This window comes from Pieris rapae, chromosome 16 (assembly GCF_905147795.1).
Source record: "Pieris rapae chromosome 16, ilPieRapa1.1, whole genome shotgun sequence".
Classification (NCBI taxonomy): Eukaryota; Metazoa; Arthropoda; class Insecta; order Lepidoptera; family Pieridae; genus Pieris; species Pieris rapae.
The window spans coordinates 6,531,637-6,635,662 of record NC_059524.1 but is presented as its reverse complement, the minus strand read 5'-3'; the positions used below and the strand labels follow the sequence as shown (position 1 = coordinate 6,635,662).

Here is a 104,026-nt window from a genome sequence, read left to right as displayed (position 1 = left end):
AGCTTGCATAATAATCTAGTTTTTCTCTGTAAATATAGTGAATGACATTTATAAAAATGATTTCCGAGATGTTATACAATATTTCATAATATTTAGATGATTTTTTTATTAGCTAAGACTTTTTTTAAAGGTTATATTTTATGTATTTCTTTAGTGCCTATTTTAATATCATGTATTAAACGATTCCCAATTACAATATGAAAATAGCCGCGTGTCTAGAAGAGCACTTAACATGGATATGTTAAAACAACTATTTATTTATGGAAATTCTCAGAAAGTTGACAACTAGACATTTCGGTAATACATTCTGCATATGCACTCTGAATAGAAATGTAGTAACTTTTGAATTCTAATGTCTTGTCATATTAGTTTCTTAGCATTTTCAAAAGCTTGGTAAAGAGCATACGAGAGCAATCTTCTTTTTTTAAGGTACCTGGATTAGATAAATAGGTGATTTTAATTTGTGACTCTCTATAGATTCTTACTCAAATACAATATATAAAAAGTTAGCTTAGTGTTTACATATTCTTTATAATACAATATTTATTTTATAGTATTTTAGAAACATGTCTGTATAACACATACATACATTTTATTATTGATACACAATACATGGGTGAATAGAATAATAATTAATGGTTATTATACTTTAAAGATTACGACTGATACAAAAGATATCAACGCGATACTCTTCTTATTAGCATTGAAACTGTAAATAAATGGTAATATTTCTACATTTTTTAAACCTTTTATCTTAAATTAAACAGACTTTATTAACACATTATATAAACAGGTAGCAAAACGTAAAATAGAGCTTTGTAATAAAATATGTTTGTCTCCTAGTCGACCAATAAAGGTCACCTAAATTGTGTGATTAAATAATTAATTAACTATTTATTTATTTGTTTTGAATAGAAAAAATAAAACAGATATTTAAATTATGACTTTTATAATCGCTATCAAAGTGCTTGTAAACTAATAAAAACATTTTACTGATGTCAAATAATATATGGGCAACAATTTGTTTCAACATTTTAAAAACAAAAAAGGTTTTCAGCGCACTTTTTATTCTTATATATAAAATTATCGTGTCACAATGTTAGTTACCATACTCCTCCGAAACGGCTTGATCGATTTTTATCAAATTTTATATGCATATTCAGTAGGTCTGAGAATCGGCTTCTCTATTTTGCACACCCCCAAGCGGTATGAGACCTCACAAGAAATTTTTTTACGTAATTTTTATTTTTTTATTTTTGTATGATGCAACATATAAAAATACATACAATCCTTAATTTTCACCCCTCTACAGTTAACCCCTATTTTTATTTGATAGTTACTATAGTACGGTAGGAGGGTAGCGTAGCAAAATGTTCCATGTTGGTGTGTTACTAGGCATTAAGGAGAAACTAAGTTCGCGCGGCTAGCTAGTTTATAATTAAAATAGTCCACAGGCAAGACAGAAGGCCTATTAAGTAAATTTTTTAATAATAGTGTTTTTTATTTTTTTATGGGTGCCTTATGACACACATTGGCTTATGGCATGTTATCATCAATAAGTATGTATGATTTATTTGATGTTGTGTATATATTTTTATCAATGTAACTTTTCACGGCACCACTACATTATTCGCATAAATATAATATATATAGTGCCTATATCTTGTTGTGTCTACAGTATAATGTAGGCCAAGTATTCAGGCCATATAGACCTATGCATGTAATATCTGCATAAAAAAGTAGCAACCGATAGTTTAAATGTTAAATCTTCGAATATGTTACGCAACAAAATAGCATATCGCGTGAAAGTGTAAACTATTAGGTCACGAAAAAAATCGCAGCGGAAAGGTTAAATCTTAAATGAAACTTACAGGAAATAAGATTTATGTGTATAAGGCAATAGATGTTGATAGATCAGGAATTGCGCGTACGATCCGGAAGAGTAGATCTTTAAGATATATGCAAATTTATTGACGGAAGTGAATTTTTTGCAATAGTTGGACAGTTTAACTGGCCTCTGAAATATGCACACGAATACAAATAAAAATTTAAGTGCAATTAAAATCTTTTTTAATGAATTTTCATGAGATTTAAACAATGTTTGCGGTTATCCTTACTGAATTTTACCAAAGAACTATTTCAATTAACAAGGTACTCTGACAGAAATCTAGAAATATATTTTGTTACAAACTGCTTATTCATTCTCCTACAGCAAGGTTTTAAATGAATCATTCTAACAAGGATCACGAAATCCTTGAGCACAAAAGATATATTTTTGTTGTGTGCATAAGCAAAGATAAGACGGTGTAATTAAGATGCGCAGTATGTAAGCATCAAAGTACGACGACGTCTCAACACGGCGAGTAGGCGCGCAAGAGTCAAGGATCCTTCAAGATATTTCCTTTCACTTGCGACAATGCCTGCATACCTACGTCTATCTCACTGTCGGTATAGCTTAGCATGTACCTTAGGTAATTCCAACTTCCAAGTAGTATTATTAATTTAATGAGGCTAACTGCTATCTAATGTGTTTGCGTACTTGCTGAACAATTAATAATACGGATTTATTTTTAGAAAACTTAGCTGGTAATTAAAACATTCGATATAAATCAATACAATAAGTTATTTTCAATATTGTGTTATAAACCTTTATAATTATTATTATTTTTAAACAATTGTAATCGATATACATAAATAATTGTTAAGAGGTTCTTTATTTAAATAAATGATATAAAGAGGGTTAGCACATTTAAATTTAATAACATATATATTTATTCTAAACTAAGACTTTTTCTAAGAAATGTTAAGTAGGTTTTAAAGTTTTTCGTATATTTAAAGCTTAAAAAAAATTTCTCCGAAGTCCGCCTTTCCAATAAGGAAAATATTCAGATTAATATTGACCTTACTTATTACTACCCTACCGAATAATTTTTTGTTTAAATGTCATTTATATTTTAACCATAGTGAAGAAGTTTAAAAATTATTTCCCTTTATGGCATAATTATTCTTGTTACTTAAAAATAAATAAATTAATATCTATAATAATACAAAAAAGTGTTTATTCATTTTAAGTAGGTACATTTTCATTCCCAGGTGAAAGATTTGGAAACCCTTTTAAGTAAAAAATACCTGTGTTAGGGTTCCCAGCTCTTCCATAAACAAACTTAATTCTTAATTACTTAAAATAATTACATTAGTTTACCTTATTTTATTTATAATAATAGAATATGTCTTTAAAATTTATGCGTAATATTATTTGTTAAGCTTTACGTAAACCGCTACATACATATTTATTGCCAACTCGGTTGAGTCAGAAAATACTCAATCTGGATAGTATTCAATCAAAGTTAAGTATAAAAATTGAAGTCGGTTTGGTACATTTTATGTAAGAAATGCAAGATAGAACAACATTTCTGCGTAGGCCATACGCGTTTGACTTTCACTGCTTTCACTATCAAAGGCTGTATTGCTTTTGCTATTATATTCAGTATGAAAAAATATCTACTCTCTATTTATTTTGGTGCATGCTAACAATACAGATAGGTATTTTCGTTTTAATTTACACCAAGTATTGCAAAATGGAAAGTTATAATGTTTTGTATATGCATATGGTAGTGAATGCGCAACTCATCGTCCGCCCACCTCTGACATCGTGAGATGAGGGTGGATGTGAGCGCATACTTCTATTGTTTTGTCTTTGGATTGCGTTAGTTTTATATCAAGATGTGTCAATCGTCCTTTTGAATGGTTTCTGATTCTCAGGGATAACATCTGCCCTCGTTTTTGAAAGACTTTCAAAGTACCTGTTAAAATCACCTCCGTAGTAGGTAGTTTAGGTATATTGCGAATATTTCCTATCATCTTATAACAAAGATTGCTTACATATACGGTTTAAATTGAAAATATTTTTAGAATTAACATCAAATTATTTGATTTGTCATCGTATGGACAAAAAGCATCGTATCGTATAACGTCATGAGGGCAACTTGTCCCTTATCACTCATTCTGACATCTCAAGGGAGTTTTAATATGCATTTTAATTAAATCTTTCAAACATTATTATATTTAGTAAACATTTTTTAAGAACCCCATCAAATCATCCAGTCATCAATAAAAATCGATAAAACAATAACGCCAACTCTGTCTCTTTGTTGGATTTCTTATAACTCAATGAAAAAGGCTGAAACCTATTATGGATTTTTTTGGCTGTCTTATTATGAATTAAAACGAAATAGCTGTTTGATGTTTCTATGATTAACAACTGAATTGTGTTAATTAACAATAATTGTTAAGGATTAGTCATATGTCATAAGTAAGTATAAGTTTTAAATACTTAAGAACAAATAAATTTGCTGTTAAGTTTTGCGGTTTTAAGTTAGGGTTTCGTATGTATTTAAAATGTGTGGTGGAAATACAACGTTAATTTTCTTCTACTGTCGTATTAAAAGTACCATAATTATAATAAATTGCTATATTGGGGTAATGTAATAAATTTAGAACTAGATCGAAAAATAAATATACAGTTTACGTAACTTTTCATATTTATTGTACTGTATAAATTATAAAAAAAACCTCATTCTTAACGTGTATATAATGAATCTAGACGGTGTATTTATCGCTGTTTTGATTGTAATAATCATATTAAATTAATAATAAACCTTTATGTTTAAATAATTGTTTATTCTCACATTACAATTTTTAAAGGGAAGGCTATATGAGCGTTGACGATTAAATTCATCAATTTCTTGGAAACGCGTGGCGCGGGTAGCGGGGGTATATGTTGTTAATACATTGTAATGTGAAGCTATCGTTTCTTCTAGCTTATTATGTAAGGCATGTCGTTTGGCTTATTTCCAAAAAAAGGTGTGTAATGATGTGAAAAAATAAAACATTGAATATTTTTTATGATTTGTATTTAAAATTTTATCCAACAGACTTAAAGTAGGAAAAATCACATATTTTTAAAACAGATCTATTAAATATTCATGTGAGTCTATATTACATTTAATATTTAGGTAGGTACTTAGACTACGAGCGGGATTGTGACCCGGTACATTTTAATTACAAGGACATAAATTCAAAGTAAATTCGACTCTGGCAGCAATTTGATACATGACCTCGAATAATATGTCCGTGCAATTCGTCAATTGCATTTGATTAAAATAGCGACTAATTTGCACCCCCTAAGGCGCGAGATCTCTTCAGTAGCGACCATCTCCCGTGGGGTCGTTTAACCAGGGGTAGTTGACGGGACACCTCAGGCAGGTCTGAAGGTTGATAGTTTCCCCGGGAACCTCCTTGGAAGTAAGTTTGCAGGAGTGGGGCACCCAACAGGCAGGCGGGCCTTCTACCGCACACTTTTCCCTCCATGGCTCGAAGTTTTTAGCCTCGGAAATGGTACGTGGGTTTTGGACCCATTGAATTACCTGTGTCATGGTCGTGAAGTACACGTCATTGTGTGTCGAAAGAATTTCATCGATCCAGTACAAGAAAGCTTCCAAGAATTCAGGGTTGTTTCTCAGCCACGCGGCGTGGAAGTAGAGACCGAGGGGAGCCCTGTTTTGGTCGTAGTGCCGGTCAAAGTTGTGGTTAAGGAAGTTGTAGAACTGGTCTCCAGTAAGAATGTTTGAGCACGAGTCGACCATAGCGCAACCTGGCAAGTACTCATCGTTTGTGGGGTCTTCACGTCTGTCGAGCTCGTTCATAACCATTTCCCAAACGGCATGGCTCCTAGTTGGGCAACTTTGGAGGTTACCATGGCAACGGTGTGGCATACGGAAGTACATAGTGTAAGGCCATAGAGGAGGATTAGAAAGGGGAGCTGTAATAGTACTGTCGTATAAGAAGGCTTGTTCTTCCATCATGGTAAACTGGTTATTTCCACCAACACGAAGGTAAGGAGCTCGTACACCGACGACACTGTTATCTGTGATGTTTGCGAATTTCTCAATAATGACCCTCATACCAGCCATTTCCCTGCCCCAGTCATCAACTGTAGCGTTGCTCCAGAACTGTTCATCATCGTTGTGCCTGCAGACAAATGAATGACGTTATCTACACATGAAATAACCTGCCACGAATATTTCATAACTTTTAAATATTACAAATGCGAATAAGGCACAGTTAATATGTAAGGTTGTTTGTGTAATAATTAACTTTGCAAGATTTTATTTGAATCTGTCAGTCAATATAAAATCGATCACACTTACGTAATGGAGTGTACGGCAATTTCGTGTCCCTTTTTATGAGTTTCTTGCACAGCGGAGTAGTTTGAGTACTTGTGCGAAACAAAGAATGTGGCCTTGATGTCGCAACCGTTTGGATTTTTGCGTTTTCCATTGAATATTTCCTTGTACAATTCGATGTTGTTGTTGTTAATGGCGTCGTCGAAAGTGATTGTGATCATTTGGGGAACATCTTTGGCTGGAAGATCTCCGGGGATCACAGTACCGTCTTCGGAACAGAAGCAGTCGGGCAAAATACATTGTGAGCTATCACACGGTGGGGCCCTGTTGGGGTCGTTGTCAATATCTGCGAAAATACAACATAAATAGCAAAAAATTCAGGTGCATGTATCCTGAAATGAATAGATAAAAACAAGAATCTATACGATTTTGCTCGATTACTGAATAGATTCTCGCTTTTTCTGAAATCTTTATCGGAAGTAATTAACAGGTAAATGCAAGAGTAGGGACTTCGTTTTCAAACGTTCACATATTAAGGCGAAAGCAATCTATTAAGTACAAGTCTATAAACCAGTATGGGTACTTTCGCCGATCTTTCGGCACAAACAACGTTGACAGGTGGGTACTTTGATTTCACTTTGTGACGTTTATGTAAATATAATACAACTACAAACTAGGTTAAAATACCTATATTATCGTAATATAGCCGCTCAGAAGAATCCCTTACAATGATATAATAATGAAGACATCATATATTAAATATTTTGTACGCGTCAGCAAATGAATTACAATTCATTTGATTGCACAATAACCGGTTAAGTTGGTTGCATGCATACTTGGCTGTAAAGTTCACTTGTTTTTCGCAACTCAGAGAAAATTTCGTCGTATAATTATTGGAAATATCGATATTTCAAATTTAGATTTTCTAATTTACCTTTGATTTACATATACATTTTAATGTAATATTTGCAAGCATTGTTAATGTAATGAATGTAATATAATTTTAAATAAAAATGTACTTTCGGCCTTCTAATAACAAACAAGAACGTGTATACTCGAATAGACTAAACAAAACGTACAAATTCAAGCCTTTATACACTATTAATAACTTTATAGCATTGAGTTATTTTAGACCAAGTGATTGTCCAGCAATCGTCAAAGTTATATTTACCTATTAAATCAGCCAAAATAAAAACTCGTTTTATTTTAAATTATTTATAAAGGAAAACATACCACATGAATTTTCATCGGATCCGTCAATGCAATCTTTTTCTCCGTTACAGAAGAGACCTCTCTCCATACAAGTTGAGTCTCCACACGCCAAAAAACCATCTTGACAGAGTGGTTCGTCGGTGTAAAGCAGAGGTTTAACCTTGCGTTCTTTGTTCTTTAGCTTGCAGTTCTTGACGGCGTCTTTCCAATCACAAGTCTGCTTCTCAATGTCGAAGAACAAACCGGCTGGACAACGAATTGCTTGTATGCCCTGTTAAAATTGCATACAATTACATCATACTTTTGGCTGGAAATCCCAACCTTATAATTTTAAAGGCGCAACTAGATCGATGATTTTTATTTTTCAATATGGCTTATATTCAAAAAGAGAAGAGTCTATTAACAATAAATTAACTAGTGTGTCTGTCTATTACTCTTTTTATCAAGTACAATTAAAGGTAACAGTTTAAAGTAACGTTACATTCAAATTGTTTAACCAATCTAATCATTGAGACGTCTATTATTATATCTATTGGCAGTACTAGTATTACAGAGTTAATAGTGACGGTAAAAATCCCATATCTGCACATTCAAGACAGAATTGTAAAAGTAGTAATTGCCTATTTCACTGACCGAGGCAGTACATTGTATGACGTCGCGACAGTTGTCGCCCTCGCCGGCCACCAGGCGGAACCATTCGCCAGCGTCCTTGTCCTTGCATAGCTCAACCTCCAGGTTGTCGTCTTTCTTGGTGTCTTCGGCCTGCCGTCGCCATCGGTTAGCCGTAGCAAAATCTAAAGAAAAAAATAATTGTTTATTCTGAACACAACACATGCATTTGCATCGTCATGTGTACGAATATCTTTTAATAAAATAAAATTGAACATTAACAACATGTTAAGTACATTCTATTTCATCTTTGACTCTCACTTGGGAAAGCAAATACTAGTATCTAGCATTATGTTGTGCTGTGTGGTAAAACATCACGTAATACATCTTCATAGTTAGGTAGATTTACGATTTTTTTATTAGATTAGTTGTAAAATGTCACGCGCGTTGAAAATGTCAAAGGTTGGGTGAGCGTATGTGACATTTGACTGTTTTAAATGTCAGCAGCGCTTAAGCAAGCAACAAGGACGTCTAAGTTCAGACTATACCAAATTATGCATGGTATTTGATGTTAAGTTTGTCGAAATTATTCTAATTTGAAAAGGTCACAAAATAGTGGATTTCCTTGACCGCTAACAATTATTGAGGAAAATATAGCTTTAGTTTCTTTTAGAATCGGTAATAAATATTAAATGGCTTTATAATATTCATTAGGTCGTATTTTGTCCAATTAAGATCATGACACACTTAAGTAATGAATATCAGAATAGATGTGCGAAATATATGCGTGAGTTCAGAGAACGTAACATAAGGAAACGAGTAATCGGTTATCTAATAAATGGTCTAGCGAGAAGGCATGAGTCGTGGCAGCCTAATTGGGGTCTGAAGACTATCACTACAGGCGTAAGCTATTATTCTCAGTCTGTCGTATAATGTTTGTGTAATGAAATAGTTATTCACTTTATTTATTAATAAATAAATTATTCTGATTACTTAAACATATATAGCTATAATAAAATATATCGCGTACTTTCCTATAGTTGGCATTTAACTGGTTATGATTAATTTCCTGTTTAACTTCTACAATTATTATAGAGAACCTTGTAAATATGTAAGAAAAAACAGGAAGTAGGTGCACATCGACAGCTAGCACATATTTATACATAACTGCGATACTATTGAATAATTTTCTTAAGTTTCCGTTATTTATGATGAATAAAAACTGATTTAAAAAAAAAAAATAAATACATCAATAATTTTATTTAAACTATGTTTGAGTTATATAATTTACGTATTCAAATAACGTGCTACATTTACAATACCAAAAACAGAAATAACTGGTTTAAAGGAATTTCATAACAGTGTTATTTAGGTCTTGAATTTAAATGTCTAAATCTATTCTGATTGAAATATATAAACATCTTGATTGAATAACAAAATCAATTTGATGATATGTTATATAACTTACTAGTTTTTGTATGTGGTTTCACTTTTATAGCTGTAAAATATCTAAGTATATTTTTTTCATATCATTTTGATTAGTGTCAAAATTATTATTTTTTATTATAATTATATTATTTTTTATAACTAATAAACTAGTATAGTACTGTTAAAGTTTTGACAATAAAAAAAAATAGGTATATGCTATTATACTTATTTTTTTACTGTCAAAACTCTAGTGCAGATATGCAGCTAGGTTAGGAGTGACTTTAAAAAGCTTGCTTCGAGAGTTAAAAAAAAATACCAGAAAGTACTGTTCAAGAAATACATATATTTCAATCTTCAGCAGTTCGTTAATTCGATTTAAGTGTGTCTATTTGGACATAAGAATGTTAATATTGATTACTCGAGTTTAGGTATCGAATGAATTATACATGTCGCAATAAAAAAGTTGTCACCGGAACGATAAAGAAACTTGTCCTCTTTGACCCGGATCCACCCATGAATTACCACGTGTTTGGGTGACAGAATATTACAAGAGTAACTTCTTATCCTAAATATCAATAGCGGTTTATATATGTATAACATTATTTCATAACGAAACGCAAAAAGTGTGCCATGTGATTTCGCGCGTTGATGTCTTTTGTATGTAGAATGTTTCTATAGCGTGCTTTAGAACAAATGTCAATATTATAATACGAGATGTATGAACTGGGTTGAAGTGTTGTAGCAAACTTAATAGCCAAGTTATAACCGAAGTTTTTCTAAATTACAAAAGTTACTGGTATGTGAATATATAGAAATGCAAGGTCCGGCCGTCGCCCCTGTGTGCGCTACTTGCATACAAATTGAACTCATCAAAATGTACCAAACACGACTTTCCATGTATGGATTCTATTCGTTTATTAACGGGAAATTTTATTTATGTATACCTTAGTTCAAAGTCCAAAATCTTACACATAACAGTACACTTATGGGTAATTAACGGTAATAACGAGGGACTAAACAAATGCTAATCAACACGCGTTAAGGTAAGTAGTAAGTACTTTTAGGTCAAGTAGGTACTAATTTTTTGAACTTGCATCGTTTATTAACATCTATAAGAGAACACATAAAGAATCCATCAAAATGCATCAATCAGTATCAAGCTGAAGGAAAACTTATAAATTATTTGTGTTTTCAATTAAAATAATAATCATCTTAGACTTGGCGGAACTTTTCAATTTGTTATGCATGGCCTATGGCCTTTGATTGTATAATTACCACACGATTAGAGAAAACATTATTAATTATACTGACAAAAACATAAATTATGCAATGCTAATTTTGACATGTTATATATTACTAACACGTTTTGAATGTGTTTTGTAAATAATTCCTTGAAATTACCTATAGATTTTCTATACAACCAAGATGCAAGTTTTAACAAAGTTTTATATTCAATTTATAGAAAGGTATCCTTTGTTGGTTTGGGAACAATTTTGCAATCTGTGGCCGAGAATTATCATATCGCCGCTGAATTATTATTATTAAATTGATAAACAAATATTCTTGTTTAATCAAGAGTAAAATAGATGTGATATTCTAAATATGTTTATGTTAATATGTACTCATTAGTATTGATGTAACGTGATATCGACTAGGCTACCTGGCGTGACTGTAAAATACACCTTCCCACGATACCACAATGAGGTTATACTGAAGGAGTTAGCCGATAATCGCAATTCACAATACATATTATGAAGTCAAAACATAAAGGGAAAATATATTATGTAGTATTTCTTTACTTGTTTTGAAGTTTAACGAGAATATATTCTGTACATGTCCTTAGTAAAACGTAAACTGTTTTGTTTTTTATGGTTCATGGGCAAAAAAGACTTGAGTAAGCAATGTTTGCTTAGAAATTTCATTAATTCATTTTATTCATTCAAAACACTAGATTATATGGCGTTTAAGAGCAAACTAAGCTTTAAAATACATACTGAAAGAGATCATTAATTATTTTTTATTTGCTACTTCTGTAGAGTGGTTACAAAATATACATATTTAAAAAAATATAAAGTTATGAATTGTGTCTGACGTAGTGACTGAATTTCAATATCAATCAAAGATTACTTTTATAAGTATTATTAAAGATCTGTATATAAAAATAAGGTAATTTAAAAGAAGAAAGTTACTTTGCAATTATTTTCGTCCACCTTCACGTTCTAGACGCGCGTATTTAAAGATCAAAATCAATGGCTACATCAAAGAATAGATGAAATAACATGTTATTTATTGTATGTATAAAGTATTGAATGTAGAAGATGATTAGAAACGGTGATCTCCTTGACCTTTGCCCTTCAATTTAGCTTAAAAAAGCTTTGTCAATTATGGTAAAGTGACTTCAATGTGTATTTATAGTAAAGGCATCTCCGCAGTTGGATATTGAGCATAATAAACCTTTTTATAGTAATGCAACATGCCTTAAAGCCACTGTTCAACGCGCGTGACGTCAGCACAGGCGCAACCACAACGCAACACATCGAATGTGAAAGTTCTCGTAGCAATACCAGTAAGTGCCAAACATTTGTTTGTTATAAAACGAATTACTAGAAATTGTATTCGTGATAACTATATAATATATAAATGGGTTTTAATCCCGTTGTGACAGTTGATGGTACTCTAAATTAAAATAAAGTTAGCCTGGCTATATTACGTGTCTGTAACGTTGGTTAACTAATGTTATAATTCAAAAATGTACAGTAATTATAGACTACCTTATCAATTTAATTATTTTACGTTAAAGTTCAACATATACCGGCACATGCATAATAAGGTTCGATAGTTGTCAGTGTAGTATCGTGTAGTTGTCCTTGAAAGGCCTGCAACTTATTACATTCTTAAGTCAATTGATGCAAGGCGATCACGATTTGCAATTATTCGGGAACTAATTAAATAGCGGTCTATCTCGCGACGTGGGAATCACTTCACTAGGCCACACATTGACGTAACACTGTTTACTTTCCATGACGTCGCGAAATAGACTGGATCTGGGGAATATAATATAGGACTCACCGCAGGCGAAAAACAGACACGCGACCAAAGCGATACGGGCGTAGCGCGCCATGACGGGATCACAACAGGTCGTTACGCGGCCGAGCGGCGATTAAATAGTGGCCTCAATAAGCGCTCCGCCCGCCCCTCTCGCCCACACTACTTCTGCCGATCTGCTCCCATCAGCTGTGAATCACCTGCAAGCTGCATCTCCTGGATCCTATTTAGCTTACGGTGCCAAATATTCGAAAAAGTAATAAAAATAATCTTTCATAATATGACAATTTTGTATATGTCTTAAATAAAATAAGAACAATGAATGCACAAATCACAATTAATGTATGAATATCTTTACTTAACAATAAATTGCTACAGATCCGAAAGTCCATAAATATTTCATATGTTAGAATAAACCTATATAAAAGAAGCTTAAATAATATGATTATTAAGTTCTGACGTTTATTTAGTAGATTCTAAACCGATATAGATTTTTCACATACAATTTTTAATTTTCACCATAACTTCGTACTGGAAAACAATGCACCGATGAAGTGAAATTTTTGTATTGCTATTAAGTAACGTTAATAAGCTTAAATATTAATTGCCTTCTTGCCAGATGTTTATGAAGCACTTATATATATAAGTTTATTCGAATACCATGTAGGATTGATGTAGTTTTACTGAAAATACATTGTAATTACCACATACGTATTGGTTAAGTTAAACTTTTATTTAGTTTGTGTACGTACTATTTAACACGTATTATTACCGCTTTCACAAATTTACTTTTCTCTATATTTTAGTTGAAAACGATTTGAAGTATATTTCTAATTACCTAACAATATGTGATAAGGTCTTCAGATAAAATTTAGAAGATTTAAAATCTACTGCAATGTTAAAAAATCGAATGAAATTCAGATAAATTGTTAAATAGTTTAAATGCTTGAAGTATGAAATAATTCAGCATTGTTTGATGAATCAGTCTTAGAATATTGAGGAAATGAACTAGCAAAGGGTTGGGCATTATGTTTAACCATAAAACAAGCGAGCGAACCAAAACAAAATAGTAGCTACTTATTTAAAAATTATCATTCTAGTTATTAGAACCTGATATAAAAACCATACTTCCGGGTGTTTGACCATTAAATGGTAAGATAAATACACATGTCAACGACTTGTCCATCCACTAGAAGTTACTGATGGCACAAAAAGCTGCATGCGAGTGTCTCTTATTATCTGAAAACTAATAAGGAGAGGAAACCGGAAGGAGGACACACACTTAATCTGTCAGAATGCGCTGAAGTGTCTTGTGGACTTTTTAATAATATGATCTTTTCTTTAAGGACCTATAGTCGCATTGATTCCATGGGCGGTTGATTTTGTTCTTGGTAAAAATAAAATTACACTAAAGAATTAAAAATGCGATAGATATTGCTTTATTTATTGATATAAGAATTTCAGTACAGATTTTCTAAGGTTAAACCTTAAAGTTTGAGCTAAAATATGTATAAAATTATAGATTAAGTAAGTACCTAATAACAAATCACAGGACAGTGTATCACTACAGACGTTGTGTGTACAAATGCTCCTCTTTATGTGATGTTCGTTACATCAGTAATGAAAATATTCAATTTAATGGAATACACACACATATATATATTATTTGTTCACTTTGTGAAGTCATTATCTGTATGTTTTCTTAATCAATAGTGATATATGATTGGATATTTTTATTTGTATTTGACATACTATTGCATAAAACTATTTTCATTTAAATGATACTATTTTGTCAATTTTCAAAAATGATTTTTTTTTCAATATTTAAAACTAACGTTAATGTTGACGTTTTATTACATTAAAAGTAATCCAACTAAAGAGGCGAATAAACGGAGTTAATCTGTAAAAAAAATATTTATATTGAAATCCTTTGCTGTTTTTTAGAAGAACTTTCACGCTACGAAAGTCAACAATCCAGAAACATTTGTAACACCACACAAATTTAAGACCCATAAACTATTACACGTGAAACTATTATCTATAACTACTAGGTCACAATTAACCTAATATTTGGTTTAACCAAACGATTACTTTAACCAAATAGTACGAATTTGTTTTGAATAAATGCCAGACAAAAAAATAATAAAAGAGAGTTTAGTGTCATCTTTTACAAAAACTCATAATGAAAAATAATACCTTCCCGTGCAATAGACTATCAATTTTGTATCATATAGCTATAGTATCACCATTAAATAATGTTTACATTTATTATAAAAGCGCCAAGATAAACTATACCTACTGAGAGTATATAAAACAATATACTAATTAATGTCTGTTACGGCACTTTTTAACTAAAAGCTACTTCCTACATACACTTAGGCTAAAATAGGCATTAAGCACGTCCTTTTACGACACTTATGCTAACATCCATTTAAATAAAATATTATTTTGAATGAATTACACAATTACTTAGTTTCCCGATATAGTACTTAACGAGTGATTAAGAAATTGTTCAATTCAATATGATAATACTTTTATTCAAATATTCGCGTTAACTAATGACAACGCTAACGACATCTATGTTATGGAAATGTTAATAATAATTGTACGTTGAAATTCGTGTATAGAAAAACTGGTAAGAACAATACAGACAAAACGGAATTGACGGCATTCGCCAATTCACACATAAATGTTATCTAGATATCAAATAATTTTGTCGCATCATAGTACACCTGTACAATTTCTTCAAATTGGCAAAAGCAGGTTTGTAAAAAGAATGTAGATGGCACTTATTTCAATGTACGAATTATTGAAATTGTAAAAGTGATAGGGATGAGCCTAACTCCTAATAAGAATATCACAATACAGCTACATTACGAGATGAGGCAACTACAGATTTATCCGCAAAATGAATGTTATGTAATGGTTCGCATACGCATCACTGCAGGTCTTGCAATATTAAACCGCATCAATAACGTATTTTACAAAGATTGACACCGATTTCTAGAATTTTCAGAAATGCACATTTTTATAATAAATTCGCGATACCTTTTCCTTATGATAATCATTGTTTAGGTATTTTTACTTGCATTTCAATTACAAGCGTGTGTGTAAACATCTTGTAATCTATCCTGTAAAATAATATATGATGACGTCAGTGAACTAACAACAGATTAGTACTTATTAAAGTCATATTACTAAAGCAAGAAAAATCAATAGTTAAAGTTTTTAATATTGAGAATTTATTGTGTAAACTAAGACAATAAGACAAAAACTTTGACTCGAATTAGGTAGCTTATATAAATTAAATAATCAAACCAAATGTGTCACTATTCCTATTATTAGAGAACTCATTTCACCTAGCCTGTGAAAATGTTTTACTTTTTAATGTATATGTATGGGAGACCCTACACTGGAAATTTCCAAGTTGCTAATTCATGACCAACTACCACTCCTACATCTGTCAAACGGTTTATATATTTAAGAGTAGTTTCAACTAAAAACTTGTCTATAAGCCTTAACTTGAAGCGTAGAGACACCAGTTGTGATGTGTGTAAGTTGTAGCATTATAAGAATTCCACATTATTAATTATCTAGAGAATTAATTGATTAGTGACTTATTCAACAATTTGCTATTTTCCAATTATGTGGTCAAAAATTCAAATACCAAAATAAATATGTCTTACTTCCAGTTGCAAAATTAAGATTTCATAAAGTTATTCAAGTTTAACCTAGATAAACTTAAGTATGCTTTCGAAGTATATGAGATTCAATATACATTGTATTATATGCCTATATAGATGTTACGTCATTAAATTATACATGTGTATTGCTAGTTTTATTGCTATCACAACTATCACATACATAAGAGGTAGAAACTTAAAAACCTTAAATGTTTATAAATGGAAATTGGATATGGCAATTTTAATTAAATACTGTCTGGTCATAGATAAATATATAGACTATCCAATGTCATTGGAAATTTATACTAAATATAGAGATAACAATGGAATTACAGTTAAGGACAAATAGGAATTATAATTATCCATGGTTTGCTACGGAAAGTGACTATCAAAGACATCTAATTTAATAAAGGCCGCTCCACTTCGTCGTGAGGGGTGTTTGTTTGGGCGGTTGGATGACTCGCGGATGTGGTGCCGTTAGCTAGCAATGCGTCACCTGCGTCTGCCTCTGCACATTCCTCCACCTGTATTCAAGTTATTTTAAATTATATTGTGTGACTAACAATATTTTTATTATGAGAAGGATCTTTTGGTAGTTTATACATTGCTATGACAAAAACATTAGGCGTACAAAAATAAACAATTGAGCCACCTTACCGATTTAATGACTTCGTTGGTAACTCTGTGCGTACAAAGTGGACATCGGTAAATTTACATACATTGCCGGTAATTTTTTTCCGTAAGTGATTATTTAGAAATTTAAGCGTATACGTAATGCGTTCATGTTGTCCATTTAAGGTATATCTTCGAAGCAGCTTTTCTGAAGAAATAGGCACTCGATTAAGACTATCTATCCAGATAGGGCGACACTGTAAATCGGCCTGTCCGGGTAGACTGTCCATATCGAAACCATGTCCGGATTTTGATATATAGACAAGAATGTCTACTAACAACAAATAAAATGACCTAATCTGAAAATATGAATGCTGGTAATCATTACTGGTTCTGGTTTTATTATAAGTATAATAAAACAATTGAAAACGTCGTCGATTTCACATAATTTTACCGAAGATGATAAATCTTAAAACCGCTGGAACAATTCAGTAGCCTAATCAAAATTATTTGCGCCGATTGTTTAGTCTTTCACTATCAACACTGGTGAATTTTCTGTTTAGCAATTTAATGTGTCAAATATAGATTACAGATATTTAACGAAAAGATTCAGAATTTGTACCATTTAAAGAATAATATGATAATGAGATATGCGTTAGACTAATTGTTCACGTTTTACATTATCTTTAATGGTGTCTTCAATCGACAAGTGCCTTATATAAAACCGATTACATGCATCTAATGAAGAAATGCTCGTCATGCGCTTGTCGGCAACTCATCTCTTTAATGGTGTTGAAGAAAATTATATTCATTATAATAGTTAAACGCTCGCTGCTTTGCTAAAGAGCGCGTGACAATATAAATTATGCTGTTCGTTTTGCAAGTAAAATGTTGTAATATGATCGACTACATGCATTTACCAACCAAAATAAATCGATAATGTACGATTGACTATTATAATTAAATTAAGTTATATTTGAAATATTGCAACATAAAAGTCACAGCCGAATCCTAATCATATACTTAACTAATGTATTTATGTAATGTCATTTATTAATTTGAGAATTTATAACTAAGGAAGCGCTTAGGTTATTAGGTAGAATTTGTCGGCTTTAATTACAGCGGGTAGTGTTCATGAGGATTGTCCACGAAGTGGCTATTGGAAAAGAACAAAAAATAAATTGAAAATAAAATGGTAGACGTTGAGTTTTGTTCTGTATATGAAGTTCATTTTTACTTAAGAAATTAAATTTGAAATGTATTTTAGTAGGCTAAGTTTATCTTTATCTTAAATATCTTATCTTATCGCCCTTTCTATCTTCGTGACTTAATTGGTTTCTAATATATTTTATTTTGTTGTAATATACACAAATTGGGTAATTAGTAAATATATAATTTACTAAGTACCTTGCTGTTTTTGTTAATTTGCGCTTATAAAAATATTATTACAAGTTAAAGTATTTTTTATTTATCATACAAACACAAAGTTTCGCTTTAACGAGAAAAAATCTATGTACAATCTTATGCAAAACTAGTTACGAAAATTTCACACATAACAATTCTCCCTTGCTATATTTGTATTTGTATAAATCACTTTACTACAAATAAAAAAATAAAAATGTGAATTGTGCTGAAAAAATGGATAGATCGAAGATGATCGACGATACGATGATCGAAGTACCTGACATTTTCGGAATTAAATGTTGAAAATTATGCCCCGGTTTTATCGGTATTATCCCGGTAACAATAGTTACAAAACATTGCCAATTGAATATTTTCATTTTCGAAAGTATTGCTACCATTAGAGAACCTAATCAGTATTAGGGTCTGTTTCACAAAGTCCGGATAAGTTTCAAATAAGCTATATATTACTTATTGGTAGGATAAACTAGTGTGTTGCGTTTCACGACTGTCATGAAACGCGAAGTTTCTTATTCGAAACTTTTATCTCCCAAATATGTTATGTGTTGCATAGCTCGTTGGTACTTTATCCATACATTGTGAAACAGGCCCTTTATCAACTTATAAGCAACCTCTTTAACTATAATCTAAGCATATACGTACATACGTACACTTGATATAATTAAAATCAGTTTTTGTTATTGGAACCATTGTCATAGACATTTCTATAATTATGCAATAAACTCAAGACTGTAGCGGGTATGTAGAATCAAACATATTTTTTTTTAAATAACACTAGATTTTGATAATGAAAACTTACCGTGGGACAGTCGGGATGTCCGTCTTCCTTCTTACCCAGGAGGTAGTATGTCATAAGTTGACCCTTTCCTTTTACAGCTACCAACCCGCGCTGTTCAAAGTAGTAACCAAACTTCTGTAGGATTTCACAAGTCTCTTCCGTCACCTTAATCAAACAATACAGTAACTATTTGGTTTCACATTATTCTTTTAAGAAGCTATTTTACGATTCAACAATGGCGTTAGTTATATAATTACGAAATTGTTTATTGCGATTTAAACCAGTTAAAGAATAGGCCTTTCACACGTTGTTCTATAACAGTCTTACCATCTTTGGTTGAAAGAATAGATTATAATATTTTTTATGGTAAGTTTAATACAATCGCAGTTAAAATATAAATATAAGATTCCTGATATTTTCTTTATATCTAGCTCCAGCGAGAATTCCTGGCAAAATGGTCTGTTAAATGTATTTAATTTTACACAGTGTGTGCGAAATAATCTTTTTGATTTTATCATCAATATAATAAAATCAAAATGCCAATGGCATAGATGAGACGGAAAAATATATATATATATATTGGAATACATAAAGGTAACTTTCTGTATAAATTCTTATTCAATTTTAAAGATACCGGAAGGACGAGATCTCAAGGCTACGATGATTTAATTAATATAATTTGTACTGGTTTATCGAAGTATTACAAACCTGAAACTAGAGCTTACAATTCAATTGCATATCATTTTTGATGCGATAATGCTAGGAAAAATATGTATTTTTTGTACACACACCTGAATACATCCAGCCTTTCCCGTACTCTCCATACGAGAAGCAACATTCACAGTATTCCCCCAAATATCATAATGGGGCTTCCTAGCCCCAATGACCCCAGCAGTTATTGGCCCGTGATTAACCCCCATTCGCAGTACAAAGTGATTAAAGGACTGCTCGTTGATGGCTGCTAGCACACGTTGCAATTCCAACGCAAATTCTACCAGACAAGCCAGGTGTGCCCATCGGACTAGGGTCCCATCTGTCGGCTAAAATAGACAAGTTTTATAGAGCATATTAAGATTAAAGATTCTTCTAAGGTTTATACGGTTATACCAGCAAATAAAAATTTTAACCGTACATAAATGCGTCAAATAGTTATATTCGTTAAAACGAAATCAAAAACTGCTACGATTATTATCTGTCACAGCGTAAACAATATTTTTCTTTTTTTTAAATTTCTGTATATATTAACATTATTTGTGTTCGTTAAATCTTGATAGTTTTTAGCAGTTTTACGTTTTGTTAAGTTTTGATATTTTGTTTCATTAATGTCTTTTCACTGAGACATCATTGGATATTACAATCCAGTTTAACTTAAGAATAATGAGTAAGTCAGTATAACCTTTACTAATAAGGATCTTTAACATAAGAAGGTGACTAGTAACACTACTTACAGCTTTTATTTCTTATATTTACCATTGTTTAGCACTAAAGAATAACATTCAGTTAGACTAATTCAATGGTTTTTTAAAAGTTAATAACTTCTATTACTACTAATAGACAATTATAATATTCTACAAACCTGCATCTGTCGAGTGGGGTTGAGTCCAGATGCTGCCATATACGTAGAACTTATTGTTTTTATCTTGATTATGTCTTTGCTAAACTTTGATTCTTCTAGTAGCTAGAAATAATAGGAATTACTAGGTTAGATTAGTTGTTGACTACATCTATGCCGTTCTTACATAGAAACGTTGAGATAAAGTTTTTTAAAATATTAAATTGCGTCCTCATATTTATATTTAATATCTATGCTTGCATACTTTAAGTAACAATTATTACACATTAAGCACGCATATTAAAATAAAAAATAAATTTCATATTTTTTACATTTAAGATATTTCCGTGTAATCAAATGATTCATGGGTTTATATAGAAATACCTACCTATCAAATTAAAATTTCTGAGCGAGTAGTCACATCACTTGGTATTTAAATATTTATTCAAATAATTATATTATTGAAAACCTTTCATAATAACTACAGCATATTAATTGCACTCTTTTAACTATAAGACACACTTTTCCATACAAATAATGTTTCTGCGGTGATGATAAGAGCCAGATGAGTATATTTTAAACAATAAGATTGATTTTTCTTTTTAAGGGGAATAATGTTTATACAATTATAGTATTGATTGACGAAAAACCGTATACGAGTAGTACAAACAAATTAAGACCATTGCCGCTCTGGTGAATATTTTTAATAGGATAGGCTTCGGGTTATTTTATATATATATTAATCAAAGAAGGCTGCAATAGTTTTCAAAAATCTAAGCCAGAATTTCCCATACTGAAATTGTTTTTATATTTCTATTATGAAACATAAGTCCTTTTTTTACAAAAACAAATATTCCCTGATTTAAAAAAAATAAAATGTCGGATACGTTTATCCAGTCGAACATTTTTCAATAGAAATCACATTTGGTATCTGATATTGCATAGATAAAACTGAAAATATATGCCAATTCCACATACAAACTGTAGATACTGTAAGCCCAAACAAAGTTTTATGTTGTTTAGAAAACTGAGTCTATTGATGTATTTTTAGATGTTTAATAAAAACAGATACTTACAAGATCGAAATCGGATATAACTTCGTTGAGAAATCGTAAACACTCTAGGCCTTGATTGTTGACTGTTTCTTCCGAGTAGAACTCTGTAACCGGAATATGGAATTTTAGTATTGCGATATCATTATTATTTGTTTTAAAATATGCATATGCAGAATAAGAAGACTTTAGTACCTCTAACTTTTATCTATCTTTCGTATCACCGGGTAGCGGCTGTTTCAGCAAAAACATTAAGACTTCTCTAAACTAGACAAATTAACTATGAATGCCGGTATTTCAAAAATCGAATCAAAAACAAAACAGCGTAATTTATTTTATAGGACATGGCAAATGCACGCATGAACTGAAGAGCCAGGCACACAAGTGCGTTGCCGAAATAACCTACAAATGCATAGTACCTGTGAAATTAGGCATAGAGGCAAATAGGACTCCAACTTCAGCATAGCTCTGACTGTATAGGTCTCTGTGGTGATGCCTCGCGCCCATAAAGTGTGTAGCGACGTGTGGCGGAAGGACATTATGAACAAGTGCTTCGTTGCGACGTCGCAACTCTCTTGCTTGTTCTGCCTGGCCACGCATACGAACGCCACGGGAATAGCGGGCTCGCTCCACAGACTCACTCTATATTTAGAAAAAAAAACATTGTTTGCATATTTATATGAATGCGCATTGTCTTAATAAATACACATTTATTGCATTGTCTTACACTCTAAAACTGTTTCAGAAGAGAGAAATTATATATGAAAAAAAAATTTTTTTTTTGTAATTATTTTAATCACGTTACGTTTTTAGAGACACAGTCAGACAGATACAGACACAGTGTATAAGTAATTTATAAAAAAATAAGTAAAGAAATAATCACTTACATATCTATGATATATAACCAATCCTATGATAATTATGAACATCATCAGAATGTGTCTTCCGGGGTGTATCTGAGATCTGGAATAAATAAGACTTAAAGTTATTCAAAGTTAGCATATACTGTATCAAATACGTATTTACTGCCTTCATTGGTAAATCGACCTTTTTTTCTGGGTTCGATTCTATTCAAGACCAGCAAAATAATAAAGTTATCATTAATTGACAAGTTGTAAAAACTTAAAAGTTGTAAAGCTATTTTTTTTAGAACGTCAGGTCAACGTCAACTTCTCTCAGGATATGAACTAAAATTGAGATTCCTAAGATTACATGAGCATTATAATAGAGAAAGTTTAGTTAATATGTTAAGTAGGATTAATGCAAAAATAATATTTCACAGACAAAACAGAAAAGCTAATTGATATTGATTTAAAAAATTGTCTCTGGGATGAGAGTCGCACGCTGAAGCCACTAATTTGGACAACAGTTACAGGGATAGTGTTCAGATTTGAATGCAATAGTTAAGCATTTTTTTAAACCATTTGCTAAATGCCAATAACTGCACACAAGGAAGATATTCGAATGGTACAAAATTATAATTTATTATTGGTATGGGTAAGGTTGGTAAGATACGTTAAAGCTTGGAACATGGCTTAGTAAAATTTTAGATCACATGCACACTATACAAAATATATTTAAGGAATCCGTACACGTACACAACTAACATCAAATCTATAGTCGGGTCGCCAGTGGTATTGAGGTAAGGGGCGAAGGGCGGGCGGTACCGATCCAGTAGGGCGGGATACAAGGCGGCTGGCAAGGCGTGGGCAGCTGCAACTCCTGTTAGCAGTAAAAGACGGTAGCCTTCTCGAAGGGGACGGACCCATAGCACACTACAGGCTACGCCGACACCCATCTAAAGAAAAAAAATATAAATGTGGACTCGTAATTTGTTTTGTCTCTCTCAAAGGAATAAGAAAAAAATCTTTTTTCTAGCAGTTGCAATATTTTATATAGATCTGAGATATGATATTTTTAGTTTCCAGACTAATGGTAAAACAAAGTGTATGAAAAGTATTAGTTTATTATATTATATATTATAAGAAAGATCTTGTACCCTTTTGAGACGAAGAGACTGAATTACTGAATTAGTAGGTAATTAAATTAGTTTGTAAGTTTACAGACATTTAAATGGTAAAACAAAGTATACCAAGAGTATTCATTGCAAGAAGAATCTTGCACTTTATTAAGTTTCAAGGACATTTGACAAACATGAGCTTTTTCCTATATTTGATTATTGAAATCAATTATATAGTAAGATTACAAACATTTAACGGTAAAACAAAGTATGTAGTCAATTTAGAAATATTTACATTTAGTATCTTGTATGTAAAACAAGCAATTACGGCTATAATATTTTGTTTTAGGTCATGATCTGATGATTCCATAATTCACTTGATTCTTTTGATTCCCCGAATTAGACGTATTTGCTGCTTGCCTCAGAATTTATTTTAAAATGGTTTTAATGCATAAGTAAGCTAGTTCTTATTATAAAGGTAAAGACCTTTCTTAATCATTCATATATATCGATTTATGTATGATAAATTTATGATATACTTTATTACTTACGTGATAATAATAAGAGGTATGAAGACACCTTTGGTTTCTGGGGCCAAAAAAATTTTCATTTAACTCAACTCCATCTGGGTTAGTTTCCATGAATCCACAGACAATCTGCAAAATTCATTACATTCATAAATAACTTGTAATTTTACTTATATATTGTTAATATTTCTAATAGTACATACCAGTGGAATTACGTTTAATGCTAAGAAGACTGCGATATTGAATATACCACACGCTAGCTTCCAACATGTAGGTATTTTTTTACTCTAAAAAGAAAAAAAAGTCACATCAATTTTGTTTAACAGTGACTAAAATGTAATTATTTTGTAAAATACTTCATTAATAGAAGACGGTTTTAAGATATAGTAAGTAAGATAAGGGAAGAAATATTATATAAATATTATACATACCTTATACTGCGCGTAACGAAATATAATAAGGTATAATATATTAAGGGCGCACGCTTCCAGTACTAGAGCGATGTAAAATGCGTGGAAAGTCCATGTACTGGGTACAGCAAAGGTAATTATGGGAGTCAGAGCAGGTAGAATTATCATTGGTGGTGCTCCAATTGCTTGCGGATAAGAGTTTCCACGTTGCGCATAACCACTCTCAATCTCATTTTCTTTAAATGTCAAACAAATCGTGGTACCGTCAGCAAGTTCCCTGGAACGGTAAAAAGTTAACTTACTCGAAGTGATAAAAGACGAACGATTACTTACTTCAAGAAGTAGTAATATATAATAGTAAGAACACAATGGGACTTAATGATAATCCCTGGGAGAAACTGATATGGTTGCAAGAATTTAGACTCTCTCAGAGGCTTTTGGACCTAAATGCATTCAATTAATTAATATAATTATTAAATATATTTTGCGTTTGTGGGGATATAATACTATTAATAACTAGCTGTCACCGCTAACTTCGTTTTGCCTTAATTTTTCTTGCCATCTTTACCCATAGAGAGTATTAGCTTTTTCGGAATAAAATCCTAAGCTCTTAATCAAACTAACGTTTTATTGTTTTTTTGTTCCCTATTTTTTCCTCAGAGTTCAATCACAGGAATATTAAAAAAAACTCTAATCTGGCTATCCGTTTTCTAGTTTTGCCCTTAGCAATATTTGGGATTCATGTTACTATATAGATATCAAGGTCTTGGAAATAATCAGGGTGGGTGGTTTCCTAGTAGCTTTAGCGAGCAACTAATCCGTGATGTTGTAAATTCGATCCCCGGCTATGTACTAATGGTCTTTTTGTCTATGACCGCGACGTGTGTTAGGACACAGAACAACACAGAAGGCTGATCAGCACATTTCCTTTTAGACAAAAAAAATGATCACAAAACCTATACAATTCAAAGGTAATCTAAAAAGTTGTAGCGCCACTGTTTTTTTTTGGGAATAATCAAAACCAAAAGTATTCTCTTATATTGAAATATTGGGCCATCTTATATATTTTTTTTTAATCTTAAGTTCTATCCTATTTATACTGAAAGTAAATGGCAGGTGTTTGGCAACAGTACAATATAATTTGAAGAGTCGTCCTAAGAAACCTTGTAATTAAATTTTAAATATTATACATAATTTAAATCCTGAAATTTAAGTCAAGGTATAAACTTTATTTAGTTATTCAATTGCTATTATACCGAAATGAAAATAAATTTAATTATTAAGTAATCAAAAATTTTAAACACCTAAACAACAGATTTGTACTAGAATAAACCTTAATACTATACCTATGTACAGCAAAATGTAGCAGGCTTACAATATGGTGTAAGAAAAATATGTCTACTATACTCGTACGTTTTTAACTAAAGCGTCCTACTTTTTCATGAAGCGTGCACAAATAGCTGTGACGATACTATCTACGTCACATTTGTTTTAATAACGTTAGCATATATGCATCTATAATCCTTGTTTACACAGTTTTTATAAATGTTTAGAAACATTTAAGGGGCACGATTACTTTTATTTATTTAGACCAGCAATTGGCGAAAAGTTTCATGGGAGCGCTGAAAGTTTCTTGTTTCGGGGGCCGAGATACATTTTGTTTCAAAAAGTGTGGAATTAATTTTTTTATGGACACTATTATTGTAGTTTAACTATGTATATTAAAGCGAAGCCAAAATAATAAAAGGTGAAAATAAAAGAATTCTTCAATGTTTTAAAAGATGATCTATAATTTTATATCCTATAGAAGATGTATAATATGTACTAATTATACGTACCATAGTTGTAACACCGTACACTAATCTAGATATGTTAAAACTACTCTGGATTTATGTATGAAATTTTATGATTCTATAGTAAGTAAATGTATACTTACCTATCATCATCTCTATTGACAAGCTCTTCTTGTAACATAGTATGTATTTTAATTTCCTCTGTGATATGTTTTTCATCTTGCGGAGACAGTACCTATATATAAGAAAGAGCCGACATAAGATCGATATGAAAGCATCTCTAAAGAAAATAGTGCGGCGATGTTTTTATCGAACTAGATTTGTATTTTATTAAAATTATATAAAAGAATAATTATGTAAAGCTATAAAAGTAACATAAAAATCCCTACAGTTCAACCCAATGAGATACAAATTGAAAAATGAGTTTCAAAAGATTTTACTTGTGAAATATCAGACTGGTTTAGTAATCATTTTTCAATGCGAGTTTAAAGTTTATTTTTAGTTATTCTTCGAGAACGTTTTCATAACCACTTTTTGTTAAAGAATATAATCATCTACATCTTGGACATAAAATACTCAAATTAAATAATCTAAAAAAAGTATACATGCAACGAGCAGCATGTATCGTAATACATGCAAATTTTAAATTATAACATGCTTTCAAATCTCTATACAAATATTATCTATTTACTTTAAAATGTAACTGTGTATACGAGTATAGTTTAAAATTCAGTAGACAAGGCTTATTAAACACAAGTTTATTCAACTGTAAAATTGTCAAAAGGCGATGTGTATGCATATTTTGAAATGATTTCGGAAGCAGTGTTAACTAGCACAACAACTTAAATAAGTGGAGTAATAACGGCCGCCCCCTACCCCAGTGTCCCATATTTGTCGGGTGGGTAAAGGGAGGTAGAGGGGGGTTATCAGTGTACTTACTGAGTCCTCATCGTCGTCTTTGAGGTCGGAGAGAACGTCGGGCCAGTCGCCACCACCCGTTTCACCTTCATTACATTTTTCTTCACTGCCTTTGTACTATAAGACAAAATGGTATTGTAACGTAGTAAAACAGTAGTTACTTGGGTACGATGAATGTTTTATTTTTTATAGTATGTTATAGTTAATTCATGTGTATACTTTACCAGTAATTGATTTGGCTTTTTTGTCCAGTCAATTCTGTGATTATACGTAATTACTTTTTGCATGCGTGCAAATAATTTTTTAGAACATCCTTTTTCAGGCCATATAAATCAATCAAGTAGTAATCCAAAAGATATATAGTTAGTTAAAATCTAACTTAATCATAATGAAAAACTTTAGCATTTGTAAATATCCAACAGAAAACATTATGTATGTGTATTGACGCATCTATTAAGATGGCATTAGATTCTTAACCTAATATCAAAATTATATATAATAATAATATAAAAACGTTAAAAAATAGTTAAGATTTTCAATTACAATTTGCGCAATTTCAAGTTATTTTTATACCTTAACAATAAAATATGTCTTAATGCCGGCCTGACGCAGCATCTCCTCTCGCCGCTCGCCATGTGCGGGTTCCACCTCAAACTCGTCTTTCAGGAAGCTACGCGTCACTTCCGACACGTGCACACGCCTATAACACTCTAACTTTTAATCGCATTCAATTCTCGTTATCTTATTAAAAAATAAAAATGAGGAAATACAATTTCTGATAGTAAAAGTCGTACTCGGCGTCGGTAATTAAGAGTGACTTTTGTTGAACACAGATCTTATGCTACAGTAGGTCTTTACCTGACTTTACATTAAAGTATGAACTATATATGAATAAATGAATAAATTGAATACTTCATGTATTCAATTTATTAGATGAATTACAACATTATTTAGATTAAGAATTATGCATTAATTTATCAGTATAATACTCTCTAAGCGCGATGTACATATTCGGTATTCCTGCACATACTAAAAATTATCAACCACTTTTCCTTTATAAAATTTTGAAAATGAAAATTGCTTAAGTAATTCTTGGTATAATTGCTAAATCTACTTTTACTTATAAATAACGTGTGGCAGATAGCTATTGCTTTTAAAAGGGTGATGAAAGTTTGTATATGAAGACATTTATACGGCCTGCTATAATTTACGTTTCCGTGTGTAAAGATAAATATTTGAGTTTACATACATTTTTGATACACGTATTTTGTACCGTACATTTTATATGTTTCCGCAAAAACTACGATGTATTGTAGATAAAAAGAAAATACCTAACTAAACTTCCCATTTTTTTTTAATTAATCTATTTCGTTGATTACTTTTTTAAATTGCAAATGTTTATAAACCTATTATTTTATTCGATTTATTCTTAATTTTATCACATGATATCTTTCGTTATAGTATGCAGCATTCATCCTTGTTAAGCGCTATGCGTCATGATCGTTATGTCTTTTGTTGTATAACGAATCTCAATTAATTATTCAATTACTTGATTGGTTCACAATTATGATTCATTCACACTTACATCAAAGTGAAACCTGTGCCCTTACTCTGTAACATCCAATAGAGATACCGACGCGACCCCGATTTCAATTATGAGTTTTTGTTTCACGCGATTCAAGGTCACAACATTAGCGCTACGGCTATAGAGGGAACTACATCATACTTGCATAAAATATCGCTGTTGACTTTAATTTTGTAAGGTACAGGGGCTTGAAACCAAATCAGTTATCGACAGGCGAGGCCAACTAAACTAACGCCAACCAAATTTGTATGAAAATGATTAGGTGAGAAAACTTATTAAAATAAATATAAATCTAACTTTATTTCTTATATAAAGAGTGATTTTGTCTGAAGCTCTTGATTAAAAAATAAACTAGTCCAGATTAGCTGAATAACATAAATAATCAAACACTACAGGAAATATTCTTCTCTAGCGAAAAGAATTACTAGCGCTTCTATTAGTCTATATTTCTACTCTGTATATAGTGTAATGTAAATATTGAGAACCTATTTAAAAACCGTATTCCGTATTTGCAATTTGAAATCCAATATACGCTTAACAGATTATTTCCGAACGTACTTCCCTCAAATCGATCTGTCATTGACAGCTTTTGGAGTATAAGGCTACATTTACACTTACTAAATTCGATCGAATAAATCGAATTTCGGCTTGATAAAACTTTTTGAAATAAACTTTGACGACACTATACGAATTGCTACTAAATATCATTTAATTTTAAGAAAACGTAAAGTCGATGTAACTTCAGACCAAAATATAGGTAATTTTGCTTTTCTTTGTCTAGCACTGGGAGTAATGAATATGGAAGTAGATTTGCCTGACTTCTTTATTTTCTTACTACCTAATACAAAAACTTTTGCATTTTTAATTTGTTTGTAAGGAATCTAGACATCGTGTAGCTTATGATGGTTTAAAAAAAATGTGCTATAAAAATACCTGTTTAAACGAGGCTATATTTGTATAGATTTACATTTAAAAAATATTAAGGCGTCTACACACGGCCAAAAAAGCAGTGGCGATATTGGGACATTGGTGGTGGAGATGAAATCGGGAGCTCGACCGAACCAATTTCTGAGTTAGGGTTGATAACAAAATTAGGGTACGATTTGCCTACACACGAGGCGATATTGCCTCTGATTTTAGGTAAACGCTTTTATGTACTTAAATATGCAATTGGCGTTTTGTAGGGAGGAACAAAAATGTAAATTGTTTAAAAATCTAACATATTTAATTCATCACAGTTTGTACCATTGCTATCAATGCACTAATTGATTGCTTATGTTTTGACTGCCCCCCAGAGATGATTTTTTTACGTTGCTAGAATTTATCCAAATTTCAAAAAAATCAATGGAAATTTGTTGAAGCAAGATCCGGAGATTACGGTGAATGGTTTAGACATGGCTACGTTGTCGTCAAGCGGCGGTTCGCAGTTGTTGACAATAGACATCTGCCGAGATCGTCTGGCATAAAAGTAGATTTAGCAAGAAAGTTTCGTGAACGACTCTGGCTTTGCTTCAAGTGGATTAATACAGTATTATCACTGCAGCTAACTCGACGTAGTTTGCTAAAGCTAAAGAAAAAGAAACCGGAAAAAAAATGAAATATCGTTTTCGAAAAAGGACTGCACGAGTAAAAAATTGAATTTGTAATTCCTAACCAAAGATGTCAAGGTGGGACAAGGTCGCAAAGTAGGACAAAATGTCAATTTCATATCTAATGATGTAATATGTATATGGAGACCTTTGGTCTCTGCTTCTCCTTTTGGAAGAAGGCGTGAAAATACTTTTTTTAAAATTATACTAACATTTTAGAATTAACATTAGAACTAACATTTTTAGAATTTTCATCTACAAAAAAATCTTGATGCTTATTTGACAACGCGAGCATTTATAGCTTTAGGTTCAACTTCTGGCGAAATATTCTAGTGTTTCTGGATTTGAAATCTCTGAAATCAAGAACTTGCCTATAATATGTTTACGGTACTTGATAAAGTATTTATTATATATAATAGGATTCAGTATCGAAAAAATGTGAATCCATGCGCTATCATCGACATTCCGGGTATAAACAATACATCTTTAGGTCGAGGTCGATGACCTTAATTTGCTCATAAGAGCTCTACGCCGTTATGGGATGCCGCAAATTATTTGTCGTAACTCATCACTCTCTATGAGCATGAAGATGTAATAAAATGTATGCAATTTGGGCTAACTACGATTGATGGACCGTCGATATTACATTTACGAAAAAAATACACATGTTTTTCATACTATACATATTATTTTTTCTATAATCTAAATATAACTTCTTTTATCAATATAATAACTTAAATTTTATAAGAAGTTCAGTAACCACGCAAGTGGATACGTAACAGCTTTGCGCCTGTTTAATGGATAATTTTCTTTACAAGTAGGTGATGAGCTTTCTATACATGACAGGCGTTTTCGATTTGTGAGTAGACAAAACATGTTAATTATTGTTATATAATAACGTAGAAATTGATAAATGATTCAGATTACTATGTAGATTGTTAGTACGCAAACGCAGGAACGCACGTTATTTTATTATATGTTTTTTGCATTTGAACAAAGCGTTTCTACAAGCTTATTATAGATTAGTTATAAAAGGCAAGAGGAAAGTTATCTGCTCCAAATATCAACTGAAGTCTTCTGAGATAAGGTCAACTTCGTTAGTATCTGCTGAGCTATGAAAATTTCATTGTTATTATAAAAATTATATTTGAGTTATAATCAGAACCAAATTATATTCAAATTATACTCATATAACTTTTACTATACAATAAAAAAAGTGATATATATAACCTAAATTCAAATAATAAAGGATCATCCTGAAATAAGTTACTGATTCGTTTTTGAGATGTTTGTGAACAAACATATATATAATAAAAAACTGTGAGATGTCAAGGGACTCTTTTTTTTCAGTCAAGGTTATAATTCAGTCTTATCTGGTTCATCTTGTATAAGCTGTCCTCGTTATGATATTAGTTCACTAAGTTTTGAATTCTCGGAATTGTATGGCATTTTCCTGAAACATTATTTTTTAATTGATATAATGAATAATATGTTTTTATGGTTGTTAATTATTTTACTGTATATTGCAAGAAAACTAACTAATAAGTCTATCAAAATTCCTACAATATCGCGAATAAACTGCTCAAACTAACTTTATTTTTTAAAGTCGAAATAAAATTGTACACTGATTTTACTTAAATATTTCGTCCTTAAATTTACCAAACCACAATGTTTTGATTGCATGCATTATTTTGTACCTATATACAGTTATAAACTATAATATTTAAAAAAATAATTACTACCAGCCAAATCATCGTAGAGCGGGAAGAACTGGCAAGGAACTTATCGCAACTCTTTTTAATCACGAAGTTATTGCATTATAAACGAGAACTTATTATATTATCTACAAAGCGTTTCACAATCATGGTCATCGAGAGACAACATCAAAATATATCCGCGTTTACATCCTATATAGAAGGTTTATGTAAATTACCGTTATATATTTTTTCTACTATATGAAATCTGCTTGCTTATATGAAAGTGTAAATAAACAATCAAAAATAAATGAGTTAAATTTTACACATTAAACATCAGATTAAAGATATGAAGTAGTGACGTAACAGTGAAGTAAGTAAGTAGAAGGAATTACGAATTTTATTATATTATTATAATGTATTATGTTTTCGATTGTAAGTATGCAAAGGTTATGAATATTTTCATAATGGACCATGAAATCATCACATCAACCACCATTATAGGTATCGTAATTTCCACGCCATTTCAATAAATTCAAATGATATTTCGCGATAAGCCGGTGATCCACTCTGTTTTACGCTACATTATAAACACAGATTAATAATTACAATGGAAACCAGATAAACATCAGATGTCATATTACCAACACGTAGAGAAGTTTTCTATGATTAGATAATTATATAACGTAAAAACTGCGATTCAAAAGAAATTCAATAAATTTAAAAATGTAAAAAAATGTAGCATTAGTGGGATGGACTAGTGAAAAAAAATCATTCAGACATACATTCTTTCAGACATATTCGTTGAAATTGACAGAAGCCTGCGGGCGAATGGGGATTGTTTAATTTTGATGAGTGAAAAATATAAAATACGTTCAGAGATTATTTGGAATTTGTTTTATAGAACAATATAAATCTCGTAATTAAAAAACAGGACACAGTCAAAGCAAACAAAAATACGTCAGACAAAAGAGAAATGATGACCTAATTAAATTATTATTATGAAAATAAAGAGTAACGTAGTAGTTAAGGAGTAAACTTATTCAAAAGCGCTGTATCCGTTACAAAAAAATCTTAGTCAATTTCAAAAAAAATTCAAAAAAAGAAAGATCTCCCCGAGATCTAACTGTCGGACCTGCCAATCCTAAAGACATTTGACAAATGCAAGAATTACTTTGCACACAGGGCAAGATTTCGATTGCCCTGCATGTCAAAATCAATTATTAAGTCTTACACTCACCCAGCCATTCCACTGCTCTCCATCTTATTGGCAAGTTCAACATCTCTTGAATACACGTCAAACTGCCACTGCCTTTGACCCAGAACCCCGGCTAGGACTGCCCCAGTATGAATACCAACCCGCATATCCACAGGAGAGTTTGTTATCCGCTGTACATACCTAAATAAATATTATTTTTTTAATATACAAAACGGGTGCCAACGACATTTGGATAGAAAAGGTATTCTCAGTTTATTGCCCTTTTTGTGATAGTTTTAAAATTGAAATTACATATATAAGACACATCAATCTTAATTTCATCATTTCAACAAGTTATATCGACTTCAAATGATAAAAGAAATTGTAATTAGAAATAAATTATAATTTTAGTTTTTTAATGGGTGACCTTACTCAGCGATTTATCACTCAAGGCCTCACAAGCCTAATCAGATTTGGAATAGCACGCACTAAACCAAAAATAGAAAATATAACGAAGTATATAAAATATTTATATCAAACAAAAAAAAACAATAATCTTTTTTATCAATTAAAATATAAAATACTAGCTGACCTGGCAAACGTCGTCTTGCCAAACTACTACCTTTAACTCAGCGCCATCTGTTAGAATTGTATCAAATAATAAACAAATGTTAATGTTATCGTAATTTTAGTAAGGATGCCTATTTTTTTTGAAAATGAAATATAGCCTATGTCACTCAGGAATGATGTAGCTTTCCAACAGTGAAAGAATTTTTCAAATCTGCCAAGTAGTTTCGGAGCCTATTCAATTCATACAAACAAACAAACAAAAAATCAAACCTTTCCTCTTTATAATATTAGTATAGATTATGTGATTAAGTGAAAAAATATATCATGACACTGGTTTCAAAATTAATAATTATATACAACGTGAGCTTTTATTAATATGTACATATTTTTATGAAAGAGTTAAACTGCGAGCGTAAATTTATACCTAAATCCGGCTACCATAGGTTTCTTTACACACTTACATAGTTTTATACATTTATAAAAAAAATAGGGTAGTTTAGAATTTTTTAATAATGCCAATATCAATAAATTTACTTTAATTGTCTTTGCGTACTTACGTACAGCCCTCTGTTATTGGGTTTACGGGCGCCTTATGTAAATAATCAATAACTTTCGATCATAAACCTTAAGATAGAGGCTAAGTTTAACGCAGAAAACAAACATTTGCAAGTTAAGGGTTTTCGTAACGATTCGGGGTCTTTATAAAATGCTTTATTAAGTCTTAAATGCTTACTTGATAGCTTTAACCATTGACAATCCCATGTGCACACAGAGTACGGCATGATCGGGTCTCTCCACGGGCGCTCCACTAATGCAGTAATAGCAATCTCCAAGAATTTTTATTCGTAACTGATTATATTTCTAAAAAAATACATTAATTTATATTATAATTTTGGATAAACAAGTGCAGAAACCTGAAGCCACAAACTCGTTTACTACTACTACTTTTCAAAGGGTCGCATGGTACTACGTCATGAACACATTTTAAAAGGTTATTTTATTATGAAAATATATCATATCTGGTAATTGTAAACAGCGTCTTTTTATAATAACTATATTTTTGTAAATATTAACTATTATATAGAATAAACAACAAATGTCTGGTGAAATTATTAAATTGCAACATCAAAATAACTTTGATCACTTATCAAAATATGAGTTGTAGTAGTTATGCTCATAAACTAATTATTAGTAGATAGGTATATAGGAAAAAAGTTTTTTAAGAGGAAGCCACTTTTACTCACCTCCGCTAATCGATCAAATCGTGCAAACAATTCATTCAATATTGCCACAAGATCTTGCGCCGAGTAGGTTGACGATATCGCAGTAAAACCCACTATATCCGCATACAATATGCTGAAATACACATATAATTATTTCTGTCTACAATACAATGTTCGTAGGTGTTTCGATTTCTCACCTTACATTTTCGTGTCTCGACATATATATTTTCTTAAACTGCGTGTCTATGCAGCCCAGGTCAGCTCTCATTTTAACGGCGACGTGTTCAGGTAATACAGACAGCAGTAACCTTTCCTGAAAATAGCATTTTCACTCTGTCTCCTACATAAGCATACAATATTGTTTAAAACACAAGGACAAGGGATTAAAAAAACCTCGTTTTATGTGTTTAAATTTAGGTATCGAAAGAGAATTTATTTTTATATGACATATCAAAGTATATACTAATTTTAAATTACTTTCTGCACATCAAAATCGACAGCGTTGTTTAAGTAGAACTGGTACGCAGGCAAAACTAGATCAGCCGAGGAAGATGACTGAATGTGTATTTTATTTGATAATATAAATATATTATTTTTGTAGTTAAATAAGGAAATCCTTTGGGTAACTGAACAAATATAAGTGCGTAGCTTAGAGTTCGATTCATAGTCGAGACTAAGATCCAACTAGGACTCCCGTATAGCAAAATCCAAAACCTTTTTGAAGATACGCGTCATAGTTACTACTAATCAAAATAAGTAATCCTAAGTATCCTTAGTATTTCATGCATAGGGCGTACAAATAATGGTTGGTTTACATGATACACATAGAACCTGTCATCAATGTGAGATTTATTTTAATTCCAATTTTCAAGTACTATTACTACAGACATCGTCATACGAAGTATTGGTTGAGTATTACCATACATTTCAATGAGAGTATTAGCGGTCTGGTACTTTGACCGCAGTATGAAACAACAAAAGTGAAATGTTTCGGATAACTTTCATACTTTTAAAATAACAAAAATATAACGTTTTGCATATTTTACGTATATATTTGATATAATTTTTTACATTCTGAATTACTTATTCGACTAATTTTCCATACTATAACTGTATCCCGTAGCGAATATGAATTTTTAAAGCCTCTAACTTCCAACTATATTTCAATATAGGCGTCGTACCTATATGCTATATATATTTTTTTTAAATGATATAAATACCCTAAGATTGTATTTTTTTTGGAAACCCATTGTTACACCCAAAGTTTTTTTTTTATTCGTGTATACACTACATTACCTGTTCCTTACTCTGTTGCTCGATTGTAAGTTTATCGCGCAAACTACGTTTCGTCTCCTTAAACGATAGCCGTTGCTTCCGCTCATTAATGAAGTACGCTGTGCCTCCTAATAACGTAGCTCCCAGTAATAGGCACCCATTTGCTACTTGCTACAACACGTAAATATTGAGTTAAAATTAAAAGGAAATTAAATTTACACATGCTTATTAAATGTCAAATAGTATCCCTCTTGTTAGGCCCTTATATTCTAGCAATTGCACGCGATACAGTCTTTTGGAGTAATAACCAACTTTTCGTTATCTATACTATACCGTATATATGTAATAGACGGCAGAATGTGCTCTGTATGCCTTGGTACAAATTTAATCTGGTGACACAAACGTGCCTTTGCAGGCACGTTTGTGGTCAATATTATGTCATTAACAATATCAATAAGACTGTCAAATACTAGAACGAGGCTTTTGGCAAATTTAACTGATTTCAATCGAATTAACAAATCAAATCAAATCATATGAGTATTTGAATCTGGTAAAAGAGGGCATTATTAACACAATATTTAATATATTAAAAATAATTATATTCTTACCTGAATTGTCAAATCACCCTCTACTTCCACTTGCCACACAGTAGCATTATAACTTTGCACTAGCAGAAATGCAGTAAAGGAAATTACGCTGTATACTATGAGCAACAGGTGATGAAATGGTAAAGTAGTTAGCGTGAAGTATTGTAGAACAATAGCCCAACCCAGTAACTCGTTGTATGAGTCTCCGATTCTTCGTGATGCGCTGACAAGGAGTTGAATCCAAAGAACTAGCCATGCTATATGGTTTAGGAGAGGACGAACTTTTGGCAAAACGGCATATACTATAACCAAACTTATGTTTAGTACCGTACCAATAACTACGGATGCATATGCAAACTTTAAGTTAGCTTCGCCTGGTACCAAAGCAATGAATATCTGCAATAATATTCCCAGAGAGATCCATCGTAGCACTGCACCTTGCCTTTGTCGTTGAGTGTACGCCAAATATAATTTTTCATCTGAAGGGTCCACGAAGCTCCATGGTGGTTCAAGGCATATACAAATTCGGGATAAACCTGACTTTTCGCTTTTCTCCATCTTCATGCTTTTCATCATAGGTAAGCCATTTTAAGCTATTATTTTGTTTAAATTGTTGCTATTGTCTGACCAGTTCGAGTAGTGTTTAGGCGAATATAGATGTCTGTTTATTGTACTCACGAATGACATTATCCTAAAATAACAAAATTAGTCAGATAATTTAAATTGTTACTTTTGACATTTAAGTAAATATATGTTTTACAAACCATATTGAAACCCCAAGCAAGGGGAAATAGAAAGATTATGGAATAAGAGAATGGATGTGCTATCTCTGAACGTTATGTTGCTACATGAAGATACAAAACGAAATTTTCTCAAATAAAAAATACATTGCGATAAACTGAATCAGCGGTTCTACTGATTCAATTTATTTTTTCTAAGAAAATATATTCATCTCTAACCCTACTAAAGACATATTACCTACAACAAAGAGACGGAAGAGATTACTGGGAAAGAGCAATACTTAACTAAAATTTAATATCATTAAATTAGTTCGTATTCATAAAATATATATTTTCCGATAAATATTGATAATAATAGTATCCTTCGCAATTATATAACCAAAGGAAAGCTATTTGGACATACTCATCTCCGATCTACTCTTAGAGGACGGCCGTGTAATGAATAAATTACACGCTGAAACATTGTTCTCATACCTGTCCATTAGCTCCGACGTCCACTAAACATCGCTTGCCACATTATTGTTCTATTCTCATTTCAATATTGAGAATCGTTGTGACTGAAGTGACCATGGAAATCACGGCATATACAAATTCATTTATTTATATGAGCTTCATATAACTAACTAATTACCAAATGGCCTCTTTTTATCACCTACTTACGTCAGTATTTTTATACATAATAAAAAGTCCGACTAAGCGTTCTTAGTGATCGTAGTAGTCTATCACAGATTGAAATTTTTTTTTTAACCATTTTCACTAAGGTATCATCTATCAACATAAAGCCGCTTTAGTAGCCGCTTGTAAACATATGGTTTTATTTATCCCCTTAAATATATTTATTTCTATAATAAAACTAGTAAGCGTATTTATACTTTTAAGCTTTTACTTATAACGATATTTAAAATCGGCTAATCAATGACATTACGTCGTGAGTAGAACCCGAATACCGAACTCTATGTAACTTAACCACTAAGCTACAGAGACAGTATAATCATAATTTTACCTATACTACACCCACTACAAGAAAAAATTACACTTCGAATTGATAACCTGATCTTCCTTTGCGATTTTAGAGTCCCTCTTTTTATTTACGAAGTATGAAATCAAACTTAGTAAATAATTATATCCATATCCATTTATTATTTTAAAATATTACCTAATGAGTCAAAACGCGGTTAAGTATACTCATCAGCACAAAGCCACGTAATTAATAAATCGCGATCATTATTTCAGGAGTTAAACGAATAACCTCGAATACTTTCATTGATCTGTAATATGTGTAAGTTAATAATATTTTATAAAAATTATCGCTTTTTCAAAACGAAAAAAAATTGTGTTGGTAACACCATCTTCATGTTAAATCAATATTTATTGAGTCTTCCATAATGAATACCCGAAGAAGTATTTATCGTAATTATATGTAAAGGAATAAAACATTAATAACTTTAATATAGAAATATGTTACATTTTCTTGTAAACTTTGAAAAATACGCTCTTCCATGTATTGTTGTATGACGTCAACCTCGTATTACCCGCAATTTCCTGACTACAATTTTGTATCTAAGGAACTGGACTATAATTTAAATGTTAACATTTATTTATAAAGCATACCTAGAAGTCCAGCCAATAATCTCAAAGAAGCAACAATTAAAACAATGTTTAATGTGGCTTGAGAGATCATAATTATAATATACCTGTTTAGACATTCTTTAGTTACCTAAAAAGACAGATAATAATACATTATTATTAGTTCTCAAAAAATTTCATCAGGAAGCTGTATTAGTAGTAGTTGGCGCAATTCACTTTGTATAAAAGGCCTGCGTATCATCCTCAAGCCGTCGCTAACTAGCAGTTTCTGGGACAACACACCTGAGTACTAATGAGGCCAATAATATTATGGGTTGACAATTGACAAAACCTAATAATTAATATTTCCTATTATTAGGAACAAGCTTAATTCTTATACCATTTCCAAATTTCCTTACAAAAAAGACAAAGTTATGCAAAAAATACTACAAGATAACATGATAAACGAAACATATCGATTCAACACTACTAAATTTAGAGTAAATATTTTCCGAGATTTCATATCCATTATCAATCTCTCGCATTCAAATATAAGCCTAATTACTATCTTAAATCTAATATAAGCTATGACATACTTAATACTAATTAATGTATTGATAATATTTCCCGCCAAAATCTGAGATATGCACTGTAAATTATATAATCCACGTCATTAAACCACGGTTTGTTTATCTCGACACTTTCATGTTTATTTCGTAATATTTTTATAACAGCCAGGGGTGAGAAGGGCGCGAATTTTTCTGTGCGAACGGCGCAAAGTGTTGCACGCACGTGTTAGCGCGCGACTGCCGTCGGACGCCGCCCTCGGCCCCCGGGCTGCGCGGCTGCCCTAGCCTCGTCCCAACCTCTTCACCCCGATTCATTACATTGATTCCATTCCGTAAACCTCGCCAGAACTAGACCGCTCTGAAATCTATGCATTGACAATTGAAATATGCATCACGAAATATTTATTTCGATTTTTATAACTCCACGTTAAATAATAGCAGTTGAAATGATGTATAACATAAAATCCATTCAGATGATGTAATAAAATTTTGACTAGTAGAAATACCTAGTTCTCGATTTTCTTCGTTTTATTACAGTGAAAAGATCATTCAAACTTTATGACGTTGTCTTTTCTTATATTAGGTAAAAAGTTATAGTGTCGGAGGCGTCAGGTGTATAAAAATACTTGGCATAATTACTCATACGAGTTAAAAATTGTATAAGTACCTTCTTATTATATACATTTTACTTTAAACTTTGAACATGAGGTGGACAGCTCGATAATAAGTTTTAGAAAATCAAATTGCAGCAACGATATTTTGTCTATAATTTTGGTTTGACGAAACACAGATATTTAAATAATAATTTAAATGTTACTTTACAAAAATGGATTCAATGTTAAAGGCCAAAACAGATCTAAGACCTTTTCTCAATTCGCAAAACCTACCTGGGTTAATTTCCTGGAAAGATAGGAATAATATTTTGATAACGTATTGAATCGAATATATGTGTAGAATCTACGTGTTATTATACGAGTGGAGCAATTATTCATTTTCATTCCTCCTTGCTTGAAAATGCAAAAGCAGTCATTATTTATTGAAAGGAGCCAGCGAGAACTAAGAGAGAGAGTTAGCCCCAAAATGTATTACTTTTAAAACACAAAATTCCAAAAGGCTATGCGTTTATAATTTGAGACATAATAAATTCAATATAGGGGAAAATGATAATATGAGACTGAAGCACGAGTGGTTCGTTCATGTTGCAATTGAAAGCTGATAATTGATATAGGTCTACTGGAATCTCATGGCATACTTAAAACAAAAATAAAAATTTGGCAATGCCAAGTCTCACCTGTTAAAAAATAGTACAAAATCTGTTAACCTCTGCTAAGATATTGTGGTGACCTTCTTCAAATTTGTTGATTTTGAGAAAATGTCGAAAAAGCCACTTCAATCGTAATATAAAGGAAGAAGGTGTAAATAAAACTCAATCATTCATTTTAAAGCGCGTTGGTAGGTAAGTTGTACTGAGTAGTTTTGATACTTTTACTTTATTTTTTATTTCTCTTCGGTACTTAATTGAGACTTCTTTATAGGGGTTTCCAGTACTACTATACGGCGAATCGTAGTTAAGAGCACATGAGAATGATGGTGTGATTTACACGCCCTTGTAAAGAGGAAAGGAAGGTTTTATAATAATCCCTCTCACTTTCACTCGTAGAAGAGGACTGTGCCATGCAGTGGGATGTACATAGATACATGATGATGGTGATGAATGACTAAGCTATCGTTAGAGTAACATGATAAATGTTATTCTTTTTTAACAGACCTATATTTAAAGAGCATTGTATGTGATTTATTTAGTAGAGTATTACATTCACGATTCATGTTTCTCACAAATTTGGTGATTGGCGAAAATGTTGTGAACATGTAAAGAAAATTGAAAACGATTTCATTAAGCAATATGTTATTGAAATGCTGGAAGGATGATTTATAATTTACACCTCTTTATCTTCACCATTTGATGAGGAACAAAAAATACAAGTGGAGTTCTTGGAATTGTTTTGTAACTCCACTTACATTTCTTGTTCTATTTCTGAATAAGGTTTTAAGTTATTTGTATGATTGAAAAGATTTCAAATAAATAAGTGCATAAAGTCAAAGTTGTTCACAGTTAATTTATTTGCATGACATATTTTTCTATCTTAAGAATCCGATATAAAGACAACATTCTTTTATACAAATAACTAATATACTTTTTGTTCATTAATATGATAAATAAAAATTAAACAGTATCAAGATCGTGTCCTATTTCTCCAGTATTGTCCACAACAAATTTTTATTCCCTATTCCGAGAGAACTCTAGCTAATCTGTTTCACACTTTAAAAAATCGCGTTGCCTGTCAATTGTCATCCTAGACCTTCTACGGCAATCGGCATTCGGCATTCGGTATGCCTTCTGACAGATATCATCAAAATAAGAATAATCAACACTTGTTTTATGAATGAAGTGATGTTTTTAATTTCTTATTTATATTATAATTGTTACATAAAGGAAATTTTTTAGGAAACAAATAATATACATTCTTAAATCTAACTAATTTACTGCGTACCTAAAGAGGTAGTCGTTATGTTTTAAAGTTCTTGATTAAGCATAACTAGCTATGGAGAGTGTGTTTATGAAACAAGTGCAACCGCACGTTTTTAAAGCTCTGAAGGATGTAGATATTGATACGCTTATGAAGAGTTCATCAGAAGAAATAAGGCCCATAATTCCCTGTCTTGTGCGAATGGCACTCTTATCACCATTAGATGTAACAAGATATTGTGCAGAAGCAAAGAAAGATATATTAACTCTTTTATCTGGTATTGATTTGGTAAATTTCATTGTATCTTTACTATCTATTGAGTTTCATGCACTAGAAGTAGACCTTAAAAAAGAACAACAGATAAGGTAAGCATTATAACTAACATTCTTATCATGTTACTGCATAATGGTTCTCAAAAGCTAGAATGTTTATTCTTACAGACAAAAAAATGGATCTCAGAATGTTGAATCTTTTTTAATACAAAATATTGTAAATGGTATAGCAAATGATTTTGAACAGTCTGATTCTGCTAGAAGAGTGAGGTTGGTATTATCTGAATTAATCCAAATGCAATCACAATTAATGGAATATAACCAGAATCGTACAGCAAATAGTGAAAATACAGTTAAACCCTCTGAATTATTTGATAATGATGTATATCTTGAGGAAGTAACAGATGTAATTTGTATAAGTCTTGCTGAATTACCTAATTTGCTAAATATTTGTGACATAGTGGAAGTTCTTCTTTATGTAAATAAAGGTCCCACTATAATATCATGGGTTGTAGCAAATATGCCTGATACATTACAAGATGGTAAGTTTCATAAATAAAGTTTTACGAAGAATGTTAATGTTTTTTTTTATATAAAATAAACATTCAATGTTCTAGTTGCCGAGTCCTTGGTGATGAATGCTGAAAGAGGGGAAGAAGGAGGTATTAGAGCAAAAGCTCTCTCCACATTGTGTGACATGTGTCCATATATGGCAGCATCAATAAGAGCCAAAGCAGCATCTGTGTCTCGTTTACCTTCCCTTCTCATAAATCTCACTTTGACACACCATCAAGATGATTTGGTATGCAATTGTTTTTTAATGATAATGCAATATTCTACTGGTTTTTTTTAGTTTATAACACATCTCTTTGTAGGTTTCATTTGTATCAAGCCTTTTATTAGGTTCTGATCAAAACACAAGGTCATGGTTTGCTCCATTTTTAAGAAATTCACATAAAAGAGGCAAAGGTGATGGACACAATGCACTTATAAAGCTACGCCAGGAATTACTTAATAGATTGAAAGAAGCTTCAGCAGGAGTTGATGCTTCAGCACTATTAAGACTGTACTGTGCTCTGAGAGGAATAGCGGGCATCAAATTTCAAGATGATGAAGTGTCGGGACTTCTAAGACTTGTTACACAAAAACCACCACCAACAGCTGCTGGTGTTAGATTTGTTTCATTGAGTCTTTGTATGATCCTTGCCTGTCCGTCTCTTATGGGTAATGATACCTGTTTCTAATTTTTTTAATTTCATTAAATTTATTACTGAGGATCATTATTTATTAGTAACTCTATAATTTTAGCTGCACCAGAACATGAAAAGAAAGCAATTGAATGGGTGCAATGGCTTGTGAAAGAAGAAGCCTATTTCGAAAGGTGTGTATGAATTACATCACTAGTGAAACATTTGTAGGGGAATATAGCAATCAGCATATGAAATAATATTTTAAGATAAAGCAGCAAGTATAGTGAACGTCATTACTAGGTATATTAAGTGACCCAATAACCTTTTAACAGATTTAAAAAAAAATTGACTTACTGTTTTTAGCAACTCTGGATTTACTGCATCATTCGGTGAGATGTTATTATTGATTGCTATCCATTTTCACTCTGGCCAATTAGCTGCAGTTGGAGAGCTGGTTTGTGCCACTCTAGGAATGAGAGTGCCCGTGCGGCCAAATGGTTTGGCACGTATCAAACAGGCCTTTACTCAAGAAATATTTACAGAACAGGTACCTAAGATACATATGATTTCTTTCTATGACACATCATACAGAATCACACATTGTATACAGAAACTACTTTTGGATGTTTTTTTATTTAATATTTAATTTCAACTACCTAATTTGCCTTCTATTAAGTATTTCTAAGTTGCCGAGTTTCAGAACATACAAACAATGTACTATATGCTTTCATAATATGAACTTAAATTGTCATGTAAAAATACATGTCTTTAGGATACTAATTAGTTAAATTCTTCTCAACAGGTGGTTACTGCACATGCAGTTAAAGTCCCTGTCACTGCCAACCTCAATAGTAACATTGCTGGTTATTTACCAGTGCACTGTATCCATCAGTTACTAAAATCTAGAGCATTTTCTAAACACAAGGTTCCCATAAAAAATTGGATATATCGTCAAATCTGCAATTGTACAGCCCCATTGCACCCAGTCATGCCTGCTCTAGTTGAAGTTTACGTCAATTCAATATTGGTCATAAATAACAAAGGATCCAATGAGTATTTTAATCAACCAATAACGGAAGAGGAAATAAAGAAAGTATTCAGAAACTCTATATTTGGTGTCAACTTTGATTGCCAGAATAAATCCTCATTTACTCCAATGGAAATCGATGGTGAATCATCAGTCGACATCACCATCGAAAAGCCGACATTAGCTTCACAGTTGCTTCTAATTTACTATCTTTTGCTCTATGAAGACATTCGGCTGACTAATGCCGCTATTCTGATCGCGAATGGCAGAAAAATCAAGAGCTATTCTACCGCGTTCCTCTCTGAACTTCCGATCAAGTATTTGCTTCATCAAGCGCAAAAAGATCGGTCGAGTTACGGAGGACTTTTCAGCCCCTTATTACGTCTTTTGGCGACTCACTTCCCGCAGTTATCTTTAGTGGACGACTGGATGGACGATCAAGTTTTCGGAGACTCGTGTCGGCATCATGTCGATTTCAAATTATCGGAAACGTTCATTAATGAGGCTTTTAATAGTATCGAAACGAATCCGTACAAAACTGGCAAAGTTTTAAAGGCAATGCTTAGTAAAAATCCTACTGAAATTTGGCCATTCGCAGAGACATTTGTGAAACACGTGAAATGTGTCCTTGGTGAAGGAGTCCCACGACATATTCAGGAATTATATAGAGAAGTATGGCTTCGATTGAACACTGTGTTGCCGCGATGTCTGTGGATAATGACAATCAATGCTCTGTTGGAAATCAATAGTGGCGCTAAAAATGTCACAATAACCCAAGAAAATGTTCTTGTGGACCCATTACAGGTATTGCGGTGTGATATACGAGTCTTTCGATGTGGACCAATACTAAAAATTATCTTAAGAATATTAGAAGCAAGTTTGGCGGCCTCGAGGTGTCAGCTGAGTCGCCACTTGTTGGATAAACCGCTATTGGAGAAAAGCGGTCAACTAACATCTGATTCAGAAAGAGAAGAGCTCAAAAATGCCTTGGTCGCGGCACAAGAAAGCGCCGCGCTCCAAATATTGCTAGAAGCATGTCTCGAGACTTCAGAAGATCAGTTAAAGCCCGAATTGATGTGGTCCTTAAGAGAAGTTCGGAGTATAATATGCTCATTTCTGCATCAAATTTTTATTTCAGAACCGTCACTTGCTAAACTCGTACATTTTCAAGGGTATCCAAAAGAGTTGCTGCCCATCACTGTACAAGGAATACCCTCAATGCACATTTGTCTTGACTTCATACCAGAACTTCTAAGCCAAGCGTCGCTAGAGAAACAGATTTTTGCCGTTGATCTAGTCTCTCATTTGTCAATTCAGTATGCATTACCCAAAGCGATGTCGATCGCCAGATTATGCATCAATACCCTATCTACGTTACTATCAGTTTTACCGAGCGATTTGCGTCTTGAATTGTTTCAACCAGTTCTCAAATCACTAGTTAGAATTTGCACAGCATTTCCCTCTCTTTTAGAAGATATCACATCACTGTTATTGCAGTTGGGAAGAATTTGTGAATCACAGGCTTCACTGGGTCACTGTTGGAATGACACAAACATTTTAGGAGAGGGCGCTTATGAACAATCAGATGTGCAAAGCGATACTAAAGTATTGGTTTCCGAAGTTCTCTGTCGAGATATTAAAAGTACTATGTCCGAAATAGTGCAAAAGGCTTTGTTAAATGACAAATTACACTAATTTGTTTTTTTGAACGTGTAAACCTAAGAATAAATCAAAATCAATAAATGTTGGTTTAATTTTTTTTATTAAAATACAATATGTGACATTTGCAAAGTATCTAAAGGTAATTGAGATTCTAATTGTCTAAACATCCATGCGCATTGATTCCTTGCTGCAATATTTCCAATGTCATGAAAAAGTCTAGCCTGAAAGCGTTTAGGAAAATTAGTACAATAGTTCGGACACCTTCCGTATATAGACAATTAGACATAAAAAATGACTTGGGGGTTGGAGATGTGTTTTTGTCTAAAGCCAAATTTACAAGATAGGTTAAGAGCTGTTAAATAAACATATAAAAGAAACATCAGGCTATCATAACGTCTTGGCGATAAATGTTGATAAATTAACTGCCTGCTAATTAATAGTTTCGTAATCACGTGACCAACGGTGACATAATTACCAAAACATAATGCAGTTTCTTATGTATTGAAAAACAAACGTAAAAATTACTCTCATTTTAAAACTAAATATTCCGTCAGTTGTGTTGGTTAATAACAGGACTTTAGTACAAATTAACACGTTGTAACTGTGTTTATTTTCCGGAAATTAAGTATTTTTTATAAAAACTGGCCCGTAATCTAAACTATGATTTAAATTACATATGACCCAGTCACCATAGTAATTGCGGCAATTGAACATTAATATAATCAACACAATGCTTAAATTGTATAAAACTGGCGAAAAACTACTATTTTACATACTTACCAATATTTCATTTATTTAAATATAATGGAAAAAAATATAGTAATTTTTCATAGAGTTGTATGTTTAAGTTCTCATTTTTTTCTTATGTTGGTATAATTATAGTACGCTGTCTTTATTAATAATGTATAATAAGGGAATAACAAAAAAATAATCACCTGTAAATACCACGTTTGTAACACGCGATTTTGAGCTCCAACTTTAGAGAAATTTTCCTTAACTATGTCCAAACTTTCACAACACGATTGCAATACTTGTTGTCTTGCATCCCCTGCTGGAGATACGGTTGCTATCCGGCATTTTGTATATAAAAGCATTCCTACAAAAATTTCATAAGCTATGGTTATTTTAAATTCGTTTTTTGATAAAAAGCATGATGTTAATTTTTTGATCGTGATTCTTTAAATTAAAAAAAAAAGTTTTACTATATTAAAACCCCACGAACTATGAAGCAAACCGATTTGCATTTGATTATTGGTAATTTTAAAAATACTTATTTATAGAGTATTCAAATCGAACAGAATTAAAATATATATCTTTGTATGTTTATTGTGTCTCATCCACGGGATATCGAACTCAAAATCACCGAGTATGCATGCATGCTGTGTGAATATGTACTATTTAATTGTAAACCAATTATTTTTTTGTATATTTTACCGATGTATATGGGCGTACGACCAGTTCTTTTATTTGAAAAAAAAACCTATTCATATAAATCATTATTGGACAAAAATAGTCTGTGCTCAAATAGAACCGGCTTTTCAGTTAATATTATCTTATTTGCTACGCGACCCTAATTAATTTAAAAAAATGATATGCAATTCAATTCCGTTATAAAGTATCAAGATTACTGATCCAACTATAATTATGTAACAGTGTTGCCCACATAACTACTGCAGGTAGACACTAATACATACCTCTTGCCACATCGTAAGCGCTGCCATGTTCCATAATCGTTGGTAGAACCTTTCTCGCCAATAGTAAAGCCTTTTTCGAACATCCCATATGCAACTGCACGTTCGCTATATGCATTTCTATACACGCAGCGAGATAATGCAAGTGCGATAATCTAGCTATCGTCAACGCTTCGTTCAACAATATTATGTTTATCGATTGTACACTACTAAATGAATGCTCAACTTCCGATTCTAGAATCATTGCTTTTAAACGGAGGGGAATATAATGTTGGCTGTCATCTTCAGTTTTACAATTTTCCAAAATATCTTGTAACGTTTCGAGGGAATTCGTGGGGTCACCTTTCAAAAAGTACATCTCTGCTTTCAGTAATTGACTTTCCCACCTATCGAATGACGCTAATTCGCGTATACTTTGTTCGGCTTCTTCCCATTTTCCTGCGAAATTGTGAAGTTTTGAAAATATAGTACACATATTTTTTTTAAATATGGTTGTGTGAAACTGTTCAAAGGCCTTCATAGAGATTTTCGTGTGTTGTGTGTCATTACACTACCTTGGTATAATATAGTAAGTAAAAATGTGTAAATCAAAAGAAATATTAGATGCAATAAAAGTACAAATCGGGTAAGACCTTTTATGCGTACGCGCGCTGTCTGGCGGTCATAGTTTACACAGAGTAAGATAAATAACTAAAACTCTCGGGTACTACTGTCAAGTATAAACCACAATAACATTCCAGAAGTAAATAATAAAGGTTTCGTAAATGTTACGATAAATAAATTTCATAGTTAAAAATTAACCATAAGTGCTGGATAGTAATCCAATTAATATCTATTAACTCAATAATAATTTTTATAAAGACATATTACCGGCTCTTAGCGCGAATGTAGCGTGATGTCTTAAGTTAAGAGCTCGCGCGGGCGGCGTAGTGAAGTGAGAAGCGAGCGCGGTTGCTATGGCAACGTGGCCCCGCCACGCTGCCACGCCCACTGCCCCCGCACCCGCCGTCGCACTTGTATCGCCCCATTGCCATGCGGCACCCGTGCCGATTTTGCATTCTGTATAAATATTATATAACAATTGCAGATTATATTCATTGTATTATTATTATTATTACTGAATGTCGAAATTAAAAAAGGTTGCAATAGATTACATTCTAAGTAAGAAAGTCATATGTATTACTTGTATTTAAATTCAACAAGAGTTGGCAATTGATAGAGGCCATTTCAGATTTCCCATAAAGACCCCAAAGGGCGGCCGTATTCGCCAATGCCGCCATGGTGAGGTCTGTCAATGAATGCATGTAATTTAAGGAATCTCCTTTGCTTATTATCTGTAAAGATAAGAAAAAATTATTTCTTACAAAATATTATTTAGTAATAATCATATTATCAACGTATGCTTTTCCGACATCTTGCGTACTTAACGCACAGAAGATTTTATAACAAGATCTAACTGATATTAACAATATGAGTTGGTCAAGATTTTATATCAACTCTAGACCAGTGCCGAAGCCTTCAAAAATAGTAAAAAACGAAAAAAAATTACAGTAGGATGAAACCCATTAGAAATGCAGGGGAATATGATCAAAATGAAAGGAAAAATAAATTACGGTCGATCCGAGTTCGGGAAGTGGGAGGGGGGTGACTTTTAAGGGGGAAAAATTGTTTATCTTGATTTCCGGCGAAACTACCAGTCCTATGGAAAAAAGTTAAATGGCAAAGTTGTAGGTCATAAAAAGATCTACAACTTTGGTATTTACAATTTTTTCGCATAACCTCAAAATTTAGGTGAAAAATTCAAAAAACCAAGTTTTTAGTTTTTTATTTATATCTTTTTTAAAAAGTTTTTTTTTTCTACGAAATTTGGTGAAAACTTACCTTATTATGTCCCAAATATACTGTAATTTATTTGATTAAAAATATTTATTTTTTCGCCTCATTTTAACTTAATATCAAAAAAGCACCCTAATTTTCAATCGAAAATTCTGACGTCAAAATTTCAGCTTTTTTCAAAAAGTTTGGGGGCTTTTTGTTCGTTGAAATATCTACTTTCTGATGGTGTAAAAAAAAATATACATTACCATAGGAAATATTATTAGAAAATGCAAAAAATTGAAAAAACCTCAAATTCGAAAATTTTCTTTTAATTATGTACAATTTTGAGGTATTTATTAAAATTTACACTTTAATTACTCAAAAAACGTAAGATTTCATGCTTCATTGATAAACGAAAAAATTGCAAATTAAAATATACTTCTATAATTAACAAACAAATAAGTTAATAAAGTTAATATTTAATAAGACCTATACAATATTTTGAAAAAGTTGTAGAATCTTCTGTAAATAATATTTGTAGATGCCTATTTATTGCTGTTTTAAGATAATTTATATACCTGAGTGACCTTCGGTGAATTTTGAATTTTTCTTTGAATAAAGTAAATTTCTCACAAATCACTTAGAGTAACTCAGCCTGCAGGTGTATTTTTAAAAACGATGTTGTACACTACTCTGTATCTCGAATACTGGCTAACGGTTTTTACAGCTGCTACGAAATAGCAGGTAGCAGTAAGGCCCAGACCCTCCTAGGTCTATCCCCACTTCTCAATGAAATAACTTACACTGGGCTTAAATTCACCGAAGGTCACTCAGGTATATAAATTATCTTAAAACAGCAATAAATAGGCATCTACAAATATTATTTACAGAAGATTCTACAACTTTTTCAAAATATTGTATATGTCTTATTAAATATTAACTTTATTAACTTATTTGTTTGTTAATTATAGAAGTATATTTTAATTTGCAATTTTTTCGTTTATCAATGAAGCATGAAATCTTACGTTTTTTGAGTAATTAAAGTGTAAATTTTAATAAATACCTCAAAATTGTACATAATTAAAAGAAAATTTTCGAATTTGAGGTTTTTTCAATTTTTTGCATTTTCTAATAATATTTCCTATAGTAATGTATATTTTTTTTTACACCATCAGAAAGTAGATATTTCAACGAACAAAAAGCCCCCAAACTTTTTGAAAAAAGCTGAAATTTTGACGTCAGAATTTTCGATTGAAAATTAGGGTGCTTTTTTGATATTAAGTTAAAATGAGGCGAAAAAATAAATATTTTTAATCAAATAAATTACAGTATATTTGGGACATAATAAGGTAAGTTTTCACCAAATTTCGTAGAAAAAAAAACTTTTTAAAAAAGATATAAATAAAAAACTAAAAACTTGGTTTTTTGAATTTTTCACCTAAATTTCGAGGTTATGTGAAAAAATTGTAAATACCAAAGTTGTAGATCTTTTTATGACCTACAACTTTGCCATTTAACTTTTTTCCATAGGACTGGTAGTTTCGCCGGAAATCAAGATAAACAATTTTTCCCCCTTAAAAGTCACCCCCCTCCCACTTCCCGAACTCGGATCGACCGTAATTTATTTTTCCTTTCATTTTGATCATATTCCCCTGCATTTCTAATGGGTTTCATCCTACTGTAATTTTTTTTGGTTTCAAAAATTATCGACACTGGTCTACTCCTCTTAAGCGGGTGATAATTTTTTTTGGATTTATTATTGTATTAAAATGTGTTCTTATTATGAAAAATATGGGTACAGGACATCATCTGTCGGTTTTTCTATGAAACTCAAATTAACATTCAAGTCGATGTAAAGATAAATCGGGTAATAGGAGCCTTTGACTCGCTCTCATTTCAACCGTTGATTGCTTTTGTTTCAATAAATAACAAAAATCAAGTATTCCAATACCTGAAACACTTCGCACGGCTTGACAAAGTTGAGTGCTGCATGCAAGGCCATGAACTGAGCTGCTGCTGCAGCAGCCCTAGGTGCACGAGGCATACGAGATAACAACGCAGCTCGACGAGCTCTCCCACCCGCTAGGGCTCCCCAAGCCGCCGCATGAGACATACACGCACTGTCACCTGCCTCTTGGGCTTTCGCCAGGGCTTCGCGAACACCTTCCATAGCTAGAGGTCTGAGGAAATTAATAGTAGTTTTCTTTTTATTTTTTTATTGCACCGTTATAGCTAACGTACATGTCTCTTTTTATTACCGCGTAAACACTATTCAACAGAAAGAGACGAAAGTACTTTTTTTTCCCCTTTGGCTCTAACACTGTTTGTGAAACGAAAGTACTTAATGGAAAATTTTACATGTTAATAAGAATAACTTGAGAAAATGAATACAGTGTGTTTACTAACAAAAAATTAAATTGCGCCGTTATAACGAATGTACCTACGTGTCCCTTTTCATCACAGCGTAAACACTATTTCACAGAAAGAGACGAAAGTACTTCAATGAAATAAGCTTTTGTGAATATGAGGTATGAAATTACTTACTTATGACCAAACTGAACGTGCATTGCAGCTCTGTTAAGGGCAGCAAATCGGAAATTCTTGTTTTTATCACTACCATTGCCAATACTAAAGACAGGCCGGTCAAAACAGTTGTACAACGACTCTTGTGCGCCACAAAATTCTTTCATCCGCAAGCAATTCAAAAAACTTAAAAAATGCTGAAAATAATGTTTTGTATCATATTGCGGTTTATGTTCTTAAACATTTAAATAAAAATTAATTAATTTAATGTCTAATTAGGTACATACATTCATTTTTAAGTCGCGTCTGACGTCATATTTTAATAGAATAATTTATAATTAATCTACCAATATTTTGTATTATAAATGAACATTATTTTAATTAGTAGAATTGACTATAACATCTAACAGCAAATTGGAGTTGGACTTAAACATCATATACACGAATTTAATGATACTGATTATGTAGGTGTGTTGGGAGACCTTGATTGGAACACCTCCAAGTAATTTTCACTTTAGTTGCAGTTGCACCTACTCTACTAGTTCTAAGTCGTAACCTAAATTTAGAAAAAACTCTTTTAAAATAACATTTTCTTTACAAAATTTAATCAACCAGATAAATCTTGCTCTACACAGACCTATTTTGACGTACATATATGTGTGAGGTGCTGGAAGAACTGGTATCTTTCACAGGCATCTTATCAAGTGGATAATATAAATTATATAATTACCACGTCTGGATATTCAGGTATGTCGTGAATGATTTGCATTGTCATCTTTTGCAACTGCTTTGGGGCCAGCGCCATTTTTGGATTAATCTGCAATAAGTTGGCCTGTTGGGCCGTAAATAGCTCCGCTTGTTTTCGTGACCACTGACACTCTTCGAAGTTGCTATACAAAAATTATATAAACAACAATAAATAATATGTTATACATTATTAAATTAATAATATATGATATTATATGCAGAAACTATGCTGCATTTTTATTTTCTAGTATTTCGATTTTATGTACATGCTTACTAATGCAAAGCTAAAGAATTTGTTTTTTTTTATAGAACAGGGGGCAAACGGGCAGGAGGCTCACCTGATGGTAAGTGATACCGCCGCCCATGGACACTCAATGCCAGAGGGCTCGCGAGTGCGTTGCACAGGTCGTTTAAAAATTGGTAGTGGTAAATTATTTTTTCTTTCATTTTTCTAATATCTTCCTCCCTTTATGGTTAAATGAATCTAATAAAGTGGATGAACCAACTCTTTTTTTTTAATTTTATCAAAAATTTATAACTTATTTTATTTTCAAAAGGATGTGATTTTTTTAAATTATTCATCATAAATATGTTACATTAGGACACAATTTATATGCTTTTATGTAAATACTTGTTTATATGTATCTGCTTACTTATCCTTATCTCCAATAAACTTTGAAAGAATTTCTTGAGGTCTTGATTCATCATTCATAGACGTTGATGTCTGTGAATCAATATTATGCAGCTTCTGAAAAATTATATAAAGCCAATATATCATGTTAAGAAACACATGCATACTAAATAATATTTAAACTGCCATTGTGAAAAAAAATTATGTAGGTGAGTGAATATACACAATACACATTGTATGCCATAGATAAATTAGTAAGAACCATAACAACTGTCATGATTCTGTCTGATACTCTTTTAAATTACCTACTATTTTACAATATAAGATGGAATAATTATAATAAAGAGTGCTAAGTTTGAAACCCAAAGAAACATTTTTTTTTTCAATGTTTTAATGAAATTCACTCAGAAATGTGTTTGCCTCATTGGGACTGATTTACATGATACTTCTTAGATTTGAATTAAGGAGTAGTCAGTGGACTCTCTGACTCTTAACATACCTCTTTGCTCAAGGATCTCATCATAAGACCTGGTCTACCTTTTTGATAATATTGACAGAATGATTTATACAATGTACCAAGTTGAATAAAAGTCAGTTTATCCAAATGCAATACAATCCTCCTGAGGTAAAATCCTGAAAGCAAACATATTAATAATAATCTTCAATAAAAAAATTGGTTGTCCGTAAAGTTGGTTTACTGATAATAGTTGAATGTCACCATGTCATAAGAAATTACTGATGGAATGATTGCATTTTTCAAAGAAACAATTTAATTTTATTTGTTTGATAGATATTTCGTATGGATAAAGAAAAGGAGGTAAATGGAAATTGAATTGATCAAGTTACATTTATTTGTACGCATAAATACAATTATGTAAATTTTTCATCAAACGAACGCTGCCGCGCTCGTTCCGCGCTCTTGCTTGCCCTAAATGGAACGCCTCAGAGCGAGGTTACGCTGCATGCGTCATGTTTTTTGTGCGTGCAGCCGGCAATATCGACTTATATACTATATTTATAATTATATAGAGGTTTTCACGTCCAAAGGTATTAAGTAAACAACAAATTAATAAAAAAATCTATTCTATTTGGCTTCAATGTTCACAGAAAAAATATTCATCTATATTATATATGATATATGATGATAGTATGTCTGATCCCAGTTCTACAATGTTTTGGGTGGGGCAGCACAGAAAGCTAATTCCTCACTTTACATAGGTAATACACAGCTATCCATTAGGTATTTTAAAATATATAGCTTTTTTAATAAATTTAAAATTATAAATTAACAGCACATACACATCAGAATCTCCATGCAACAATTAATCTTAAGACCAGTCTCAATAAATATAGATTAAGTAATTTTTTTAACGAAAGTCTTTAGGAAACATAATTTATTTGCTTATTTTCTTTTTCTTATAAAGTAAACAATATTTACCTATGACACTGCATCTATTAACAATAGATGGCTTAACTTCAGATTGTTCTATCATCAACATCTTCAATGTGGATGTAACACAATCCATCAGTGCATTTATTCCATTTATATAAATGTTTTGCAGTCTAACACAAAAGTTCTGTAAGTGTACACTCAAAAGATTGTACCTTCCATCTGTAAGAAGCGCTTCTAACTCTTTGAACTCCATATCAGGACACTAAAACAAATCTTAAATTTTAAACATTACCTGTATTAGTCAACCTTTAACTAAAAGTTACTTTTTGTTTTAAAAATTCAACTGTATTATTTAATTCCACAATATAATATTTGATTACCTGTATTATTTTTAAAGCCAAAATACAAAAATCCTTTCTATATTTAGGAGCTATTGTGCGCTCAGACATTTCTCTGGCTGTAAAATAATTCTTTATCGTTATTACAAAGCGTTACAAAATTCAAACTTTATTTAAATAAACTATATTAAAATCATATTCACTTCTTTACCTTCAATTTTCAGCAACCCATATTCTCTAATAAAAGCGACAACTGCTATTTTATGAGGAGTGATATTATCAACATTTCCCTTTACATTAACGAGTTTAACAAAATCAAGATTTTCTGCTCCAGCATCCATATTTTAAATTAGCAAATTATATTGAGTATTATAAAATTTGAAAACTCAAACTAATAAACATATAAAGAAACATTTGTAAAAACAACTTTTTACCACAGATTTGAAAGACTAAAGACCATAGAGTACAATATAATGGGAAATGACAGTTCGTGTCGACAAAGTTTCATACAAATTTAATTTTTGACTTTCTACATACACTACTACTGTTAAGGCACCTTGACTAAGCCCCAAGGACTATTTTATTTTTCTAATTTCTAACAGATATGAATTATGAATCCTCATCACAGTCGGCAGTCCACGCTACACAGGTTCTTTCTGCTACACTATGGTTGGCATATTGTTATTTATTATGTATTATATACTGTGGGTTGGTTATAATTCAAAATGGCCGTAGAGATTTTGTAACCGTACCGTAGTCTGAATTAAATATTATTTTGTGTCAAAATCTTAAAAAATGTTATGCATATATCTGTTGGTAATTTCTCTCATTTAAGCTAATAGCAATGAGCTATTTTCACATGCCATAAATTTAACACAAGTGTCACATTAAAAATGGGAAAAATATGGATGTTGTTTATACAATCACTATTTCAGTTGTTTATTATTACCGAATGTTCACGTGTTCCTATTTATCAGGGAGATATAATACCTCACCATGGTCGTTGTGAACCAATTACTATTCAATATTGCCAACAGATAAGGTATAATGAGACGATTTTCCCAAACTTAATTGATCACGTTAAACAAGAAGATGCTGGATCTGAAGTTTACAGTATTTTTACTCCACTCATAAAAAATAATTGTTCACCAGATTTAAAAGCATTCTTATGCTCAGTGTATGCGCCTGTATGCACTATATTGGATACACCAATACCTCCATGTCGTCATTTATGCGAAATAGTTCAACTTGATTGCAATGAACGCGTAAAACATTTTGGATTTCAGTGGCCTGACCACTTAAACTGTTCAAAGTTTCCAGTTAAGACTGATGAAAGTGTAATGTGTTTTGGTAATAATAATGTTTCTCAGGCAACTCGTATCTCACAAGAACGAAGACTTCCAAAGGTTGAATATAAATCTAATATTGACAGAGATCCAGCTAAGTTACATGGAGCTAAAAATTATGGGTTTGTTTGCCCTGTACAATTTAAAATACCAAAAAATTTTGACTTGGAATATTCTCTTAAAGTTGGAGATAAAGTTGAGCATGATTGTGGGGCACCCTGTAATGGAATGTTTTTCAGCAAGGATGAAAAGAATTTTGCTAGACTATGGATTGGTGTTTGGGCAACACTATGTGCATCCAGTTGCCTTTTTACAGTTCTTACATTTTTAATTGACACTGATAGATTTAGATACCCAGAAAGACCAATAATATTTCTGTCAGTATGTTACTTAATGGTAGCCACTGCATACATTATAGGATGGGGTGCTGGAGACAGTGTCAGTTGTCAAGGTCCATTTTCGATGACTGTGAGTGGAACAAAATTACCAAACATTATGGTTATAACTCAAGGAACTAAACATGAACCATGCACAATTCTTTTTATGATTCTATATTTCTTTAGTATGGCATCAAGTATTTGGTGGGTTATATTAACACTAACATGGTTCTTGGCAGCTGGTCTTAAATGGGGCCATGAAGCAATTGAAGCTAACTCTCAATATTTTCACTTAGCAGCTTGGGCAGTCCCTGCAGTTAAAACTATATCAATATTGGCCATGGGTAATGTTGATGGTGAGTATTATGTCTACAGAGTTTGTAGGATATGTTGATTTTTGTATTATAATAGCTGTTTGTACATTTCAGGGGATGTCTTGTCAGGAGTATGCTATGTTGGACTATGGGATGCTGAAGCTCTTAGAGGATTTGTTTTGGTCCCTCTATGTGCTTATCTAGTATTGGGAACCATATTTCTACTTGCTGGATTTGTTTCTTTGTTCAGGATTAGAACTGTCATGAAACATGATGGAACAAAAACAGATAAGCTTGAGAAGCTAATGATTCGTATAGGCATCTTTGGTGTCCTCTACACCGTGCCAGCCCTTATTGTTATAGCATGCTTGTTCTATGAACAGGCTCATTTTGATTCATGGATGGTAACATGGCATCGTGATATGTGCTCTTCTCCGAAATACTCAATCCCTTGTCCATTTACAAAGCAGGAAGCAGACAGACCAAAATTTGAAATGTTTATCATAAAATATCTTATGACAATGATTGTTGGGATAACATCTAGTTTTTGGATCTGGTCAAGCAAAACAATAGTGACATGGCGCCAATTTTTTGACAAAGTTAAGGGAAGACGTGTGGAAGCATATGTATGATTAACCCTATTAGCTTTACAATTTAAACCTAGGTCATATCCAAACAAATACCTGATATTTCATGTAATATTTTTTTCAGATTATTTATTTATTTATTTTTTATATTCTCTGGTCTTGTTAAATTTTGATTAGGAACCTATTATTACATATTATTGGCCATACTATTTTAGCTCTCTATGTGCTCAGTGTTTTAGTATTATTTTAAAAACAAATTAAGGTCTTATCTGTTTCATTAATTGAAGGTAGCTTAATAAGTTGAGATTAAATATAAGGCTGATATTGTAAATATTATTTTATGAACTTAATTTTTACATATTTTTGAATCTTTTAAGATCAATTTTTACGTATGTACCTCTAAATAAATATAAATATTTTTGCATTTGATTTCTTTTATTTGCACAACCGTCTAAGCAGGAGTCTCGAGTTTCCAACAATGTGAAGTGTAATTTCTATGTCTGCTGACATTCTAGACTAGTACAAGTATTCTGAACATTCGACTCTCTGGACATTGTGTATTATTTGACCATTTAACACTGGCTTACAGAACAGAAAACTGATTTACAGTGTATTTTCAGAACAAAATGTTAATTAAACCAACTTGCACATGGAGAAAATATTTGGAATCAGATAGACATCTGAGGTCAAGACTAGTGTTAATACATATTAAATAGAGTCTGAACCCTAAACTTATCTCTCTAGAATGATGATCCTTTCTTTGTATTGTTTTTGTTGTGTTTCTAAAATCTTAAAATAATCCAATCATTGGTTGTGGTTAATGTAAGTAGGCATATTATGCATATTTCACATTTGCTCTGTGGAATTTTTTTAACATACACAAAAATCTATGTATTAAAATCACCTAGCATTTTTAACATTTTATCCACAATGAACCTAGCCAAATAAGGATTTTCACTTTTTCTATAACGAAAACCACAATCTTATTAAGTGTACTTTATTAACTTAATTTATTATATAGCTATTAGAATGAGAAATAATGTATGGTACAGTAATGAAATGAATTGTTTAAATGCATCCCAATTCACAATGAAATTAACAATCAGCAGTTCAAAATGTGCCCTTATAACAATAATAACCTTGATTCAAAATTAATGTTGTGTACTGTATAAGATTGTTAATCATATTACCACCAAATATAAATTCACTCACACCTTAAATATTTCACTTAATATATTTTATTCCAGTGACAGTCTTATTAAATATTTAAAATTAAGCCCTAGTGTATTTTCCCCAGATGTGTAGCATAAAAACTGATGCAATAAATAGAAGGGACATAACCAACACTGGTACTGGACCTCTGAAAAAAAAGAAATTTAATACATTAAAATAGGACTACATAGACTGGGTTTAACCAAACACAAAATTGTACAGCTATATGAAAATTGGTTGTAAAATATATGGCAAATACTTAAAACATGTTTGTTTTGTACTGTGAACCTCACTATTGTAATAAAATGGAAAACATTTAGTAGAAACTTTATTATTTCCAGGTATATTGAATAGGAAAACCAATATCACCAACCAAAATTCTTATAAGAATCATTGTAAATTTTACTCCTTTAACCCTAGTAATTAAACTTACACTTTAACACCAGGTGAATCATCAGTGTAAAAACGCCACATGCCACCAGAGCCAGCGCCGGTAGTTCGGCTTCGAGCAGCAGTGGTTGTAGTTGTAGTCTTCCTTTGACGTACAGTACCACCACTTGAAGCTCTTGGAGCTATTGAGGCTTTGCTTGGTGAACGACTACCTGATCCCACCGACGTTGAACTCGGAGCAGCAGGCTGAAAAGATTAGCAGTATATAATAATATTATTAGTTTGTTTTATGAATAATTTTATCTAAAGAACAAAAACGCTCTAAACACTTACCATTGTATTGCTTATAAAGGCTGGTTGGAATGTATAACAAAATTATCAAGAAGTTTTCGAAAGTAAATTCAAAGGACCTACTATCGAGTTGGCAGTCCACTGAAATTTATTTTTGAATTACGAGCTACACGTAGCAACACTTTTGACACGTTGTCACATCATTGTCATGTCATATAATGACATTGATATTTGATTGTGAACGTGAGACAATCACAGCAAAGCCACAGAGTATTGTATGAATAATAAAGTAGAAATGGAGCTATCAGCTATTTAGGGTTATGTCATATTTCATGTTAACTAGTTAGTTAAAACATTATTTTTTTCTAGTTCCGTTATGCAAAATAGGTTTACGGTGTTTATTAGGGATTTGCATTCTTTAGTTAAACTATCAACAACTAGTAGAATGAATATAGATAAATGTTACTTCAGGCATATACCCAGTGAAGATAAAATTGATATCACTTTTTTGCTAAAAGTTAAAGATACGATACGGCAGTTTAATTTAAGTCGGAGCAGTTCAGAAGTGGTACAAAACTTATGCACTCGTATAGGCGTCAACGTTCAAAAAGCAGTAAATAAAAAAGTAAAGAAGAAAGATGCGAAAGAAGATACCAGTATTGAAGTTCAAATTTTTAATAATAATGGTGATGTGGTCTCTGACACTTATACATGCATAGAACTGTTTCAATTACAAGGTCCTATAAAAATGAAAATTTATGATCACCTTTATGATTTAGTTTTTAATTCACCATGGGTCCTGAATTTTAACTTACCAAAAAGCATTTTAGTAGGCTTTCCTGTCTACCCTGAGCATTTAGAATCAAACTATATGGATAAGGAATTAAGTGATTTTAATTGGTATAGAGCAAAAGTGGTAAATGAAAAAGGAAATTCTATTATTGACAGCCATGTTAAATGGGATTTTATAAAAAAATCTCATAGTTACACTCCAGTTTCTGAGGATATTGGTATGAAATTAAAATTAGAATGTATCCCAAGTGAGTAACATTATTAGAATGATAACTAAATTCTTTATTTATGGAAATAATATTAAATCATTTAATTATTTTTAGAGAACTCTTTAATGTCTGGGCCCAGTGTTGAAGTAATTTCAAAACATGTTGTAGAAGCTGGTCCTGGCCCATGCCCTTTTGAATTGAGACATTTCTTTACCAAACATAGATTAGAAGATAAAAGGTATTTAAAGGACTATGGATAACAACTAATTTTTTTTAAAATTGAATAGTAAGTTATTACACAGTATGCAACATCTTAAAGATAATAATATAACATGATTTTTATTTTCAGTTTTCGTTGTGTGACATACAACATATTAGCTGATCTATATTGTGATTCTGATTACACTAGAACAGTGTTACATCCATATTGTCCATCATATGCATTAGAAATTGATTATCGAAAACAATTAATATTAAAGGAACTAACAGGTGATAGCTTATTTTCTACAAATACTGTCTCATAACTTGCTTGGTTTAATATAAACCTGCAGCAATAGTAATTACTCTGTTTATTTGTTTTTTACTCTTAAATAGCATTTAGTATAGAAGTATAAATCTTAAGTCCATTTAAAAAATCATATTTAAATCAGAATATTCTTTGTTATTTTATTGCAGGATATAATGCTGATATAATTTGCCTGCAAGAAGTGGATAACAAAATTTTTGACTATTCTTTAAGCTGTGTTTTACAAATGGATGGCCTAAAAGGCTTATTTTACAAAAAAGGAAAATCTGTTGCTGAAGGGCTTGCCTGTTTTTATAGAGAAAATAGGTTTAGGTATGATATTTATCCCTGGACCCCTGGGATTTAATTGATGGACAAAATGAATCAAACATCATTTTGTATAATGTCAAAATAACTTTAGGTTTATTATGTAATTATAGCAAAATAAGTCATCATCTTGACATCACAATGTATAAAATGTATATTTTCCATACAAAATATTTGATATGCATAGGGGTATGAATAGATCAGTTGAGTTGCATAAGGTATATTTTTGTCTGATTCCATGTTTTATAATAATATGTTGCATAAAAAAGTGAATTTTTACAGAACAAAATAATTGCAATAATTTATTCTTGATTCCAGATGTCTAGGGGATGATCAAATTCTCCTGTCAACTGCTGTACAAACTGAATCTTACTTACAGCACATTTGGGATGCAGTTCGAGATAATGATGAATTAAAGAATCGGCTCTTAGACAGATCAACGGTAGCAAGTGCTACATTTTTACAGTCCTGTGATAATGAAAATGAAATAATTATTGTTGGTAATACACATTTGTATTTTCATCCAGATGCAGATCACATTCGACTAATTCAGGGTGGAATTATTATTTATTGGTTAAAGAATATTCAATATAAATTAAGGACACAGGTAAATTTTAATTAATGTAAAAATACTTAATGTTAAATAAATATATTATAAGTACTTAAATCTACTGTAATTTAGAGAAAAAAAGTACGGCAGAAAGTGATATACCGTATTACTTATCTACTACATCTTACGACGTCTTCAATTCATTAATTACAAAATTATAAAATAAATTACAATGGGGATGTAAATTTCCATTTTTTACCGTCTCGGCTAGCTATACGCAAAATGAAATGATTGTTTCGTATGATTGTGATTGGTCAACAGTATCTCTTGTAAGCTTGACGCAATGTTGTGTCTTTAGTTCATTGTTTTCCCCAGGTTTTTCTTAAAATTATTGCTACAATTGTACAACTATAGTCTGGTCCAACCTGTATCCATACTGGGTGCCTGAAAATGAAATATGTATGAAATAAGAATAATAGAAAAAATAAAAGATCTCTATGAAGTTGCTAAAAATGTCATTTTTAATCACAGTTTTATTTGTAAACCCGAAACAATCTGTTAATAAGACCATTAAACAAGTGCATAAACTTGATACAGGCATGTAATGATTATTATTTTTTTAAATGTCAATGTAAAGTTTTTCTGGTAGAAATTTTAATTGTTTTTTTGTTTTTCAGTATCCTGATAAGAGAATATCAATGATATTGTGTGGCGACTTTAATAGTGATCCTCAATCTGGAATTTATAAACTATACACTACAGGACATGCTCCGAGTACTTTACCTGACTGGAAATCAAGTAAGCTAGCAAAAAAAATTTTGTGATTTTTTTTTTGGGACTTTGATATTGATTTACCAAAACATAATATGTAAAGATAAAAATTAAGGTGAATTAACACTATGGTCCCATATAAATTAGGCAATTTATATTTTAACGAGTCTTAAATCAAAATTTCATATTTTAAAAAAGAAATAATTTTTACCTAAAATATATTTATAATAACAGCTTATTGATGTGTTGTACAGTTTCTAATGACGTATGTTGAAAGATGTAATGTAATAAATGTATGTCAATTCATAATTTGTTATATTTTTTTTTAATTTATTTATTAGCCTTTGTTATATTTGGACTATAAATGTTACCCCACGTCACGACTACGAATTTTTCCATTTATCCAAAACCTTATCTTCAGAATTTTCTGTCCACAGACACTGAACAAGCTATAACTGGTCTAAGTCTCGAACAACCAATTCTTCTTGGGAGTGCTTGCGGAACACCACAATACACAAATTTTACTGCAGGATTTGCTGAATGTCTAGACTATATTTATTATGATGTAAATAATCTGGAAGTGGAACAGGTATTTAAATTTGCGTCGCAAATTTTTATTAATTAACCGTTCAAACAATGTAGCCATCGAAGACAGATTTGGCAGGCTTCGAAATGGTAGTTTTGTATGAAAATATCTTCCCTTCAAGTATTACGTCAGCAGATTTACTTCAATTAATACCCCCTTCATCTTGTTAGCTAAGTAAGCGAACAAAAAAATAGTACATAAATTTTTGTCAGAATCCTTAAAAATGCATTTCGTTTTTAAACATAGACAATGTGTAGGCAATATGTGTAAAAAATTAATAATTACTGTTGGCGTAATCACCAAATAAGAAAATCAAAGTCCCCCCCCAATTTAAATGATTATGTTTTTTCAGGTCGTGCCTTTTCCAAGCGTTGAAGAATTAAGAGCTCATATAGCACTACCAAGTATAGTATTTCCGTCGGATCACATAGCTGTTGTGTCAGATTTGAAGTTCAAATAATATTATGTATTTATTTTTCAATAATAAAAATGTTGTAGTTATAATTTTTTATTTTACTAAGAATTATATGGCTTACACTACGCCTCTGAACTTATTTGAATAAAATATAATTTTTCCATGCATCAGTTTTCATATTTTTAATATTATAGATAATAATTTATTTATTTAAGTCATCATTTCTTTAATAAGTCATCGTTCAAGTATTACATAAACAAATTTACTGCAAGTTTTCCACCCCTTCTTATCAGCTAAAGTAAACGAATCTGCTTGCTGCTAGTGCGGCCTGTCCGCACGTGTCTTATAAAACAATAAAATATACCTATATTATATAAGTTAAGAGCAGTGTTAGCATAGTCCTACTTTCATTCCTGGGGTCATAGTTTTGATATAAACTTTATTAATGTCTAAGTACGCTTCTTACACTCGCTCATACGGTAAAGGTCAGCGTATGTATGTATGTAGGGACTCCATTTCCGCAGTTAGACTCTTAATAGGTTCGTTGTGCGTAAAGCCCTGGCTAACTAAGCCAGCCTAACTCCTTCCAAAAGCACAGAAGCTTCCTGGGCACTTCGCAGGCTTCACGCTCCGAGGATTTCTGTACGTTGATAAGCCACAGCGTCACATTCCAGGACTACGTGGGTGACTGTTTCCTCTGCGCTGAAGTCAGCGTATATCAGGCGCAGAAGGTTGATCACCTCCTATCTCTTACGGGCACGGCCTTTTAGAATTAATATAACACTTATATTTATGGTAAACACATAAAGTAGATATCCAATCTCGTCCAACGTAACTAAATACATCGAAAGTGTAGATAGCGAGAAAACTTACAGATTCCACTCGTCAAGCCTCGTGCCGAACGCCTCTAGGCGCCTCGCGAGTGTGGAGCGAATCTGTCAGTCGAGTAACTCTCGTAAATTATACTTCTGCAAATTCTCCAGTTGATATATTTTTATGTAATTATTTAGGATACCTTCTCTTTGCAAAATGGTTAAAATGAATCTTTACTGCTACTACTACTGAACCGGTTGTCATAATATAACTGGGTCTGTTTCTTAAGTAAGATTCAGCAACGTGTCTGACAACCCGTACCACAAAAATCTATCGGAGTTTTTGACGGGAACATATTTTTGGGTTAAAGGGATTTTGGGAAATAAGTCAAAAAATTCAACATCAAAAATTTTAAAAAGTATTTCAGTAAATCAATTATTTCTTTGGATTTATAAAATTGATTAACCATGGGTTACTTATCAATATTAAAACAACAATTATCGATACAAATATAAATGCGAAGCGAAACATTGAAATAACATCGTAATGTTATTTCAATGTTTTTGGCACTAAAATACTTTAAAAAGAAAGAAAAAAATGGTTTCAACTTTACTTGCACTTTATATCATAACAAATAAAACGTTTATAAACTCTCCAACAATGCATAATGAACATATATCAAAGAAGCTGAAAAAATAAGTAATAACAAAAGAAGCAAGTGGAAACTAAACGTAAGGTCGTTCTTAAAAATTTCCATAAAATTAATGTTTATTTATCGCTCGAGTGCCATCTATCGGAATTAATAATAATAATAAATATTTTTTTTTTATTGTTTCTCAAATTTTTTTACATCATTAAATGAGTATGAGACAACCCCCGTAAGTAGTCAAGAGACACTTGTGTTGGGGTTGGCTCGCTACTTCCATTAACTAAACAAACTTTAACTAATTCTCATATAGGAATTATGTAAACTTAAACCTGATCGCGCGATATTTTTGAATATTTCTTAATTAATGAAAAAAGTGAGTTATATATGTATATATATATATATAACTATCATAAAAGCAAATTTGATACCCAAAAAGTTTTTCTTTTAGTTATCGTGCATAACTAACTAAAAAAATCAAAAGATAAACTTAAGTACAAAGGACAAAATATTTTTACTTGAGTCGAGTAATGTTTATTTTTGTAGAAAGTTAACAATTTGCACTCAGTCACTACTGAAATCTGTAAAAGATATTGAAATTCTTAAATGTTTGGTCATTAATAAATAATAAAATGATCCAAAATTGTTATATCAATTCCTATCCCTACTACTAGTACTAATTTTCTATGATTCCGTTTTTCCATCTGCTGTGTTTGCAGTCTGTGGTCTACGTCCTACGACTCTGTGATTTGTGATTTCACTTGGAGTCTGGATATTAAGACTATATTTTCATGTTTAGATTATTATAAAATATAAGAAAATTTATCAAAGAAGTCGCAATACTTAAGTAAGTTACTTAATACATACATTACATGTTGTGAAATTAAATTTAGAGTTACTCTTTATAATATTATGTTGCACTGCTGAATTTTGCTGAATTTCCATAAACAATTTTACCTTTTATTTAAGTTTTTCTGTATGTTGATACTACTTATTTAAGTACCGCATTCCGCAATTTAAATCGTAGTCTTTGTCAGTACGGTTGTCGGTTCATTGTTTTGACTTTTAATTCAAGGTCCTTTTGGATTAAACAATAAACAAGCTTTAAAATGTTAAAGGTGTACTCCAGGATAAATCAAAATTTTTATCCTCAAAAACATCTACCCAATACTTATTTTGGTAAGCCTATTTTTAAATTAAATATTACTTTAATTTGATAGTGATTGTTGTTTAGTTATTTTTGCATGCGTACTTGTAATGTAGGTAAGATTTATTGTATTGTCTATTAGCAGCGATAATCTGGTTTTAAATTTTTTAATAGGTGGTAGCTGCATACTTGGAAAAACTATTCACAATACAATATCTCTAAAGTTTCCCCAAGTTGCTGCTCTAAAGTTGCCTACAAATGTTGTCAATATTAATGCAACAGAAATGGGAAGATTTTCCCCCCTTCGGGAGCGTGATATCTCAGGTCCCGTTATTAATGCTTACAGTGATAAGCTTAACATGAAAATTGATATCACTGTGCAATCAGATCCTTATGTAAACAAATATGATTGCCGTGGAGCAGTGAGTTTATCTTCATCAATGCAAAGTAATGTGCCAAGTCCATTTAGTGGCAACCATACTCACTTGGGTATGCCAGGTTCCCAATGGGGCCAAGGATATAAGTACTTGTCTGATAACCTTCAAAGTGCTCATTATCTCACTCTCCGAAATGAATATCGGGGCAATATTGGAGGTACATAATTTTAAAAAGTTACATTCATACAGTATGTTTAAGTACTTTTTTATGGCATATAATCATTTGTTGACTGACATTAAGGGCCCTTAATAATTGTACCTTATTTTTACAAAGCATAGCAATTGGAACAAGAAAAATGAGTTCAAATGCAAGTGATACATTAAGTGCTAAGGAAAAGTTAAAAAAAGCTGTTAAGGATTATGGTGCTACCGTAATAGTATTTCATGTGACAATCTCACTTATGTCCTTGGGAATTTGTTATGTGCTGGTTTCCAGGTATATATTATTTTATTTTCTTTTAAACTGTAATATAAGTGATGAAAAATTTGACAGTTATTGATTTCAAAGCTATTCACTAATGTAAAATATGAAAGTGTGAACACATAAAAGCTCTGTTACTTGTCTAAAATATCAGACATAATCATAAAATTTCACTGTAAATTGGCTTTTTTATTGAGTGCAAGGCAAAGAACAAAGTTTCACCACCACTTTTAATACAAGTAAAAGTACAAGTTTAACTTTTAATTTTACAAAAAAGATCATCACACAAGTTATATCAGTCAGTTGCATCCATTAAAGAGATATTTATAATTGCTTCTATTAGACTGTATATTGAATACAGTCAAATCATATCAAGTGATAAGATCGATAAGGATTCAGTGTTGATAGAACATTGATAGTTTTTCTTCTACATATGAGATCCATACTAAACACCAAATTGCAACACAGAATTTTCCCCTTCCCCTTAGATGAACTATATTTTGCAATTTTCAAGTCAATAAATAAAAGTATCATTTCATCTTGTTTATTTCAGTGGTGTGGACTTAGTGGCTGTGATGAAATATTTTAATATTGAAGAAGGAAAATTGTCAAATATGATTACATCCAATGCAGGGACTTTTGTCATTGCTTATGCTATTCACAAAGTTTTAGCACCTGCCAGAATAGGCATCACATTGACATCAACACCTTTTATTGTACGATACTTAAGAAATAAGGGTATTTTAAAGGCAACAAATGTAAACAAAGGTGGTGGAAACTAATAATTTTTGTAAGACATGTAACACAACTGTAATCAATTTTAAGTAACTTGTAACATTTTCTTGGTTTTAGCAATCATATTGTTTTTTTTTAAATTTAAATAAATATTTTCATAATAATTATTCTTGTTTTTTTTTTGTACATGGTCCAAACAATTGCATATTTTATATCCCTTTATTTATATATGTAGTAAAAAACAAACAAATACTTAAATATAAATAAATAGCAACATGAATAAATTAAACTAAACTACTTAAATTTAAACTGGGTTACGTACTCGTTACTTACAAGGGTTTCTAAAAAGACTCAAGGCAAATTAAAACTCTTGACAATCGCAAAAGCATTAGCATCCAATTCAAGTAAGATAAATAAATAGTTTTCAATTAGAAGACTATAATTCGATATTTTCTCCAAAAAATAATCGGTAGTGAAACAGTTTTGCTATTTGAATAATAGCGGAACTGGTGATTTATAGCCGATTAAATTGTAACATAACTGAATCGATCCGTGTTATTAGAAACCGTTAAAACTAGTTTGGCATAAAAATCCTAAAAATGTACAGTTAGCGGTCAACGATCGCGTATGCTCCCAAAGGTCACAGATTTTAAAGGTTTTACCTACATTCTATTTTTAAGTAAGAAGTGAAACGTCTAGAAACAAGCATGTAACTTTTTTTAAAGGGAACTTGTTGCTGGCCTTGACAATCAAGTCGCTGCTTTAAATTCATTTGCGACACTTGAAACTAAACGAATAATATGTCGATGATCAGCAAAGCCTCGAAGATATCTGTTACAGGGTATCTTTTATTTCTTGATATTACGTAGGCTTGATAGTTTTGCCCATCACAGGATTTTTAATTCGCAGTGCTTGCTCCGTCTGATTATGATGATAACGTAGTACCTAAACTTTGAAGTATGAACACTAATAACAAGTTAAATATAAATTCGTCATGTACCTACCCAGAATTCATAGCCGTCTTAAGCAAGAATTTGATATTTAAATTAATTAGCGTCATCGCGCTCCATAATTTATTAGGTAGACGGAAATTATGTCGTTGGAACATATTTATTCCATCAACATTATTTGATGTGTTGTGAGATGCTGGAAAAATAGAAATTGAAATTCATCTGTTATCGTAAGCACAAATTTATCAATTTGTCCTTATTAACTATAAACACCTAATAAAATGCTACCCTAATTCCTACTCCCAACCTGCTTCTGCTTACTGCACATAAGTTATATAGACACCCCATTTTCATCAGCTCATTCATTCAGCTACAAATCATCGTTAGTATGCAAAGATAACCATTTTGTTATTTAATTGTTGTAGATGTCCCTAGAAGCAACTATGGCTACAAATATCAATGATGAAGGACAACAATTAGCTTGCGCTATAAACAGCTGGTGAGATAATATATTACTAATAATATTAAACTGCGTATCTGTATTGCACCAGGTGCATATTTTTGTGCTGGTGCAATACGCAGCTGAGAACTACTAGTGCATCATAATTGATATATGTAGGTAATAATAGGTATTTATAAGATTGTTCTCCAACTCAACAAAACTTCTATACACGCACTACGTTTCTTTGTTTCCAGGTTCGAGGTCGATATTATGTTCTTATAATTATACCTACCTACTCATACTTATCATATAAGTAACTTGTATCGGACGTTGTGACACGGCGAATGTTAGGCTGTAATTTTATTTTTGTATTTAAAATCAGACGTCATTAAGTGTAGAACTAAAGATAACAAATGTCAAATACTTAACCAAATGTTTCTCGAGTAAACATCTCCATTTATTCGTTTAGTCTTGATAAGATACTTTCGCTCTTCGTTACTATATTCCTAATATAGTAATGAAATAATAGCCACAAAGTGTGTTTGTGCTGTATATAACTTATCTAAAAATGTATTCTAAATTACTAATAGCATTTTTCATGAGTAGTGTAGGTATTCGTTGTGATAACAGGTAAGATTTAACTTTTATCACGTTAGCACCATCCTCTGTATTTTAGCATCAGATCTCTCTAACATCCGGGTGTACCTTTCTTCTCAGTTATATGTATTATTAGTTCATATTTCCTCTAAAATTAATTGAGTTATCTAAAATGATATATACAATGGCATACCATACCAACACATGTTGAATGCAACATTTTTCTTATACATTATTGTTGTAAAGACTATGCAGTAAAACCTTTGTACCTCGTAAAGCTTATGTTTGATAGATATGAGGGGTCATCTATTTTACCTAAAATATTTGTATAACATACGCACTTACGTCAGAGCAGATAAAACCGGAGTTGAATTATTCTCATTAAAAAAGCTTAGTTCACTTGTGTTCAACAATGATTTTGCAATTTAACAAAAGATGGCAATCCAAAAACAGTTTACCTAAATGCAAAGAAAGTATGTATTTATAAATTAATAAAAACCAATCAGACGATATTAATAGTCATTAGAAAATTTAAAATACTTATAAAATTCGATTCGTCCAACCTAGACCTACTGGATCTCGTCAATAATATCTTTTTTCAACAGCAATATAACATCACCAGAAGGACAGTACCTGTTCGATTTTACTAAAGATGACAACGTTTACGACTGGGAAGAACAATCGGATACAGTACGAAGTGTAGGAATGTCAAAAGCAGTTTTTGTCTTACACCAGAATACCCAGTTTCGAAGAGCAATTTTTTTTGCTCTACTGAATCCACAATTGAACGGGGCAGGGTTCGCTGGCATTCGTGCCCTCGGATATCACGACCTTACGCAGTATACCAAACTTCAAGTACAATGCCGTGGTCAGGGACAGTTCAATGGATTTAAAATTGTCTTGAGACACAAAGGACTAAACAATGAACCTAACTACTCATTTGAACAATATTTTCAGGTCTGTCTATTGAAGTATGAACTTAATATTTATTGGTTGGCCATGTTACTAGTGTATACAAATTCATTTTTAGGCACCCAAGGACGAGTTCGCTGTGAAGAGCCTACCATTTTCAGAATTTAAAGCATATTACAGAGGAAAGAGAGTAAATAATAATGAGACCCTGGACTTATCACAAATAACTAGTATCGGAATTCAAATGTATGGAGGAGTTTACCAACCAGTGAAGCAGAAAGGACCAGCTACTTTAGAAGTAGACTGGATAAGAGCTGTATAATAAATCTATTACATGCAATTTAGTTTGTTTTATTTTTAACCGACTTAAAAAAGGAGGTCATTAGTTTGCCCTGTAAATGTGATACTGTTGGAATTTGCTACAAGGATTTCTGTATGTTGCTTAGCCACAGCCTCGCATTCCCGGACTACGTGGGTGACTGATTCCTCTGCGCTAAGCTAAAACAGCCTCTGCACATGGGACTGTCTTTCGCGTCTAGGACAAACATTTGTTTGTAGGAGATAATTTAATTAAGCTTAGAAGTCTTTTTCTTTTATTCTTTAAATGCATATTAAATCAGTATTATTTTTTTGTTGTAATCTTTAAATTTTTTTTTAAACCTTTATGTAATTTGTCGTGATGTAGACGATACTTTGTTTAAAAACAAGTGAATGAAATCTATTCCCAAAAATCAATTAAAAATACAAGCGGTAAAATTTTGATATGCAACTTGGTAGATATATTGTCTCCGAATTATAAAAATTTGGTTTTTAGCAAATAACAGGTGAACGCCCTAATTCTGCTGTTGGATCTCGTTCTAATAATTGTGATCGGGGTCGCTATTGGATGTTACAGAATAAGGGACAAAGTATTTTATTTTTTTGGTTTGCCGGCCCGACTATTCATTGTCCATCCGCGTTAATAAATACGGTCGTAGCATGATCTAATAATATAGAATAAATCTGTCGCACTACAACCGCTTTAGGTCTTGGCCTCAGATTTCTGAATCTGTTTCATGATCAATTTTTAAATCTAATAGGCAAGTAGGATCAGCCTCCAGTGCCTGACACCCGTCAACTTTTTGTCGACGAACATATAGAACACAATTTTATTTAAATTCGTAATTTCCAAAATTAATCTGACTATGCGTTAAACCTCACTCAGACAAGCTCTCAAAACGAATTAATGCTTATCTATGTTCGCTGATGATGAGCTTTATATTGTTGAAATAACATTTATCATCACCTTAGCAACATTGCAAATAAAAAAGCAAACCTTTCCTTTTACAAATAAAACTTCTTAATAAATACTAAGTATATATTTTATTAAATTAGAATAAAACAATGGATCACATTTCCATAGAAGCTTATCTTTGCCGCGTGGGCAACAACAGTGATAGAGCGGTCATGGCGTCCGGGAACAGAGAATGGTAATTGACAAGCGGGACGTACGCCGCGGTAATAACGCGACCGGCGAACCATCTTCCGTGTAGCGTGTTGACCGACGCCACAGCGGTTGCTATTGTTGGACATTTGCAATACACATTGCCTTGGGGTGACGCCTTATCCACGTATACGTGTAGGACACCACCGTGCTTATTGCATTCGCTGATGACGTCATCTCGGATCTCAATGTCCCAGCTGGGGTTTGTTTCCCTGTAACAAATTTTGGTTTTCTATAAATTCAATGTTACACTTGCAAAGAAAACAAGAGATATCCGGTATTGTAATAATAATAAGCACTCATTCAGACGGTCTTTTGACGTTATTTCAACCTTCAATTTCAGTGGCCTTATTATAATAGGATGAGCAAAAGTTAGTACAGTATTTGTTGCCATGGTTACCATTATTTTTAAATCAAAGACCAATGTGACAAACACGATACTAAATTTAATCCACATTTTATAATAGGCACGAGATCAAAGCAATGTGCGAACTGTTCAACTGAAACCTCAACTAAGGCGACATTGTGGGAAATTTTAAATATCATACAACTTTTATAAAAGAATTTTATTGGTTATACAGAAAATAGTTATTAATGTATCAATCTAATAATAAAATACCAAAACTTACGTGGCTGGATCAAACATGTTATTCAGCATGAAGCATTGTGTGGCTATGGGTGGTGTAATCTGTGGTTGTGCAGCTAAGGCAGTACCTGCTCCCATCAGCACTGACGCTGCAGCAGGAGGAATCTAGAAATGTTAGTAAGTATTGTACTTGATCACAATAGCAGCTGCTGATTTGTTGGTAGTAATTGACATATATGAATGTATGAATACTTTATAATGGTGGATGAAAGTACAAGGAAAATGTAAATAATTAAGAAACCCATTTTTCTATACAAACTAGTTGAGGTAAAACGAGTCAATAATTTGAACAACATTGTAAATTCATTCATACTAGACAATGATAAAAACGATTTAAAAATTTCTGGCGTACCCGGAATACCCAGACGTAAAAATATTATCACTAAGTTCGCTTGTGTTCAAATCATAACAAATTCAGATAAATACGATACAACTGTTTTCTTTTTAGATACTCAAAAGTGGGAATATTTAAATGAATCTCATTTTGTGCCTTGTAACCTATAAAATTGTGTTAATTTATAATTGATATCAAAATTATTACAGCGATAATAGGAAGCCATAATTTCTCTTATTATTGGATTCAGTAAACACATCTGTAGTGACATGACCCATCTTAAGAATAAATTGCACATTTAAAACAAGTAGAATATTTATGTTTTTAGTAAGAAAATTCTTATTGGAAAATATTAATTCACATTTATTTAAACCTATATTTTATTGATGTCCCCTAGGTTTTTAAACTACTACCACTATTATCACATCACATATTAATTCATATTGGGTTTTACAATTAACATTTTTTTATTATTTCTAATACTTAGGATTACTAGCGAATAGAATTACTCGCGCATAAAGGATCGGCGCCTGCGCGTGGTCTAATAACATAACCAATTTCGGTCACAGCAAAAAATCTCAAAATTATTAATATCACAATAAGTTGTTTGTTGTGTTGTTGATCAACAGGTGTAATGAAAATTTTGATAATTGATTAATATCGTTGAGCTCTTGTGCATTATCATGGCAACGGATAACCTACGAAACATATTGAATATGTGGTTTATTACCTGTAGGCCAGTGCCTTCAGCCAATTTGAACATGAGCTGTAACCGTCCTGTAGCACCAAGATCAACACCAGCACGATCCAGTTCATCAGCATCGAAGCGAGTGTTAGAGCCACCATCGGCCCTTTCAGTTACATTTCCAACCTTCATTGGCCGACCAGCAAGTTCAAACCCATTTAACTGCTCCATTGCTTTTTTGGCATCTGTGGCATTGTGGAACTGAAATATAAATGACACTGTGAATAATGTGTTTATTTCTTAAATAAGGACATGTAGTTATATAGAATTCTAACTAGAATCTATGATTTAATGTTTTTCTATTGTTTCAGCAAGACATAGATTTCTCATAACTAAATAACAGATTTAAAGTACGATTACAAATAATTAAGAAATATTGTTAATGCAAAAAAGCACATAACACGCGACAATAATTGATTTTGTGACGTGCGCAGTATTAACCATTATCTTAAAAACAAAATGATATGATTGTGTGTACAAAAAATACATACTGTTAGAAATCCATATCCTTTGCTCTTCCCTGTATCTGGATCAGTCATAAGTTGAATATGGTCAATCTTTCCAAATGGTTCAAAAATTCCTCTTAACATATCTTCTGTTATATTAAAATGTAATGAGCCTACATAAAGTCTTGTGGGGCCATTGCTTGCCTTTGGTGCTAAGTTTGGTAAAGAGTTACCCACTCTGTTTTTTTCTGCTTGTGTGTGTTGAACAATAATAGGAACACCTAGTAGTTTTTGGCCAGTTAATCCTAGAGCCTAAAATTAATAATGTTTATTAATATTCCTGTATATGTACAAAAAATATGAAGTCAGGGCAGCAGTTAAGAAATGGGCACAAAAGCAAACCTTTAACTTAAACAATCATAAAAATTTACTGTTTTCTAATATACTATTGATACTTTAAATAAATATAATAAATAAAAAACTTACTAATGGTACAGATTCAGCATCTTTAAACTCAATGTATGCAATTCCTTTAAACCGTCTTGTCTTGTTACAAGTGATGAGTCTTACATCCCTTACTTTTCCTACAGATGAGAAAAATTCTTCTAAGTCTTTAGCTCTAATTCTTTGAGATAACTGCATGCAAAATACTGTACGTAAATCTCTTTCTTCTGGAGGTAGGTCATCTAGTTTGGGCTCAATTCCTCTTGATTTTGATCGGTATTCTTCTTTTCTAGGCTCTTCTTCTTTACTCTTTTCACTTTTGTGCGAGTGACTCCGGCTACTCTCTCTTTCCCGACTTCTCTGTCTTTCCTTGCTTCGCCTCTTTTCTTTATCCTTGTCGCGATCTCTTTCTCTCCCTTCTCTATCACGTTCTCGCTCTTTGTCTTTGTAACTTCGGTCTTTATCACGGTCTCTACGCTCCCCCCTGTCCTTGTCACGGTCTCTGTCCCTCTTGTCATCTTTGTCTCTTGAACGACGAATTTCCCTGTCACGCGATCTTCTTCTATCCCTTGATCTACTGCGTCTACAGTTAATAAAACAAGACATTTACATTTAATACACATTAAAGCTGTTCAATTAACGCGAAATTACAAAATCTTGTGTTAGAAAAACATATTGATTTCATAAAAAATGTTTTACTTTTTCATATATTCTTATGAACTTTTACACAAACTAAGAACCAAGAGATCAGCAAATTTCACTGGTACAAAATTGCAGTGTAAAAAAGAATATACATATCTGTAAATGGAGGAAGGAGTGAGTTTCATCATGCTCATATGTATATCAAAATAATGTACATACCCAGATAACATTAAAATAAAAATTAATCTTTAAAAACCGATTATTGTTGTATTAACAAATAACTTACACAATGGCAGGATGTTAACACATTACAATATTAATAATTTGAGTTTTCCTAGAAACTTTTTTTTACATTCCAAATTGGTGAATGCAGAGGAATATGTGTATGTAGGGACTCCGTTTCCGCAATTAGACTCTCAATAGGTCCGTTGTGCATGAACAAAGGAATATGAATGCTTAAAGAAATCGAAACATAAATAAAAAAAGGTTTGAGTACACCTTTTTTATTTATGTTTCGATTTCTCTCTAAATTTGAAAAATTTACATGTCTTTGTGAGACAACACATACCTTCTTCCACCATCCTTTTCTCTGTCCCTGTGCTTATCAGAATACTTGTCCGATCGATGCTTCGTAGACGAATTATCCTGTCACACAAAGCACAAGGTAGAAGCAGCGCCACAGCAACACACGCCGAGTGAATAAATAAAATTCATTAGTTAAATTGAATTGATTGTGCTACAAAATAGTGACATTCCTTTGATATACATTATATCAAAGAAATCCACTCAGGTTTGGAAAGTCTTAAACTACACAGGACTATTTGAGGACTGTGTGCCCGTGGGTGGTTGAGCTGTTGCCGAATCTAAACTTACCGTTTACAAAACCACTGACTAAGGTTGCACACAGCGCTAACATCACACAGGAATACTTCTGCAAAAGATTGATGACCCATAAACTTATGGTCTTGTTCAAAACTTTTCTAAATAAATCTTATAAAAAAATTGATACCATAGTGGTAGTGTAATGTATAAAAATATTAAGTAGTAGTGGATACCTCATAGTGTTCACGTCGGTGAAGTATGCTCGACAAATACCACAAAGTTCTATAAATACAAGAAATGATTCTCAAATGTAGTTTTGCTTTTAATATTGATTATACTCTTTAAAATTGTGCTTTTGAATATGCTTAAATATTTATAAAAAGAAAGTTTATGATAAAAAACACAATTTTAATCAATCCTAAACATTTTCCAAACGGCAGTAAATGACAAAGATATCAAATATAATTTGTAAATTTAATGTTAATTACGCCAATTTTGTGACAAATATCTAATACAAAATATCTACTCTGGAATGCATTAACTGTTATATTAAATTATATGGAGAGCTTACCGATTTAATGTATGGGGCCTCAAGCATAGCTTCTACATCAAAATCTTCTGCCATCCTGTAAATAAATCACAGTTTGAAGTACATTAGAACAAATAGTTACACCCTTAAAAGTAAAGTAGAAGATAGTTTAGTAGTAGACACTAAGCAGATATTATGTTACCATAATTAATTTTCAAGGTCTATAGTTCTCGTCCTTTATAAACATCTTTAACTTCAACTAAGTCTGAAGAGACTTGGTGTATGTAAATAAAGAGAAATTATGTAGTATAACAAACAAAATTATTGGACTGTATAAACTATAGTATTTTGCAGTCGGGAAGTAACCATTACAAGTTTAAAGATGCTCAAGCTTAGGGAGATTAAAACGAAATGATCAGTATATCATTATAAATCTGCGTGGAAAAAGACTACTCGATTTGTAATGAAATACCAGCAAAAGAATCTTAACTTAACTTAATAATTAATGTTATTAGAGGCATTAAGGCACTCTTATAATCTCAAAATGGCGTACGATATTGCTGTGTCCATAAGTGTTAGCGTAGGTTGGTTATAATAATTAAAATTTACCTGGATGCGGAGGACTGAATTTTTTCAATAACACTGCCTTATTTATTGAATTAAACTTCGCAAACTTACGAACATCGATTTCTTGACAAAATAAGAAGTATATTATAAACTTGCAAGAATACTTGAAAGAGCAAGAAAATAGAAATGAACTTTTAATATGGCGGATGGCTAATGAGTAATGACTTGAGCCAGTAATACCATCTCTTACAGAATTTTCCCCCCAGACTAACTTCAAATTTCAAATATCCCTAAACTTTTTTGGGTATACATACTTGGTTTGAGAGGTAATTTCAAACATGGATTAGAACTACAATCAAATAATATAAAGTGACTAGCTATTGTATTTAGCTTAATTTACACATTAACATAATAAAATTAAACGATTCTCTTAATTTCTCTTGGCCTTAATATTAAAGTTTTTACTTTGCTTTACTTTATTTTCTTTTCTTACATTGTTTTTAAAGTTTTTTTTATATTTTTGTTATTGCCACGCTTGGAGTATTTACAAGGTTTAGTTTGTTGGTTGGTTTGGAGGCTTAATAAATATAAATTGTATAGAATCCTGTGATTTTTAAGAATAAATAAATGGTGATCGAAAGAAACCCCTGGAAGTCTTTTCTCTTAATTTGAGGGTCCAACACCTAAGTTGGCATCATTGCAATGAGTTACAAAGTACAAATTACAATATGGCAGAAGCAGCTGTTTTTATTTTTTATTTATTCTTACATGACCAAGGATACCAGTCTTTCAGTCACGAAGCGGCTGTCCGCTGTGTGTAGCGTTAACTTGCTAGCTTCTTGATAACAGAACTAGAAAAGAACAAAGGTAAGTATAGAAACCGCGATAAAATAATAAACGAAGGAATATTTTTGTGCGTCGCAAAAATTAGAGGTTGTAATTTTTATTAAATTATTCAAAACTCTAATATGGATAAGGCGAATTTCGCCAAAGTTTACTTTGTAAATCCTTGGAACATTGTCTTTTTCTGTTATCGTTACACTTTTTTTTATATATACATATTAATGTGGTATTCAATATTCCCCTAAAACTTATACTGCTGACTAAATGTCGCTTATAGTCCTCTCTTTAAACTTTCGAGCGGAAGATTCTTCAAAAAAATTCAGACCTTGTTTTGCGACGATGTTTGGGGTATTTGTTCAAAGAAAAACTTTATAACATCTTTGAAGACAACATTAATTTATAAAATGGGAAAGGCTCAAGACTCGAGCGATTGGGACACGTGCACCAAATGTTGTGAATGTGGTAAACACATCGGATAAATAAATCTACCTCTTCGAATTTATTTGATTAAACTTACATTAATAGCAAAATAGCTATTTTGACGAGTAAAGTTTTTAATCATTATTGTATTAACTTATACGATTAGTCGGAAATTTACTACATAGGGCGGACAATAGACAGTGGTCGACGGCTGTTGTACTAATTTGTCTCTACATTCTTACTTCTGTGCTTAGTATCTGTAGTCTGTAATTTTTTTTCCTTTTACAGTTTACACTACACTAAAGTCCTAACACGCTATTGTGTCTTGTGAATAAAATAACATTCATGGCTGTTATGTTCATCAATTTAAATGTGTATTAAACTGTAAATTCTAACCAGAGTTTGGTAGTTTTCTATTGAGCAGCCAGTAATCCATTTTATATTCTAAAATTTAAGGGATTATAGTATAATATAAAAAAGGCTAAAAAATTAATAATTCAATTGTTCAGTATAAATTCGATTAGGTAAGAATTTACAAAAATGACCACTGCTGCAAGGCCTACATTTGATCCTGCCCGAGGTGGTCAGGGTCGAGGTGAAAAAGATTTAAGTGCTATTTCGCGACAGTATTCCAGCCGAGACTTACCTGGGCATACCAAACTTAAGTACAGGTATGTATAAAAACTGGACTTGTTGCTGGTATATGCTAAACATCCTCCCTCAATAGTTTCTGTCCGGTTGTTTGTTTGTGTATACAAATGTGTAACAGGCTACAACAGTAACTATAGTTGTTTATTGCAAATTATTATGTTGTCAAAAATGATAATCTTAATGTCTTTTCTTGTAAGTATGTTACAATGTAACTATTAACCATTAGACCTTGCGTTTAGCCATTCATTTTCTGTAATATCCAAATATAACATAAATCTTTAAATCTATTGTAATTTCAGAGAGCAAGGGCAAAGCACTACTGAGGAATTAAGGTCTCGTGATTTTCGAAAGGAATTGGATGAAAGAGAAAAAGAAATAAAAGCGCCAAACAGAAGACATGCTGAGCCTGCCCCAAAAAAAACAAAAGCAGATCAAGTCCCAGCAGCCAGTCTAGATGCAGATGATCCACTTGAGGGAGATTCTTCAGACTCTGATGACTCAGATGATGACACTGCTGCATTATTAGCAGAATTAAATAAAATTAAAAAGGAGCGTGCTATTGAGCAGGCTAAAAAGGTAAAAAAATTTTAAAACCATCACCTTGAATTGGTGGTGAGCCACAATTCTTTGAACTTTTATTGGTGTCTTAAATCAGAACAGAAGCGAAAAAAAGAACTAGGTTGTACTAGAATTAATAAGTTATAATATATTATAGTCTAATAAAATATTATAATTTTAGGATGCTGAAAAGAAACAAGAGGAAGAAAGAATAAGAATGGAAAATATACTGTCTGGTAATCCCTTGCTTAATTACTCTGCAGCTGCACAAAAAAATGATTTGAAGGTAAAATGGAGAAAATAATGTTTTTTATTATTTTTTCTATGGTTTTATTTAAATTTTATTACCCTTTTTGCAGGTTAAAAGGCGTTGGGATGATGATGTTGTTTTCAAAAACTGTGCTCGCTCAGAACCTGACAAAAAAGTCAATAATTTTATTAACGATTCTCTGAGATCAGAATTTCATAAAAAGTTCATGGAAAAATATGTAAAATAATTTAAATAAACTTATTAATTTTGTATTTTTTTTTTATTGAGATAAAAATGCATATTCAAAGAACAATTAAATATTATATTATTAGTGTCCACCTGGGTTAGGAGAAATAACCATTTATTATTAAGTCATTGAAATATACATGACCTACACTTATGCATCAACAAAAATTAAGAAATACAAATAGATTTTGTATAAAAAAATTATTGGGGTATGGCTTTGAATGTTTTATAAATAAACTCTATGAAATAAAAATTAAGATATGAACATATAATGAATTTCACTAATTCGTTCAAAGCTGTTTTCCGTTTCCTATTGATTGCCAGTACACAAATTACATACATATTTTATTTATTTATTAGACAAACTTATATGTATAAAAAAAAATCAACATAAAGCAGATAAATACTATCGTAATAAACAATTGAAATGGCATGAATTTTGCTAGGATTAATAAAGACTTGTGTACTTTTAACATTAGTTACATCAAATTAACAAGAGCGTGCATTGAGGATTACGGAATGTTGGACCGAGAGCGATAAATGTTTACGTGATTACGATATTGAGATGGGAGGGGAGGCGATGTTGTGGCGAACCACCTTGACTAGGCAGGTTCACTGGCTCTCGCGTGCCGGCTAATTCACAATTGCCAGTCAGTGCTCGTTAGTCGTCAACGTGAACGCGGCAGTGCTCCGCAAAATGGCTGTGTCAAAAACTATATGGCATTGCGCCGGTTTGTTATTGTTTATTGTCGTATCTTGTGCTGCTCTTTCCGGTTTATATATCGATAATGGTGTGGATCAGACAATTATTCACCACTCAATGACGCGTCATGAAAGACAGGTTGTTGAACACGAAATATTAGAATTGTTGGGACTCGGCGAGAGACCGAGGCGTGCGCAAACGCCACCCTTGGACCGCTCAGCTCCAAGCTTTTTACTGGACGTCTATAAGCAGTTAGCTGAGGAGCACGAACAAGCTCGGCCTACCCGAAGCTCTGAAATGGCTCTTAGTGGCGAAGAGCAAAATGCAATCGACGAGAGCGATCTTATTATGACATTTCAGAGCAAAAGTAAGTGCACTAACAATTAAAATTAATTAAGCCGAGCCAATCCTAAATACTTGAGAAGGGTAACGAATAGGAGTTGTAGATTAATACTAACATTAAATGCTGTAACATTTAAAATAGTGACAATTAACATTTCCTTTATGTTAGAAAACCAGACATTTACAATATAAACAATAGAAATATTTGTTGATATTACTTAAGGAAGTAAAGATATTCACTAACGTTATTTCTTCGAAATTCATAGTCTCAATAACATACAAAATATTATTATATACATTGCAGTGGGGTGCATTGCTATCAGTAAACACTAAACATTAACCACTTAGGTACCTATTTTTAGCATCGCTTCCCTTTAGATAGCCATTCTGATAATTCCCTATTTAACAAACATATTTTATTGAAGTATTGTATTTTCCGACCTTAACGATTATTTGGGATACATACCTGTTGATCGGCTTTGGGCTTAAGGAATTTAACATTCTCAGGTAGCGATGATTCATTAATACTTTTTTTGCATTTGACTGGCGCCGACTTACCGTATTATTAGCTAACATTTTCTGTATCTAATTAAAAAATAATTAAAATGTGGTTTACAAATACAATAATGCTTTTTTACATCATATTTAAGACATAGTTAGAACCAAATACTTCTCATCTTTATATTGGATAGATACTGGTCTTAACTGGACATCACAATTATTGTGATGTCCAGTTATTTTCAAAGACGCACGTGCAACGAGTGTCACCTTACATCTAGTTTGTTGTGCCACCTGTGTGCCTCTGTCTCCTAATGAGATAATCAATTTGCATTTAAGAATAAATTTACAATTTTAGCATATCTGAGAATATAATATGGCTGCAGCCACTGCAGAGTTTTCACCCCACCTTTGATAATGACACACGTCAAGTAGACACTATTAACGTATTCCTACGTACGTAGTATGTATATACCTACTTATATTATTTTCTTATTTATTGTTTCCGCAGAAAGACATCATTTAACACTCTTATATTCTTTATTATATCTAACCTCAGATTAATCAATAATTTAGAACTAACCTATTTCATTAAAAAATATATTTAACATAAGAAAGTCTCCAATAACACTACTTACAGTTTCTATTAAGGGAAAGACACTCTGTGTACCCTTTTTCCATTGTTTAGCTCTTTAGCATTAATGTACACAATTATTTACGAATCGTTTAATAATGTATGTATATATAAAAACGATATATTTTTAACAATTCCATTGTAGTTTCGTTTTACATATTATATTGAAGTTTTAAGACCTCGATATAGGTCTTCTACATATATGAGTAAATGCATTAGTAAAATATATTTTAATATTGTTTTAGAGCTAAACGTAGAAGTTCATCCCTAATATATCTCTTCCTGCGCTGACGCCACGGTATTTCCTTGTTATTAAATCACGGAAAACGGCTTTTAGGATATATATAATATTATTTATTTATGAACACTTCGTTACATTACATAAAGGAAAAAAAAAATTATTACTACGTATTAGAATAATTTTATGATCAACATATTTTTCCAGAGCACCACTTGGGCGTCTTACGTCATGGTCACGGAAGGCATATTTGGTTTGAAGTTACTGGCGCTCCTAGTGACGCTTCCTCCTTACTTACTGCTGAGTTGAGACTTCATCAGGCACCAACACATACAGTGGGGCCTGCTGATCTTTACACAGTTGTTGTTCATCGGGTGATCAGCGTTGATAATTTAGGGTAAGGTCCTGAAATATACGTAATATAGGATATATAAGGGCTACGTAGTAAGGGTAAACAGAGTTTTTTGTATGTTTTTGTATGCAATTTTGACCGAAGTAAAAGTTTATAATATATTTATGATTGCGACCGTATACACAAGTTTCTGCGTTCTTAATGCACCTACTACCTTTTAATATCTGTAAATTTATTAACGATCAAAACTTATTTTGTAACAGTATCGATTTGTGCTATTAGACCCTATTCTAGCCTCAGGGTGGTTTGGACAAATTTAAACTTGAAAATTACATTTTGATTATAGGACTCTAGTGAATGGAAAATTCAAGTCCAGGCTTTCTAAATTTTGACAAATGCAATTTTTAATTTCGAATATCTGTCGTAATGTAAGTTACGGTATTAAAACATAACATATACGTCTGTATGTAAACATAATTATATCTGGAACAATAACGCTCAAACGTTTATATACCTTCCAGAGGTATGCAAATGGAGCAGGTAGCTGCAGTAAATACGAGCGCCAGCGCTGAAGGGTGGCTGGAGTTTAATGTAACAGCTGCCTTAGCTTCGTGGCTTGGAGCCCCCGCAGACAATCGTGGCTTCTTTATCACTCTCCACCCTCATACTCAACCAGGCAAGTATGACTTAATAATCTTGGTTTTGAATCTGTTTCGGTTTTTATTCTAAGGTCTTTTTTTTCCTAAATTTTAATTACAAATTGAATTTTTTTCAATATATAAATGTAAAAAGAATTATATCTTCTTTTATTGCTTAAAATTTGTATTTTTCTTTTCGAGTTACTACATGACCATAGATGCAAGGAATTTAGTCGGAATATACAATATTAAAAAAGGTATTATTAGATAAATAATCAATATTCAAAGCACGACTTTACATTACGAAATGATGTAAATATTTTTTACAGTAACTTCAGTTATGTTAAGGCGATAAGGAAATCGTTACATTATTTTTGCTCACAATAGGCTAACGGCTATAGCTCGCCATTTTTATTATAACAAAGCTGCCTGTTTCCCAGTTTTTGTCTATGACAAACTTCTCGTATGCGTCACGCTGGGTTTTGGCGCCAATAATTTTGTTTTGTGTTATTTGTACATTCATTTTGTTTTGGTATTTACGTTTATTTATGGACAGTATTTATCTATTATAACTAAATGATTTTTTTATTTTAATCCATGCAGATGGATAAATATAACTAATTATATTTTTTTTTAAATTCTAGAACGTCATGTTAAACCGGAGGAAATAGGTTTGGAAGAGAATCACGGTCCAAACTCCGAAGGCAAGCAGCCATTTTTGGTAGCATTTTTTAAAAACGTTCCAAAATTAGGCGGCGCTGACGCAGGAGCTCGGAAAAAAAGAGAGGCAAGGCGGTGGCGCTCGCACGGTTATTCAGAAAATTACTTGAGGAACCCTCTAACAGGTACCTATCATTTACATGAGACTTTTTAAAAATGCAGTTCAATATATAAAAAATATTTCTGGCAACATTTCCCAAATTCTAGAAGAGTTTTTATTTAGATATAAATTATACTGTGCAAGGTGTAATTTATGTGGCATTAGTAACTTGGTTGTTACGTACGTCTAGTGGTGTGGCTTTTATCCGTATTTTATATTACAAATAAGGGGCTTGAGAAAAATCCTGCTAAATCCTGCAAAAAGGTGCTAACGCTAAATTTGTATGGGAATGACATTAAGCCACGTGGTCTTTTCATACAAATTTTTACACTTGTCGAAAAGTGATTTTGTCTCAAGTCCCCCCCTCGAGCCCCTACAAATGAATGTGACTAATGCAATCTAGTCTTCAGAAATAAAGTTATTGAGATGAGTTTAATATTTCATTTATATAGTTACAATGTCAAGTCATTACGTCTTAAAATTTCTTAAGAGATGTTTCTATATCTATGTAGTAAAAATATACAATGTAGATTGTAGACACAGAAATGTATTACAAGCTATAGTATAAGGATAGGGAACTTTAGATTCCACGATAAACAGACAAATAAAAATTCTGAAGTAATAAATAGTAAAACATTATCGCTCAAATTGTAGAAAAAAAAAATCAACAAAAATTTTGATTTCCCTCAAATTTTTTCACAGACACGTTACATTGGACCACCCGGAGTTGTGAAATTCAAACACTGTACGTCAGTTTTAAGGATTTAGAATGGCAGGTCAGTTTACCATATCATATAAATATAACTAATCCGCGGTTTTTACTGATTAAAATGTCATATAATTTTATAATGTAATTACGGTGCTATGATTCCACAAAAAAAAAAAAAAAAAATTACCTACATTTTGTTCAACATGTTTTGTTTTTTATTGCTATATATTCAAATCATTTATTAACTCATAGAATTATCACATTCAAAAATGTAAATGCAAAATACTCATACGATTAATATCTTTTGTTTAGGATTGGATTATAGCTCCCGAAGGATACGGGGCATTTTATTGCAGTGGAGAATGTAATTTCCCCTTGAATGCACATAAAAACGCTACAAACCACGCAATCGTCCAAACGTTGGTTCATCTTTTATATCCAAACCAGGTTAGAATCTTTTTTTAAATTATGAGAACTAACTCGGTGAGTATTACGTTTATTATTGGAATCTATTAAAATTAAGATTTTTATAAAAATGTGAAAAGCGCCTTCTAAAATGTACGATATGTAGCAATTACGTATTATAAATATAGAAACCGGGTATTATCAGTTTAAGATATATTTATTATGACTATCATTAATTGACAGTTGACATATTTTGATGTTTCATTTCATGTTTATATAATAAAATAAAATAATAATAAAAAGTCTTTATTCATTTTAAGTAGATACATCTTTCTTTTCATAGTGTATTATTTGTATAAATGTTAAGGGTTACATATAATTTTCTTTTTTTATTCACTAATTCCGTTCGTGAAAATACTCTTAAAGGTCTACATAAGAGTGCCAATTAGAAGTTTTAGTTTGTTGAAGTTCACTTTCTAAGCGTCTACTTTTTAAAATTATTCTTTTTAAGGACGCAAACACAAGACTTATTTGCGGGCGAATTGTGCGAATCTTATTTTTACTATTATAAAAATAACATGCACAAGCACAAACAATAATAACAATATTATACCCAAATATAACATACTAAAAACATACCTCATTCATACAATATAAACCAGTCTTTTAATTAAAATCTCACAGATCATCAGTTTGATTCACTACAGCGTAAACGCAATTTGACAGAACGAGACGAAAGATTACTATAGTTAAAATACTGGGATATAGTTTTTATGAGCTAGATATTATATTTCATATATATATTAAATTAAGCATAACATTTAATAATTTTCTTTTTATTCAGGTACCGAAACCATCGTGTGCACCAATCAAATTGTCTCCTATATCCGTGTTATACTATACAGACGACTCGAATGTAATTTTACGAAAGTACAAAAATATGGTCGTTAAAAGTTGTGGGTGCCATTAAATTCTCAATAATTGTGCTAATTTTGATGTACATAAAATTTAAGTTTTTAACTTTACTCAAAATAATAAATCGTTCAATCTACCTTTTTTGTACCATTTGCTAATGAATATATATTACTATAGAAGACCACTATTGAATTATTCTTAACTTTTATAATTATCAATAGCAAGCAGTGGAACCAAAAAAATATTAACATTTTCTGTACTAATAAACATACTTTTTACTTGCAACTGGCATTGCAAGTTATAACTATTATAATAAAATTTAAAAAAAAACCCCTTTGTATAAAGAAGATTAATCTAATTATACTATTTAACTAAAGCAGCCTCTATAACATTTAAAAAAAATAAACGCAAATAAATTGAGATATTGATGAAAAGAAACAGACAACTTCAAAACCACACAAGAGACATGTTTTTTTTAAATGCGAGGCAAATAGACATATTTTTTTATAAATACGGTACAATTAGAATTATAATTCATTCATATACGGAGTTACTTAGCTTTTGAAGGTTTCGTCTCCTCACACTTATAACAAAATCAAACGCGTCGCTGTGAACCTCCATTGCTAATTGGAAAGTCTACTATTTTTTACTCTACTATTTTTTAATACACATTTATTTAAATTCAGTGCATCGACATTTGACACTTCATTAATGAGAGATTTATGTACATCAGTATTAGTACCTATACCTTAAAACTAGTCTGTAGTCCATCCATTATATTACTTTAATTAAAATATTTTAAGCTAATTGCGTTAATAGAATAGAAAATCAATAGTCTTCATAATTGTACGTTATATTTTTATTATTACCTTAGTTTGTAAATAAAATTGAATCACAAAATTATTTTGATATTCATTGTTGTCACGGACAGATGTAAAAATTGTTCCACAGATAAGAGAAACATATAAATAGTTTTATACATTAAATAACGAAAAATAATTTAAAATTTTGGGAAATATCATGTCTCCCAGTGGAATGTGGAAAACTAATTTTTGCATCTGTTTCACTCTAAGTATTAGATATTTTGAATTCGTAATTGCAATGTTTTTATTAAACGAATATTAGGTGTATTTTACATTGCTTGAAATGAGTTTTTAAACGGCAAGAAGTAAACCATGTTTTCTTTTTGTTCTATAATTCGTATTCATATATAAATAAATTGATTAGATTATTAGTATTAGTATTAGAAATAAATGAATGTGCCAATTCAACAAGTCGAATTTTAGCTTTAACTTTTTAATAAATTGTGTACAAATTAATGTGTTTTATTTTTCATACTATTTGCGTCCACATGAGGTGTGGGATTATTACTTTTTAAACAATTATTCACCAGTAGGTATATATGGTATAATCTATCAAGAAAAAGTATGAGATTCTTCGATTTTTCGTTCAAGGCAAAGTGGCAGGTAGAAGGAAGTAGAACCGCACGTCTTGGTTAAACACTTCGGAAATCGTTAAGAGGACGCTATAATCAAAATCACTCATTGTTCATTCGATTTGATCAAGTATGTGATGTTTTAATTAAAAGCAACAAATATGCACTGATCCTTCACTATAATTTTAATGGTTTAACTAAAAACACAATACAATATAAATTCGTCGATACAAAAATCAAGTTTTGAGGTGATTTTTGTCTAATTTCGTTTTCATTCAATCATGGCGAGTATTATAGAGACAATAATTAAATTAATTATAGCATATTAGTTTTGTAGAGAGCTTTTACTAGTGATTATATTAAATATTGTATATGACGGAGGGTGTATTGACACAATCGAAAAACAAGACACTTAAATAATGGAGCAGGAAGGTACGCGTAGGATTACGCGTGAAAATGGAAGGTATATATGGTCGTGCAGTGTTGGCCTAGTGGCTTCAGCGTGCGACTCTCGTACCTGATGTCGTAAAAAGTCTGATCACCTACTTGCCTATTAGCTCATAGAACCAGCGCACAGCTGGCCAGTGGCCTCTTTTTTATTTCTATACAAATTTAAAAATGTAATAATAGCTAAAGATAAAAAAGTGTGATGCTAAAAATCTAGCGAAATGTAACACATAATAGATATATAGAAAAAATGTTCCAACACTTACGAAACTCGTTAAAAAATAGAATAACTATATATGTAATAACTGATTCCAATATAATAACCGAGTCCCTTTAGGCAAGGTTGCGAAGATACTAGCAGCGTTCCCCCTTTGAATAGCTAGACTAATTCTTTATCCGAGGTAGCTGCCGCCTGCCAGCTCTTCGGTCTCCAGTGATCTCGACTAACCTTTTGGATAATTACCTAAAAGCCCAATGCGCTAGGACCCCACGGACCAAGGGTCTCGACACCGAATGGGACAAAATCATATTCGGAGCCTAGGCTCCGAGTATGGAGGTCTAGACCGGGGTCTAGACCCCTGTAAATAAATTAAAATGTTAATAAATTAAAATAGTTATATAAAAAAGAAAATTCGTTTTCATTATAATAATCACCAACGATCATGTAAACGATGGTATAGTATAAATAACCATTATTTTTTTATTTTATATATATAACAAATTAATGAATTAATTTCATTAATATTTCTTGCAAAATAACGCGCAACGGTTATAGACCTAATGCATTGGGGTACATAAACCCGTCACATTAATGTAAGGATATTTTTAAATTCAGGAATTAGATATCTATACGAATTATTTTTGGCAGTGAGTAACTAAATTCTGGTATTTTTAATATACAAGTGTAAATATTGTGCAATTTTTATTTTTAGTCTATTCTCAATAAAGCCTTTAACTTTGGCATCTAGATTTGCGTGAATTTTCTAAGATATAAGATTAAAAGCGGTAACATCCTGGGGTGGGCACGGATTTTCCTTATTTTTATGATTTAGAAATATTTATCACTAGATGTTATGTTTAGGCAACCTCTGAATGTATATGTAGGTAGATAAGAATAAACTATCGAATTATTCTTACTATTTTGTTGTAGACTCTCAGTGATTCACGTCTTATCAATGATTCGAGGCTCTATCAGTTGATATCAATCGTCATGATTGAATTATCAATTCTTGTTCTGTTATTTTATTTACAAACTAGCTGTGTAACAAACTGACAGTGTGATATATAAAACGAATTTAAAGAAAAGATCTAAGAAAAGTTACAATACATTCTACGAAAATTAAAATTACAGTAGACTCTACGAACGTGAGGTCACGCAGGAAACGCGGGAAAACACGTTAGTTTCAAGGGCGCAGCAGCCTCTGGCAAAGCGCAGATTCGACTTTGGGATCACTAAGCCACGGCGGGCTGCTCACAGCGCACGGCCCTCTCCCAACGTAAACAATGCATTCCACGCGGTCATTTCATAACTAATCCAGTGATTTTTAATAACAAAATGTTGCTTTTACTCTTTATGTGTTTATTTGTGAGTGAAATATCCGGAACGATAAACAATAGCGATATCAGTAGATATGACACTTTGACGCTCAGAAAATGCTGTGAAAAAAATGAAGTGCTGGTAAAAATTACAGAATATGATTTATACTTAATTGACCATTATAAGTGCATGAATAGTGATTATATAATGAATCTTTATAACGTGTCTGCAATACCTCTTTTGATGAACGAAAGTGTTCGAGTGCAATCTGGTTTACCACTTTTTTGTGAAGACATGCAAGTCAATCAAATAAATAGTGCTGAAACAGAGCTTGTTGTATCAGAAGATAAATGCTATGATAAACTAGAGGCCGTAGTTGTAAATGGCACTATAAAAGAAAACATTCCTCAAACTGTAGCTTTAACATGTAATACTACTGAAGAATCTACTAAGAGTCTTCCGTCAGAGTTAAAAATTAATGAACTTAAAAAATGCTGTCCTGAAGGGCAAGTATATGACACGGAATATCATGTTTGTAGAATTAGCAACTTGGAGAGTGATGATGAATGGTTTGTGGAAGCTTTAAATATGACTGGAAATTATATTTACGACGTTGGTATTGGAATGCATTGCAAATTTGACGAATATGCTGTGGAGCTTCCAGATAGTTTATTTACTTTTTCCATTGATGGGAATAATTTGCAACTGAAAAATAAGGAAGGCGGCCAAGAGAACACTCTTTTTCAAGGGGAGTGGTGTGTTGAACGACAATATGCTGGAAAAGGTTTATTAGTACGAACTTGCACACAGAATTGTTCGGGGTTTGAAGCTTACTGCGTCAGGAAATGTTGTCCACAAGGAGAACATTTTAAAGTTCGCCGTTGTGGGAGTTATATTAGTGTTTGTGTCCCAGATGATGATAACAGTACTTTATTTGATTTATCTACATATACGAATCCATTGCGAGAGGAGAACGAAGAATTGTTTGGTAAATATTTTCTTAATAGCGTTATACCGTTACTTTTTGGATCACAATAAGACAACTATCAATTTGTTGCTGCTATCTGAACAAAAAATCTTTATATATAAGAATACTAAATAATGATAGAGGCCAAATATGTCGTATGTAGCTTTCAGAAAATGTATTCAATTTGATATGTAATTAATATAATTAATTAGTCAACCTAAGGGTTTTAAATATGATTAAAACATAGATGTTGTATTAGTTAAAAATAGCACTTTAATTTAAGGACTGATGCTTATTAATTATTGAACGAAGCATTAGCAGCTTAATTGACAATCATAAAGGTTTATTCGGATCTCCAAGCGTATCAAAAATACCATTAAAACTGGTCTAAGATAACAAAATGATCTTATAATTATTACATTCATACGTTATAGGGCTTATAGAAGTTATAATTTACACTTAGTTGCTCAGTTGATTAGCAACGAACCTAGTGTTAACACTTAAAATTTTTATTCTGAGATCCTGGAAGTCATACTGTATATTATTTTCCATTCAATTCCTTTTTTTTATTTACAATTATCAAGAGCAAATTTATTGAGTTTCGTACTAGTGAAATGAATTGTTAGGTTAAACTAAAAAAATAAATCAAAATAAATCCCAATAGTATGAGTTGAATTATAATTATATAATATACACCGAAAGTTATGTACTAAACTATGAGACGTTTGTAAAATAACGGTAAAATTATAAGAATCGGAATCGTTTTTTGTGTTATTAGTCTCAATAAAACGAAGAAATTATTTTTACAATATATAAGTGCTACAAAAGGGCTTCAGAGATTTATCTATTACTGAAAATTTGAAATTTATTTAAAGTGAAAATGCGATTGACTACAGGCTTTAACGTTATATGTATTTAATTAATTATAGATCTAACCGTTCTAGATAACCACAATAAGGCTAAAAGACGTGTATGATAAACTCATTTTATTGTCTATGAAAAGATTTATGTTCTACAAGTATATTGAATATGACCTAATAAAATAAAGGCATGATTTTTGTTCAGATATAATGGGTGTTCGCATTGGTTTACAATGCCCCGCTGGACGCTTCGCCCTTAACAAGTCTCTGATCCAAGACGTCCATTACCTTACACCACAGGGGAATTTACAATCGGGCTGGACCCTGACTAATAATTATTGCTTGGAAATATTCGACAGCCGCCATTGTCCATCAAAAGAGGTTACTATCAGCGGTGTGCTCTGTTTCCAACCCGCTCCAGAAAGTCAACAGGATAAAGACTTTCGCATTTCTTTCGTGGTGAGTTTAAAATGGTACCATAGCTATAAGAATATTTTAGGGCTTACCTTCTTATGTGTTCAAGTATAATAAGGCTTGTCTTATATCAAAAGTGTTTATGAGAGTAGAAAGTGTAATTTAATTAATTTCAAACGATACATGTTCGATTCCAAACAAATGATTTTTTTTATATAGTCAAATCAAGAGTTGTGAGGTGGAACAGGATGAGCAATTGAATCATAAGATTCTTTCTTATCTTAATCCAATTTATCAATATGTATCAAGTTATTACATTTTACATTTACCCTTAAGATTTGTATTGAATGATGTATATAGATTGCGTTCTGATTTAAGTTTTCATTTCTTATTATGTTCGTTATTATAATTTTAGGTCATCACAATATCAAGCGTATGTCTTGCATTAACATTAATTGTGTATTGCGCGCTACCGGAGCTGAGGAATCTCAATGGTCTTAACTTGATCTGCCACGTTTCCATGATGCTCTTGGCATTTTCTTGTCTAGCCAGGGTCCAGTATAGTGCAGTCGACGACGTCCATACTTGTACAATGCTCGGTAAGTGGAAATTATAAACGCAATAAAATAGTAAATGACTTAGAATAAAAGCGATTCAAAGATATGATAATTTATTCATTGTGTGTATTATCATATTCATACGTTATTAGAATATGTATAATTTTTATATTTGTGTATGCATAGTTCTATGTTGCGAACTTTGTTTTTCCGCGTGCCTTTATACGATTTTGTCAGTAAATGTTTATTTTTAATTATGATTACTAAGCGATAGAATAGCTATATAATATTAAATAAAGGCTTTTATTAATATTAATAATAATAAAACAAGGCTTTATTTAAAAAAAAACAAACTTTAAAATTTTCAAATTATAGAATTATGAATAGCTATATAATGTTCTTTAAATATTAGATAATATATTATCTGCAGTATTTTGCTAATATGTTGTTTTATCCTTAGATTTACAGTCGAGGTTCTCAATTATTAATTTATATGCGGCTCTAACATCACCGACGAACATTTATTACTACCCTGTAGAGCTCGTTCCACATAACCAATGTCTTATCTGGCGTACAATATATGCCAGGTGAAATGCAGCGAATTCAGGATTTGTTATTAGATTTTCCGACGTTTCTTTTTCAAACCCTCTCTCGTTCTCCGGTGTAACAACGTACATCTTTACCCAGAAGAGGCTTATATGCCTTCCGGTTTGAGTTGGGCTCCGGCGGATCTTGGGTATCGGAGATCGATAGATCTACCACTCACAATTTTATTTTTGTTCTCAAACATCAAACATGTTAAAAGGTGGAACTTAAGAATATATATACATATGAAAAAAAGTATGAGACCTTAAAAAGCTAACCAGTAGCGCTGCACCTTTTTAAGTCTACATATATAAATATCTAATTGCATCTAATGCTGACCTAAAGTCTATATATTTGCGTCGCGCTTATTTTTATTTACGTGGTCTCGCGTCGCAAAGCCGTTAATCCGGCCTGAATGATGCAGTGGGTGTCATTTTCATCTTCTTGAGTTGAATAGAGGTATTTTTGTTCCATCTTTTCATTCCGTCCGTTTCGCGGAGAGCGGGAGATCTACATATTGCACTCTCCATTCTAATTCTTCTTCCTCCTCCCTAATCTCATATAAGACAGCGGCTTCTTGAATATGGAGATCTATAGAAAGTGTCCCGGACAATAGCATTGCTACGTGTAACGACGTTGTCAGTTTTGGCGATTTTTCCCGCAAATCCCGCCCGCGTTTTGGTCGTCCAACTTGGATGGCATGCGACTCAGTGGATATAAGTCATCGGCAAAATTCAAATTTTTGGTTGATGTTGGTTCACCCGTATCTATCTATTTCGCGGTGCTTGTTCTGGTGTATGCTATGCATAATCTCGACAAAAACAACTAGGAAAAGGAGTGGCGAGAGTAAACAATCTTGTCTACAACTAGCGAGCACTTGAATATCGTCCGAGACGAGGCCATCATGAGTCACTCTGCAAGAATAATTCCTGATGGCCTTGATGGTCATCTTCGGTGGAACCTTAATGTTAACAAGTCTTTCAGAAGCAAAGTAAGATAAATCTCCCTCTGTCCTTCCAATGCCCGTAGGAAAATGATAAATTTTTTTTTGATCTGAGCGATGAGGGTGAAAGACAGCGTGGTCAGCAATACCGTCGGCCCATAACCTTCTGTCATTTGGCGCATTGCGATAGGTGTACGAATCTACCGATACTGTTCCCTGAGATCGGCCTGCCGTTAGTTGTAGCAGTTTCAAATCGAGATCAAAATAAATGGATTGTGACATCCAGTCGTGGCGCGAGAGTTTCGTGCGCTCTCAGACGAAAGAGCTGATCTCTGTGTATGCTGCTTTGACGTATTCCACTCTTCGCCTATTCAGTCATCGCCAGCGTAAAGTCTGGTAAAGCGGTTACAAATTTTATTCTTTATTCGTGATTTATTATACATATCACATTATCTGGTTGTTGCGGAAATATACCTAATAGTTGCGGTTGCGACCAGCCGGTGGTCCTGAGAGAATATTTGACGTCACTAAACTGTGAGCTCCTAAACTATGAATAAGTTCAGAATAATATTTGTTTATAACGGTCATACTTAACCGTAAACGGTTCCCTATAATTCGTAAAATCAATATTACTACTGGGTGTAATTCCGCTTATGTGGAAGTTATAACAAATGGACTATTACTTTATCATAAAATCTCCGCGCTGTCTAAATACATAAACGTATTATAAAGCGAATCAGACGCAAGGAACTTTTAGTGCAAACATAGGCCAATTATAGAAGACTACTGTGGTCAGATTTTACGGTTTATAATTATTGAACGTGTATTTGAGTCTCGGCTAAATGAACACACAAGCATTATACACAAAAGTGCAAATCATCTATGAACAATCTATTCAAATTACATTTTAGTAGTTGGTCAATTTAAATTACAACACATTACCAATATTCTTTACATAATATAAAATTTAATTTTGGTCCGTGGGGTCCTAGCGCATTAGGGTTTTTAGGGAAATATCAAAAAGGTTAGTCGACATCACAGGAGAACGAAGAGCTGGCAGCCACCTCGCACAAAGAATTAGTCTAGCTCTTCGTTGCAATTTTAGCTGTTTAATTAATATTTACATAACCTGTACAATAACGTTCGTATATAAAAGATTTTACTAATTACAGTAGCAACTTTTTAAACACCATATGGATAATACCATATTGCACAAACGTTTAAATTATACCTAAATATAACGACTGTATGAAGCAAGTGTGAAAAGATTACAATGTGGATTTTGTTCAAAGATTCCACAATTGTTTGTATGAGTGTCGATCATAAGATATACTATATTTTTTGTTTATTCAGGGTACGGCATATACTTTGGCTTCGTGGCAGCGTTTGCTTGGTTGAACGTCATGTGCTTCGACATATGGTGGACATTTGGGTATGATTAATATTTGCTTTTAATAATACAGTAGTGCTTCCTACCTCTGAACCTATTATAGGCCAAATCGTCGCAGAATTAACAAGAGCAAGTCTTTCAAAAGGGTTTCCCAGTTAAAGGGATATTTCATTTTAATTAACCTACCAAAGATAATTACAATCAATATAATAAAGCTTTGTGAGAGTTGTTTGATTCGGAACTTTGGACATTATTAAACGACGAGTTAGAAAAAGCTATAACCAAAGGTTCTTATTAAAAATAGAACATTCACGCTTGTATTGAACGCTGGAAATTCCGAATTAACGTTTCGCTCAAAGCGGATGCTGGCAACTTGTACGCCATTGTTGTGATATTAGGCTAACATTTTGAGTCACAATCAAATAATAGATTTTCGGTGTACCAGTAATTATAGTATATATATGGATAGCATAGACGTGTAAATTGTATGACGTCTGTGTGCACACAAGCGGAAACCTATTTTATATAATACCTTAAAAAAGTTAAGGCACGTTATGATGTCATAAATCATTATGACCGATAAATGAAATCGAAATGTCTGTTCATATGCCATAATATCCATTCTTCCATTAAAGTTATTGGCAATAAAAATACATTCGATTAGGTAGTAGACATTACGCATGTACGAAGCAAGGATGTATGTTGTGGAGCATTACTATAAATTATCTGGGATAGTCTTTTTTATTTTTACTTTTAAATATTGATTTTGTAATCTTAGTTTAAATGCCAGTAGTCAGATTTCGGCTCTCAGAAGTCTCACACACAGCTAGATTCCACTTACAAAATGTCACCCGGCTAAAGAAAAGTTAGAACGAATTGAATATAGAATTGAATACAAAAAAATAAATTAGGGTTTTTGTTTTCTGAGGCTTGTGCGTATATGGAAATGCTTTTACGTAAATAATAATAAGTATTTTTTTTACCCATAGCCTTTATTTGACTATTGATTCTGGCCTAAGATACGTTAGAACAGTTGCCTTTTGTAACAATTTGCCTTTTTTCTTTAGCCTTTGACAAAATGAAATTTGAAATTTTTTAATAAGCATTTTACAAGCATAAAAATATATCTTTACGTATGCTTATACTTATAACATTTAATTGTATTCGTAAATCATTATTTACGAATACAAAATATGAAAATGGACTGGTTTATGTACGGACACACTAAAAAAATATTTATTGAATAACAATATTATTATTTTAAATATATAAATATTTTTTTAATAAGTGATGGGTAGAACATAAGTATAACATAGTGGCGATAATGAAATCATTGACCATGGAAGTGGATTGACATGGAATAATATTATCGGTAATCAAATACGATTTATAAATGGCCGTTGTACTTACGACTTAGGGCGTGAACGCTAATAACTCCCCTCTTTGATTGTCAATGTTTACTGACCTTATTAGGTCACATACGTTAATAAGGTTTGATAGTTTTCTTTCGGCTTACAGCTATGATATGAATTTCTATTAAATGATTGGAAGTATTATACTAAGACTCTATAAGACCTGTAAGATGTTCATGACGTCGATATTCATATATTATGATTATTATGTATATTATGAATTTATCCAAAAAGCAGAATACAAGTGCAATATACACGGTTATTGAGATTTAATTAGTTATTAAAGTTAATTTAAGCATCATTTTTGACTGCACTATAGTATAATCATTTGATTAGATTAAGTATAATATATAAGTGTATTTGTTGTTTCTGCCTTTTAATAAATTTAAGGAATGGAGTAAAGAAAAGCTGAGTAAAAAGTCTTACTATGAAGTTAATGATTTTCTAATTGATAAAAAATGGCCTGGGACTATAGACATATATATATATATATATGAAATAGACGTAGCCTGTCTGTCTGTCCGCGTAGATATATTTTTTGAAATAAGTGTTATTTGCCATAGTCATTGTGTACGACGATTTGCTACGATTTTAAAGGAGTACCGATAATTTTTTACGCTGGCTTTTTCTATTATTATCTAATTGCAAGTGTTATTTTGAAAAAAAATCTTAAGATGTTTTTTAAAATAACATGTTTATATAATATGTAACATGACAAGATAAACATAACGTGACCAAATTCACTTCTGTTATATAATTAATAATAATAATATTTTTTATTTATTTCTCACAAAAACTTCATACATAATATATTACAATAATGTATCTAAATAATTGTCATTCTTCTTTGGAGTAATTGTTATTGTTTATGTGAGACTGATGCTTTCTAAAGGTTGTGCACCTGTGTTACAGGATTAAATATAATTAATATACTATTATAGTAAATATATTTTATACGTGTAAAGTCACTTATCTGTTTAATTTTCATTTGTAAATATGTACCCGATATCGACGATTTTTGTGTCAAACACATCACGCTTTTCTCACTATATCTTTGTATACCGTAATGCGCACATAGAAATGAAAAATCTATCAGTGTGCATCCGGGCAACGAACTCATGACCAGAGACAAAAAAGTTCAAAAATGAAACTTGTATTTTTACTACATAGCCTATCCATATTATTAATGTTAAAATTATTTATCCTATTTATGTTATATATTTATTATATTATACCTATTTATGGTATGTTATATATGCGTAAGTTGTTTAGTTCGCGATGCTTTGGGCATTTACATCAAAAAATAACTACATTCATTATTTTCATTACTCAAATGATTGATGTTAATAAACATTAGATAATGATAGCATACAGGGCGAGGCAGTAATTAACAAACTTCATTAGCCGTAGGGAATTTGTGGATATGTGTCGGACGTAATTGTCAGTCCTTAAATAAATCGACTATCGCAATCATTGTGCAAATATGTTCTGCAAAATTTGTATAGACAGCGTTTGGCTATGGTTTGTTTATGTTATGCCATAAGTGTGAATTATGTGGTATAAGAAGAAATTGTTATTCACGTGTTTAACATTACACCAATACTGTGATCAATAAATTATATTTATTTGGGGCTGCAATACTTCAATAGTCGTCTATAAGAAATATATTTTAAATAGAGTTAAAAATAAAATATATAACTTTGGAGGGATATTTTTTTCTTCTGTATGTTATAACGACGTAAATTGTTATAAAAAATTGGGAAGTAGTAGAACGAATTTGTTAAGCTTTAAGGGTGCTGATATGATGATATGTTATCCAATTTTGACATTTAATGGACGAATAGCCGTTAAAAAGTATGAAGATATTGAGAATTGTGCAAATATGCTGTTATTTTCTGCTAAACAAAATAAATATGTATCTTTCCGTTCTAAGTCTATTTTTTATGTAGATACTGACACTTGGCGAGGTGGCTAGTTAACTTATATAAATAGATAATCATAAAATGTTTTACATTATTAGGTGTTGATTAGCGTGACTGAGCTTTGTAAAGCTTAGTTGGGGTGTTTATTACTGAGTGTGCGACTTTAATGAGACAGTGCACGCACGGATTAGTCTAGAATCATTTTCTCTTTTAATTGAATGTTTTCTATTATACATACGCCACAATACGTTATATGCGTAATATCACTTGATATATTTGTAAGCTCTTTAAGAGTACAGGAAAAACAATAATTATCTTTGTTTTAGGAGTGTCAGAACGGTGAAGTTGCTTCGAAAATCCGCGTCAGAGAGGCGCCGATTTATTTTGTACTCCGTGTACGCCTGGAGCACAACATTTGTGCTCACACTCACCATGTTTCTACTTGACCATTATCCTATTTCTCTTTACCTTGATGCCAATATTGGGACTGGTTCCTGCTGGTTTAGCGCTGGTAAAATATATATTTCATATCTATTTTAATATCTACATTTTCCGGTTTTCTAAATATTTTTTATCAACCATTTATTACTAATAATTTTTTTATTAAAAACAAGACAATATGACTGTGGAAACAACGATATTTTAGTAATGGAATCGTTATATTCAGCCTTTGAATTAAACGCAAACTTGAATTAAAACGTGTCGTAGATAAAAATGTTGTCTTCCTATTTTTAATGAATTATTATTGTTCTACATTGTTAGGCCAACAGTTTATAAAGAAAATTAATTAATTAATGACAAAGAAGTGAAAAAGTGTCGTACCTAAATTACATTTTTCCAATTATACTTTCCAAGAGAGCAAATATCTTAGTAGTAAAGAATTACAAACTATTAAATAAATATTAATTTATACATTGTGACGTAGTGTTCCACGAAATAGAAAAATAAGAATATTTCAAAAGACCTCGAATTATTCCACGAATTTGAGAGTGTTATTCTACGCAATTAACTGACATAATTCGTTTCAGTTCAAAACACAATAACGGACTGGCCTCATTACATTTTCTTCGTAGTTCCAATGGGTCTTGTTACTTGTACAAACTTTATACTCTGGCTCCTCACAGCTCGATATTGTGCCAAAGTCAAATCCGAGGTCCATCGTTTGCAAGCAGGATCCGTTGGTGATAGAGCTAAGAAAAGATTCAGAATAGATAGAACCAAGTATGTATTTTTTCATTAACCCGTATTTTACAAAACCATATTAATACATTATTTATAGAGAATCCACATTAGTGCAATTGTGTATCACGTACATTAAAGTTTGATGAGGATAAATATATTATAATGTATTTATTATTGTTTAATGGATTTTTATAAAATAATTGCATTGTTCGAGAACAAAGTACAGAATTAATTTTATATCTATTCAACGACTGGTTAGTTTACATTTTTTTATTAATTGCAGTAAAAGTAGAAAGTATTAGTTGCGTTAGTATAAGTTTTAAAAAAATTCAGAAAGATTTATTTTTTTTGGGGTCTAATACTCCTACATATATTTCCATTTCCCCTTGTCTTGAGCAATATTCATCCAGTTTTCCCCGGCTAGTTATATAACGTCATCTGTCCATATTTTATTCTGAGGTTCATAAATTATTATAGAACAATTCAATTGTTCTATGAATAACATGTATAAATACGTAATTTATTATTCACCATTTATCTGCTATATAGGTATATCTTGACTGGTAAGCTCTGGGTGGTGATGGGAGCTGGTTGGGTATCGGAGTTGCTGTCCACAATCGTAGTCAGTCCATCGTGGCTTTGGGATATTGTTGATCTCATAAATGGCCTGCAGGGAGTCTTAATATTCCTCATATTGGTGGTTAAACCAAAACTGTACTACATTATTAGAAGGCGACTGGGTAAGGATCTATTTTATACATGTTCTGCTGGCAAAGCTTGTTCCATTTATAAGATGAATTTAATCTATTTTTTAATATTTAACTTCCAATGAATAACACATTTGCTCAATTGTGGAGTGTTTTTACATAATCGTTTAGTCTTTGCCGTCAAATATTTTGACAAATTGTAGATGCCAGAGGTTTACAATCTTTAGACCTTTGTATATTTTACATATTTATCTACATATAGTTTACAAGGCAAAATCCAACAATATTTGTTAGATAAACTTAATAAGTGGTCTCATCATTGTCTTATATATGTCGCAGTACAGTCTCTAGACAGTTAATTAAAGATCTTTAGAAAGTTTAATCTAAAAATTAGTATTATTAGTAGTAGTAGTATTTAGTTACATTTATCACGAGCAAAATTATTTTAAACTATATATCAACGCAGCATCCAGCGGTACAGGTTATACCATAATTTTTCAGGTTCGACAGAAAGACCGGGTCAGAAAGATACAAGTACATAATTTATATACTCTTAGATGTCGCAATAACAGTGCACTTGCCATTTAACTTAACGCTACATTTGACGTAGTTACTTCTTTTTCCACGGGATGCTCTTCACAATTTTACGCACAGCTTGTCAGCACTTAAAGCACTCTAGATAATTGCAATTCAGATTTATTCATAACTACTGGCTTATCTAAATGGTAACACGTAATTAGTGGTTAGTGGTTACGCAGACTAATCACGCTATCATTTAGGTCTTCCAATGTTTATCTTTAATTTGCTAATGTGGAAGGTACTTTGATTAACATACGTTATGAATAATTAATGCAGACAAAATGATAGCCTATTAATATTGTTTTACTGCGACTATACTGAAATTGTTTGTATGCCCCGAAGAGGTTGGTTATTACAAACTCTGCCTGCACTATGGTTTAGTACTCACGACCATTATTTCAATCACACGCTTACAATATGTAACCTATTAAGTTTTAGTTAAAACGTAATGATAAATATGCCAAAAATCATTATTTAGTTTGCAGTGTAAATATTATTAATTCTATAACATTGGCAGATTTTATGACATCATTATTTGAACTCAAATAAGTACGCGTGTTACGACATCCGACACGAAAATGGCTGTCACTACTAATTCATTGTCTCATATGTTTTCATTTGTTGACTAACTTTGACTAATATACACAGGGTTAGATAAGGGTGATGCACAGAACGCCACGGCATCAGGTCGCACTTCATCCACTTTCCTGTCGAGAACCATAAGTTCTGATGAACGGACTAATCTCAGGATATCTGGTCTTCAGGCAGCGAAGCAAGCATAATTGGTTTAATAATCAAACCTGCATTTAAATTCTATGTAACAGAAACGTGGCCCGAATTTTGATTTGTTGAATAACATGATAGTTCTAGTTGAACTCAATTATAAAGTTCAAAATATTTTTTTATGAATTATTTTTTTCTTAATTTTTCTTACGTTTGGATAAATTCAAAGTAGTCTCTTTATCCTTGTAATGGCGTCAGTACATGTAAAACAAATTGTGCGTGATCAAGGCTATTACTTATTACACAAAGACTCAGTTTTAAAGTATCAAAATATATAAATATATATATATATATATATATATATATATATATATATATATTGTCTTTTTTGACCGAGAACACCCGATAATAGACGCTCTTTAAATCTGTGGTACCAGTACACCGATTTCCGATAACCATAGATAAATATAGCTTTTGTAGTTTTTAGCCAAGTTCTGTATATTTGCTACATGTTAATTGCGCAATATAGTCGGGCCCAATTGTATGGAGAATTATACCGCCTTTACTTTGATGTATAACTGTATTACTAAGTTTAAAGGATTACCAATGTTTAAAATATTTTATTCAAAAGCAGTTTCGCACCTAATTTGATACTTAATACCGTTTAAGCAAAGCTATCTAGTCAAGTATTAGGGTTAAACATATGCTTTTTGTGACAACTTTATTTGTTATAAGGGGATTGTGATACAAGCTTACAATTGTAAAATACATTCTTTTCATGATTATTAATTTAGATTTTTAACACTCCACCTCAGCCTTGAGGTCGTGCCTAAAAACTTTGCTTTGCACCAATTGCATATTCTATGTTAACAATGCCTGGGTAAACGTTAACATCGCTATGCAGCAGGTAGATCTGAAAATCGACGCCGTGTATTAAGGCACAGAAGGATCATCTTAAAATCAGTCCCAACGGGGTTAGTCATAATTCTCAATAAGTATGCGAAATGAGAAATGTATAACATAAAAATATTGAAAAAGTAATAACTTTTTCAATAACTTTATTTCGACATAAGTGGGACATACTTGTTAATAAATTCTGTCTACAAAACGGT

General features: G+C 31.8%; 13 protein-coding genes across 18 annotated transcripts; 8 read left to right on the top strand and 5 right to left on the bottom strand.

The window, feature by feature from the left end:
- Window positions 1-4,896: 4,896 nt before the first annotated feature.
- LOC110998658 (chitin deacetylase 1) lies at window positions 4,897-12,633 on the bottom strand. Its single transcript, XM_022267400.2, has 5 exons — window positions 12,504-12,633; window positions 8,031-8,191; window positions 7,419-7,668; window positions 6,210-6,531; window positions 4,897-6,030 (listed from the first exon to the last, which is right to left on the bottom strand). Exons 1-5 carry the CDS (start codon window positions 12,553-12,555, stop codon window positions 5,202-5,204), a joined length of 1,614 nt encoding a protein of 537 aa, XP_022123092.1. The 5' UTR covers window positions 12,556-12,633; the 3' UTR covers window positions 4,897-5,201.
- A 1,276-nt stretch (window positions 12,634-13,909) lies between these two features.
- On the bottom strand, window positions 13,910-40,007 carry LOC110998659 (adenylate cyclase type 3). Of its 2 annotated transcripts, none has more exons than XM_045631735.1 (21): window positions 39,810-40,007; window positions 36,929-37,598; window positions 36,342-36,491; window positions 35,243-35,358; window positions 35,067-35,178; window positions 34,556-34,683; window positions 33,295-33,453; window positions 27,760-27,886; window positions 27,208-27,303; window positions 26,412-26,503; window positions 24,497-24,752; window positions 24,269-24,352; window positions 24,090-24,194; window positions 23,177-23,376; window positions 22,466-22,541; window positions 21,998-22,220; window positions 21,603-21,685; window positions 20,551-20,652; window positions 19,766-20,014; window positions 18,996-19,139; window positions 13,910-16,686 (listed from the first exon to the last, which is right to left on the bottom strand). In XM_045631735.1, exons 2-21 carry the CDS (start codon window positions 37,481-37,483, stop codon window positions 16,561-16,563), a joined length of 3,183 nt encoding a protein of 1,060 aa, XP_045487691.1. In that variant the 5' UTR covers window positions 37,484-37,598; window positions 39,810-40,007; the 3' UTR covers window positions 13,910-16,560. The 2 variants fall into 2 exon arrangements, with proteins under 2 accessions (XP_045487691.1, XP_022123093.1); XM_022267401.2 differs by having other exon boundaries at window positions 23,186-23,376.
- A 2,150-nt stretch (window positions 40,008-42,157) lies between these two features.
- On the top strand, window positions 42,158-46,542 carry LOC110998634 (integrator complex subunit 2). Its single transcript, XM_022267366.2, has 7 exons — window positions 42,158-42,675; window positions 42,751-43,124; window positions 43,200-43,384; window positions 43,458-43,806; window positions 43,891-43,963; window positions 44,136-44,319; window positions 44,575-46,542. The coding sequence occupies exons 1-7, from the start codon at window positions 42,386-42,388 to the stop codon at window positions 46,492-46,494; spliced, it is 3,375 nt and encodes a 1,124-aa protein (XP_022123058.2). The 5' UTR covers window positions 42,158-42,385; the 3' UTR covers window positions 46,495-46,542.
- Window positions 46,543-55,996, bottom strand: LOC110998635 (anaphase-promoting complex subunit 5). 2 transcript variants are annotated; one of them, XM_045631605.1, is made up of 13 exons: window positions 55,814-55,996; window positions 55,645-55,721; window positions 55,310-55,526; window positions 54,371-54,504; window positions 53,894-53,988; window positions 53,224-53,383; window positions 52,515-52,690; window positions 51,922-52,150; window positions 49,336-49,486; window positions 49,023-49,211; window positions 48,156-48,590; window positions 47,397-47,557; window positions 46,543-46,682 (listed from the first exon to the last, which is right to left on the bottom strand). In XM_045631605.1, the coding sequence occupies exons 1-13, from the start codon at window positions 55,941-55,943 to the stop codon at window positions 46,563-46,565; spliced, it is 2,274 nt and encodes a 757-aa protein (XP_045487561.1). In that variant the 5' UTR covers window positions 55,944-55,996; the 3' UTR covers window positions 46,543-46,562. The 2 variants fall into 2 exon arrangements, with proteins under 2 accessions (XP_045487561.1, XP_045487562.1); XM_045631606.1 differs by lacking the exon at window positions 55,645-55,721 and having other exon boundaries at window positions 55,814-55,929.
- A 303-nt stretch (window positions 55,997-56,299) lies between these two features.
- LOC110998640 (frizzled-7) lies at window positions 56,300-59,563 on the top strand. Its single transcript, XM_022267377.2, has 2 exons — window positions 56,300-57,681; window positions 57,754-59,563. The coding sequence occupies exons 1-2, from the start codon at window positions 56,496-56,498 to the stop codon at window positions 58,269-58,271; spliced, it is 1,704 nt and encodes a 567-aa protein (XP_022123069.1). The 5' UTR covers window positions 56,300-56,495; the 3' UTR covers window positions 58,272-59,563.
- Window positions 59,208-60,308, bottom strand: LOC110998641 (protein transport protein Sec61 subunit beta). Its single transcript, XM_022267378.2, has 3 exons — window positions 60,162-60,308; window positions 59,872-60,074; window positions 59,208-59,586 (listed from the first exon to the last, which is right to left on the bottom strand). The coding sequence occupies exons 1-3, from the start codon at window positions 60,162-60,164 to the stop codon at window positions 59,499-59,501; spliced, it is 294 nt and encodes a 97-aa protein (XP_022123070.1). The 5' UTR covers window positions 60,165-60,308; the 3' UTR covers window positions 59,208-59,498.
- A 111-nt stretch (window positions 60,309-60,419) lies between these two features.
- LOC110998662 (2',5'-phosphodiesterase 12) lies at window positions 60,420-64,439 on the top strand. Its single transcript, XM_022267408.2, has 8 exons — window positions 60,420-61,159; window positions 61,235-61,358; window positions 61,470-61,609; window positions 61,796-61,958; window positions 62,271-62,559; window positions 63,180-63,300; window positions 63,711-63,862; window positions 64,212-64,439. The coding sequence occupies exons 1-8, from the start codon at window positions 60,496-60,498 to the stop codon at window positions 64,317-64,319; spliced, it is 1,761 nt and encodes a 586-aa protein (XP_022123100.2). The 5' UTR covers window positions 60,420-60,495; the 3' UTR covers window positions 64,320-64,439.
- Window positions 64,440-66,447: 2,008 nt separating this feature from the next.
- On the top strand, window positions 66,448-68,640 carry LOC110995848. 2 transcript variants are annotated; one of them, XM_022263210.2, is made up of 5 exons: window positions 66,448-66,580; window positions 66,809-66,912; window positions 67,055-67,474; window positions 67,597-67,753; window positions 68,292-68,640. In XM_022263210.2, exons 2-5 carry the CDS (start codon window positions 66,843-66,845, stop codon window positions 68,518-68,520), a joined length of 876 nt encoding a protein of 291 aa, XP_022118902.1. In that variant the 5' UTR covers window positions 66,448-66,580; window positions 66,809-66,842; the 3' UTR covers window positions 68,521-68,640. The 2 variants fall into 2 exon arrangements, with proteins under 2 accessions (XP_022118902.1, XP_022118901.1); XM_022263209.2 differs by lacking the exon at window positions 66,448-66,580 and having other exon boundaries at window positions 66,741-66,912.
- A 903-nt stretch (window positions 68,641-69,543) lies between these two features.
- LOC110995849 lies at window positions 69,544-71,714 on the top strand. 2 transcript variants are annotated; one of them, XM_045631629.1, is made up of 4 exons: window positions 69,544-69,653; window positions 69,849-69,922; window positions 71,068-71,419; window positions 71,493-71,714. In XM_045631629.1, exons 2-4 carry the CDS (start codon window positions 69,849-69,851, stop codon window positions 71,694-71,696), a joined length of 630 nt encoding a protein of 209 aa, XP_045487585.1. In that variant the 5' UTR covers window positions 69,544-69,653; the 3' UTR covers window positions 71,697-71,714. The 2 variants fall into 2 exon arrangements, with proteins under 2 accessions (XP_045487585.1, XP_022118904.1); XM_022263212.2 differs by lacking the exons at window positions 69,544-69,653; window positions 69,849-69,922 and adding an exon at window positions 70,638-70,935.
- Window positions 71,715-72,717: 1,003 nt separating this feature from the next.
- Window positions 72,718-78,262, bottom strand: LOC110995846 (RNA-binding protein 39). Its single transcript, XM_022263204.2, has 8 exons — window positions 78,075-78,262; window positions 77,508-77,562; window positions 76,683-76,759; window positions 75,515-76,055; window positions 75,074-75,340; window positions 74,568-74,783; window positions 73,487-73,608; window positions 72,718-73,069 (listed from the first exon to the last, which is right to left on the bottom strand). Exons 2-8 carry the CDS (start codon window positions 77,559-77,561, stop codon window positions 72,781-72,783), a joined length of 1,566 nt encoding a protein of 521 aa, XP_022118896.1. The 5' UTR covers window position 77,562; window positions 78,075-78,262; the 3' UTR covers window positions 72,718-72,780.
- A 1,310-nt stretch (window positions 78,263-79,572) lies between these two features.
- Window positions 79,573-81,024, top strand: LOC110995852 (protein CWC15 homolog). The gene is made up of 4 exons (XM_022263214.2): window positions 79,573-79,966; window positions 80,246-80,522; window positions 80,686-80,790; window positions 80,864-81,024. The coding sequence occupies exons 1-4, from the start codon at window positions 79,836-79,838 to the stop codon at window positions 80,999-81,001; spliced, it is 651 nt and encodes a 216-aa protein (XP_022118906.1). The 5' UTR covers window positions 79,573-79,835; the 3' UTR covers window positions 81,002-81,024.
- Window positions 81,025-81,459: 435 nt separating this feature from the next.
- On the top strand, window positions 81,460-88,110 carry LOC110995850 (protein 60A). Its single transcript, XM_022263213.2, has 7 exons — window positions 81,460-82,070; window positions 83,623-83,812; window positions 84,289-84,443; window positions 85,050-85,250; window positions 85,928-86,001; window positions 86,247-86,381; window positions 87,184-88,110. Exons 1-7 carry the CDS (start codon window positions 81,698-81,700, stop codon window positions 87,307-87,309), a joined length of 1,254 nt encoding a protein of 417 aa, XP_022118905.1. The 5' UTR covers window positions 81,460-81,697; the 3' UTR covers window positions 87,310-88,110.
- Window positions 88,111-90,351: 2,241 nt separating this feature from the next.
- Window positions 90,352-103,078, top strand: LOC110995845 (G-protein coupled receptor Mth2). 2 transcript variants are annotated; one of them, XM_022263202.2, is made up of 9 exons: window positions 90,352-91,661; window positions 92,706-92,959; window positions 93,330-93,513; window positions 96,353-96,431; window positions 100,050-100,234; window positions 100,752-100,944; window positions 101,455-101,645; window positions 102,114-102,146; window positions 102,840-103,078. In XM_022263202.2, the coding sequence occupies exons 1-9, from the start codon at window positions 90,692-90,694 to the stop codon at window positions 102,971-102,973; spliced, it is 2,223 nt and encodes a 740-aa protein (XP_022118894.2). In that variant the 5' UTR covers window positions 90,352-90,691; the 3' UTR covers window positions 102,974-103,078. The 2 variants fall into 2 exon arrangements, with proteins under 2 accessions (XP_022118894.2, XP_022118895.2); XM_022263203.2 differs by lacking the exon at window positions 102,114-102,146 and having other exon boundaries at window positions 90,357-91,661.
- The last annotated feature ends 948 nt before the right edge of the window (window positions 103,079-104,026 follow it).

What these genes read in the sequence shown, in the direction of transcription:
- LOC110995849 (XM_045631629.1), top strand. Translation starts at nt 69,849, where the DNA reads ATGTCCCTAGAAGCAACTATGGCTACAAATATCAATGATGAAGGACAA. An exon ending in GCTTGCGCTATAAACAGCTG is followed by an intron (nt 69,923 to 71,067) that starts GTGAGATAATAT and finishes TTTTTTCAACAG; the next exon opens with CAATATAACATCACCAGAAG. An exon ending in CATTTGAACAATATTTTCAG is followed by an intron (nt 71,420 to 71,492) that starts GTCTGTCTATTG and finishes ATTCATTTTTAG; the next exon opens with GCACCCAAGGACGAGTTCGC.
- LOC110995848 (XM_022263210.2), top strand. Translation starts at nt 66,843, where the DNA reads ATGTTAAAGGTGTACTCCAGGATAAATCAAAATTTTTATCCTCAAAAA. An exon ending in TCTACCCAATACTTATTTTG is followed by an intron (nt 66,913 to 67,054) that starts GTAAGCCTATTT and finishes ATTTTTTAATAG; the next exon opens with GTGGTAGCTGCATACTTGGA. An exon ending in ATATCGGGGCAATATTGGAG is followed by an intron (nt 67,475 to 67,596) that starts GTACATAATTTT and finishes TACAAAGCATAG; the next exon opens with CAATTGGAACAAGAAAAATG.
- LOC110998634 (XM_022267366.2), top strand. Translation starts at nt 42,386, where the DNA reads ATGGAGAGTGTGTTTATGAAACAAGTGCAACCGCACGTTTTTAAAGCT. An exon ending in AAAAAAGAACAACAGATAAG is followed by an intron (nt 42,676 to 42,750) that starts GTAAGCATTATA and finishes TTATTCTTACAG; the next exon opens with ACAAAAAAATGGATCTCAGA. An exon ending in GAAGAAGCCTATTTCGAAAG is followed by an intron (nt 43,964 to 44,135) that starts GTGTGTATGAAT and finishes TACTGTTTTTAG; the next exon opens with CAACTCTGGATTTACTGCAT.
- LOC110998635 (XM_045631605.1), bottom strand. Translation starts at nt 55,943, where the DNA reads ATGGATGCTGGAGCAGAAAATCTTGATTTTGTTAAACTCGTTAATGTA. An exon ending in TAATAGATGCAGTGTCATAG is followed by an intron (nt 54,505 to 55,309) that starts GTAAATATTGTT and finishes GTTTGCTTTCAG; the next exon opens with GATTTTACCTCAGGAGGATT. An exon ending in TACATTCGCGCTAAGAGCCG is followed by an intron (nt 48,591 to 49,022) that starts GTAATATGTCTT and finishes ACAATTTCGCAG; the next exon opens with GAAAATGGGAAGAAGCCGAA.
- LOC110995850 (XM_022263213.2), top strand. Translation starts at nt 81,698, where the DNA reads ATGGCTGTGTCAAAAACTATATGGCATTGCGCCGGTTTGTTATTGTTT. An exon ending in ATCAGCGTTGATAATTTAGG is followed by an intron (nt 83,813 to 84,288) that starts GTAAGGTCCTGA and finishes TATACCTTCCAG; the next exon opens with AGGTATGCAAATGGAGCAGG. An exon ending in TTAAGGATTTAGAATGGCAG is followed by an intron (nt 86,002 to 86,246) that starts GTCAGTTTACCA and finishes TCTTTTGTTTAG; the next exon opens with GATTGGATTATAGCTCCCGA.
- LOC110998640 (XM_022267377.2), top strand. Translation starts at nt 56,496, where the DNA reads ATGGGAAAAATATGGATGTTGTTTATACAATCACTATTTCAGTTGTTT. An exon ending in GGCCATGGGTAATGTTGATG is followed by an intron (nt 57,682 to 57,753) that starts GTGAGTATTATG and finishes TGTACATTTCAG; the next exon opens with GGGATGTCTTGTCAGGAGTA.
- LOC110998662 (XM_022267408.2), top strand. Translation starts at nt 60,496, where the DNA reads ATGCAAAATAGGTTTACGGTGTTTATTAGGGATTTGCATTCTTTAGTT. An exon ending in CATAGATTAGAAGATAAAAG is followed by an intron (nt 61,359 to 61,469) that starts GTATTTAAAGGA and finishes TTTTATTTTCAG; the next exon opens with TTTTCGTTGTGTGACATACA. An exon ending in TATAGAGAAAATAGGTTTAG is followed by an intron (nt 61,959 to 62,270) that starts GTATGATATTTA and finishes TCTTGATTCCAG; the next exon opens with ATGTCTAGGGGATGATCAAA.
- LOC110995852 (XM_022263214.2), top strand. Translation starts at nt 79,836, where the DNA reads ATGACCACTGCTGCAAGGCCTACATTTGATCCTGCCCGAGGTGGTCAG. An exon ending in CATACCAAACTTAAGTACAG is followed by an intron (nt 79,967 to 80,245) that starts GTATGTATAAAA and finishes TTGTAATTTCAG; the next exon opens with AGAGCAAGGGCAAAGCACTA. An exon ending in CACAAAAAAATGATTTGAAG is followed by an intron (nt 80,791 to 80,863) that starts GTAAAATGGAGA and finishes CCCTTTTTGCAG; the next exon opens with GTTAAAAGGCGTTGGGATGA.
- LOC110998641 (XM_022267378.2), bottom strand. An exon ending in GATTCACCTGGTGTTAAAGT is followed by an intron (nt 59,587 to 59,871) that starts GTAAGTTTAATT and finishes CTTTTTTTTCAG; the next exon opens with AGGTCCAGTACCAGTGTTGG.
- LOC110995846 (XM_022263204.2), bottom strand. Translation starts at nt 77,561, where the DNA reads ATGGCAGAAGATTTTGATGTAGAAGCTATGCTTGAGGCCCCATACATT. An exon ending in GAAAAGGATGGTGGAAGAAG is followed by an intron (nt 76,056 to 76,682) that starts GTATGTGTTGTC and finishes TATTAACTGTAG; the next exon opens with ACGCAGTAGATCAAGGGATA. An exon ending in ATGCTGAATCTGTACCATTA is followed by an intron (nt 75,341 to 75,514) that starts GTAAGTTTTTTA and finishes TATTAATTTTAG; the next exon opens with GCTCTAGGATTAACTGGCCA.
- LOC110998659 (XM_045631735.1), bottom strand. Translation starts at nt 37,483, where the DNA reads ATGATGAAAAGCATGAAGATGGAGAAAAGCGAAAAGTCAGGTTTATCC. An exon ending in AGACATATTTTATTGTTAAG is followed by an intron (nt 27,304 to 27,759) that starts GTATAAAAATAA and finishes TTTGTCTTATAG; the next exon opens with TACAAAGGCAGTGAAGAAAA. An exon ending in TGGTTATATATCATAGATAT is followed by an intron (nt 22,221 to 22,465) that starts GTAAGTGATTAT and finishes TTCTAAATATAG; the next exon opens with AGTGAGTCTGTGGAGCGAGC.
- LOC110998658 (XM_022267400.2), bottom strand. Translation starts at nt 12,555, where the DNA reads ATGGCGCGCTACGCCCGTATCGCTTTGGTCGCGTGTCTGTTTTTCGCC. An exon ending in TCATACAATGTACTGCCTCG is followed by an intron (nt 7,669 to 8,030) that starts GTCAGTGAAATA and finishes CAATTTTAACAG; the next exon opens with GGCATACAAGCAATTCGTTG. An exon ending in ATTGCCGTACACTCCATTAC is followed by an intron (nt 6,031 to 6,209) that starts GTAAGTGTGATC and finishes ATTTGTCTGCAG; the next exon opens with GCACAACGATGATGAACAGT.
- LOC110995845 (XM_022263202.2), top strand. Translation starts at nt 90,692, where the DNA reads ATGTTGCTTTTACTCTTTATGTGTTTATTTGTGAGTGAAATATCCGGA. An exon ending in GGAGAACGAAGAATTGTTTG is followed by an intron (nt 91,662 to 92,705) that starts GTAAATATTTTC and finishes ATTTTTGTTCAG; the next exon opens with ATATAATGGGTGTTCGCATT. An exon ending in CATTATTAGAAGGCGACTGG is followed by an intron (nt 101,646 to 102,113) that starts GTAAGGATCTAT and finishes ATAATTTTTCAG; the next exon opens with GTTCGACAGAAAGACCGGGT.